The sequence below is a fragment of the Natator depressus genome, chromosome 10 (genome assembly GCF_965152275.1).
Source record: "Natator depressus isolate rNatDep1 chromosome 10, rNatDep2.hap1, whole genome shotgun sequence".
Classification (NCBI taxonomy): Eukaryota; Metazoa; Chordata; order Testudines; family Cheloniidae; genus Natator; species Natator depressus.
The window spans coordinates 25010085-25139015 of record NC_134243.1 but is presented as its reverse complement, the minus strand read 5'-3'; the positions used below and the strand labels follow the sequence as shown (position 1 = coordinate 25139015).

General features: G+C 44.0%; 1 protein-coding gene across 1 annotated transcript; it reads left to right on the top strand.

Moving 5' to 3' along the window:
* The first annotated feature begins 11268 nt into the window (after positions 1-11268).
* On the top strand, positions 11269-90012 carry LOC141994649 (transmembrane protein 104-like). Its single transcript, XM_074964880.1, has 9 exons — positions 11269-11301; positions 14622-14743; positions 17679-17766; positions 19903-19980; positions 22197-22317; positions 27115-27214; positions 43959-44064; positions 44185-44278; positions 89258-90012. The coding sequence occupies exons 1-9, from the start codon at positions 11269-11271 to the stop codon at positions 90010-90012; spliced, it is 1497 nt and encodes a 498-aa protein (XP_074820981.1).
* The last annotated feature ends 38919 nt before the right edge of the window (positions 90013-128931 follow it).

Sequence of the window (128931 nt, the reverse complement as noted above, 5' to 3'; positions counted from 1 at the left end):
TGCTTTCAGCTTTGTGAAATTGGCTCTTTCAAAGCACCAGGTATGTATATCACTGGTCTGGACTTCATTCTGTTTGTTTGCACATTTATAAATATGATCAAGTCATGATCACTTGTACCTAAGTTACCATTAATTTTTAGTTCTGTGATCAGTTTCTTTTTATCTGTCAAGATGAGGCCTAATATAGAATTCCCCCATGTTGTATGCAACACATTTTTGAGTTACGATATTGTCATCTTATATTTAGAAATTGCAAGGAAGTTTTACTACTGGGAGCATGAGACCTCCAGCATATATATCACTCAGAATGAAGTTCTCCAGGATAACACAGGTTTTTTTCCCCCTACACATTATAGATAGGTGCATAGGGAGCTCTTCATCCTGTTCCCTAGTGTGATTTGGTGGTCTGTAGCACCTTGTGCTTTATCTATTAGGACACTGATCCATAGTCATTCAAGATCATGTTCTTTTGAGTTGTCAGTGATTAAGGGTATGTCTACACTACGAAATTAGGTCGAATTTATAGAAGTCGTTATTTTAGAAATAGTTTTTAAATAGTCGATTGTGTGTGTCCCCACACAAAATGCATTAAGTGCATTAACTCGGTGGAGTGCTTCCACAGTACCGAGGCTAGCGTCGACTTCCGGAGTGTTGCACTGTGGGTAGCTATCCCACAGTTCCCGCAGTCTCCACTGCCCATTGGAATTCTGGGTTGAGATCCCAATGCCTGATCGGGCAAAAAACATTGTCATGGGTGGTTCTGGGTACATGTCATCAGGCCCTCCTTCCCTCCCTCCCTCCCTCCCTCTGTGAAAGCAATGGCAGACAATCGTTTCATGCCTTTTTTCCTGAGTTACTTGTGCAGGTGCCATGCCACAGCAAGCATGGAGCCCGCTCAGCTCACTGTCACCGTATGTCTCCTGGGTGCTGGCAGACGCGGTACTGCATTGCTACACAGCAGCAGCAACCCATTGCCTTGTGGCAGCAGACGGTACAATAGGACTGGTAGCCGTCATCGTCATGTCCAAGGTGCTCCTGGCCAGACATGGGTGCAGGGACTACATTAGGAGTGACTCGACCAGGTCACTCTCTTTAGTCCTGCAGGCAGTCCTATTGTACCATCTTATGGTGAGCAGGCAGGAAATATGGATGGCTAGCAGTCCTATTGTACCATCTTTTGCCAGGCAGGCAGGAGATGAGGATGACTAGCAGTCCTATTGTACCATCTTCTGCTGAGCAGCCAAGAGGTGGGGCTTGCAGTCCTTCTGCACCATCTGCTGCCAGCCAAAGATGTAAAAGATAGATGGAGTGGATCAAAACAAGAAATAGATCAAATTTGTTTTGTATTCTTTTGCTCCCCAATCCCTGCCTCCGTGAAGTCCTGCCTGAAATACGAGAGGGAGGGATAGCTTAGTGGGTTGAGCATTGGCCTGCTAACCCAGGGTTTTGAGTTCAATCCTTGAGGGGGCCATTCTGTGTGACAGTTATTTTTGTTTCTCCTTGATGTAAAGCCACCCCCTTTGTTTTTAATTCCCTGTAAGCCAACCCTGTAAGCCATGTCGTCAGTCGCCCATCGCCCCTCCCTCTGTCAGAGCAACGGTAGACAATCGTTCCGCGCCTTTTTTCTGTGCAGACGCCATACCACGGCAAGCATGGAGCCCGCTCAGATCACTTTGGCAATTAGGAGCACATTAAACACCACACACATTATCCAGCAGTATATGCAGCACCAGAACCTGGCAAAACGAAACCGGGCGAGTAGGCGCCATCAGCGCGGTGACGAGAGTGATGAGGACATGGACACAGACTTCTCTCAAAGCATGGGCCCTGGCAATGCGGGCATCGTGGTGCTAATGGGGCAGGTTCATGCGGTGGAACACCGATTCTGGGTCCGGGAAACAAGCACAGACTGGTGGGACCGCATAGTGTTGCAGGTCTGGGACGATTCCCAGTGGCTGCGAAACTTTCGCATGCGTAAGGGCACTTTCATGGAACTTTGTGACTTGCTTTCCCCTGCCCTGAGGCGCATGAATACCAAGATGAGAGCAGCCCTCACAGTTGAGAAGCGAGTGGCAATAGCTCTGTGGAAGCTTGCAACGCCAGACAGCTACCGGTCAGTCGGGAATCAATTTGGAGTGGGCAAATCTACTGTGGGGGTTACTGTGATGCAAGTAGCCAATGCAATCAAAGATCTGCTGATATCAAGGGTAGTGACCCTGGGAAATGTGCAGGTCATAGTGGATGGCTTTGCTGCAATGGGATTCCCTAACTGTGGTGGGGCCATAGACAGAACCCATATCCCTATCTTGGCACCGGAGCACCAAGTCGGCGAGTACATAAACCGCAAGGGGTACTTTTCAATAGTGCTGCAAGCACTGGTGGATCACCAGGGACGTTTCACCAACATCAACGTGGGATGGCCGGGAAAGCTACATGACGCTCGCATCTTCAGGAATTCTGGTCTATTTCAAAAGCCGCAGGAAGGGACTTTATTCCCAGACCAGAAAATAACCATTGGGGATGTTGAAATGTCTATAGTTATCCTTGGGGACGCAGCCTACCCCTTTACGGCTCATGAAGCCGTACACAGGCAGCCTGGACAGTAGTCAGCAGCTGTTCAACTACAGGCTGAGCAAGTGCAGAATGGTGGTAGAATGTGAATTTGGATGTTTAAAAGTGTGCTGGCGCAGTTTACTGACTTGGTTAGACCTCAGCGAAACCAATATTCCCAATTACTGCTTGCTGTGCGCTCCACAATAGCTGTGAGAGTAAGGGGGAGACGTTTATGGCGGGGTGGGAGGTTGAGGCAAATTGCCTGGCCGCTGGTTATGCGCAGCCTGACACTAGTGCGGTTAGAAGAGCACAGGAAGGCGCGGTATGCATCAGAGAAGTTTCATGACTGGCCAGGCTACGGTGTGAAAGTTCTGTTTGTTTCTCCTTGATGAAACCCCCCGCCCCTTTTGGTTCACTCTACTTCCCTGTAAGCTAAGCACCCTGCCCTCCTCCCTTCGATCACCACTTGCAGAGGCAATAAAGTCATTGTTGCTTCACATTCATGCATTCTTTATACATTCATCACTCAAATAGGGGGATAACTGCCAAGGTAGCCTGGGAGGGGTGGTGGAGGAGAGAAGCACCAGGAGAGGTGGTGGAGGAGGGAAGGACAAGGCCACACAGCACTTTAAAAGTTTAAAACTTATTGAATGCCAGCCTTTTGTTGCTTGGGCAATCCTCTGGGGTGGAGTTGCTGGGTGGCGGGAGGCCCCTCCCCCACCGTGTTCTTGGGCATCTGTGTGAGGAGGCTATGGAATTTGGGGAGGAGGGCGGTTGGTTACACAGGGGCTGTAGCAGCGGTCTGTGCTCCTGCTGCCTTTCCTGCAGCTCAACCATACGCTGGAGCGCATTAGTTTGATCCTCCAGCAGCCTCAGCATTGAATCCTGCCTTCTCTCATCATGCTGCCGCCACCTTTCAGCTTCAGCCCTCTCTTCAGCCCGCCACCTCTCCTCCTGGTCATTTTGTGCTTTCCTACACTCTGACATTGTCTGCCTCCACGCATTCGTCTGTGCTCTGTCAGTGTGGGAGGACAGCATGAGCTCAGAGAACATTTCATCACAAGTGCGTTTTTTTTCGCCTTCTAATCTTCACTAGCCTCTGGGAAGGAGAAGCTCCTGTGATCCTTGAAACACATGCAGCTAGTGGAGGGGAAAAAAAGGGACAGTGGTATTTAAAAAGACACATTTTATAGAACAATGGGTACACTCTTTCATGGTAAACCTTGCTGTTAACATTACATACATAGCACATGTGCTTTCGTTCCAAGGTCGCATTTTGCCTCCCCCCACTACGTGGCTAGCCCCTCACCCCTCCCCGTGGCTAACAGCGGAGAACATTTCTGTTCAGCCACAGGCAAACAGCCCAGCAGGAACAGGCACCTCTGAATGTCCCCTTAATAAAAGCACCCTATTTCAACCAGGTGACCATGAATGAGATCACTCTCCTGAGGATAACACAGAGATAAAGAACGGATGTCGTTTGAATGGCAGCAAACATACACTGCAATGCTTTGTTCTACAATGATTCCCCAGTACGTGCTACTGGCCTAGAGTGGTAAAGTGACCTACCGTTGTGGATGTAATAAGGCTGCCCTCCCCAGAAACCTTTTGCAAAGGCTTTGGGAGTACATCTAGGAGAGCCGCAAATGCTAGGGCAAATTAATCATTAAACAAGCTTGCTTTTAAACCATGTATAGTATTTTAAAAGGTACACTCACCAGAGGTCCCTTCTCCGCCTGCTGGCGGGTCCGGGAGGCAGCCTTGGGTGGGTTCGGGGGGTACTGGCTCCAGGTCCAGGGTGAGAAACAGTTCCTGGGTGTCGGGAAAACAGGTTTCTCGGCTTGCTTGCTGTGAGCTATCTACAACCTCATCATCTTCCTCGTCCCCAAAACCTGCTTTGGTGTTGCCTCCATCTCCATTGAAGGAGTCAAACAACACGGCTGGGGTAGTGGTGGCTGAACCCCCTAAAATGGCATGCAGCTCATCATAGAAGTGGCATGTTTGGGGCTTTGACCCGGAGCGGCCGTTCGCCTCTCTGGTTTTCTGGTAGGCTTGCCTCAGCTCCTTAAGTTTCACATGGCACTGCTTTGGGTCCCTGTTATGGCCTCTGTCCTTCATGCCCTGGGAGATTTTGACAAATGTTTTGGCATTTTGAAAACTGGAACGGAGTTCTGATAGCACGGATTCCTCTCCCCATACAGCGATCAGATCCCGTACCTCCTGTTCGGTCCATGCTGGAGCTCTTTTGCGATTCTGGGACTCCATCATGGTCACCTCTGCTGATGAGCTCTGGCCAGCGTGGCAAGCTGCAGGTGACCATGCAAACAGGAAATTGAAATTCAAAAGTTTGCGGGCCTTTTCCTGTCTATCTGGCCAGTGCATCTGAGTTGAGAGTGCTGTTCAGAGCGGTCACAATAGAGCACTCTGGGATAGCTCCCGGAGGCCAATACTGTCTAATTGCATCCACAGTATCCCAAATTCGACCTGGCAAGGCTGATTTAAGCGCTAATCCCCTTGTCGGGGGTGGAGTAAGGAAATCGATTTTAAGAGCCCTTTAAGTAAAAAAAAAAAGGGGGGGGGGGTTAATCGTGTGGATGGGTGCAGGGTTAAATCGATTTATTGCTGCTAAATTCGACCTCAACTCCTAGTGTAGAGCAGGGCTCAGAAACAGGTAATGCTATTTGTGACATAAAATGCCACTCCTCCCGCCTTTTATCCACTCGATCCTTCCTAAAATAGTTCTAACTATGGACTTTAACATTCCAATCATGGGAGTCATCCCATGAGGTTTCAGTAATACCAACTAGATCAAATTTCTGCTCATGAATGAGCAATTTCAATTCCTCTTGATTGTTACCCAGGCTCCTAGGTGTAATAGGCAATGAAAGAATTTCTTCTCTTCATGTCTTTTGGTTTATTGATTAATTTTGTGCTCTTGTATTCAGAAATATAAAGATTTAGGGAGCTTGAAAGCGCAATCCTGCTGTGGGTTGAAAGTGGCATTTGAAAACAGAATATCTTTATGCGCCTCACTCCAGTGACACTGTCATAAATACACACAGGGCCGCTGTACTGAATTGCCTTACCTGAAAGGGGTTAATCAGTTCAATTAACTTAGTTGGCACCTGACTAGAAGGACCAATAGGGAAAGAAGATACTTTCAAATCTGTGGGGGGGGGACGAAGGAAGGTTTTGTTTGTGCTCTCTTTGTTTGTTCCCTCTCTGGATGGAGAAAGGGACCAGGCAGGAAAAACATCTCCTGAAAACATACCTGAAATAAGCAGCTAAGATTACAAAAATTGTAAGTAAGGCAAGGAAATGTGTTAGATTATCTTTTGTTTTAGCTTGTGAATTTTCCCTATGCTAAGAGGTAATGTCATTCCTGTTTTGTAACTGGAAAGCAGAGTCAGAGGGGAATCCTCTGTGTTTTAAATCTTTTTATTTACCCTGTAAAGTTACCTTCCATCCTGATTTTGCAGGTGTGATTCTTTCACCTTTTTTTTTAAAATAAACTTCTTCTTTTAAGAACCTGATTGATTTTCAGTGTCCTAAAAACCAAGGGGTGTGGTCTGTGCTCACATTGCAACCACTTGGTTAGTATATTATTCTCAAGCCTCCCCAGGAAAGGGGGTGAAGGGGCTTGGGGGAATATGTTGGGGAAACAGAGACTTCAAGTGGCCCTTTTTCCTGAATTTTTGTCTAAATCACTTGGTGGTGGCAGCAATACCGTCCAAGGACAAGGAAAGGATTTGTGCCTTGGGGAAGTTTTAACCTAAGCTGGTAGAAATAAGCTTAGGGGGTCTTTCATGCGGGTCCCCACATCTGTACCCCAGAGTTCAGAGTGGGGAGGGAACCCTGACAGACCCAGTAAGTGGAAACTGGTTTATGTTGCATTTAAAGACCTGTGTTTTAGTTAGCGGTGCTACCAGCCTGAACATATTTGTCATTCCTCTGATATCTCTGTACCCTGCAGTTGTGCCAAATCCCATGAAATCAGTCAGAATTGTCACAGCTTCTCTTGTGGACATGTTCCTCTAGCTGCTTCTTTCCTCTTTCCTTACGGTCAACCAACTCCTATATAACTGGCTTGAGTCTCCATATTTGTGTAAATCTGGGCGTTTGCCCTAATTCATATCTGGATCACATTGACCGTGTGGCAAATTTTTGCAAACACCCCAAATAAACTCTCTAAGCCTTCAACAGTTCCCCCTATCAACACATGTTCTCTTATAATTTTGGGTGACCTGCAGTTGGAAGGTCAGAGTTCAGATTTTTTTTTCCCCTGTGCCTTCCTGTACCCTTTCTACCTTAAGAGCCCCCCATCACTACAGATGACTGCTACTGAACCTTTTGGATTCCTTCCTTCCTTCTCTGCTAGGTGAACAGCACGTAAAAGGAAAGATGATGTTGCTCATAGTGCACTAAATGTAATTATACTGGGCTAGCCAGATCCTCAGCTGGTGTAAATCAATGCAGTGCCATCTGAAGTCAACAGAACCATGCTGATATGACCCTGTATCTCTAAAGGGCACTTGAACAGCTGAAATTCCATAAAAGTGTTTGATAAACTCTGAAGGAAAGGTCAAAAATCAGCTTGAATGTGTACCAAAGATTCTAGCTCAGCAGGAAATCTGGATGTTGTCAGTCAGCCACTTGTCTTGTTCCAGATACCTGCTAAATTAGTTCATGTCTCCATTTTTGTCTTATTGACTAACCAAAGAGCATAGAATTTAGAACTTAGGAAGTCGTGGATTATGACACTCAATTCTGTACAGAACACTTTTAGTCAGCAACAGCTGCCAACGAGTCTTTTAAAGTGAAATTCACAGCACTGTTATCACATTTTCTTGCATCTCCAGGAGGCTGGATATACAGATGAGCATGCCAGGATGGTGGCCAAAACGTAGTGAAGTAAGTCTTGTTTTTGTATTTCTGTGAATTAGGGTTTGATCCCACGCCTCTTAAAGTCAATGTGAATCTTTGGCTCATTACCTAAGAAAGGTATTGGACTTCGCTACACGAAGTTCTGCAGTCTTTGTATTTTCCTACAGAACATGTACAGGAAATGGCAGTGTATTGACCTGTTTCCAGGACTAATCAGTCCTTGGGCTTTCTGCTGAAGTAACAAGGGGTACTTCAATCAGGGTGGTGATTTTTGTGTTGTGGACATCTAGCCCAGTTCTTAATGGCTGACATCACCAACAAATCTCATTCAGTTGAGCAGTCATCAGATGGCCGCAACTTTTGATCAATGTGTACGTGTGTATATTTGGGAGTCCATCACCAACTTTTTAATGTTTTGTCCAATCTTACTGCGCTACAAGCATTCCTGAATAGAGAGAGACTTACCCTATCACTCAAAAACTCTTTAGGTTTACAAATAGCACTCACCAGAGTCACTTGCAGCATTATTTGTATTACTGTAGCACCTGGAAGCCCCAGCTGCGACTGAGGGCCCCTCATATTAGGTGCTGTACAAACATGTGGTAAGAGACTGGCCCTGTCATGAAGACCGTACAAACCGAACAGACAAGACCAATGGCAGAAGGGGAAACAGGCAAAGAGAGGGAAAGTGACTTGCCCGAGGTCACCGTGCTCTTCTGAAATTTCAGCTGTACAAGTGCGCTTCAGATCATGAGACTGGCGTGTGAAACAGGGGCAGGTTCAGTGTTGAGGAAACTTCTCACTATTGAGAAGTGATGCAAGGCAGGTGGTGACTGCCACTGGTAAAACAGAGAGAAGGGTAAACCAGCTTGGATAAAATAAATGGCCCAAACTGAATGCAAAGCTCAAGCTGAGGTTCAGAAAGTGTAGTCAACACAATGAGTCCTTTCCCCACAGTATTTCCAGCCTGGCAGCTGAAAGTGGTTCCAAAAAGTATCCAAACTAACTATTGCTTACGCTTGAGAGAGGAAACATGGTCTACAGACTCAAGCACTGAAGCATATGCCTGCCTTTAAGCACAAGTAGTGTCACTGAAATGAATAGCTCTACTCACATGCTTGAAGTGACTCTCATGTGAGAGTAGAAGTGGACAAAAGAGCATCAAGTTTCCAGAGGGGCCTAGTTCAGTGTCCCATCGGCAGGCTCAGGAGTGCCAGCTAGGCCAGGCTGCTAAGCAGCCAAAGACAGAGCTATCAGCCTGCAACAACAGCCTCTGTGCATGCACAGTACAGATCTTTTCTACACCCCGCCAACTGCATCACTTATCGCTAATGAAACAACATGCTTAAGCGCCATGCCAAGTGGAGGCCTACAGCGCACGGGAATAGGGGGTCCTGAGTTCTGTTGTTTCTCTCAGTGAGCCATGGCATGGCTTTGGGGCAAGATAAAAATAAACTGTGCACTCATGCCTGGTGCAATGAGAAGTCTCTAGAATTCCAGTCTGGTTCGCTGAATGCAGTGTCCTCTCCTAATTAACACAATAATTGACCAAACCTAGGAAAACAGGAGTTAATGTGACCTTGGTTGCTTTAATTCTATAATCTGCCTTTTTCCCAAATTACTTAAAGAGTAGTACGGTGGGAGTGAACAAGTATCTCTCAAAGAAATGTGCAGAGGCCATCCTCTTGAACATCTCCTTTGTTATCTCTAAAGGGAATACACTGCCCCTCAGAGCAGGTCAGTTGGCTACCTCTAACTAGGCTCACCCACACCACTAATAAAAACGTTGTCAGTCTGAGCCAGATGTTCAACTGGTGTAAGCCATTGATGTCAATAGAGCTATGCCAACTGAGGATCTGGATCAAGCTAAGGGTTCTTTCACACTGCAAAGTTTCACAGTATTTTGGTGCTGGGGAAAATGAGGATTTACCCTTCTATTGATAGATGTGCAGATTGCAGCTCCCATTGATGTGAAGGGGATTTATGGGGAAAAACTTATGAAAGGGAAGAGTAAACCCTTAAGTGTATCAAGCATACATGTGACTGTGAAATTTGCAGTGTTCAAAGGTCCTCGTAGCGCTGTCTCTATGTGCTAGGGCAGTGATGTCACTGCTAGCGCGCTATGCTCAGTATTGGCGTAATACGCTCGTACTGAGAACACTTTGGCTGTTAGCGATTTCTTTCTTACATTGTTTCTGCTTCTTTTAACTTTGTGTCTTTTAGAATACTGTAAAGGACACACAGCATATTGTGGTGTTAGAAATGCTATGCTGATCTCCATTTTAACCGGCTGGGACAGCAGAGATGGTGCCCAAAACAAGGAGGTGTTATGGTCAAAGCACGATACTGCGGCTAAATCCTGACCTTACTGAAGTCCCTGGGAGTTTTGTCATTGACTTCAATGGGGCCAGGTTTCACGCCAGGTTTTTATTCTGATGTGTGGCTTTGCGTAAATTGCGTAGTAACTTTTAGGTCTTGATTTACCCATCAGTGCAGTGAGATAACACTGATCTCATGGGAATTGTGAGGTTTAATTGATGAACTTTAAGACTGTTGGCTGAACAGTGCTGTAGAATGGAAGTATTGGATCCGAGTTCCTCATCTGTAAAACATTGAAATTGCTAAGCTGGAATAAATTTGCCATATTTGCATGTTTACTGTACACCACAGAAGAAAAGCTCTGCACTGCCATCTTTCTTGTGTAGCAGACGTGAGTTTAACTTGGCTGGTTAGCCTGCCTCTTTCACCTTACGTGCTTTACCACTGGGCAAAGGCAGTTGTTCACTGTCTTTGATTCACAAGTTTTGCTTTATTGTCAAACCTGTGTTAATCTGCACATGAAACACATGAACATTGGCCTGTGCGCTTTCAGTTTGAATCCCTTAGTTTTGTCATGCAAAATATCTGCCCTGTGACCTAAAGACTCAGTATAATCCCATGCAGAAATCTGCTCCACTGCTGACCATCTTCATGGACATGTGTGCAGTGAATGACCAGCTTGTTGACTTTCAGGTAGGTTGGACTTCAAAGGAAGAGTCTTCTCCTGATTATAGTAGTAATCAAGTGAGTCCCCCTTTCTTCCCTCTCTTCCCATCCAAATTTATTGACCTGTACTTCAGATGTGCTTCAAAAAGCTGGATTTACCTTCATCTCAAACAGGGCTTTGTCTACAGCCACCGCCATATCTGAATGTTTCAGAAGCCTCAGGGACTTTATCTTCACAACACACTTGTGAAACAGGGAAGTATTATTACCTCCGTTATACAGATGGGAACTGAGACCCAGAGGCCCAGATTTTAAAGGCGTTTAGGTGGTGTTGTGCTTAATGTTGCAATGCCTTAGGAACTGAAGTCTCATTTCAAAAGGTATTTAGGCACTCTGAGCCAAAATTCTATTGACAGTCAATGAGATTTAGGCACCTAAATACTTAAATCCATTTTGAAAATGAAACTTTAAAAATCTGGGTCAGAGATTAAGTGACTGATTAAGGTCTGTGGTAGTGCAAGAAACCTCCCCCACACACAACTTCTGAGTTCCGATCCTAATGTCTTAGCCACATGAAGATAGTATCTCTTGTGTTATTTATGCGGATAGGATTATTCTTTTCCTAGTTTTAATTCTCTGGTACCTCCTGTTTGAATTTTCCATTAGCTGCCATATAACTTGCAGTCTGCCCCAACAGAGTGCCACTTAACCAAGAGGCCTTGCTGTAGAATTTAGATCCAGCTTCCCACAGAGTAAATGGGACTTGGATAGTACATGGGGTATTTAATAAGATGAATGTCCCCATCATTTGACTTTGTTTCTTTACAGGACATGACCAAGAATTGAATGATGGGAGCGGAAAGTCAATATTCACTGATGGTAAAATGTTCTTTCAGAATGACTGTTTTACAGAACAGGTGGATGTAGCATCCTGGTCACAGCCCTGCCTGATTCCTGACCGGGATTTTGGAACAACCATAGAAGAGACTGATCTTTGCAATATCTGGAATGGATTCTTAGTTACCCCCAACAGATTCCAGGGCAAGATTTTGGGAATCTTGTTAAATAGCCAGTGGTGTGTGGCTGTTTGTGCACCGCAGGCATGACTGATTGATATAGTTTATAGTCATGTACCCCACCACTGACTCTCAGTGTTTTGATTCAAGTGATTCACAGTTAGTTGGGATCCCAGGACCTGCAAGGGGGCTATTGCAAGATGTCCTGGTAGGTCACTGACCTCCATGTTTTCTGAGCGTATAAGGCCTGATTCTCAATTACATGAAGTTCTCTTTATGCTGCAGGAGTGGTGTAAAGGGCCCATAGTGTGTAAGGCAAATCTACTGGCTGTTTTTTTAACCTCTGATGCTCAATCCAGCTCTTGGGAGAGGTTCTGTGCTGTACCTCTAAGATGTGCAGCATAGAATGTGCAGCCTGCCCAGGCGTTGTGGGGGCTAAGGTGGCTTTGAGCCCCCAGGGTCTAAGTTACGGCAGCCTCCATGGGCTGCCCCCTACAGGCTCCTGCACTGCCTGGAATCTCGGTTGGGCTGCACACAATGGCCCTGGCCCAAACATGCCCTTTCCATTCTCGGCCCTGGGCCAGGGCTTGTGGAGGGGTTCTTGGAAGCAGCCTCACAAGCTGTCTACCACACTGTCTGCAATGGAAGAATTCTTCTCTGGTGGGAGCTGTGGCTTTTAGGGCCCCTTTACACTGCCCCAGCCCTTTTACATGGTGTAAAGGATCCAGAGTGGGAGATGGGAATCTCGCCTCTTACATAAATGGTTGCATTGAGGCTGAGAAAACTGTGCAATAGGGCCGTTCTTTTAACAGACTCTCCCTCCCCTCTAATTTGGCCACCTAATAATCTTGGCAGTAATATTATTAAGGTAAGTGAGAAGGGGAACTAGGTGAACTTTTAGGAGCAGAACCATAAAATCTCAGTGCAGCAGAGTCAAGGAAAGGGGGAAACATGAATGGGAGCCAGGGAGAAGGAAAGAGTCCGAGAGCTAGGCCTGTATGATGGAAGTAGCCCCTGCACCATTTCGTAGATTTTAAGGCCAGGGTCAATCTCTGTAGTAGGGTTTATTATTTTAGGTTTTAACTGATGAATATGGATAAAGCACCCCAGATACAGCAACAAACACACACAAAGAAAAGAAATCAGTGTTTTATCCAATAAACACCAGAAATCGTTACTTTGTTCCTAAGATGCTTGTTGACACAGCAGTAATTGGACTAGGGGGTGGAGTAATGTCTAAAGTGCACTAATATGTTGCATGTTAATTGGTCCATGTGGACCCTCCTGGAATCCACTACACCTTGCAATGTTTTCTAGTGCACTTTATTCATTATGGTATATACTTCTGTAATAAGTAATATATATAATATATATGACTCATCACTGTATATACAAAGAGAGCCAGCCCAAATCCTGATTTTTTGGACTCCTACAGAAAACAAAAAATTGCTAACCCCCTCCCCCCAAAAAAACCTCCCTGGAAAAATTAAATTAGTAAACACTGAAAAACAGAAGCCTTATCTCTAATATAGTCAGAACTGCTTTGTGTCTAATTCAGCCTTTTAAAATCTTTGTGCCCGAGTCTTGTTTCACATGAGTTCTACACTGGTGTGTCTCCATTGACTACAATAAAAGTTACTCCTGATTTTTGCTCTCATGAGTGGGAGGAGAAACAGCCTCTCCCCCCTTTTTAAACAAACTGCATATTTTTGTTTCTTTCTGGTGAGGAGATAAGAAGCAGAAAATCATAGCTGGGGTTTTCATCTCAGGTGGAGTTTTCAAGGCTGGACAATTTAAAACAAACAAACAAAAGCCAACAATAATAAAACCCAACAAAAATAATTTGTCCTTTGAGTTGTGAACTGAGCCAATCTGATATAGAATCACTGAGAGAATAAAAGCCCACAATATCATTTTCAGAGAAAGATATTTCAGGAGCTAGTGGCTCTATAAATAATGAGTTATATTGGTGATGCTGAGATTTTGTCTGGGAGTGTGGCAAGGGAGGGGAGAGCAGGCAGAGAAGAGCTATCTGGGAGTGAATGAGTTCAATGAACCATACAGTACATGATCTCCTTCTGGTAGTGTGTCCCCAGCTGAGAGAAAAAGCATAAGATGATCTGAGCCATTTCCGGTTTGCTACAGGAGTTTACTTCAGCTAGAAACTAGTCATGAAGGCATAAATTAAATCAGCTCCCTGTGGGACTAGACTTGTCAAGGTCTTTCTATAGTGGTGACTCAAGACTTTTGTGAAGCCACTTCTGAGAGAGGCTTTGCAGAAATCAGTGAGCACCAATCAATTGCTGAGGATGAAATTCACCTCTGTGCAGAGGGGCTGCAAGAGGGCTCTGAACCACGCAAATCCCAATTTGAGGGCTTACACAGGGAGCAAGTAGTGAGTAGGCCTTGACTTGGTTCTCTGCATAAGGGAACATTTCTCCCATGGGAATAGATCGTGCCCTGAACAGGAAGTGTGTGGAAGAGGAAGAGCTCCAGATGTGTAGCATCCACCCTCCTACCAACCCCCAACCCATTCCCGATGAGGTGTGGAGCTGGTGGTTACCGCTACTGTCCATCTTGTCATGCACGGAAATGCCCGTGTGGAATGAGCATGTAAAACAATGATCGTGTCAGCATTACGTTAGTTCTTCCACCAGCTGAGTGAGAGCTCTCTGGGGTTGAAGGCAAGCGGAGAGCTCACGGGATGTTGCTATGTAGGCTGAGGTGGGTGAGGAGACCAGTGGAAAGGTCCAAGACCTCTGTGAGGACCCCAAGATCCATGAACTTAGATAGTCAAACTGCTTTACATAGTATACATGATCCCTGTGCCATACCATGCATGGCAATTTGCAGATTCCTGGTCATGCTGTGGAAACTTTCTGTGTAGAGGCTGATCTGGTCTCACCTATTCTTTGCCTATGGCACATAATAATTTAGTACCCTGTAATATTTTGGTCTAATTTCAGTTGCTAGGGTTAGCATGCGGGTGCTGGGTGGTGTTGGTGGGCTGCAATACACAGGAAGTCAGACTGCATGTTCTGGTAGGCCCTTGTGGCCTTAAATTCTACGACTCTGTGGCCCAGTGTTCCGGTGGTTTTTCACCAGGATCTCCCCTTCCCCCAGCCCCCCTCCTCCCCCTCAGGCATTCTCTGCTCGCTCTTACTCCCGTCTCTTTTACTCTAGGTGGGCATGATGTATGTATTTAACTCAATGTTCGGAATTGGAATCTTAGCCCTGCCCAAAGCCTTTGCTGATGCAGGCTGGCTGGCCAGCAGTGTTATCTTGGCACTTGCCATGGTGATGAGGTAAACTATAGAGAAACACCTTTTTACATGGTCTCTCCTTCCTATCCTGGGGTTTAGCTGGGATCCAGGCCTACTTTCCAACTCTTCTAACATTGCTGTGTGGCATGAAGCGGTGCTGATAAAAATGTATATGAACAATTCTGTAATTGTGAGATTCCTTTTTCAGGTTGCAAGCTCTTTGGAGCGGGGATCATTACCTCTTCTGTGTTTGTACAGCACCTAGTGCAGCCAGGCCTGATCCTGATTGGAACTTTTGGTCACTAATGTAATAGAAATACTAAACCAGAATGATTTTTTTTCTACTTAAAGTTTCTTAGGTAAAACATGGCCTCAGACACTGCATACACACTGTGTGTGTGTGTGTGTGTGTGTATAGATATATAGACATTGCATAGACGCATACTCACATGCAGTGCTATGTTTGCACATGCAGACTGGCTTCTGCTGTGTCTGTCTCCCTGAGCTGCGTGCTCAAGTGCTTATTTGGGTGCCTGGGCAAAGTGTGTTTGTGAGGCTGTTTTGAGATTGTTCTGGTCATGTGGTGTTAAGAGTTCACTTGTCCAGTTTAAAATTACTCTAGGGAAGGAAAATGGAAAGACTTCTAAGATTAAAATACCCGCACAGGCACATGGATTTGACAAGTAGCATCTGGTCTTTGCACTGTCATGTGAGAAATGGGACAAAATCCTGAGTCCCGAGACTATAGACTGACCAAAGCTATTGACAAAGGTCCTGCTCTGACTGCCCGCCTGGTGAAGAAGCAGTATTGCTGTCCCTTCAGAATGCTGAAGTACAGGATTATTATTACTAGTGCTGTTTATTATCTGCCAGCACCCCCCGGTAGTAAGCAGTGTGCAAACAGAACAGAGTTAATGTGTTTATAAACTTATTACAAAGAGCTTCCAATCTCTCTAAGGTAGGTATACTGTCCTGTCTGAGTGCCTCACAGTCTTTAATGTATTTATCCTCACAACACCCTTGGAAGGCAGGGCTGTGATCCCCATTTTACAGAGGGAAACTGAGGCACAGAGTCTAAGTGACTTGCCCAATGTCACACAGGATGTCTGTGGCATGGCAGGAAAATGAACCAAGGTTTCCTGCATCCCAGGCTAGGACCCTAACTACGGGGCAATTCTTCCTCTCCTAGGTAAGAACAGCATCTTTTTAACAGGCCTATTGTCAGCATTACAATGGGTGGAAGGGCATTTATTACAGAAAGATGGTGTCTGTTCCATGAATTGTTTTCCAGCTGTTATCTCAGAGAACGCTTGGGTTTTTTAATTGGAGAGGAGGACTAGGACTGTCAAGCCACTGGCTTTGTAAATAAGCCAAGCTGTAAAAATAAAATTGAAAAGAATACTATGCTTTGGCCATGGCTAGAATTTTTTGTTCAGGCTTCTAGGCTTTATTTGTAAAGCTCATGTTAGGATCCTTCTGATCTCCAAGTAAATTTTGCATAAACATAATTAGTGACATAATCACCTTGTCATGTGTTCTAAGCAGCATGTATCGTGGAGAAACAAGAACTGCTCTTTTCAAGCTTTCGACAAAAATAGATGGAGATTGACATTAGATCTCAGATCTGAGGCTTAGGTATCTAGATCAAAAAGGAATTTCTGGTCCTCCTATGCACTTGAACCTCAGTGTTTAAAAAAAAAAAAACCCTTAAACCCTACTGCCATCTAGAGGTGTAAATGGGAGAAAACAGACCCACATACAGCAAAAGCCCAACAGCTTCAGAATTTGCCAGGCTAATTTCCAGAGGTGTTTAAAAGTGCGTGACTGAATGCAGTTCAGGAAGTGTGTATTCACTCATCCCATTCCAGGTCATACTATAGTAGTCAGGCTATGAGAACGGAACAACATTTTCTGTTCTTACAATATTTTATTCCGTGGAGGATTCAGTTCCCTGCTTTGCCACTCACTAGCTGTGTGATCATGAGGAAGTCACTTTCCTTCTTCTGTGCCTTCCTTACTCCACTCTGTCTTGTCTGTTTATAGCACAGACTCTTTGGGTTATGAGTGGTCTCTTGCTTTGTGTGTGTGCACAGCACCTAGCACAATGAGGCCCTGAATCTCATTTGGGGCCTGTAGACGCTATTGTAATGCAAACGAAAGAACTATGAGGCTTGATGTATCTTGTGCGATATACTAGTTGAGACCATTGGAAATGACTTGTGCAGCCACAGGCTATGGTCTGTGCATGCAGCAAGTATGAGTCTCAGCACCCTGTGCGTCTGCACAAATAGACGCAAAATGGCTGCTCAGCAGCAACATGGATGTGCCCACGTGCCTCACTGTATAAAACATGCTTTGCTCCACACACATGCTGCATAGTCCTTTCACCAGTGATCTTTATTACAAACTTGGGCTCAACGGAAACATTTAGACTAGACATGAGCTAAAGCCAGAACCTCCAGTCTGATCCCATTTGAGTTTCAGGGTGTGTAGTTGGGGAAAAAGAAAGGTAGGTTGAGGTTAAACTCCCTGGGTTCTAACCTGCCCTAATGGGTTTGGTTCCAAATCAGGGCTATAACAGGAAGAGGGCCTCTTTTCTACTCCCAGTTCAGATTCAGCTGACATTTCACAAAAAATAGCTCAAGGGATTTCAGTGGGTCAAATCCAAATGTTGGGCCTGTTTCTTCTCTCATTTACACTCGACTAAAATAAAGACTAACTCCACTGACAACAATGGAGTTGCACTCACTTAATGAGAAGAATGAGGTCCTTAAAATCCAGCCACAATTTTACCTGGAGCCCAAATTCCAGGCTAAATTAATTCAGATCCAGATCTAAACTTCTCCTCATTGTCCCATCTCACTTAAAAGTCTGAGTGAGATGAATGACTTGTCAGGGCTATTTTTGCAGTAACTTGTTATGAATGAAGCAAGCACGCAATCTTCCAGAATCAATGTCTCTTGTATTTCTCCCCTAGTTACATAACTGTGACCTTCCTGATTGAAGTAATGTCCTCTGCAAATGCAAGAGTTGTTTGGGACAGGAATAATGACTGCCACAAAGAGGTGAATCTCTTTGCTTTTTTACAGTTTTTAAGTATTTTTCCTGAGATTAAATTAGTGTCCCTCTCCATTTGTGATATAAGCAGTGGTGCTCAAGTGAGTAACCTCCCGGTTTAAGCAGGAATGGGGACAGGGCCTTTTAAGGAAGGTTCTTTGACTCTGGACCTTTGCTTCCCTGCCTCTGTCTGTCGGTGTCCAGATTTGTTGACCTTCGGGCTCTACTGCAAATGTGATTTTAAAAATTTTAGTTAAAAATTGTCATAGAAACACTCTCCATTTCTTTGATCAGCTGTACCCAGGACAGATTCCCAAAGGTAGTGGTTACTTCCCTGGAACTCAATTCAAGAGATCTGGGCTCTTCTCCAGACTGTGTGACCTCAGGCATGTCACATCCTCCCTCTGACCTCAATTCCCCACCTGTACAGTGGGGCTGATAACACTTCTTTTCTCCCATCCTTTGTCTTGTCTATCTAGATCATAAACTCTTGGGGGCAAGAACTGTTACTTGCTATGTTTGTACAGTGCCTGCCTTAGGTGCTGGTGTAATGCAAAGAATAAATAACCACATTCACAGTGTAACCTGAAGGTCAACAAATCTGCTGCGTGGGTATGTATATATCGATATGATCTACATGCACACTTATAAAATGTGTTTGTAATATGTAGACTGAATTACCTTGTAATCTTGCCTTTTGCAGCTGGATAGTTGCTGTAGGTGGGATTTGACTAAGGAGAGCACGGTAACCTTGTGGACAAGTTCAGGCAGAATACTTCATGCATAGAGGCAGCATGGGAGGTGTTTGCTGGAGTAGAGGACAAAACAGCATGTCAAAGCTGGCAGAGTTATTTTAGTTAAAATGCCAAAATTCCTCTGTCCCCAAAGCTTTTAGTTTAGCTCTTTTCTCTAACCATAGGTATAGGGCCTGTGAATTCTGCTCATATTAATGGAACATGAAAGTCTCCAGTCACTGCCTGTGAACTTTGTGAATAACAGAGCAGAGCAAAGTGGCTTTTTTATTCCTACGCAATGCTTGGAGCGAGTTCGACTGGATGATTTGTGCTTATCTAAAATAGTTACTGCTTCAGTAGCCCCATCTTGGCTCGTCTGGAGTGTTTCATGTAGTTCAAAAGATATTGTATCCAGTAACATTCCCATTCATCATTTCATTAAACTACAAAAAAGCCCATTAACCTAATGTTAACAGTCTGACTTAGAGCCAAAAAGGCAAGAGCTTTCAGAGTTAATGGCAAAACCTGGGGCTGATGAGCTCTTCCTTAACTTTACCATGTGTGTGGCTATTGTAGCAAGCCACTGCATCCTACCTAGCCTTCTCCCTCTGCTCTCCCAGCAAGAAAACAAACAGAAGGTGTAAAGGTTTCATGAAAGTGTAGGAGATGCATCATTCAGCACTCGTGCCTTGTGTGTTGACTATATAATGCCTTAGTGTACAGATCTGTTCTATGCTGTATTGATAATTTTGTTCTGTAATATATGTACTGTTCATATGGAGCCTGATCCAAAGCCCACTGAAGTCAATGGGAGTCTCGTGGTTGACTTTAACGAGCGTAGGTCTGGTTTTAGGGCCTGAGCCATAGCCCATTGAAACCGTTGGCAAGACATGCATTGACTGCAGTGAGCTTTGGATTTAGGCCCTTGATTTCTTAGATATATGTACACAAACATCAATATTTTGAAATTAAATTCTTGACTAAAATAGCAAACTATGGACCAAACTCTCTTAAAAAAATCATGCAAAGTTCCAGCATGTTCATAGGCTGATTTGACCCATACACTTGTCTTACATGCTTTTTTCCATATGTTTTTTTTACAAATGAAATCTACACATAATGACTGGATGTTGTGCTATTTCACTTTTCAGGCAGTGAGACGGTTTAATCACACACAGATGACACTATGCTACAGTGGATGTATAATTCTGAATACTGACGATTATAGCTGTATTGAATATTGCAATCACCTGTAGTGCCATACTCTGTGAATTAGATAAATTAGATCTTCTGTGGAATGTGGACATCAGCGTAGCTCCATTGATTTACACCGGCTGAGGACTTGGCCTTATTTTTTACTATATTTACGGCTCTGCAAAGCTCCACTGACTTTCCTCTTTGCATTTTTAGGATGAAATATTGAAAGAAAATATTCCCATGTCTGCAAAGAGAGGAGAAGAGTCCACCAAGTCAAAGGCCCTTCATTCAGTAAGTTTCCCTTCAGTAAGAATTTTTCCTTGGATAGGATTCTTTTGCTTGAAAGGGTAAGGGCAGGGCATCCCTTATCCTTCATTATAGCTCCGAAGATCTTCTCCATTATCAAACTTCTCGCCAGAGCTACCATCCTTTTAGCTGAGAGCACTGAGAGGTTGAGAGTATATCGATCCTGCTCCCCAGCTGGTAAGTAGATGGTTCTATTGCACCATAGCATACAGGAGGAAGAACTGGTGCCATGTTTCCAACTTCTGATGGATGTGGTGAGCCCACACAATTTTCCTTGTATCTGTTTTGTTTTTGAATTTGGATTCCGGTGTAGAAGTCTGAACGTAAACCGTGTGACCTCTTACATAATCTTTGAACCAGGGATGGCTGTTTTGTTCCTATGCAAAGGAGACCTTTCAAAAATGTCAAGAAACCTCAAGAATAGTTAATGTCTCTGACATCCTAGATGAGTGCTCTAACCACTGGGCTATTTGCTGTTCTAGGGTGAGACAGAGTGTCTCTGGGGCCAGAAATTCCATCCTGGACGTGAAGAAAGTTTCGATGAAAGAATACTTTTTTGCAGAAATATTTTGGGGGGTTTTTGACCAAAAAAGCTTTGTTGAAAATTTTGGACCAGCTCTACTTTGAACCAAATATAACCCAAAGTATAGAGAAGAATCTAGTTAGTACTGCTGTATTATCGTCTTGAAGTCATATGGAGTCTCAACCTGATCTGAAGTCAGCGGAAAGACTCCCAGTGACTTCAATAGACTTTGAACCATGCCTTTTAGTCTTACCCATTAATCACATGAATTTAACTTTTGAGAGCCAGCTGGTAAATCTGAATATTAGGAATTGACTCAAATCCTTCAGTTATGCAGGACTTAATAAAATGCTTCTCATTTCAGATACATTTTCCTATTGGGTTGGTGAGCCTGTGGAATTATCAATTCTACAGGGAGAATGAATAATTTTATTTTTTTATTCCAAGGGTGTGTATTATATGACTATATTATGTGTATACAACACACATATTGTACAAATATATATTATGTATATACAATAAATACATGTCACTGTTATAAAAACTGTAAATAATAACCTGAAGGTCAAAAAATCTTGTGTGTGTGTGTACACATATATAGGGTGTATATTATTATGTGATTATATCATGACTTAAGAGGAAGCTATTTGGCTAGTAACAAGAGAAATTAAAAAGTGAGTGAGTCACTACAGAGGTCTTCTGAATATGGAATATAAAGTACATAGTGGTCCCTTAAGTGATGTAGGAGCCCCGTTAAGCAACCTCCTCTGTGCTAACAATATGAATCCGATTTAATTGAACTAGTTTGCTGTCTCCAGACGCAATGAAAACTGACACCAGGACCCAACTAGTGTCTGGAAAGCATGCTTGTCTGTAGAGTCAATGAACAGCTGCTGCATCTGGGAAGAGAAAGTACTGAATCAGCAATTTTTTGACATTGAAAGCACCCTGTTAGTCGTACTGAGATTAGCCATGAAAAGGGATTTTGTAAGAGCCCTTTTGTGCTATAAATGTCTTTCAATTCTGTTGGAGGCAGTGTTTGGGCCCTGCCAAGCCTGTGGTGCCTTAGGATCCTTGGAGGGGAGACCGCCAAAGAGTTCTTCTCACACACACTCCCCTCAGTTAAGTTTGGGACATATCCCCAAAGAATCATCTTTCTAAGGAACACTTCCCAGAATCCCTAGGCCTGCTCTGTGCAGAGTAATGCGATAAAACACTGTTATGTCTGGGGAGGGTTTTTTCACGCCCAGTCTGTTGTTTCACAGTCCCAGTCAACAATGCTAAGGCCAGCTCTGAACTCTGCACCCACAGCAGTGTCCAATTCCAATGGTGATGCCCAGTTGCAGGTTATGTGCTCATGTTTAGTGTACATGTAACAACCCCTCTCCCATCCCACATGGGTTGCCAGCAGGATTTGAATTGAGAATCTTCAACATCACAACAACAAACTTCGACCACTTGAGCTAAAAGACAGGTTTCAGAGTAGCAGCCCTGTTAGTCTGGATTCGCAAAAAGAAAAGGAGGACTTGTGGCACCTTAGAGACTAGCGTATCTCCCTTGTCTTTTATAAATAGTAAGTTGTTGTCCTCTAGTGGAATGCAATACTTGCTTTGCTAGTTTGTTACACAGAGTCCACGTGACCAGAAGATGGTTCTGTCCCTTTTACGTTCTCTTGAAGGAATCCTCATCAAAGCACTTTTGGTGCTGCTATTGCCTGCCAGATGATCCAAAGCCAAGTGCGTTTGATATAAGTGAGCTGCTCTCTCTGACTGACCTGACTAAGATGTACTTCAGTACAGGTAGGTTTCCTGGATGGATTTTGCCTTCCTATTTTGTGTTGGAACTGATTCTCTGGGAAACTTTTGGAGTTATTCTCTCTATGTCCACCTTCACAGGATGGAGCTGGATGAGGTTGTGGCAGCTTAATCTGTTACTGACTCTTTCAGCAGAGCACTTTCCCAATTCTGGTTACATTTGTAATTGCGGGTACAAGTAATTGCATTTCTTGAAAGTGTTTGTCAGTAAAACACTATACAAAGCACTTTCTGGACCCAAACCAAGACAGTTTCTGAAACTGAATTGCTTCCAAAATCCTCTAAACTTACTTTGCTGCAATGTCCTAGAAGTTCCAAACTTTGTTGTTGGATACGTTTCCATTGGTTCCCTCGCTCCACGGGGCTTTCAGCAAGGTCTTGTTATGTTCCTAGGTGGTGTCTCATGAGCATATGTTCTGAGGCGAGCTGATTGAAAAATGGAATTTCCATCCTGCGGGAAAGTCTGTTGTTTTGACATTTTGAAGTGGTACATCCAGATTGGGAGAAAATAGCAAAACTTTTTGAGAATGAAGAATTCTGAAAATATTTGATTTGGAAATGTCAGTGTTTTATTTTGGATCAACATCAATCTCTGTGTCTGAGCTGCCATGGTGCCTTGTGGGGTTTGTAGTTTTAGGTCCCTTATACCTTCCTTCACCCATATGGGCCTTGCTCTGTGACTGCAGTATATTTCCCATGATGCACTGTGGTCTCTCCGTGTGACTAAATTGCCATGGGACTCCCATGATGCTCTTCCTTTTGTAGCACTCTTAGCCTCTTCTGTGTGATACTTTCATACTCAGAGAGATAGGAAATCTACCATTCCACTGCTGCCCTCCCGACATAATCCACCCATCATAAGTCTTGATAGTTCTAGCATCGGTAACTTTTCTGCAGTAGACATGGAAACTCCATGAACTCCAGGTGACTTGGATCAGGCTCCCTGAGAGCTGGCTCCCATAGCGAGCTGCTTGTGAAGGAGGTATGTAGAAAGAAACGGACAGAAAACCTGGCAGCTGATAACGGAGCAGCTGTATTTGCTATTTTCAAATGACAAAATAGAAAGCAGGATAATTTACATGATGCACAAGGTGAAACAACGTTAAAAGCAGGGAGGCAGCATATAGGAACACTGCTGTTCACACAATGCTGAAACATGAGGTACTATTTTTGTACACACTTAAACTGATTTTATTAGTCTTGACTTGAAAATCAGAGGAAATCTGAGCCATATACTACACAAAGGAGATACATTTTGCATTGACTTCAATGGGCTCTTGCTTGGTTACTTTTCAGCTGAAGGTCCTGTTTGGTAAGAGTGAGAATAACACCCAAGCCGTGAGAATGGCTGGCTAGTGTGATGTCACAGGCCTGGTGTGCTTGGGGAAGAATTTTGACTGAACAATTTTCTTTTCTCCATGAATATAGTGAGCTGTGTTCACAAAAGTATCCTGGGCCAGATCTTCAGCTATTTAAACTGGTAGCTTCATAGACTTCAATGGCATTAAACCGGTTTACGTCAGCTAAGGAACTGGCCCCCATGCGGAAAATACAGGCGCTTATGCAAGGTATAGAGATAAGTGTAACTTTGGCAAGCAGGTGAATGTTTTCGTATAGTCAAAGTGAAATCAAACTACTGAATTTTCACACGAAATTAAAAACAAACACAACTAAAAAGAAATCTGCACAGGGCCCAAACTGCACTAACAGGAACCACACAAGTATCTGAGCCTGTCCAATTCTTTGATGTGTTTATCCTCACAACACCCTTGTAATGTGGGAAGTGAGGTGGGAAACTGAGCCGTAGAGTGACTTGCCCAATGTCTCACACACAGTCTGTGGCAGAGCTGAGACTTGAACCCAGGTCTTCCAAGTCCTAGATTAGCATCCTAATGGACCATCCTTCCTCTCGTGGACTTCCTCTTTCAGTACACCTTATGGGGATGCCCTTGAAATTCATATTTGTTTGCTGCTGTCCTTGGAAGTCATTGGCAGTGCTCCTGAATGGCTCTGTGACTGTGATTGTTGGACTACAGACCCAGGGGGCACAGGATTCATATGGTCTGCAAATTTCTGTGCCCCGCATGCAGAAAAATGCAAAAGAAATCTGCGGGGGGACACGCATCTCTTCCCCGGCAGTCCAGGTAGCACGTCTGTTCCAGCGTGCCTGGAGCAGCCTCAGAGATACAAATCACTGCCGTGGGAGGGGGGCTGGGCATGTGTGCCTGCAAGGGAGACGTTGATCACCATCAGGGGGCAGCTTGCCTGGGGAGGGGCGAGAGAGGGATATGTCTTTTTATTATACATGAGGAAGGCTCTGTTCCTGAAGCAGAAATGTAGCAGCCTGCCTGTTTGTTAATTGATCTCATTTTCTGAGCCTGCCTGCGTAGTAACATTGTTAATGTTCCTACTGTTAGTTAACTTTTCCCCAGTCTCAGTCAATTCCCCCAGCAGCATGAAACCTGTAAACGTTTTAAGGCCCCTACATTGCCAAATTTCAGTTTAGCAGCCGTGTTAATCTGTATCCACAAAAAGAAAAGGAGTACTTGTGGCACCATAGAGACTAACAAATTTATTTGAGCATAAGCTTTCGTGAGCTACAGCTCACTTCATTGGATACACTGAGCTGTAGCTCACGAAAGCTTATGCTCAAATAAATTTGTTAGTCTCTAAGGTGCCACAAGTACTCCTTTTCTTTTTGCATTGCCAAAGTGATGTAGAGCCTTATAAATGACAGTAAGGGAATCAGCTAGGAAGATCTCTGTGCTTTCTCACTTTTTTCCTGTGCCAAAGTGGCACAATGGGGTTTTAGATTAAGCTCAGGATTTATTTTACTTACCCATTAAAAAAAAGACTTTGAGGGCAAATAAAACATTTACCAAGCAGTCAATAAAATGTCAGGACAGTCAGAAGCAAACACTTCCCAAAGTACCCAGCCAGGTCCAGGACAACGATTAGCAAAACTGTATGACTTTCACGTGTGAAAGAATGAGTAATTTAAAACGACTTTTTTTTGGCTGTTTGGTGTTCTCTAAAGTAATTTAAATGAAAATCCAGGATTATAACTGCAATGCAGAGTATTAGTTACCATGTGTTTGTAACTTAACTTTCATGTATTTAGGAAATGCTGAATAGTTATTGTGACTTTTTTTTGTATTGTAGTTTAAATAAATTACCAAAACAATTGATCATATTGTGTGTGATCATACTGCATTAGCTTGACAAATAAAATATGCAGAATTTTTAATTTTTGGCCCAGAATCTCCCCAGGAGTACCTGGTGGGAACATATGACAAGAAAGGTATTTGTACGAGTTGCATGACTTTGCTTAGAGGCAGGGGTGTAGCCATGGGTGGGTTGTGGCCCACTTAGCATCCGGGCCCTCCCAAATCTGAGCAGGGGTGTAGTGCTGCCAGAGTGGCCCGGAGCGTCACTTGGCCACCTGAAATCCAGGACAGAGCTATGCACCCATGCTTCAGAAAGCTATGCTCTGGCAGCTCTGCCTTGCCATTTTCTGAGCTGCAGGCCAGAGCGTTCCTGCTGCCCTTACCTCTCTGGGCTGCCCAGCAGGAGCAGGAGCACTCGCTGGCATGCAGCAGCCACACACGACAAAGCAGAGAGGAGGGCACTGCAGACACACATTAGCGCCTCAGCTGCTCTGCAGCCCGGCCCTCCTCCGCCTGGATGTACCATCGGGCCGCTAATGCATGGGAGGTCGGGGCGGGGGAGGAGGGCGTGGGGGGAAAGAGTATTTTAAAAGAGGTGATGGTAACCACCACCCCACGTGCAGGGCCTGGGCCCTCCCCCACGCAGAACTCAGTGTGGGCCTTTTGTGCTGGGAAATGAACCCCGTGTGTGGTGAGGGGTGGCCACCACGTCTCCCCCTGCTGCTGCTGGATGGGGAATGGTTGGGCCACCACCGGCAGCTAGCTCTGAGAGAAGAGGGGTTGTGGGCACACAAGGGTGCTGTGCCGGGTTCAATAACGCCCAGCGTTGCATCTGGCCCTTCTGCGCGCGGAGTGAGAAGGTGGTGCCATGGCTCCCCCCAGGAGAGGTGAGCTGAGAAGAAGCTGCTGGCGGTGATTGCCCAAGGTGAGGCTTGCACATGCCCAGCTCGGCAGGTGAAGCCCTGTGTTTTGGGGGGCACCAGGGCTAAGAATAGGGTGTGGCATCGGGGGAGAAGCTGAGCTAGCACAGTCTGTCATTGCCTGTCTGCCTGAAAGTTGGGGCTCACCCAAATTTCCACTCCTAGTTATGCCACTGCTTAGAGGTAATGAGGATGCACATCTGACTCAAGTCTCCCCCTCCATTCTCCTGCCTTAGAGTGAAGTGATCCTCTAAATCATGGAAACAAAGGGCCAGATCCTTTGTGGGTAGAACATGGCCAGTCTCCACTGAAGTCAAGCTCTGCCTCGAGATTCTTATCCCCCCTTCCTGCATACTAACAATCTCCCTTTCTCCATCTCTCCTTCCACATGTGCCCATGACCAGATCCTCAGCTGCTGTGAATCCAACCCTTCAAGTTGAGCAGAGGATCAGTCCCATACTGTTTTATTTGTACTGATGTCTGTCTACAACCGCAGACAGAGGAAACCTCTATAGTTCTAATCTATAGATCTAGCTGTCTATTTTGCTTCTGCCTGTCTCATCTAGGTCTGTGTGTATTATAGCATAATATGCCATGCCATCAGTTTCCACCCAGTCATTTTGAGTAGCAATGTGAAGTAAGAAATAACAACAAAGTCTGAATCAGTTTCATGTTTCTTTTGTTTTCCTTGGCAGTTGGAGACCTCCTGAGTCGAATTACATTGATGCTAGGCATATATGGATCATTGGCCATGTTCCTGACCATGGTACCTTTCAGCCTCACAGAACTATTCTGGTCAGTAAGAATTCATAAACATCAGCAGAGACGGTGGGTTCCCTCCCCCCACCCCCCCGCCTTCAACAGCAGCTCCAACTGCATCCATGTTCAACGTAGTTTCCTTTCAGAGGCCAGTAAAAACCAAGTGCCGACTTGGGACCACCTGTCACCCTACCGGTGTCAAGTCTCCATGGGGCAAAGACTGTGTGGGGTAAAGGGGCAGGCAAGGAAGTGGATGTTTAAAGAGATACCAGTGTAAATAGGTAACTGTAAAAAGGTTCCTTTAAAGAGCCATATTTGATAGAAATTTATTTCCCCTATTTAATTTGAGGGTGTTCACCCTATGAAGATGTTCACATGTCTGAGCTGGTCGCATGCTTTCGGGTATAGCTGCTGGGGTTAAGAATTGCCATGACAGCTGGCCGCGGGAACAATGATTAGCGTACTCCCTGCTGCAGAAGTTGAGGATGACCCCAATCATGACCCCACTTTGATCAAAATGTAAAGCCCATCCTTTACACTAGCCTTGTCATGATAATAAAGAACAAATGGACCCAACTATTCACTCTGGGGACTAGGGAGAGATGCACAGATTGCTTGTTGGTTTTAGGGAATTTTGGTAAAACACCCTGAGATTGAGTTGATGAGCATAATCTAGACACCTAGGGCTGTATTGAACCATATATTTTTTAAGTACTCCCAGTTGATTTTAATGAGGAGCTCTGCTTAAAAACTGAGGTGATGACACATCCCCTAGATAAGGTAGATAGAAATAGAATCTAACCCTTAATGCCTTACAACTTTGAGCACTCCATGTGCCTGGTAGACTTGGCAAAGACAGTCTTTAATTCTCCTCACTCCTTCATGATGTTGCAGCGGGTGGTGGGGAGCTCAAGTTAGATTCACAAAAAAAAAAAAAAAATCTTAGATAGCCACTGAGCATGCACAGAACTGATTTTTAATTCCTTACCACATTTTGATTTTTCTACCCACTCCACCTTCCCAAGATTAGTACTAGGACTGTTTACAAGCAAAGTCTCAGTTCATACACACAGCTTACATTTGAGCTGTCTAAGGTATCTAGCCCTGCCTACAGCATCATCAAGTCTAGCTGTTCAAAAAGCATGAGACAACCCCCTCAAAATCACAAGATCTGCTTAAAAAATCACAAGATTTTAAATGCATAAATCTTAGAACTTTTTATTTGTCTTATGGGTGTGGAGCCTTTAGGGACCACATTTTCAAGTATTTCTCTGCAATTATGAGAGCTAAAAACTTTAAAAAAAAAAGAAAAGAAAAAAAAGAAAGCTGAGGTTCTCACACAATAACATGATTCCTGGAGGTCGGGATTTGTGAAAACCCCTAAATATCGTGATACATGCAATAAAATTGAGAGTTGTTGCTCCTCTCCATAGCATCTGAATGTCTCAAAGTGGGGTTCTACTAAAATCGCGGCTGCGAAAAATGCAGCATGGACCACGAAATCTGGTCTTTTGTGTACTTTTACCTTATTCTATAGGGTGAAAGTATACAAAAGTACACAGCATTTCTCAAACTGGGTGTCCTGACTCAAAAGAGGGTCACAAGCCTATTGTAGGGGGCTTGTGGTATTGCCATCCTTACTTCTGCACTGCCTTTAGAGCTGGGTGGTTGGAGAGTGGCGGCGGCCTGCCAGGCGCCCAGATCTGAAGGCAGCACTGCTGCTTTCATGAAAAGTGTGTGATTCCTCTGCGATTGAAGTAGACCCATACTCATAAGAAAAGAATGATGGTAATGATTTCTCTCCCTTCCTTCCTTGCCCCCAAGAGACAGACTGACACCAACAGGAGTATTCTTCAGAAATGTGGGAATTTTTGAAAATGACCTTCTGATAGAAAATGTTTTATAGCTTCGCTTAAGCTTTTGCTGCCAGTGAAGAGTAAAATGTGGCTAAGTGTCTGTATATGTGCAATCGTAACTGACTAATCATGGAAGATTAGGGTCGGAAGAGACCTCAGGACATCATCTCGTCCAGCCACCTGCTCAAAGCAGGACCAACCCCAACTAAATCATCCCAGTCAGGGCTTTGTCAAGCCGGCCCTTAAAAACCTCTAATGTTAGACTATGGGTCAGAAATAATACAAGCATACTGAACTTCTGCATCAATTTCAGCCTCATTGCTAACCTTGTAATAGCTTTAGGTTCCCACTCAGTGATTATATGTCAAAAGATTTGGGTGATGGCTACAGTCCTAGTAACAGCCACAGGAAGGAACAGTTGTTTGTGGTGGTGAAAGTATGCTTCGGGAGATAAATCCAGGGCATGCCGTACTTAGAGATGGCATCAATGTGGTGTTTAAACCCTTTTATCTTTTGAGTCCCCCCTCACTGTCCCAGCCAAAATAATACTTTGTCTGGAATGCAATGCAGAAAATACAGTACACATTTGATCCCTATGCACCATTTTCAGATACTCTCTATTAATGATGTATTCTTTCCCTCACTATAGTCTGCAGCTGGGTCGGGGAGCATTTTCAAACCCTGCTCATCTTCCAGTGCAGGAAGGCCTTTAAACAAACTGGCTTTTTCTTTGGGGTGTGAAGTGAGTAGGAAGAAACCCCCAGTTTGAAGACATATTAGTCCAGGAGTGAATTCTAGGCCTTTCAGTGTGGTGGTGGGTTCTTTTTTATGGTGTTACCTTATTCTCCTCTTGAGCAGCAGAGGGCAGTGGTGCTTCAACAATACCTTTGTGTATTTCTGCTGTTGGCTGAGAGTTACCAATGGCAGAGAATTTGGTTCCCATTCTGCAAAGTGCTGAAGGCAGCATGAGGTGAGGATGCTCAAAGCCTTTCTTTAGGTGCTCAGCACCTTTTAGGGGAGATGCTTTCTTTGAACCGGCACAGGGAGTGCAAAACTATGAAGAAAAAGGAATTCCAAATTCCTTCACAAACGGGGGTATGATCTTTGTGCTGTCTCAGCTGTCACTCTGCTGGTGTTCTGCAAACCCTTTGGGATATCAACAGGGCACTCCACTAGTTCAAACTTTTCTTTGCATGCCTCAGGAATACTGGATCCCAGCTTCACCAGGCGGTTGCTCTAGGGGTACTGGAATCGGGCCAGGGTTGGGGGGGGGAGAGAGGAAGGGGTCATACCCCCCACTTTTAAACGTGGAAGGGCTATACCCACCCACTTTTTAACAGGGCACAGTTGACCCCCCAAAGTGCAAGTCTCGGTTAGACATGGAGCAGCGCAGGCAGGGGCTGCACGTTGTGGTGGGGGAGCTGATAGCTCCTCTGCCGTGAAGTGCAGCCCCTGCCAGCAGCCCCAGCCTCTTCCCAGTGGGTGGGCTGAGGTGGACCTTAGTGCCCCCTTGCCATGAGACCCGTCCCCTCTCTGTGGCCCCGTCCCTGCTCCTCCTCGCCCCACCTCCTGGCTGAAAGCCAGAGTCGGGCTCTGGTAAAAGCTGCCCAGGGATCCCAGGCTGCTGTGGGGAGCTCTAGAACTGCTACCTGCCCTGGGCAGGGTGCTGGGGTGCCCGAGAGCAGCTTCCAGCCCATGTCCCCACCCCCCTGGGGCATGCCACCCGGAAAGGTGGAGGGTCTAAGGGTCCCCACAGTGGCCCAGGCTCTCCAGGTGGCTCTTATGATAGCCTGGCTCCAGCTTCCAGCCTGGCTAGGGGGTGGAGCCTCAGGGGAAGAGGAGGAGCAGTGGGTGGGGCCATAGAGAAAGGTGGGATCTTGTGGGAAGATGAGGAGCTGGGGCGGGGGGAGAGGGCAGGGCCTCATGGACCGCCCCCCCCCCCCAACACTTCTACCAAGGTTCCAGCACTCCTGGGCTGCTCCTTTCTGCTTGAAGTTTGTGGAAGTGCTGCACAGTGTGATCCATCACATACCAGGGTTTCTGGAACAATTTGTATAGTGGGGGTGCTGAGAGCCATTGAAGCAACCCGTAAACCCTGTCTATAATGGAAACCACTTCAAGCCAGGGGGTGCGGCAACACTGCCAGAACCTGTAGTTCCAGCACCTGTGTCACACACCGGTACCCAGCTTTTAGTTATAAGACGACAGCCTTCAAGAGAAGGGAAAGAAGAGGCTTTGAAGTTATTATGACTTTCTCACTGAAAACTGGAGAATTAAAGATTTGGATCCTCAGCTGGTGTAAATTAGTGTAGTCAATGGGGTTACATGAATGGAGTTATTTATGTTGTTACACTAGCTGAGGGTCTGGCCCTTGTAGCCCACAGAGCTAGCTTTAGCATTTTATTTTACTTAGCAGTAAAACGAGGAACCTACAGGCCTGTATCCTGTAAGGCATTGGCTTAAGCAGTTAGCATAAGGCTTTGAGGCCTATGAACTTTGGCATAGATAGACGGCTCAATGGTCACCCTGAGTTTTGGGGACCCTGGGAATAGTTTGTACAAAATGATACCAGGTAGCCACAGGAACACTGAACTGTTACTAGACTTGGATATTTTAGGATAGAAAGGTTGGCAGATGCTTAACCACAAACTTGCCTTGCCAACAAATTGACGAGTATGGTAATGAGCTAAAAGCATTAATATGCTAACCTATAGGATAAAGGCACCCCAGAATTATTAGAGTGAGGAAGTTAGAATATGGACAAGGGAGTCTGGGCATTTGAATGAATATTCATGACAGCCCCTGGATCCTATAATAGGCCAGACCGCCATGTAAGAAGGGACTGATCTGATCTGGATCTGGACCATCAGACTCGTTTGGCATGCCAGGGACAAGGCAAGACCCTTGTCTCTTACCAACAGATCCACAAGGAGGGTGTGCATGTATGAGTGTATGCAAGGAATGGTACAAGAAATAACATTAACTGTGTATTACTGTTGTATCTTTATATGGTTTGGAACTTTTCTGTCTTTACTAATTGTGCTAACAGGAGTGGTTAAAGCTTTGCTTTGCCCTCAGTGTGAGTGTCATAGCTGTGCACACCAGGGTTCCCAACCTAATATTGAGCTTCATAATTTTGATACTGTTGTGCCTAATTCTGGGACTAGAACTCTACAATCCCCCAGCTCTTTAAATTAGCATTAATTGGAAATCTATAACAGTCATTAACCACTAAAGAATTGGGCAACACCCTTTATATGTAAGTGAAAGGTAATGTTAAAACCAGCAGGCCAGATATTCAGCTAGCATATGTTGGTGTAGCATCAGTGACTTCTAGGGTTGCTAACTGTCTAATCGCACAAACCCAAACACCCTTGCCCCACCCGCTGCTCTGACCCTTCTCACTCCATCCCCCTTCCCTCATCACTCGCTCTCCCCCACCCTCACTCACTTTCACTGGGCAGAAGGTTGGAGTGTGGGAGGGAGTGTGGGCTCTGGGCTGGAGGCGAGGGGTTTGGAGTATGGGAAGGGGCTCCGGGCTGAGCCTGGGGCAGGAGGTTGGGGTGCAAGTGAGGGTGTGGGGTGTGGGCTCTGGGAGGGAGTTTGGGTGCGGGAGGGGGCTCAGGGTTTGGGTGCAGGAGGGGGTCCAAGGTGCAGCCTCTGGCCGGGCGGTGCTTACCTCAGGCGGCTCCTGGAAGCGACTGGCATGTCCCTGTGGCTCCTAGGCTCGGGGCAGCCAGGCGGCTCTGCACGCTGCTTCTGCCTGCAGGCGCTGCCCCTGCAGCTCCCATTGGCCATGGTTCCTGGCCAATGGGAGCTGTGGTGCCAGCGCTCGGGGCGGGGCCAGTGAGCGAAGACTCCCTGATTGCCCCTGCCCATAGGGGCCGCAGGGACATGCTGGCTGCTTCCAGGAGCCACGCGGATCCAGGGCAGGTAGGGAGCCTGCCTTATCCCCACTGCACCACTGACTGGACTTTTGGCCTATTAAAATCTCCCGAATTGCTTTGTATAGCAACTGGGAGATTGAAGCTGATTCGAGGAGACTCCTGCCCAATCCAGGAGGGTTGGCATCCCTACTCTGACTTCAATAGAGCTACGCTGATTTTCATGAGCTAAGAATCTGGCCATCCATCTGAAATATTTATGTCCATTTCTGTGGTATCTACAGTAGACACTCAATACACTGTTTTAAGTGGCACTACCATTGTCCAAGGGAACTGAAACACTCCACCTCTTTGGGATTCAGTATCTTCCACCCACTCTTGTTTCCTTCTTTCTCTCTATTTTATCTATCTAGATTTTTATGTGGTTCCCATTGCCATGGTTTCTGAGCACCCCGCTGCTTACTGCTTGTCTTCTCTTTCCCCCTCCTCACTGTTTGGCCATGAGCAACTATGAAAGAATGGATTTTGCAATGTGCTTTGAAAACATCTAGGCTAGAAATACTGTGTTCAGAAGAGCTAAGCTAATTGCTTCTAATTGTTCAGAGACTAGGGAACAGTTAGTTCGGTTCTTGTCATTTTCGTGGAGACGGTTTATTCTGGGATTAATCAATATGTTTTTCTGGAGGAGTCAGACTAAGATCCATGTAAAATCTATATGCTCTTTCAGACATACCTGGCTAGTGTGATTATTCAGGGCTAGTAATGCTTTTGTCTTTATGCTGCTCCCTCAATTGTCAGAACAAGAGATCCAGAAAAAATATAAAGCCAAGACAAGCTATTGTCAAAGATTCCTTAGTGGCTTGGTTAATATTCTGTAGATTCTCTTTTGTGACCCATAACTGATGATCCCATCAGCACTCATCATTTGGTGCAGAACAGTCTATTCCTGGGAGTTTTTCAAAAAACTATAGACTGAATAAAACTCCAGGAAGGCAGTCACTACAGTCAGCCAGAACTTTCCCGGGTCCTTAGCCCTGTTTACTTGTGAAGCACAGGTTGGATACTGTGGTGGACACAGAATACAAAAAGTAAAGATGAAATGAGTTAAGGCTGGATTTTTTTCAAAGGGGCTGAAGGGAGTAAGGCTCTCAAACTCCATTGTAAGTCACTGGGGATTTGTGGCTAATTCCCTTAGTTCTTTTCGACCCCTCCCTCCCCCAAATGTTGAGGCCTGATAGGAATTTAGAGTATAGCCTGGATGAGAGAGAGAGGCATGAATGAGTGTGGCAAATTACAAGTCAAAGGAAAAACCACTGGGACCCTCTGGAGGTGGTAATAACCACTCGTGAGGACTGTTGAAATGTGAGCCTCTGGTGAGGGAGAAGTTGAGGGTGACCCCCGTCTTCCACACCTGTCTTACCAGGCACCACTGTACTGTCTGAAAGATGGTTGTGCCTAACCTGCTGTCAAATTGCCCAAGGTATTTGCCCCCTTCCCAACATACACACCAGGAACAGCCCCTTGGTTTTGCCTTGGTTTAATTTTAACTTGCTGTTTCTCCTCCAGCTGGACAGTGCAGTAGCCAAGGGACCATCCTGAATGGGATGACTGAGGAGGAAGGTGTAGAGTTCTGTATCACCAAAAAGTCCAGATGTGCTTGGAAGTACGCAGCCACTATCAGTGATGAGGCAAGTCCCTGCACTCTGATTGGCTAATAATGTTCCTCAGCCAGTCAGAATACAGAGAGTTGTAAAGTGAATGGTTAAGTAACCTGAAAAAGACAAAATTGGGTTTGCAGATTTTCTTCCTCCTTTGTGATGTAGAAAGAAGGCCCAAGTAGCATTTTTTCCAGCTTCTTTTATTCATAAGAAGAAATCCAGATATTGTCTGCCCTGTTTTTCTTGGTAGATTCTGTGGAGAACTGGGAGGATTATGGCAATTAGAGAAATCATACAAGTTAAATTGCCAAAGGAAGAGATTTGTAGTCAGACTCTTTGAGCTTGATTCTCATTTATATCTCATTTCCTTAATGCTCTGGTAGTGTAAAAGGGCATTAATGTGAATGCGAATGAGTCCCTTAGTTTTTTCTTGTTTGCTAACACTTGTTTAACTCTAGTACCTATTAAGCACTCGGGAGTAAAGATGCAACACATCCACCATTGGATTTATGGGTCAAGACTGCTTGCATTTATACCTGAGGCTTCCAGCAAAACTAAAGACCTTACTTCTTTACAGTCCTTTCATAGGTGAAAAGAACAAGTGTTTTGAAACCAGACTAAAACTTTCCAGCTTTCTTGATCCATATAAAGAAATTTAAAAAGCCCAGAAGCCCAGTCTGTTCCAGTGCAAGTCACCTTTAAAATCCACTTTCCCCAAAGCATGAATGTCTGTAGAAGGTGAGCACAAAAGATTCATGAATATGGCTGAAGGGAATTTGTTTAAAAATGTGAAGAAATATTAATGGAACATGCTTTTTGCATTATTCACCTGATTCTATTATTTACTGCATTTTCTTGCTTGAGCATCAATTTAAAACCCAAAGAAAGGATTGCATTTGTGGAAGGTAGCGGTGTGCTGAAAGTCTGCCTTTCAAATAAGGTCTCTTTGTATAGTATATTGTTTGGCTATTTCACTGTTGCTTAGTTAAAAGACTAATGTGTCAGGCTGGATTTTGACATTGGCTTAGGAGAGAGGAAATTCATATTCATGCTGCCTGCTCTCTCCATAGCCCTGGCTTCAGTAGATTATCTTCTTAAACCTGAAGTTATCCTGCATTGAGGGGAATGGGTGGGAGTGGGAGGGTGAGGTGAATGAGTAATGTGTACTGAGTATGTGCAGTGGGTTCTCAGAGCTGGCTTCAGTGAAAATAGATGAAGGTGACAGGAGTCCAGTTAAAAGCAGAACTTGAGCTCATTCCCCATCTGAAGCCAGTGAGTACTCTTGGGAGGGATATTTTCCCCTTGAGCCCATTGACGTAACTCCTGCTAATACTGCTACAGGGGAGTTGTGCATACAGGCCCTGATCCTGCAAATGTGCCCATGTGAAAATTCCACCTTTGGTTCTGGTTTGCTGCCCTTCCTCTTGAAGGGGCTGGGTTGTCAAGGCATATTTGGTAGATGGGATGCTGCTGCTGGGGTTGGAAAAAAAAGAACCTTGATTGGTTATGGCTGCATAAAACTGTTTACCCTCAGGCTGCACCACTGCTCTGGGAGGAAGGTGCTAGTGGATTTGCAGCATCTATCCTCCCTGTGCCATTGCTCCCTTAACCCCTCAAACTAAGTGCACACGGGGTGCACGTCCCATGTGTGGGCTGCTCCCTGCACTGTTCAGTGGAACAAGCCCTGTTCCACTGCATCCGGGGCCCTGCATGACCATGGAAAAGAGGGTTAGGATTTACTGCCAAGAGAGTAACATCCAGACCCCCTGAAATAACACTGTCACTTTCAGCCGGTTATACAGCATGAATCATTTAATTGTTCCATAAACCCAGTCCACTGAGGTGTGACACAGCCCAGCCCAGCCCAGCCATGTATGATTACAGTCCAACTCCGGCACTGAGCAACATTGCAGCCAGTCGCTTGCTGTTCTACCCGTCCATCATGTAGTCGGGTGCGGGGCCACCTTTGCTTTCCCTTGAGCTGAGGCTCATTCAGATGGAAAGCAATTGTGCTAGCCTGATGAGGGGCTTGCCTTATTTATTACACTGGGTTTTGAAAGACTTCCATTTATTTTCAGTGTAGTTCTTTAATAGATGCTGTGCCCTTGACATCTCTGCCAGTGGAAACTCTATAATCTTATCACCCCTGGCTTGCTGTTGTAATGCCTTTGTCTAGGCCGTTGTAATCAACTGGTGGGAATTTTTGCACAGTTCCACTTTACAAGGAACACAAAGGTGATGTTGTGTTCTACAAAGAGTAGAAATTAAATAATATCCAATCCTCTCCCTCTTCCCCCCACAAGGAAATTACCTCTTATGTGGTCCATATTACTGAACAACTGTGGCACGGTGAGTTACTGAAGAATTGTGACATGCAGGCTAGCACTATACACAGGTGTTAAATAATCATGACAATCACTTAGGTCCCAGTTCTGCAATGTAATGCATAAAGGCTGAAGTTGTTGGGGTGCCATTTAGGCATGGGGGTCTCCCCACATGTATCCCATTACAGGATTGGGGCCTTAATGGTCCATATTCTAAGCTTATTTTTCTCTCATTTTGCTGTTCCTCTTCGGGTGTGTCTATGCCACAAAGAAAAACCTGGGCACCAATTCTCAGAGCCCAGGTCAGATGACTCGTGCTTGCGGGTCCAGGGCTGGAGCCTGGGCTCTGAGATCCTCCCCACTTGCCAGGCTCCAGTGCAAGCCCGAATGTCTACACTGCTATTTTTAGCCCCACAGCTTGAGCCTCGTGAGCTTGAATCAATTGACCCAAGCTTTGGGACTTGGCTTTTCTTTGCAGTGGAGACGTACCCTTGGTGTTCAGCTTGTGTGTTTGTGTGTGTGTGTGTGAGAGAGCAGCTCTTTGCAATTTTGTTGCTGTGCACCACATCTCTACGTGTCGAAGGAGGCTGCCCAGCTGCAGTGGTAGCTGCCACTTTGTTAGGCATGTTCAGTGCAGCTGGTTGGAGGAGCTGCACACTGAGACTTTTCCATTGTTTTTTCTGGAAAACCAGAATGGGAAATATGTCTGGTTCTTTTGTTATAGATTCCTAGTTCTCTTAGTGGTCGATCAGAGGGAGGATATGGATGTTACGGAGGCACTCCTGCGTGGATAATATTTCCATTGTCCTATTTCAGTGAATTGGTGGAATGTGTGTACTGAGGGATGCATTTTGGCTGCCTTTGCTGTACTGCTAGGTGGTTATCTTAGGTAGAGATTTTAAAATCATCATGTAGGGATAGATTATAAGGCTGCCTCAAACAGCTCTGGAAACTCCAATCCTGAAGTAATTCCCTGTAGGCAGACCCCTGGCATTTCTCATTGACTCACTACAGGATCCAGGCCTAAATCTGTGCCTACAGAGCTCTTCTTTAATAAGAGTCTGTGAAACAGGCACGCAAGAGACTGGATCCAGTAATGATACCAAGGGACTATTCAACAATTAGTGCCACGTTTTTTTCAAAAAGGGCAGCTGTTTTTTTTCATGCCTCAGTGTACAGGTGCCAAACTCGTGCCCAAAGACTGAAGCGTGCAGGGTCAGTGACACTTTGGCTGAAGGTGAACTTTAGACAATAGCCTAAAAAACATAAGGTAGGCAAGCATTTCTCTTTAAGGGTGCATAAATATTCAGGAGCTAAAACTAAAAAGGCTCTCATCTCGTCGTACAAGCTGTTTGAGAGCGTTGCTCCTTCAGTCACAGGAGTATTTTAGTGCTTTAAAAAAAAATTGCCACAAAACATCTGCAGTCTGCAAAGAGCTGTTCCAAAAAGCACCTTGTTGGCATTAGTCTGTGATGCATCCCCGAAGGATTTATTGCCTTCAGTTGGCTAACTCTCAGCAAATCCCCCTTCTTTCGTGTAGATGGCACTCTAGAGTCTGGAAAAGCCTTTTACAGATTGCTGTGGAGTGCAGACGTTTTAGCAACTACTGCAAAGAATCTGGCCTTTAAATTAACCTTAGTCAAGCTTATTTTGCATGAATGGGGAAGAGAGAAGAAGCATAAAGGGGGAACAATAGGATATCAATGCTACTTCTAAAACTGTAGGAGCTAAATGAACATGAGAGAAATACTGTCTATGGCTGGAGCAAATGCAAGTGCCTTCAAGTAAGTGTGTGTGTACATATAAGAAATGAAGACCAATGATTTGTTCAGAGGCATTTTAATATGGGCATCTTCTCCTTAAAGAACAACTCCCATGTATAAAGTCCCATTACTTGAGCACACACATTTCTTGTTTCTGTTCCTATTTTTGATCCTTTCCTCAGCTTGTCTGCTGAATGTTCAGTCTCCTCGCTCTGACTCTGCCACTGTATATATTCCCCAGGTCATTCCCCAGATGCTGACTCAGTGCCCTGTCACTCAAATCCCCACCAGGACTCATTAGTTGGGACCTGACTGAAAGACAGGCAGTTGGCGCAGGGTGTTAATTAACTGCCGGAAGGCGGGCAGGAGTAGGCAGGAGTGGAAGCAAGTGAGAGAAGCTGACTACTGACTGTAAATCGTATCTAAATAACACCCAGGCTGAAGGGATACAATAAAGCAGGGGGGCGTTAAGCACACCTGGAGTTGTGATGGTCAGTTACGGAGGATGGAAAAGACTTCCAGGGGACCACCCTGCGACAAGCGCCGAACACAATGGGCCCCAGATCTGAGTGAGACCTCCTAGGCACTACCAGGCTATAGGTGGTTAATAATAGAGCTGGTTGGAAAATGTGTTGTGCAGAGAATTGAGCTTTCAGTGAAAATTAAAAATTAAATTAAAAGCTGCTGGGATGCCTCATGGGAGTTGCAGGTCGAGTGCCTCATGCTCCTATTCTCCTTTATAGGCAGGGCTCCTTGGTCGGACTACATCACCCATCATGCATGACAGCCTCCCCACTTGTTGAGGGGAGTAGGTGCATCATGGCAGTCGTGTGGCCACAGTGCATCATGGGAGATGAAGTCTGGCTGGGAAGATGTGTTGATGGAAAATTTTTGACCCACCTTAGTTAATAATAATAAAAACCTGCTTGACCAGGGTGAGTGGAAATTTGGAATGGACAAGTGAGGTTGGGAAAGAGATGGCGGGAGAGCCCAGTCGCTTATCTCACTGGCAGCGTGAGGAGCATGTCTGGGGGAAGTGTGCAGGGGAGAGAGATTGAGGAGATAAACTAGAAAAGGGGACAGGGACAGAAGTGAGGGGAACAGTAGGAGGAAATCAGGGACAGGAAATATAAAGGAGGAAAGTAGTATGAACAATGGAGGGAAGGAAAAGGCAGAAGTGATATAAGAGGATAGAGGGGGAGAGAGGTAAAATAGGGAGAGATGCTGAAAGCCATTGTGGAGAAAAATACACAGTGTAGAGTGGGGAAGATGTAGGTGGAGCCAGGAAAGGAAGGGAAAGAATAAATTATGTAGTTTTAAAATGCATTAGAGAGAGTGTTAATTGTCAATATCATCATTAAATTATTAGTACACAGCCAATGCAACTGTTACAGGGGATGTGACTCTGGGGGTTGAGGGAGTCTGTGTGACTACTAGGCTTAGTTTTGGGGCTAGCAGGGGTTGAGTTTAACCTCTGTATGTGTGTATACTCTATATGTATGCACAGTTTATACAGCACTGTGTGATCTCTGTCCATTTTTTAACCCCCTGGTGCCTGGCAATGAAGGCATATTGTTTTAATGGCATGTCAGTAGAGGAAGATTTTTGTCTGTTACAGTGTGGCCTCCACTGCTGAGACTACTACCTGGCTGGAACGTGGTTAGGAAATGCAATTAGCATGACTAAATCCTGTGCAAAACTTGTAGTGGCCTGGCTTGTTTAGAGTAAGACTCCCTTTAATTGATGACCTCAGTGCTGGAAATGGTGTCCGGGGATCTTTAGTTAAGGTATTTCAATGTGTGTGTGTGTTCAGAGTAGCACAGATACATGCCCCTGCACTAAATGAGGCCCCCCACAACATGTAGATACTCATTTAGATTCACATGACATTTTGGAGAACAAAATGTGCTACTATCATGCCTTTGGAGACCACTTTTCTCACTCGTTTGAAGTTAGCTATGGACGGCTAGCTTTGTCTCTAAAACACTCTGGCATATTTTGGAAATCTCTTCTTGCATGGGATCAGGGAGGATTTTTGGTGTGCAGATAACTCCAAGTTATGAACATAATTCCCTCTCTCATTACTCGGAGAATAGCCTCCAAAGATATTTTGAGAAACATAGAGTAAGAAGCAGGAACACATAGATACTTCCTTTCCTGAATGGAGTGATATTTCTCCATAGCTGTTGAAATTATGGGTGCATGATTTGCTGGAGATTTCAAATGGGGAAGAAAGTGTTCTGAGACTAGTTTCTTTATGCAGTTCTTTAGAAAGCAGTTGTCCTTCATGCAGTGTCTCACAGTAAACACCGATACTTCAGCAGATCAAAGAGGTCACTAGCTTGTTACTAGGTGCACATACTGATCAACTCACATACTCTAAATCTTAAGCTTTTCCCTTCCTTTGTATTGTAATTGGCTGGAGTATGGTAGACAGGCAGCTGTTCACAAACACGTACACTCAGGTTTTCAGGTTACTTAGAGGTAAGGCCTCTACATTTCTGTGAAAGAGCAGGGAGCTTGAAATATATTCTGATTATTAACATACACATATGACAAGACCACACTGGGAGAGGACTTTGTCCCCTTCTATCAGCTGATCCACAGAATAGTTTAATGAGTCAGCTATAGCTGCAAGTTAGGGGAGTGACTCCTTTAGCTCCAGCAGCAAAGGCTCATTACATGCTGTAGGTCCTGGGTTCAAACCTGGGATGCCTCAAGTGTGATAGATTACACCAGCATCTCTCATTGTTTCAGAATTCCACAACAAAACGCAATGCATAAAGTGCAAGGGAAGGCATTGTGGTTTTGTAGCTGGATACACACAGCCATGGATTCCTTTGCTGGGTTCAGTGGGGGGAATGAGCAATCTGTTTGCCATAGAGATGCCACTACCAAGATAGACACTGCACTAATCAGGTGCTTTTCCTCCTACCTCTTGCTGTTGGTAAATAAAGCTGCTCCTTGCAGTACTGGCTGATGTCTTCCAGGGCTGGCCAGAGGTGCAAGGGATATAGCTGTGTAATAGTTGCAGAGAGCAACAGGAGAGCAGCAGTGAGCAACTCTAGTGACATTTGTCAAGTGTCGCAATCCACAGCTCAGTGGAAGGCTTTCCTGGGTAAAAACTGATGAGCAAAGGCTTTTGAATCTGGCCCGAGTCCAAAGCTGGCAGTCATTCAGACTAGCCTAGTGTTGAATTTAAGAAGGGCCTTTTCCCAGTATTCAGTAAATACCACCGAGATTTTCATTGGCGTTCCATATTAAACACTGCATGGTGGATCCTCAGCTGGTGTACGTTGTCATGGCTCCAGTAGCTGTTATGGAGCTCTGACAATGTACACCAGCTGAGGTGCTCCCCCTGCGTTCCAGTGTACATTGTGTATTGATGAAAGGGGGTGCGGCAGGCCCCCTGAGCATTACACAGACCTTGCTCTTTTCTCCTGCCTTGAGCACTGTTTCTTCCTTTGCTCTGGTGCCTTTCTGACTTGTTTGTTTGTGTCTGGGTGTATTTCCTTCGGGCACTGCCGCCTTTAGTTTTCTTACCAAACCCAATGAATATAGAATGGCAGTTTCCAAGCAGAGCTGATGGTTTCATACAAGTCTAAAATGGCTGTAGCTTGCAAAACCCAAGGCTCGGCCTGCTGTCTGGCTGCCTTCTTCCGATCACCAAAGGCACTGAGTGTTTCCTCCCTGTGTTAATCTGCACTTTGGGAAGCATTCCAAAAGGCCATTTCTCCTCTACTCCATCAAGTCCCTCTTCAAGGCTCTCTTCTACTGAGACAAGCAATCAGCCATTCAATAAGGGTCAAGTTGAGAGGCTGTAGTGTAAATTGATGGGAGTTTATTATATACCTCTTTGTTTTTAAGTAATATATATAAAACTACCTATTTTAATTGTACTCCTCTGTTGCACTTTGAGTGTTGGCTTCTTAGACATATTTTATTACACTGTAATACATACATATGCCTATCCTCTCCCTGACTATTTTGCTTCTTTGGTGTATCCCACTTCCACTTCCTTTCTGTCCCTTGTCTCTTTTAGAGAGTAAACTCTTTCACCCAGGGACTCTGTGTGTGTGTGTGTGTGTGTGTGTGTTTATACAGCCCCGAGCTCATCAGGGCTTGATCCCTAGTGGGGCTGTTCAGCACTCCTGCTATACAAATAATAACACTTAGATTCATGACCTGTAGGGGATGTGTAGATGTTTGGACTCAGGATTCAGCCTGGGCTCTAGGACCCTGCAAGATGGGAGGGTCCCAGAGCTCCGACTTCAACCTGAGCCTGAATGTCTACACTGCAATTAAACAGCCCCGCAGCCTGAGCCCTGTGAGCCTGAGTCAGCTGGCACAAGCCAGCCACCGGTGTCTAATTTCAGTGTAGACATACCTTTTGTTTTCCACAGTATGTTTCATTTCGGGGACCTCTGTGGAGTCTTTGTCCTCTCCAAGGCAGAATTGCTTCTTGAGAGCTACAGAAATGTGCCATTTGTGAGTCTGCCCATTAGATGAGTTGAGGGACGTTGACCTTTTGAATTTATTTTGATGACAAGTCCTAGAAAGATCTGTCAATGTAACTGAGAGATACGGCATGTCCCTTTCCCACCACCTGTGTGCCGGGGGCACTAGTGTCTGTCTTGTTGCATCCTTTTGGTTTCTGGCCAAAGAGGAAGAAATGAGATGTTTGAGAGGAAGTGGCTGTGATTAGGAAGAGGTTGAGGATCTGATTTCCAGAGCTGCTGAGCATTTGCATCTCCCATTGAATTCACTTGGAGTTGTAGGTGCTCAGTACCTCTGGGAATTAGATCTTACCTAAGCTATTTTCTGTGCTCTTGTCAAGTGGCCTTGGTAGCTCTCGCTCCCTGTGGCAGGTTTCTCTTGCAACATGCTGCGTGGGATAACAAACGGTCATGTACATGTTTCACTAAACCCTTACCTTTGTAAATGGAGAGGCTGAGAAGCTATCTGCTGAGACACAGGGCGCACAGGACCCATGCACATGTCCTGCGCAGGAATTGTCTTGGAAGCCTGCAGACCATATGCTGAACTACTAGACAGGAGCAGGGAAGAGGGGGGCACGGCATACCATTAGTGCTCTCCAAAGGAGCCACTGGTGGCCATGAGAAGTGTTGTCAGGCTCATGTAGGTATGCCAGGGAAGTCCATGAGTAACACTGACCAGTCCTGGCTGCTGGAGAACTCCAGGTTTGGCTTCACATGTTGTAAGCTAAAGTAGCCTTTAAAACTGCCCTGCTTCTACAGACAGAGATAGGACACTGTATCTTTCTGCCTTTTTCAGCAATATCCCAAGTTGCACAGGACAGAGCAATTTCACGAGTAATTCCTACAATGAAAACCACTGCTGGGGGCCCATCAGCAGGATTAATGCTTACAGGATTTTTCTGGTGAGAATTTTTGGTGTCATTTACTGTAATTCCCTAGAAAGCAGAAGCTATTATATTAAAGGAGTCAGCCATCAGTAATTATATTCATCCCCCTTTTGTGGTTTTTTTTCCCCCTAACAGGCTGGCTTTGTTTTACTGATAGGACCTTTTGTATTCTTCTCCATTCAGAAGAATAAGTTTATTCAAATCTTTGCTACCATTGTATCCTTTTCAGGTAAGATGAAATACAAATAAGCGTTGGGATAATTTCAGGCTGCTGAGTGAGTAGAATTACTTATCTCTTGAAACAATAGCTGCATTTCCACCCTTACTCCACAAACCACACACGGGTCATTTTAAGGGATTTGTTTAATTTATATTTTGCCACTGATGTGCATGTCTTTCAAATGGTTTAAGCTCCATTCTGCATAGACTTCCATATGAAATAAGGCTGGTATTTTCAATGGGGCCTAAGACGTTAGGGGTCTCGTTCCCTTGGAAACTCAGTAGGAATTGGGCACCTCCCTCCCTAGGTGCTTTGAAAGCTAAATACTTGCCAAAGGCTTTGCAGGATGGGGGCCCTGGTTTCTGTTGCGCCAAATCATGCAAGGACACATTTTAAAAAAGTACCCAGAAGCTTCCCATTTTGTGAGTAAGATTCACAGCAGCGTTTCAAATTTATATGGAGCACAGGAATACCCAGAATTACTATTAAAATAGCAATTACTAAAAAAGAGTTTGGAAGGTATATTAAACCTCATGCTTCATGGCTTATGCCAACCTCTATCTAACTATTAGGAGATAATGCCCCAAGGGAGCAGATTAGCTCAGAACTGACTGCCCTTCTGTGATTTCTTCCATCTTCCTCTGAAGAGCGATGGTCACTGTTAGAGACAAAATACTGGACTAGGGGTCTGATCCAGTCTGGCAGCTCCTATGTATAATCTGTTGCTCTCAGTGGGAGTTGCTGGATGCTGAGCACTTCAGAAGAATCTGGTTATAGATAAGGTGCCTGAATTGCAACTGAGCTCTTTTGAAAATCTGGCCCCAGTTCTGTTAGATGAGACCTTTTGGAAAGTCTGGCCTAAGGGCCTGATCCAAAGTCCCTTGAAATGAACGGAAGGGTTCCTGGATTCTGCTCTAAGCATGTGTGATTCAGTGCTAAGGAATATCTCAGAATTTAGCTGCAGACTGAGAAGAGGGAATCAAGATGGCTTATAAAAAAAAAAAAAGTCCTACATCACTGATTATTTTTCCCTGCCAGCAGTTGTTGAAGCCATTTGTGATAGAAGATTGTGGGTCTGATAGAAAGATCTGAGATCATGGGTAAATCCCAAATGAACCTGAACTTGCAGACACAATGTTATATTTAACTTACTTCCTCAAACTGTACTTGAATAACTGTGACTTGGTGTCTCTGGTTCTCTTTCTGCAGTGATCCTTCTTCTTTTGTTTCCTAATACCTCTGGAAAAAAACCTTAATTTATCCCCCATTTATTGGCACAAGAAATGCAGGGTGTCCAGTGTATAGGGTCCCACTGAAGTCCATGTGGAAAAAAATATGATTGGCTTCACTGGGACCAGAATGTGGTCTGGTGTCAGGATACCTACAGGTACAGAAGAGAAGATCGTATGCTTATTGATAAACATATACCACACTGGCCAGTTCCATGTGTTATGGGAATAGGCTGTTCATTGAGACTCCAGAGCTTTGCATGATCCTGGATTGTTGTATTTTGTTTGCTTGGGTTTTTGTGGCCAAACTAAAGGCTTTTTTCAAAACTATATTAAAAGTGTCTGTTATGGATATTCATCATTCTTGTGAATGTGTGCATTGATACCAGTGTCAGCTGGTTGAGTTGAAGTACAGAGGGAGGATTATAATATGTTTGAAACAGTATTGTCTAGCCACTCAATAAACGCGCTTACCAGACAAGTACATGCATTTGGGAATGTTGGGGAGGGCTGGAAGACAGAGACCTGCCTCTTCTCTACAGCAGTTGACCCCTCTGGTCTGCTATGGGCTTGGCAGCATCTCTGAGGATTTGAGGTCTGTTTGCATTCGGAAGTTTGCTCAGTTCTTTCATGCTGCTCCTCTCAAATCTGTTCAGGAGCTGCTCCAGTTCCACATTTGCTTATTTAATTCTACGTACTCGGCCTTTCCTGTTTGCACTGGCAGCACGAGGAGAAACACAGTTCTACTCATCATTATTACTCTTGTGTTTACAGATGACTGGATAGGGTCTTTTATAATTTATGGGCTAATTAACTTCACTTCACACAATGCCATTTTCAGGGGCTGGGTCTCCTACTCAGAACGTTGTATTAAACATTAGGGGCCAGATCTTCAGCGGCTGTAAATCCTTGTCTCCAAAGCAAAGCTATTCGTGCCTTTACATTTGACTTTATATGAATGGGTAAGGAGTGTGATCTAGTGGTCAGAGCACTGACTGGGAAGTCAGGTCAGCAGTTTTTTGGAGATTCCCAGGCTCAGACTGAGCAGGACATGACTTGTCATACCCGGGTGTACTGTGGAGGAGCTAGGCATTTCAGAAATATGTGCTTTAAGGACTCTGTCTCTTTCATGGACATTTTACTTTAGAAAGTTTTAACTTTATTTTAAAAGATTATTTCCATTTCATTTTTAAAGTTGAGAGGCTATAAAACTTCTAGCTGAGTTTTCATTTTCCTGGATCGAAAAGAGAGGTGAGTTGGATGTTTAATTCCTGTGGGGATGCTTGAAGTATTACGTAACTGTTCCGAACATTGTTCCTGAAAGCGACTCAGCAGCCTGACCTACCTACAGTGGTGACTCATCCACCTCATTTCTGGGGCGGATGGGGATAGAAGCGTATTCTTTTCATAGCCTCTCGAATTATCACTTGCAGTTTCCTTTGTGTTTCAGGGAAGTGCAATGCTGCATGTGAAAGCCCCTGTCACGGTGGTTATGATAACATGATGTCACTGCCAAGCCCTGTCTAGGCCAATTTCCCATCCAGTGGTCAAGTTGCCATCTGTAGGTTCATTGACATTCTTCAGGGGCAGCTTTTATCAGAGTAAGTTAAGGTTAAACAATTGGCTACAGTGCAAGTGTGACCCAGCATTCCATGTGTGTTAACCACCCTGCTGCATTCCTGATCCGCACAGACTACAGCTCCCAGCCATGGGAGTTGATCCTTTAACTCAAGCTGGTGTGAGCCACACGTTGGCTCTGGAGTTCCAGGGTTCAGTCCCTGGTGACAGCCCTGATGATCATTGGCACACAAAGGAAACAAAGACAGCAACAAGGTCAAATATTGTTTGATGGTTCCCAGTGGTGCAAATAGAATTCATTTCTTACCAGTACGCTGCACCAGGTAAAGGTGGGCATGTAACCCGCCACGCAAGTCCTCACATGACCCCGCTCCGCCCCCAGCCCAGGCCCCGCACTCTCTCCCTCCCCTCCCTGTGACCACCCCACGTTACCTGGCGGGGAGGGCTCTGTCTTCCTCCCGGTGTGCCGGAGACTTCTCAACCGCAGGGCTCTCTGGAACCACAGTGGCAAAAGGAGCAGAACGTGGGGCTGCCAGGGGGCCCCGTGCTGGCAGCTCCTCCAGTGCAGCTGTGCTGCCCCCTGCCCCGCCCCTAGCCCTTCCATGCAGCTGAGTCTCCTGAGTCCTGTCCAAGGTCTGTACAGCAGCCCCGCTGGAGGACAGGGCCTTGGGGTTTGAGGCTGGGGACGGTACAGCCATGCTGGAGGAGCTGCTGGCATAGGGTTCTGCTCCTTTCGCCGCTGCGCTTCCTGGGAGAGCCCTGAACCACAGAGCTCTCCTAGGAACCGCAGTGGCGAAAGGGGAAGAATGTCGGGTGGCCCCATGCTAGCAGCTCCTCCGGCAGGGCTGCCTACAGACCCTAGACAGGAGACGCTAGACGCAGCTGTGTGGAAGAGCTGGGGGAGGTACAGCTGCACCGGATGAGCTGCTGGCATGGGGCCGCTGGGGGGCCCTGCGTTCTGCTCCTCCTGTGTCTTTCCGGTACGGCATACCGGCTCCAAATAGCTTACTGGTTCAGTGTACCGGACCGTACTTGCACCGCTGATGGTTCCCAAATGGGCGATGCTCACTGGGCAACATACCCAGCTATTTCTTTTTCTTTTGCTCCTTTGCCCTGGTGGTGAATGCACGCAAAGAGCATTTGTATTCAGTCAAGCCCTGTCAAAGGAATCATTAATAAATACAAGAGAAATCTATTTGTCTCTTGTTTGTGTTGTGTTGTAATCCTGGCCTGTGTTTTGAGTTGTTCATTGCAGAGGGCCCAAGCAACTTAATTAGTTTACTGAATGAGGTTTGTGTTTCTGTGTCAGATGCAGAGATAATTGACCTTGGCAGACAGCACTTTTTATGAATTCTGAGTAGGCCCAGCTGAAGTGCAGTGTCCGAGCAGCAACCGTAAACCCTGCTTGGCAGAAGCCTGGGGTTGAGCATTACAGATTTTCTTTAACAGTCAGCATGACTGGGCAGATGCTGATGTTCTGTATTAGCCTTGATTTCTTTCCCTGGCCAGTCTTCATATACTCTAGTGTCCTAGGGCTATGAGGTCGGGTGGGGTTGGGTTGTTCATGGTGCCTGTGGCTCTGCCTTTAAATAAGGGGTATTGATACCTGAGCCAGTCTTGTATAGGATGACAGTGGGTTTTATGTTCATGTGGCACAACTTGCTTAGATCTTCCCTGTGACCTCATTCCATCATTTTAGTAGATACTGCTGTCTGATTTCCATGCCCTCTCCCTCTCTGGGAAGTCAGACAAGTTCACTTGATGATTATCTGTTCTGTTCATTCCCTTTAGGGCAACTGACACTGGCCACTGTCGGAAGACCGGATACTGGGCTAGATGGACCTTTGGTCTGACCCAGTATGGCCATTCTTATATTAACTTAAAGTTCTCTAGGGATTGTTTTAACAATGTAATCTTCTGAGAGTCCATTGGTTTTCCAAGGAAAGGAAACTCTGTTCAGTTAAGATGTTACCTAAAATCTCACATCCAGATCATAACAATTGTGTGTATGTGTGTGTGTTTGTGTTTGTGTGAGAGATTAAAGGAACATAGTGAGCCCAGATACAAGATCTTAGCATCTTGCACACAGATAAGCAATCGCTTAGGCAAAACACTTGTAGCTTAAGCTCTTTACACTTCACAGTCAGAGGTATTTCAAAGACTTTCCTATCCAAAAACAAATCTAGCAGAGGGAAAATGGACAGAGTCACTTAATGTCAGAGGATTATTATTATTTGCCATTACTATTACAATGTTAGCCAAAAATAAAAATGTAAAACCAGATATTATAAAGTTCTCCACTTTAAATTAGGGCTATAATTTTATTGATATTTTGGGGGAGGAAAAATGTGTATTTTCCCTGTAGTGTTCACCTTTGATGGACATTATGGGAACCCACAGAGGGACATACCCTATGTAAATGCATAGAAAACTGAAGTCTCTTTTAAGGAACCTGACCTGAGGGGATCACTGTTACGTTGAGAGGAAGGATAGTCTAGTGGATGGGGCACAAGCCTGGCATTTGGGGGGCATGGGTTTGAATCTCTACTCTGCCACAGGCTTCCTGTGCGATGTTTGGAAAGTCGCTTAGGGTAACATTTTCAGAGGTGGCTCAGTGATGTAGGAGTTAATGCCCATTGGCTTTGGTGCCTAAGCCACGTTTGAAAATGGGAGTTAGGCTCCTAAGTCTCTTAGGCTCTTGGAAATTTAACCTGTCGTCTTTCTCGGCCTCAGTTCCTCATTTGCAATATGGAGATAATAGCACTGCCCTGGCTCTCAGGGGTTTTGTGAGGATAAATACATCAGAACTTGAGGTGCTCAGATATTTGGTAATGGGGCTGAGATGAAGTACCTTCGAGAGTAGAAAGGTAACTTGATTACCGTAAATCTCCTTCCCAAGCCTCTCCTGATCAGAGAATTCTAGCATTGCTGAACATTTTGTGTACATTTTTGTGTACAGTCTAGATTGTTTCCTCACAAGCAGAGTCACCATTTACTATGCTATTGCTATTTTGTAATGTCCATCTCTCTTTCATTGTAACTGGAACAGAAGATCTCTTGGAACCTGTCAGTATCCAGGGTTGATGGATTCTCTTGCTAGGTGGCAACTAGCAGCTGAGTGTATGGTGAAGTCAAAGAGTCCAGAGGGATATGCTGGCTGCTTACAGAGGAGCCATGTGGAGCTGGCCGCTGTGGTCCACTGAACTTTTAACAGCCTGGTGACCTGTGCTGACTGGAGCCACCAGGGTCCCTTTTTGACTGGGCGTACCGGTTGAAAACCAGACGCCTGGCGACCTTACCTGGCTGTCAGATCCCAGGTTGAGTTTGTTGGGTTGGCAGGTGGAGGTAAAAACATCATTTTGCTTAATAATAGATAAAATCTGATCAGCGTGTCAGCCTGTGGCAGTGACAACTTTATAGCATTTCTTGAAACTGGGGAGGGATAGCTCAGTGGTTTGAGCATTGGTCTGCTAAACCCAGGGTTGCGAGTTCAATCCTTGAGGGGGCCATTTAGGGATCTGGGCCAAAAAAAAATTGGGGATTGGTCCTGCTTTGAGAAGGGGGTTGGACTAGATGACCTCCTGAGGTCCCTTCCAACCCTGATATTCTATGATTCCTTTCCTTTCAGGGGCCATTAAGTCTCAAGTTAGCACTGTCTGGTCACTAAATTAGAAATATATATTTTGCTGCTAACTCTACTCGGGGTTTTGTTTTTATAGTAAGCAATGCTGAAAGTACTGTATCTTTTCAAAGGAGCAATGCCATTTGGACAGCAATCAGCCTTTGCAACATATTGAAGATGGGTGCATATGTACGTACATGTGCAGTGGAACATATCTGCAATGAACTTTGGTGTAAGGAAACTTTGCTCCTGACTACACTGGGTTTGGAAGCAGGCCCTTTGTGAAGAGGAATAAAAATCTAGGCTATAATCCTGGCCCCACTAAAGTCAATGGGAATTTTGTCCTTGATTCATTGGGGCCAGGTTTTCACCCTTTGAGTTGTTTTAGTACGGAGTGGTGTTCAAAACACTATTGCACTTCTAGTGATCCTCTTCTTCTTGTGAAGTTTTATGTAGAAAAGATTAATCCAAACTATAATGAGCGTGAATTACGTAAGTGTGTGTAATATTTGCTCTGAAGTCTAAAGGTTAATTAAAACAACCTTGAATAAGATGGGGGTGGGGAGAAGCTAAATTCCTATGTTAAATCCAAGTTTGTTGTTAATTGGTAAAAATCTGGAGAAAAATCAAAAGGGTCATTATATATTTAAATATATAATCAGCCTAGCTAAATCAAAGTGAACGTAGCAAGCTGTTTATAAGTGGCCACTGCACTTAATCAAATCACTGCAGGGAAAGCCTACTTTCTGAATTAATTATTCTAAAGCTAGGAAGCTGGCAGCAAGTTCAGAAGGATTTTTGCTTAATTCCATATGCTGCACGTATGGTTTTATTCATTATATGAATAGGCTGGGAAACGCTGGGAGAACAGAAACACCACAAAATGGAAAATTAATGTTACTGGCAGCATGAATAAGCCATGGGCCCAACTTCTTAGGATTCCAGATCTCTTATAAGTGAAGTGTTTAGTTTTGCAGCTTGATCTAGACCAGTGTCAGGAGACTTGGGCTCTATTTCTGCCTTGACTTGTTGTAATGGTGCTTGTGAATGATTTCTGCCTCAGTTTCCCCATCTGTAAAATGAGGGAAATAATAATGTTTAGTGCTTTGAGATCCCAATATTACTGTAATTGTTCTAAGTGAATGTAACTTAAAGCTAGTGAATTATCCTGCATGCTTTTTCAGGTTAACTGAGTGACTGCTACTCTGTGCTACAGACACTGTGTTTTTGAGGAACCTTTCCCCAACATCTTGCTCACAATAGGTGCTAGCAATTGCCTTAAGGCCACAGTGGATTAAAGCATGACATCTGCAATCAAAATATATTTCCTTACACACCTAAAAATGTACTGTTTAGGGCCCTAAGAAATGTAGTACTGTGACCTACTATGAGTCTGAAAACCTATAATTTATGCTAAAAATCCTTCAGGTGAATTTGACTTGCACCAACAGAGAGTCTTCTGAGTTTCCCCATTTCATAATCCATCCTTGCAGAAGCCCATGGAAAACTTCTATGTTTTAATTTAATATACGGCAGTTTTGGATGGTGCTGATGTGAGGAAATTGTGTTCTCTCTTTATGGGTTCTTATTTATTAACATTGCCTTGTGCACATTGCAGTGTTTTGTTTGCTTATGTGAGTGTAACCTGTAGGTAACAGCTTCATCTAGGAAGTGATTTCAGTCAAGATTCAGTCAGAACTGTGCTTATTGATGTTAGACTCAGCTTCAAAAAAGAAATGCACCACATCTGACAATAAGCATTTATTGAAGATATATCGAGATTATAGTACTAACTTTAATTGTGTCACCTCGTGGCTTCCCATAATGTTATATACATGAACAGGTGTGGGCCATAAAAGTTAGCAAGAATTTTAATTTATATATGTATATCTTGTAATCCGCAATGAAGAAATAATATGCTTAAAGAAAATACATTCCCATCTAAGAAAGACTTGATGAATTTATGAAAATAACAAGTAGGAAATGGGATTTATGGGATTGTAAATATTTGATTTGCTGTTCAGAAAGAAGAATTTGGAATCTTTATTTATTGAAAATTAGTTTTATTTTTCCCTGAAGCTGTTTTAAACTTAATCTAGTTGATGCTTTTTATATGGACACAGAAGAATTTTTATATGAATACTAAATTTTTTAGATCATTTGTCTTTGCAAGTAATTTTCTCCTAAAAAAGATCCCATGGCACAAACCTCCATTGATACTGATAATATAGTATATTCTTTTGAAGTGCCAGTCTTTATTTCATATTATTCACATCTGTTTTATCAAATTCCAAACTTGAATTAAAACTAGTGTTTTGACATTCCCTTCCCCACCTTGTCTCATCACCCTGGAGGCTTGTCTAATCTTACTTCCCTTTTTGGAATCAGACCACATGTAGAATCTCTATGCTGAGGAGTGCATAGATTTTTGTTTAAGTAATAGCGGTAGTTTGGGAAGCATAGTAGACATGCTACAGGAGACTGTAGTTCATTTATGTATAATTAGGTGTGAAGGTCCTACACACCATCCTGTACCTTACCAGTAAACAATAATCTGACCCACCCACTGATGAAGTGAAAGGAATATTTTTTGCTTTCAGTCCTGTGCTTCATTTGAATATGTAGACTCTGCCAGCTATATAATGAAGCAGTGTAGATTTGTGTCTAACAGACTAGCAGTGTCGCACCCTGTCCCTTCCCCACTCACCTCTATGGCATGTATCTAGTGGATAAATCATGTGGGAAAACTTTGTTTTCCTTTGACCTCTGGACTGTTGGAGGGCTGGGTGGTGGGGAATAGGCAGACAGCTCTTTCAGTCAGGGCCTGTTGCTGTAAGGTTCTGAGCATCCCCATCTCCCATGAGCTGCCCCTTCAATATGCCTGGTAACATATGTTGTGCTCGCTATAGACCCAGTCCAATTTGCTCCCTCCTGTGAGTATCAGAAGAATGGGAGTCACAGTGTTTGAGTTATAATCTCTCACCTGGACTATTCTAGGGGCAGCTTAACAGTGTGTTACCCTTTGCTCACAGCAAAGCATATAGTCACGATCTAGTCTTTAATAAGTAGTTGGAGGTCACTGAGCGAAGTAGAGCAGCATTTTCAGCAGGCACAGCGACGATCCCTATGGGAAATGACTGGCAGTTATGAAATCTCTGCTGTTTCTTAGTAGCCTGAGATAAAGTTAAGTTTACACACTCTAATGTGCATTACTATTAGATAAATGCAATCTGTGATCACATAATTGTGAATACTGATGGCTTGATCATAGGCAGGTATTTCCATTTTCTGTGCAAATACAATGTCCCTTATCAAATGGGCTTCATTTACATTTTGACCTTTTGATTTCTATTCTTTGTGTTGGACAATGGCTTCTTTACTACTAGATGAGGGTTTTGTGATTCTCACACTAAGCTGATCATGTGCCTACTTGAGATTAGGTGTAGCTTCGAAAGTGGTGCTTTTAGACCAAGGCCACTATATACCTCATACAAATGACTTGCATTGTGCTGTATTGCATCCCACTGCAGTCTCTCCATGACAGGCTAATGCAACACAGCCCACAGAGTGGGTACTACGATACAACTTTTTCTTGACGTACATGAATCCTCAAAGATGCTGATCAGCATGTAGACTTTCTGAAAAAAAAAATGTCCTCTCCAGTAGTTGAATGAGGGCCAGATCCTCTGCTGGTGTAAATCTGTGGAGGTCCACTTTGAAGCAGAGCTGCACACAGGGTCCACCAGCTGAGTTTGGGTCCACACATTTTGGCAGTATGTGCGGTTGATTACTAATGTTTGGTGTTATGATACTCCGATCACAAGGGCTTTCTACACAAATCATCATCCAATTCCCTTATTTGATAAACATGCCACTTCCAGGAGCTTCCGCTATTACATTTGTGGGAAGAACAAGCCAATTGTTTGTTTGTTTGTTTGAAATAATGCGATGTCAGTGCTGACGGGGATCAACAGGGACATGATATGCAGTGCAATTTGTTCCCAAGGCTGGTGCTCAAAAACTTGTAATTTACAGCTTTGTGGTGACAGGATGCATGAAAACAAGGTGGAGTTCTACAGAATATAAATTACTGTGTTCACTATGAAACTCCATTTAAGGAGACCTGTAATGTGCAGCTTGGGACAATCTTTATCAGATACCATCCGAGCCAGAATGCTGTTCGGAATCCTCTGCTGTGGGGGATATTAATGTAGATTTATTCTGTGATACCATCCTTTATTTCCCCCTTATTAAATTAATTTGCATTAGAAAATGTCAAAGTAACTTCTACCTTCACAACTGTACAAGGGCACCACAACATACAGAGATCAACCACTGAATAGGGGGTGATTGGGAAAAGTGGATAACAGTTGTATTTACACATAGCTGTAGGTCTCTCCGTTTTGATCCTGTTATGGATAAATGGAGCCCTATTTATTCATAGATTTTTAAGGCCAGAATGGACCATTATGACCATCTAGTCTAGCCTCCTCCATGTCACAAGCGATAGAATTTCACCAGAAGTTACTGCATCAAGCCTATAACTTCTGTTTGAGTGACAGCACACATCTTTTACAAAGACATCCAGTCTTGATTTAAAGACTCCAAGTGAAGAAGAATCCACTGTGGCCCTATGTAAGCTGTTCCAATGGGTAAGTAGTCTGTGTTGAAAATGTGTGCCTTATTTCTAGTCTGAATTTGTCTAGATTCAACTTCCAGCCATTGGATCTGATTATGCCTTTTTCTGCTAGATTAAAGAGAATTGTTTGCTATCAGAAATCTCCCTGTGAAAGTATTTTTAGACCATAATTGAATTGCCAGATTTGCCACTGAACTTTCCCTTGGATAAATTAAATAGATTTAGCTTGTTAAACTCATCGCTATAAGGCATGTTGTCCAGACATTCAATCATTTTTGTAGCTCTTTTCTGAATGCTTTAGAATTTTGCAACATCAGAAAATGGATCACAGAACTGGATGCAGTATCCATTACCGATCTCACTAATGCTGTATACAAAGGTAATACCATCTTCTTACTTCTACTTTATATACCCCTGCTTATGCATCCAAGGATTGTGTTTGCCATGTTAGCGACAGCATCACCCTGTCAGCACATGCCCAGATGTTTCTCTATCATTACTCCAACGTCCTTTTCAGTATTGCTGTACTCCAGGATAAGTGCTCCCATCTTGTAAGTGTGTCTTACATTCTTTGTTGTAGATACCACATTGCATTTTGCTGTATTAAAACATGGGTTGCTCACATTACCAAGCCTTCCAGATCAGTCTGTATAACTAACATGTCCCCATCATTATTTACTACTCCACCAAATATTTTGTCATCTGCAAATTTTACCAGTTTTAATTTTATATTTTCTTCCTGATCACTGATAAAGATCCTAAATAGCATTGGACCACTAGAAACATGCCCTCAGGAGACTGTTTCTCTATTTACAATTACTTAGAGATCTATCAGTTAACCGGTTTTTAATCCATTTAAGATGGGCCACATTGATTTTGTAAAATACTTATTTTTTATCAAAATATCTTCCAGGACTACATCAAATGTCTTACAGAAGTTAAAGTACATCATTATATCAACACAATTACCTTTATCAACCAAACTTGTGATATCATCAAAAAGCAATATCCAATTTTCTTGAAAGACTTATTTTCCATAAAACTCTGCTGTCTGGCATTAATTATGCTACCATCCTTGAATTATTTACTGATTATGCTCCTTATCTCCATTTCCATATTTTTCCCAGGATTGATTTTGTGCTAGGCAGTCTACAGTTCCTAAGCCAGCCCAATTACCCTTTTAAAATATTGGTTCCAGTCTTCTGGAACTTCCTAGTGTCTTCCAAGACTTGTTAAAAATCAATATTAATGGTTCAGATAGCTCCTTGACCAGTTAATTGAATCCTCTTGGATAAAAGTTATCCAGTCTGCTGGTTTAAAAAGGCTGGATGAATGTTAGTTTCTCACAGTCAGAATATCCAGCCAGAGCTCTGAGAGCCCAAACAATAATGTAAAATTCACATGAATTAAAATATAATTGATAATACTGATTGATTGCCAGATAGCACCAGCCCAAACACACACACGTAAAGACCGCTCCAATTGCAATCTCTGGCCCTGATCCTGCAAAGGCTTATGCATATGCTTAACTTTAAGCACTGTAAGTAGTTCCATTGACTTATAATTGCCTTGCAGTCTGGCCATTCTCACTCCAGCTAGGCTCACTTGAGAGGAATAACTTGAGTGCAGATAACTGGAGCTAGCTCTGCAGTGAAGACCTACCCTGGGGAGGGGTTATTATGGAGGTGGGCAACAACAGGACTAGATCTGGTGAGTCAAAGTACAGACAGAGTTCTGTATGTGTGTACGCTGCTATAGCAATAGGTGCCAAAGGCTTGCATGTTAGAGGTCATGGATTTATAAGCACCCAGGATGAAGGTCCCCATAGAAAGAGTTAGGGGTTATGAGTCTCAGAGATGTGTAGGTTAAACCACTTTGTCTGAGCCATTAGACTGTTCTGAGTTTCCTTAGGTTGCAGGGCAGCTGCACAGAAGGAGCGTTAATAAAGGCTACCTTTCCAGACCATGAAGTCTGAGGGGAGCCTGAGATTAGGGGTTTCCCCTGGTGCATAGAGTGGGGGTTAAGGGCACAAAAGGTGAGTTGAAGTAATTGGGTCTGTTTGAGCTTTGTGTGAGTCCTGGAGAGAGAGACAGGGGCCCAAAACAGCTGCTCCAGGGGACAGAGCACTCGTTCTTTAGCTTGTGGGTTCTGCGAGAGGGAGCTGCCTGCGTGCCTTTTGGTACAACCACTGTGCAGAGTTAGGACTTGTGTACATTTGTAGATAAACCAATCACAGTTAAGAAGTCCCTGGCTCCATGTCACTAATTTGTGCTCCAAATGGGAAACTGACGTGTAAGGTCCCAAAATCTGCTTCCGTTCAGCAAAGAAACAAGAGGATAATACTCTCCCTAGAGCTGGTTTCACAGTGCTGGATGTAAAATGTAAATCTGACGCCTAGCAGTTAATTTTTACTGCCACTTGCTTCTGTTGTGCTTGTTTACTTAAAGCTTACAGCTCTGTTGTTGAAAATCACCAAATGTTGTTAATTGTATGTTGTTATGGATTTCAGGGGATGGTGTCTCCACTTGCCCTGCAACCCTGGGTGCCTTACAATGCTTTTCTGTTGTAGCTCCCAGCCTGGGATGCTCACAACCAGCTAACAAGTACACAGATCACACCCCGAAGCGTCTGTGTGCGAGACAGCACTTGCTCAGCAGTTCGGATACCACCATCCTGTCTACAGCCCCAGCCTTGGTTACAACCAGCAAGGTGACCCCAACACACTCTCATTCCCAAACTTTCCCAAAGCCATGTGATCTGGAATGTCCAGCCCTCTCCTAGACAGTTCAGAGAAATAATTAGGTTTGTTCTTTCTTGTAAAGACACAAAGCACATCACAGCTTATCAGCTTAACATCCTTCCATTTAAACACAGCACTGAGTTGGTTTATAGTAAAAATAAATGTATTAAACAGAACAGAGGTTAAGTGATGCCAAGTAAAAGGAATAAAGTTAAAAGGGGTTTCAAACAAATGAAAGTGAAAACGCGCATATAAAAGTCTAAAACTTAACCTAGCAAGGTACAGGCTTTCTTCAAGATGGTTTCTCACCTATATTCAGTTTCTAGAGATTTCACCCCCACTCCCATGACCCACCATGGTTGAAGTTCCCATCTTTCTCAGCTCGCAAAAGCTCTTTTTGCTTGTCTGTCTAGTGATGATTGCCAAAGATGGCTTCTGTCTTAGCTCATATCTTCCAAAGTTCAATGACTTTGTTTCAAGAGGAAGGATGACCTCATGCTGTTCTTCCCTTCTTCTGGGCTTCCCATTCCCCTGTATATAAATGGGGCTTCCATTATTTTGATTCCACAACACTTAATTTACATAGGAGACAGGTAAATAGCTGCCTTCTCTTCTGTCAGGGAGGGAACCTGTTTCTCCCTGTTTTGCTACAGACTTTAAAACATAATATCATTAAATATCCATATTTCCATATAGATTTCATAGGTACATTCCACAATGATATTAATCACCAGTATGTCATTAGCTTCCAGAAAAGACCTCAGTCTTATACCCTTTTATAATACAGTAGTATCGTATACCATCAGTTGAGTCAATTGCTTATCACTTGAGGTTTGCATCCCTCCCTCCCATCTTTATAGACCAGGAACCTTTGAAATGGATTATTTTGAGGGTTACCCCTTTAAAGTAAAGTTTATTCAAACTGTGAGGCAGGCGGAAGGAATCTGGTGGTGAAGGAACCTCCATGTTGTTTTTCCATCTCCCTACTTGTTAGCTTATTAGCTTTGTTTACCTAATACGTAAATATTAAACCTTCATTGTCTTTGCCTGAAGATCAGGCTGGACAGAGAATCAAATACACATTCCTTTGTCTAAGGCAGACCTGTTAACCAACTCCTCTGACATGCCTGGTTTAAACACACTTTTGTCACAATTCTAACATATATCCATAACTCTTAGTACCCACTGTGTACATACATCATGCAAGAATATTAATGATCAGTAAGTTATTCATTTTCAAATGATAACTGACAGGGCATATTTTATACAAAAATTATTACAGTGGTGTGTAGGGTGTGAATAAAGGGGTTCTTAGTGTTAATACATGGTGTTTAAAGTTCTTCCATTGCTCCTTCAAAGATATGTAATCCAAATAGCAGTCCAGGCCAATCAGACTTTCTGCTCTAAAAAGGCCACAGCATGTAACGAGCATGATGCACCTGGCATCTGAAGGCAGCAAATTGTTTCTTTCTGAAATAGATCCAAGTCTTAAATGAAGTGGTTTTGCAAGTGATCCATTTTGTATTCATTGCATTCCTACCTAGAGGGAATGGTTTCTTTCCATCTTCCACAAGTGGAAAAGACAGCGGTGGCCTGATTTTAGTTTCTATTACAATACCAACTAACTTTTCTCTGCTGCTTCTTCAGTTCTAGCACAAATAACACTGGCTTTTTATTCTCCCCTGGGAGTGCATTTCTTGGTTGAAGCAGTGGGGTTAACCGGAGTGGGAGCATGGAGAGCAGTTTATCAACTATTCAGGAAACTGATTCATACTGCCCATGCCTAAAAAGAAAAGCCACCTTGAAACGCTTCTGTGGATGACTAACTGCTGCCCAAATACTCAGCTGACTGTTGCTCAGAATCCAAGTCTGTATAACTGTGCCCAGGGTGAGGAGAGATGTGCAAGTTAACAGGCACTGCTGTGTAGTTAGAGCAAAATAGTACACTGTAATTCACAATTGCAGCACGGTGTCTACTCAGTTAAATGGCACAACTGCCTTTATATTCCAGAGGAGCAATTGCTCTGCTAGGTGCTTATATAATTGTTATGCTTCAGGCCATGAGCCAATTTACAACAAATGAGGGTTAGAAGAAAACTTCCCTTTGAACAGGTTATTCTGTAAGTCCCTACTACAGGGTTTCTGCTTTCTTCCTCTGAAGCATCAAGTGATGGCTACTGTCAGAGAGACAGGATGCTGGACCAGACGGACTACAGGTCTGATCCAGTCTGCCACTTCCTATGTAGAGCTAGGAGAGAATTTCAGAGGGCTTTCTGCTTTTTAGGATTTGTTTTTGTTCCAAAACAACAAAACCAAAAGAATTTGATATTTCTCATGAAACAATGCTGGGTGCATATACTAGTATATCTATTCCCATAGGGAAGGGGAATAAGCTATACCGGTGTAAGGCATCTTTATACTGCTATAACAGGGTCCACACAGGGGCTTTTACTGGTATAAGTATATTGGCAGAAAATCAGCCTACTCACAGTTACACCGTACAGCTTTCAAGTGCAGACCAGACCATTCTCTAGAGGAGGCATCCAGGCACATCCAAATCTTTTTGGTCTGTACCAAGAGCTTCAGTGGCGGGAAACTGTAGTCAGGAAAAGCTTTCCCGATTCTTGACACATGAGTTGACAAAGGAGCATTCTGCTTTGCATCTAGAGCACATCTCTCATGCTGCCATGCCATGGTGGAAGCAACACACAGCTTTGAAAAGAGGGTAGGCGGGAGGCTTGGTGAAGCTTCTCACTCACCATGGTGCAGCATCCCTGGCCTGTGATAATAACACTAGGTCAGTCCATCTGTTTCTTTTCCTAATCCACCATTTTGGTGGTTTTGTGCTTTTAATCTCTTTTTTTTTGGTGTGTTTTCTGTTGCAAAGAGACATGAGTGCACTGTCAAATCCCGTAGTGGAAGGGAACATTTCTTATCCAGTTTAAACACTTCAGATCAGTAGAAAAAGCAAATCAGGAAGAAATAACATAAGAAAGAAAATGAGTGAAATTATAAAATTACTGACTCTGAAGAACTCTGCAACCATACATGGAAGTTTCTGGTTACACGTCAAGGTCTTGCATTGCTCACCAGATATCGCACCATCTTAGTTTAAAGGAATAGGATAAAAATGATTTCAAAGGCAATGTCACAAGCCCACAATCTCCTTTTGAGTTTCTTATTCCACTGCTGTATGTGACAGGATTGTGACGGGGGAAACAACTTATTATGGGGGTGGGGTGTGTGTGTATTTTGTTATAAAAGGATTGAGGTAAATAATAATGATTCTTTGCATTTCTATAGTGTTTTCCATCTGAGAATCTCAAAGCCCTTTACAAACATGACTTTATTATCCGTATTCTAGAGGCCCCCTACTGAGAAAAGGGCTCTCTTGTGGTAGGTGCTGTACGAACACATTAGAAGCAGAATTACCAACCCTCAAGTGTTCAAAAATCATGAGTCAAATCATAAAATTGGCTTGAAAATTACATGATTAAAAATAGTTGGGTTCTTTTTCTTTTTTTAGCACTTAAGGCTTTTGAGCACTTAAGGTTACACTTAGATCACATTTTCCAGCTTTTCTCTGCATCCATGAGGGGTAGAAACTTCCATATTTTTCGTGGAAAGTGAGAGTCTCATGACTCCAGGAGCCTGAGGCTTTGAGACTCATCAAATATTGCTAGACTCATGAAAAAATTGTTGAGAGTTGACAATGCGGTGAAAGAGTGTTTCTGCCCCAAGTAGGCAAAACAGGCAAAGGGCAGGAGAAAAGAACGATTATCATCCCCATGTGTAAAATGGGGACTTGAGATACAAAGGGATTAAGTGGCTGGCCAAAGGTCATATGGTGAGTCTATAGCAGAGCAGGGGCTAGAACCCAGCTTGCTGGCTCCATGCCACACACAAAGATAAAGAAGGCACAGTGCTGTAATTATTGAGGCTTGCTGCAATGCTGCCTTGTAAGGTTTTCGTGTGTGAATGGTTTGCAAAAATGAAGAGTAACAGTTTAATGGCTGACCTCACATGCTTTTTCAGAACAGAGTAACATTAGAATTAATATTGGGTAGCGTAGTATATTGCAGGGGGTCTCAACCTTTTTCTTTCTGAGCCCCCCTCCAAAACACGCTATTAAAAACTCCATGGCCCACCTGTGCCACAACAGCTGCTTTTCTGCATATAAAAGCCAGGCCCGGTATTAGGGGGTAGCAAGCAGGCCAGTTGCCCGGGGCCCCATGCCACAGGGGCCCCTGCTAAGCTAAGTTGCTCAGGCTTCAGTGGTGGCAGTGGGGCTCAGGACCCCAAGCTTCAGCCCCAAGTCTAATGCCAGCCCTGCTTGGCAGACCCCTGAAACCTGCTCACGGCCCCCCAGGGGCTCCGGGCCCCTGGTTGAAAACCATGCGTATATTGTATACTTGATTGGAGACAGTGTATGCATCCCACTGTCCTACATAATTTTGGTTCCACCTGGTATAAAATACATATTTAAAGTCAATCCATGAACTAACTGACCAAGTAGGGGTGTGCTCAACTTTTCATACTATAGTGACTTTAGCTGTATTTCTGCAGTTTTACAGGAACCTTCAACTGATCTGGTAACATGACCTAGCTGAAAGAGGTATAGTCCAGAATCCTTGGGGGCCACTGAATTGATGTATCATGGACCTGGTCTAAAGCTCATTGATTGCAGTGACATGACTCCCATTGACTTAAATAGGCTTTGGATCAAACCCTATTCCTGCGTGCTGCCTTGGCTAATGAATGCTATCAGTGTTGGCCTATGTTCTGAGTTGTGCTGTGTCCATTTATGGCTCTATATACATGTTTTATAGTAATTTATGTTCTAGGGCTAATCACACATGGAATCAGACCATTGCAAATACAGGGGACCTGGCTCCAGCCAAGGGCCATATTATTTTCCTGGCTACACTCCTCCATAAAGGAGTAAGGGGTTGTAAGAAGTCCCGTTTCTCCCCTGCATGAGTCAGCCCTATTGTGGGAAGGAGCAGAGGACAAAAAGCAGCCTCCATGAGTCTGCAAGCCCTGCTCCTGTGGGGAATGGGCAGGCAGGGCAAGGCTTCACCCTTCTCAACACAGCTGAGCTGGCATGACAGGGGATGCAGTCTGTGCCAGGTATTGGGCAGGTGTAGATTACTTCCCCCTTGCCCAGGATCACAGGCTGCATTGTTTGCGACTCTGAGTCACAATGTGGTTTCTGTTCTGCTTCTGGGGCAGAGCAACTGTGGACAAAGCCACAGCTCAGCCCCAGTTAATCAGGGGAAAATTCTACTGTGCATTAGCCAGATGAACTGAGGGGGAGGGTGCTGGGAGCCTTCCATCCCCTCCTGTCCTAAGTAGTCCACTTGCACAGAAATAGTGAAGGCTATAACCCAAGTGCTCTCCTCAGGAGGCCAAGAGTGAATGGGCAGTGTGAGGTCATGCCCAGGCCCCAGAATGCCCCTATCCCATGCATGCTGCTGCTATGGGAGAAATACATGCAGTTCCTTCATGGTGCAGCTTTGCTGAGCAAGCTCACTCTCCTCTCCTCACTCCAGTAAGGCAGGTTCCCTCCTCCCCTCCCCTTTTGTTTCACAAGGAAAGGATGTAGAGTTCCCTGCCTCCAACGCACCAACTGACCATTTGCCTAATCGAACGTGTAACTATTTACAGATTCAGAGCTGCTTCTGCATCTTGTATTGAATACAGCTATACATTATACTGCTGTTTATAAGTGATCTCAGGTGAGTGTGCAAGTGCCCAGTTTCTGATCCTTAAGGTCTAATAAATTGAAACATTTACATCATTAAAAACATTGTCACCCTGTGCATCCAAGGGTCTGCAAATGCTTAATAAATATTAACAAACTACCTGCCCTGTGGGTAGGTAAGTATTAGTGCTCTCTGGCAGGAGGGGAAGCTGGGATGCGGGGAAGTTGAGTGTTTTCCCCATGTGGTAGAATAGAACCCAGTATAGCCAACTTCGAGTTCCCTGGCAGCTTGGTCCAATGGTAACCGCACCCTCCTGGGCCTTGCTAGAATTAATGCATCAGCTTAGAAGTGAGCCCTGCAGCCTGGGGAGCATGAGTGAGAGTGGCAACACATCCAGCGGGGTGGCGCTTTGTCCAGTCCTCTCCCTTGCTACTTTCCCAAGGCTCCCGCAATAGTGACTCGTGCTGCTTCCTGACCCCTCAAACGTGCTGTTCTGTTCTCTTCATTGTTGATTTGCCATTTGCCATCCTTTTAATACTTCAGTGTGTTGCCTAGAGGGTTTCTAAGTCCCTGAATTCAGCAAAAAGTTATTAAATATGCACTCTACTTTATTACTCTTGTGACAAATTGTTATCATAAGCATTCAACCATGTATCAGCTTAATGGAGAGTCAGGTTATCTCTGAGGCATAAAATCCAAACAAAACCGCGTTCAGTGCTTTAGTGCAGGCTTCCTCCTTAAGGAGTTTGGAGGTCCCCCCCACCCTCAGAAGGCCAGTCCATATGTCATTGCCTAAAAGCTGTAACAAGCGGGGCCTACGTTCCCTTTCTAAAGCGTTTTATGATTAAAGGAAAAACACCTCACAGCTTCAAAACTACTACTTCCTGCATGGCTTTCCCCTGCATTTTCTCAGTGGTTGGAAGCAGTGATGGGCAAGAGCAGTTTGGTTTGGATAGCACTCAAAAGGTCGCTCTATCCTATTCCACTGAGGTTCCCTAATTCTCACTCAGGATTTTGATTTGTATTACAATAGCACCTGGAGACCCCAAAGAAGATTGAACCCCACTGGGATAGGCACTGTCCATCACTTTGTGCTAGGCACTTATAACTGTAAGAGACAGTCCTTACCTGAAGCAAACTAGTCTAAATAGACTGGGCAGACAAACAGTGGGAGGGGAAACTGAGGCACAGGGTGGTGAAGTGACTTTTCTGAGGTGACAGTAACATGGTGGCTTGCCAGTGGACTGGAGAGCCTGGAGCTGAGCCAGTCCTGATTCTGAGATGAGCCTCACCTGCGAGGAATCAGGTACTCTAATATAAAAGGCTGCAGGAGAGAGAGGGAGAGAGAAATCAGGGTCAGAGGGCTGAGCTCCAGCCAGAAAGGGCTGGCAACTGGTGGCTTCAGGTGTAGCGGACTGAGAAAGTGTTCTGGGTGTGGCTATTGGTGTATTATGAGTTTAGATTTTGTCAGGAACTCAGCGAGGATTGTTCGGATTATTTTGTGATTAAGGACTCTGGAGTCTGTGTGAACTTTATTTGATGTTAAACCAGCCCTGGGAAAGGGCTGCTGTGAGCCACAACAGAGACTGTCTGGCATGCTTAAGGGAGCTAATAGGGGCGAGGTGCCTGTAAGCTGCCATGAAGGGGTCAGTCAGCGGCAAAGACAAGAACAGAACCCAGGTCTCCTGAGTCCCAGTCCAGGGCCTTATTCATTGGACTTCAGGGCCTCTCAGAGGCTCCCTCCAACATTGCCTGTGCCTCCCAAACACAGCCCTCCAGTAAAAACCGGCTGCAGCTACACACATTGTACATGGGATTGTTACTGTACAAATTGGCTGAATATTAAACTTGCAAACAAATTAAAATGCTAACACACAATCTCTCTCCTGGGATCTTCACTCTTCTCCTGCCCCTTTCACAGATGGTGGCAATTTGGATGATATTCCTGCACTTTGGTGGCATTTGGCTGCCATTTTGCGTTCCCTGCCTGCCTTTTTCTTTGTCTCTTGCCGCCTCCTCCCGCCCCCACTTGTGTATGTCCTAGAGGTAGTGGAGCAATAACCCACAAGAAGGAGCTTCCCAGCCTGCTGTACCTCTGATTACAGACATGGAAGGCCTGAATTTTCAAAGGTGGCCACTTATTTTAGGTGCCCACTTGTGGAGACACCTTGGGCCTGATTTTCAGAAGGGCTGAACATCCATTCATGCTGGGTGAAGTCACTGGGAGCTGTGGGTGCTCAGCACCTCTGAAAACCGGGCCCAAGGAGTCTCAGGTTGGCCCAAGCCACTTTTTATTAATTTGGATCTTGGCCCTGACGCTTGCAGCTGGTGTGTCTGCTTCTTCCAGGTAAAACCTCATCTCCCTTGAGAGGGAACTTTCCAGGACAGGCCAATGTGGCCTCCACACACAGCCTTTATGAAGCACCCTTTTGAATGTCCCATTCTCTTGACTACTGCCCCCACCCTCTGCTACCCACTTGGTTGGTGTCATGTCCCCGTCCCACCCACTGTCACCTGTTGCTGCCATCCTCACACCAGCCTTTAGGAGGAAGGGGTTCAAGCCCTCTCAGGAGCTAGGGGAATGATCCTAAATTAAACAGCAAAGACCCTTAGCTCAGCTGTTAAAGTAGCTTAAAACAGCAGGCTGCTGTCTCACCGCATGAACCAAAGAGCGGGGAAGCTGTGTGGGAACACTACCCCCCAAGGCAAGCAAGAGGAGAGGAAGCTTTTTCTTTGATCTTAGCTACGTTCCCCTCTGCACTGCCTTGACTGTAACCCCTGCTTTAACTCTGGTTAGCCAGCAGCCTGTAATGCTTGGCAAGCATTCACAAGAAGAAGGTTTTAAAATGAGCGGTTAACACTATCAATCCTGGTGTGTACGTCTGCACTGCAATCAGAGATGTGACTGCAGCATGTGTAGACATGTCCAAGCTGGCTTTGATCTAGGCAGCTGGAATAACAATAGCTGTGAAGCTGTGGCAGCATAGGTGAGCTAGCTGCTGGAGTACATCATACCTAGCATCTTGGGCGGGGCTGTACTGGACAAGCTGCCACCCAATCACAGCTATTGTTATCTGAGCTAGCTAGATGAAAGCTAGCTCTCTGCATGTCTACACATGCTGCAAGGTGGGTGAGGTAAGAACTTAGTGAGAGAGACAAGCATTCAAGCCACACAGAGCTCCTTTTCTTATTACCTCACCCACCTTGTCTTTCTCACATCCTTGGACTGACACAGTTACCACTACACTGCATACACACGCTGCAGTGTCTACATACAGAATTGTTCTGCGAGTCTCCCTATGCATTTCATGCTGCCATAGGCTTTCAGTTTGCTGGCGAACTGAGCACCACTTGACAGCAGTATTATTCTCCGGTGTGCTGCAGAGTACACTGCATCCCTGGTGCAATGCAGAGCAGATCTAAATACCCCATGATGTAGCTGTTTGGGTTCAAAGTCCATCTATTCTTACACAGCTGCCTCTGGGGCTGTGAATGATTCCTCTCTCAAACAGAAAGAAGTATGCCTTTCCCCCTCTGCACCCAACAATTACTGCTCTGGCTGTGCCCTTCGTAAATTAATCTTCTTTACTATTCAGATAATCAATCCTGTCAAACCAGCGAGCAGTGACGTCCTTTGCCCCATTGACCGATTTACACTGCTATATTAGTTGATACTGAATTACAAACGCTTCTGTGCTTAGTTGCTGGCTCTGTGTGTTTCTGCTTCAGGGAACTTTACTAGAGTTGGTTCCTGTGGATTACACACAAAAAATAGAAGCAGTAATAAAGAGGGAGGGGGAAAGGGCCATTTTTCAGGAGTTCAGCTTCAAATGGAGAGAGAGAATCTTTTTGTGCCAGACATTTTGGTGTAAGTGATGTGTTGCAGTTAGTCAGACATCCGGAGTGACAACTGAACTCTTAAGTAAAAGAAAAAAGGAACAATTATTAACTCTCATTGAATGCCATTGATATGGGTAAAGGGCTCTGGACCACAGTGCTGTTCCTTCTCTGACTGGGGAAGCTTGAGGAGCAGAGGACAGCTTCTTCTCACTCATTCTAGGGTCAATTGAAATAAGAGATATCTCATTTTCTTCCTTCCTTTATCTCTTTCCAGGGTTCACAAGGTTCCTTCTTGCTGTGATGCTAACATGCTGCTCATAGACTTGTAGGTTTTGAAGCCAGAAGGGATCATTATGATCATCTAGTTTGACCACCTGCTCAATAAATACGAGCTGTAGAATCCATCCAGGGCCTGTCCCACATGAACTCCCATTGAATTTGATGGAAGCTAGGCTGAGCCCTGAGCCTGCAGACGGACCTGTCGGGAGAGGGGTGGGTAGGCGGGTGTCCTGCAACTGTGCAGAACCCTACTGACTTCAGTGGGATTCTGCTTGGTGTCCTGTTGAAGCCGATGCAGTTCTTCAGGAACCAAGGGGGCTCAGCACAGGCTGCTCTAGCTATAGGCAACTGCCTGGTGTGGCTGACTTCTAAAAGCAGCAGATTTCTGTAAACTGACCCTGATTCTCTTCACTGGAGGTGATGGCAGGGTCTGAGGCAGATGGAACAGGTTGCTGGCTGGGACTCTGAGGAGCAGGAAGCAGCCCCCAGCCAGGCTGCTGGGAAAGCACTCCTGCACCTTCCCTAGCCACCCCCTGCCCTAGGGGCCAAGTGTGTGGGGGGTGCAGGCTAGGCTAGGATGGGCTGGGGTGGGGTGGGGGTGGGGCTGGGGCTGGGTGGGTGGTGTGGGAGGCCAGGTGGGGGGATATGGAGGCTGCAGGGGGCCAGATGAAGGGAGTGAATGCAGCTGGTGCCAATCCACTTGGAAAGGGCCATGGGGGAAGGCAGTCCTGGCTGGGGGGTGTCGCCTGCTGAGGGAGCAGGTCTTGGGCTCTTGCAGGCCCTTGGGGCAGAGGCTGGAGGGACTTTCATCCTGGCCTGGCCCGGCCCAGCTCAGCCTGCCCAGGTGTCAGACTGTTCCCATTCCACAGAGTCTGTCACTGGGGCCATGGGGCCTCTGCAGCCCCAAGGCAGGGTCTGCCCGATGAGCCTCCAACCAGGCTGCACGAGGTTCAGGGGTGGGGGTGGCTACAGCGTGGGAGGCACGGGGGTGGGGTCTACTGTGAGCTCTTCAGTGAGCCATGCCCCTCCTACCCACTTAAGTTTTGCCGCGGGTGGCAGATTGTCTTGAGTGGCTCTGGGGCTCTGACTGTGGGATTAGGGTTTTAGCACAGATGTTCTTCTGCAATGATGCTATTTTTCTGTGCTCGAATGCTTGCAAATTCATTTTCAAAAACAAGAGAAAATCACAGAAGTGAAGGAGAACTCAATGCGGGAAGTCTCCATTGAGAGGCAGCATGGATAATGAAGGATATTGGTTTGGGAGCCAGGAGCTCTCAGTTCTGTAACCGGCTTTGACAATGTCTTCTACTTTGGGCAAGTCACTTTTCTGTGTCTCTCTTTCCCTCCTACCTTTGTCTATCTTGTCTGTTTAGACAGCTCCTGCCCTGATGAGTTTACAATCTGTTTGTACAGCACCTAGCACAGTGGGGTGCCAATTAGGTTTTCGACTGGAACACCTGGTTAAAAAGGGACCCTGGCAGCTCTGGTCAGCACTCCAGAGCCCTCACCCCCCCCACCCCAAACTCCTGCCCTAGCCCTGAGCCCCCCCAAACCTGGAGCCCCCTTCTGCACCCCAAACCCCTCATCCCCAGCCCCATCCCAGAGCCCACACCCCCAGCCCAGAGCCCTCATCTCCTCTGCACTCTAACCCCCGACTCAACTCACAGCCCCCTCCCGTGCTCCAAATCCCTCGTCTCCAGCCTATAGCCCCCTCCTGTACCCCAAGCCCCTCATCCCCAGCCCCATCCCAGAGCCCTCACCCCCCCTGCACCCCAACCTCCTTCCCCTGTCCCACACCCTGAACCCTTCCTCCCTGGCCCCACCCCAGAGCCCGTACCCCCTCCCACACCCTAACCCCCGCCTCAGGCCCTAGCCCCCTCCCACATTCTGAATCCCTCGGTCCCACTCTTCAGCCTGGAGCCCCCTCCTGAACCCCAAACCCCTCATCCCTGGCCCCAGTCCAGAGCCCTCACCTCCTCTTGCACCCCAAACCCCTGCCCCAGCCCAGTGAAAGTGAGTGAGGGAGAGCAAGCCGCAGAGGGAGGGGGAATGTAGTGAGCAGGGGGTGGGGCCTCGGGGAAGGGGCGGGGCTAGGGCGATTAGAAGGTTGGCAACCCTAGCTCCAGTCTCAGTTAGGAGATCCAGCCGCTACTGTGATATACATTAATAATAATAACCTTTTAATAGAACGCACTAGCCAGGGCTATTGCTGGCACCCCTATTACCAACCAATCTACTATGGAATGTACAGCTGTTTATGAAGCTGTGTCCCTCTCCCAGTTCCTCTAAAGTGAAAATCTTTGTACTGTGTTTGGGATATCAGATGATTCTCAACCCCTTCCACATAATTTGCTGACTTACAAGCTTTAAGTGTAAACTGTGTCTGATTTTTGGCCATAGTTAATTTATGGTTTAATTATACATTGTTGCTAAGATGATGAATGCTGCAGTGGAGTAACTTTGCCCTCTCTGCCTTGCATAACAGAGCTGGGAGCAAGGATGGGGTAGACAGGCTGGCGGAGCCAATAAATATATCTGGGAGGGGGAATACCGGGGAGGGCCAAGAGCTAAAGGACAATGCTGGTACAATAACAAATGGGTATAAACTGGCCATGAACACATCCAGGCTGGAAATTAGAAGAAGGTTTCTAACCATCAGAGGGGTGATGTTCTGGAACAGCCTCCCAACAGGAGTTGTGGGGGGCAAACAACTTAATTAGCTGTGATACAGGAGGGCCAGGGAGCAGTCAGAGTGTGCTAGAGGGAAAATACATAAGCTCAAGGCTAATTAAGGCGTGGCTCCCTGTAGACTAGGGAAGGTGGCTGCAGGTTAATTGGAGCACCTGCAGTCAATTAAGGCCCTGTTAGGAACCTAATAAAAGCCCCTGCATCAGGCAGACAGGGAAGAAGGAGGAAGGACTGGAGTTTAGAGGTGTGTTGAGAGATTTAGAAGACCTGAGAATTGGAGTAAGGGAAACCCTGCCCCCCAGCATCTAAGGACCAAGGGTAACCCCATCTAAGGGGGATGAGGGTAAGAAACCCACAAGGGTTGAGAAGGGCTGGGACTCAGAGCAAACCTAACCCCCCCCCCCCCCCGCCGCTGCTTCTCTCCTCTACCACCTTCCTGGGCTAGTAGCAGTGCCCTTGGCACCCAAGAGCAGGGGCAAAGGGTGGCATGTTAGCTCCCTGCCAAGAAAAGCGCAGGACCCACCAGACTAAAATTGGCCATCTTGCCACATCACTTTAAGAGTGAGATGGACAAATTTATAAGTGGGACTGTATGAGGAACTTGCTTGTGATGGTGGGGGGGCATTGGTAGCCCTGAGTTTTTCTGGTTCATGTCAGATGTTCCTAAAATCTCATGCTTTAGAGCTTCAGCTGGTCATCTGCTGGGGTCAGGAAGGGATCCCTCCCCCTTTGCCCCCATATAGTCTGTTTAGATTTTTGTTTCTTAATCAGTTCCCTGCCATCGCAGGGGTCTCGGGCGGTGGTGCACCTCAGTCCCTCCTGTTTTCTGCCTATGGCCTGTAATAGTCTAATCTCCTGTAGGGTGTAACACTTTGGTCTCGTTTCCATTGTTGGGTTTAGGATGGTGGGTCCTGGGTGGTGCCTGTGATATTCCCAAGGTCAGACTAGAGGATCTGGTGGTCCCTGCTGGCCTTAAATTCTTTAAGTGCATGACTCTAAGCCATAGACTAGACTAGCCTTTGCATAGCCAAAAGTGATGATGGAAAAAGGCTATTCTCTTTTTATAAGTAAATAGGAAGTAATGTGGATAGGGAGTGAGAGAGAAGCCAAGATCTGCCTCTTCTCCCAGGCATCCAACACTACCAGAAGGGAGTGTGTGTTGGAGCCTCAAAGTGGTTCCTACCTCCAAGATAAACATCATCTGATTCTCCCCCAAGTATCTGGAACTGGAAGCATCCTTGTCCCTTTCCAACCTCTTCTGTTGCTGTGGAGTGGAACTGGGAATGAGTTTTAGGGGAGGGAACTGTAATACTTAAGTGTATGCAGTGCCCTTCATCAAAGGATTGCAAACAACTCTGTAAAGGTGGAGGGCCAGATTTGGGCAAGCTTTGCTCAAGTTGGTGAGTGTTCAGTCACAGGAGTAGTTCCACTGAGGCTCTGGACAAATCATTTCACCGCTCTGTGCCCCGTCTGTAAAGTGGTGAAGTCACTGGATTACTGATCACTGGTCCTCACTGGGAAAGCCCTGAGAGGAAGGTGAGTAAAATTTCATAGATAGGGTATCTGGGGCACTGAGAAGTTGAAGTGACTTGCCCAATATCACCCAGTGAGTCAGTGTCAGAGCTAGGCAGGGCTGGTTCTGGGGGGTGGGTGAGCAGGAGGGGTCTCCCAAGGTGCTTCTGTACTGCTGCTGGGCTTTATTTTGGCTCCACTCTGACCCCCTCCACTCCACTCCCAAACCCCTCCCCCCCGCTCCACTGATTGGCTAGCCCTTCTATTTTGTTGGCTGCTGGGGAATGTATGCAAAAAGGTTTTCTACTCTGGCAAGGGCCACTTCTGGAGCTAGACATTCAGCTCAGGAATCCTGACTTGCAGTCTACTCTGTCCACTAGAAAACAGTCTCTCCAACCTCAGACAGGCATGTATTAGATCCAGCCTCAGATGTATTGTACAGGGATGTCAGAAATAGCTAGGGCCTGATTCCACACTCGCTTACTGCCTCAGTTTTCTACACGTGTGACTCTGTTGGTGTCAGTGGCATAACTCCTGATTCTCTCCAGTTTGAGAGGAGAATCAGGCGCATAATGTTTACCATTCAGCAACCACCTTCATCTAGCGAAGCAGAATTAGATTGCTTTTTCTTATTTGTAGTTTAATGTTGAAAGCCTTTTCTTTCCTACTTCTACGAGTCTCATTTCTTTGGATGACAGATGTGCTACAGTACATTAATCTAAGCTCCTGAACAGTCACATTGCTCCTGGGAAGTTCAGCCTTCAAAACAGACCGCAAGTCCATACCATCCATCACTAGAAGCACATAGCTTTGGAGGACTGCTGGAACTTTGTTGCTGGATGTTCAAAAAAAAGCCCAGTCGGCCATATTGAGCTTGGAGCTTTTTAAAAAGCTCCAGTCCTTAGCTGCACTGAGCACAGGCACAGCTTAGGTGGGGGTGGGGGAAGCAAAGATCGATCATATGTCACCTCAGCACTCTCGTCAGCTACCAGGGGCCAGTTTGGCCCGAGTGTAGGTCTGAGCAGCGTCAGGGCTGCTCTAAATTGCAACTGGAGCACAATATTCTCTAGCCACATTTTCCCATTTTCCCCCAACATGAATCCTACTGTGTGTGTAAAGGATAAAAAGTAAGGCTGTTGCATCATTTTTAGTACTTCAGTATCCACCAAAAGCAGTTTCGATACGTATGCTACTAAGGGCTAATCTCTCAATGTGGGGTAGGAGAAATAGGACGCACAATCCTGCTCGCCCCTCTGCACTGCATTGACATTTCACTCTCATGAATCTCTTTTCTTTCCGTTTGTGTGACGTCCCATGTGCTATGCTGTGTCACATCCTACTGCCTTGTAGTAGGATGTGACACAGCATAGCACACGGGACGTCACACAAACGGAAAGAAAAGAGATTCATGAGAGTGAAATGTCAATGCAGTGCAGAGGGGAGAGCAGGATTGTGCGTCCTATTTCTCCTACCCCACATTGAGACGGCAGATCTCACATAATTTCAGGTCAGATGTATGAAACCCAGAGTCCTCATATGTGGAATGAAATTGACAGATGGAAATGCTCTGTTTGTATCAAGGGCTTCTATACAACAGCTAAATGCACACTTTATTCTTTTGTCAGCTTGCGTGTTCACCTTGATCGGTTCATCCTGGAGTGTGATGTCTTGGCCCCTCTATCCTCTTCTGTAAGATATTGTTTACTTAAACTGTAGTTTACTCTCTAGTAACTCGGCAACAGACATAATGGGGGGGGTATATAAAAACATATATTTCATCTTCAGAGAAATGCACAGGATTTAGCGCACACATTCCCTTGATTCTTATGAGTTAGGCAGGTACATCCAGTAACACCATTTGAAAACATAGAGGATGGAGTACATGAGATAAAGAAAATGAAAATTGTCTATGAGAAAGAACCCTGGATGAGCTTATACCTTTCAAAGTAATAAGCAACCAGGTAAGGAAGTTCTTTGTGAGAATTCAGGAACTGTAAATCTTGTAAAACTTGGCAGGAATTGTAAATCTTTGCTAATGTCAGCCTATGACTGAAACTGCTTTAGCTTAAAACCTTACTTGTTTTGCCAAATAGGAGTTAGGAAAACATTTTTATCTCCCTTGGTCAATTATTCTCCCCATTGATAGTGAGACTGATCCCAAGCAGCATTATTGAGGCTTGGATATAGTGGTTGCAGCTACCGTGAACTGAGATCCCCAGGAGCAACTATTCCAAGAAATAAAGACCGTTGATTCACAGTGTCAGCTGTCTCTATCATTACATTTAAAACTGGAACTTGTTTTTCACTCCAAATATGTATCTGCATAACAATGAGAGCTTAGAAAAGGGGCTGTTCTAAACACTGCATATGTCTCACTGGGATTTGAAATTCCATTGAATGAAAATATTAATATTCTTCAAAATCATGCAGGAAATATTTAACCCAATACATTTCTCAGTTAACAATAAGTCTACAGGAGAAACTAGATCGGGTTTGTTTTAGCCCGTTCATACATTAGGGTTAGTCTAACAGAGGGAAATTTACCATGGGAATACAACCTGATAACAATAACTAAAGAGAGGCTGTGCTTGTAGTTAAGACAGTGGACTAGTACTTGGAAGACCTTAGTTCAATTCCTGAGTGTGGCACAGATATCCTGTTTGTGATCTTAAATACATGCTTAAGTTCCATTGAAGTAAAAGGTAAGACCGTTCTTAAGTGCTTTGCTGAATCATGGTCTTAATCTCTCTGTGCCTCAATTCCCCATCTGTAAAATGGGGATAATACTGTTCCATTTCTCCCACCCTTTGTGTGTCCTTGTCTATTTAGATTGTAAGCTCTTTAAGGCAGGAACTGTCTGTTACTCTGTTTGTACCACACCTAGCACAATGGGGCCCCTCTCTTGGCTGGAGCCTCCAGAAGCTACTATAGTACAAATCAATTTATAACTAAATTCTCTGGCTCATCTGTATTTAAAATCTCTCCCAAAGCACTGCACTAATATTTGTCTGGCCTTAAGTATGGCCATGTAGAGAGAGACTGTGCCTAGGTACAGTAAAAGAATGGTCCTCAGTGATTTCTTTGGATTGAATCTAATATATTACAGCTAGAAATGCTAGGAACAGCAGGGGGAAAAAATAGGTTTAACAATTAAAAAGCTTTTGAGGATAAAGAGATCTTGTCTCTCACCAACTTCTGTTGGTGAAATGAAAGATATTACCTCACCCACCTTGTCTCTCTAATATCCTAGGACCAACATGGCTACAACAACACTGCATAATTAGAAAGGACACCCTTTTTAAAATGACAGTAATGTATAGTGTGAATTGGAGAACATTTATTAGTTGTAATACTGTTCTGAAAATAAAACAGAAGTGATGCTGATTAGTAAAGGGAATTTCTTATTAATAATCAAAAAACATGTTTGTTCTTCCTGGACTAGTATCTGTTCCATCTGCCCCAACAAATACACCACTTGCCTGAAGAAGAGACCCTTTCCAGACTATAAACAGTGCTCTACAAATGGTAAACCTCTTTCCTTAAAGAAAATCAAGTCTGACAGATGGATTTTGATTTGTTTCTAGCCCTACACACACTTCATGAAATTGCTGTGAACTGAAGATATGGGAGTGTTGAATTATTCATGGCATTCAAAGCATCTGGCGATCCTTCTAGTTACCATCAGTTAGTGCACACCTGATCCATTAAATATTGGACATCTGTTTGGAGGCATTTAAATATATGGTTTCCCTGCATTCTGCTCACAATAGGGGAGCCTGGGTCAAAAGATATTTATTCCATTTGCTAACTGACAAAAATCTGCAAGTTCATTAGTAGATTTGGAGGAAACAACTGTATGAGCTTTTGCTTTGTGAATATTTGCTTGTGAAAACTAACATCCTCCTAAGTTTCAGTAAACTGTTTTGCAGCCTTGTGCTATGGGTGGCATTTTCCCATCAAAGGTAGTTTTGCAAACTTAGCACAATTTGTGAATTTTCAGCACAGCAAAAGTTTCACTTACTTTGTGTTGAAAATAATGAATTCCCTGCTCCTCCCTCCCAAGAGGAATGGAAGTTTTCACTTTGCAAATATTGGCCATTCATTTCCCAGCCTACAAAAGAGCCAACAAAATAAAGACAAACTGAGAAAATGCTTCCTTCTTTGGCAAGAATGTGATTCTTTATTATGGGTGGTCTTCCTGAGGGTCTGAATTGGCAGAGGATCTGCTGTGTAGTGGGAGGGCTCTTAGTGAAAATTAGTGATATGTTAGTAAAGTGCCCCTCTGCCAACAGGGACTGACTTAAAAGACTCAAAACATACATGATTAAAATAATTCAAACCATAACTAATAGCAACGTGACCTGCAAACGGCTACTGTATATAAAGGAAAAGGGTCGATAACTCTGCGCTACAGAGGCAAGATAACTTTTCTATCTCTGCAAGATGCAGCACAATCCCCTTGTATCTAAGAGGTCTGTTTGGGAGCCAGAAGCTCAGAATAAGGAAAAGCTAGTTAGAGGCCATAAGATTGTATCTATAGTATTGTAAGCTAACAGATGTTGATATTTTTCTCAGCTCCTGGAACAATGGTGAGGTACTTTGATCTAAGCACAGCTCTTCTGTGAGTGAGCTGGGGAATAGTTCTAATGCAGGCATGCTTGAGCTCCATCCCTGGTATGGACTATGTGAGGTTCTTGCCTGCCCCCTCCTTACCTGCTTTCAGTTGCATGAGATCCCTGTGCCCACTACAGCAACTGCTTACATGGAAAGATAATATTTAGACAATATTTATGCATTTTTATCTCATTTCAATGTGCTTTAGCAGTTGGAAACAAGGAGGAAGAGCCAGGACCATGTGAACAGCCACCATACTGGGGATCACCCACAAGTGTTTTTCAGACCAAGACTGGTTCATGGACCTCTGGTATGCTACCTCTGTTCTGAGGGAAGCATGTGAGCCAGGCTGATGTTTCTCAGATGTGAATTTCCTGACATGACCTGCTGCTCACTGTGAATCCTGAGGTTCAAGTGCAAACACCTCTTGTTGCTTAAGTTACTTTAAGATGACACCTGACATTAGTGGAATAACATTGGAAAAAAGATCAAGCAATAAGTCTGCTTGTAGGTTTCCAGATTCTGTACTAGTCTCTGGGTTCAGCCAGTCATACTGAAAATAGACTTTTTATGGGGAGAATTTTTGAGCAGTGTGCATCAGTGTAAGACAGAGACTGAGCCAGCAAACCAAGGTCATGTAGATGACCATTGCTTGTTAATTAATCCTTTTCCAGTGCTATTTTCAGAGTTGTGCAGCTTCCCCCTTGGATTTACTGGGGCAAGCTTTCTATTATTCTTGAATTCATGATTTTTTATCTATTTTTAGCATGAAAACAACATATTATTTCATCTAGAGTGAAATCTCTGAACATCCATTATTCAGAAGAATCTTTGTCTTCAAATTTATACAAGATCAAAAAAGAGAAGAAAAAGTGACTAGTTTGTCAGAAATGCAGTGCTGAAAGAAGCTGGAACAAGCATGGCTTTTTGGGGCATAGATGTGGTGTCTAATTAGGAAAGCTCAGAGGAGTTAAACTACATTTGGGAGACCTATTGCTCCCTCTTGAATAGGAGATGAGCTGAGTTTCTCCAAACAGGACTGGGGGCTGGGATTCAGAATTGCCTAAGATGCATTTGCTAAAATTTTATTTCCAAAACTATAGCTCTGGTCTGTTGCTGTCAAATGGCGGAGTGTCAGCAGAACTGGGAAATAGACATGCAGGGCCATAAGTTCTCCTTTGTAGTAGAAAATGTGCAGAAAGATCTAATAGCTCCAGAAAGCAGCTACAACAACGAGCTATGTACGTTATCATGCTGTCCAGTTCTGAGAAAGAAATGACACTCGTAACTGGCCTTAGGCATGGCTGAAAACACCCACTGAAAAGTGCTCAAGACTATGGAGACCTTGACTGGGAAGAGGCTGGCTACTGCTCTACTCATATATGGCAGCATTAGAAGTCCAAGATGCCTGTAAATTAGGGGGCAAGCTTATTCAAGCCTCTTTCAGACTGAGGACCCCCCCCCCCCACACACACCTAAACAGATAGTCTCAGTATGGTTAGAAATCCACTGCTGATAAGAACTTCAGAAGTCTGCCAATCATAAATTAGTGCATCTTAAGCAGCAAAAGCCAATCACGCCTCTTCTGTAGTAAGTTGTTTTTCCCCACCATGTTATCAAATAGGGCTGTTTGTTCTCTGGTTCCTCAGTCTCCTAAGCCTCAATCCTGTCTGTGCTCTGAGGATCGTCTGTATGAAATGATGCATATGTTGCAATTTCATGCAGCACTATACAAGGTAGGACTTTTGGCTTGTGCTCCAGTTTTCAGGGGAGTTTCTGTAATATGTTGCTATGCTTTTTAGTATGCTGGACAGAGGATCAAATGACCCAGTATTTCCCAGAAAGCTCAAACAATCCATTATTTGTCTCTCCCCAAATTGTATTTTGTTCATCTATGTTTCAAAGTAGAAGCATTGTCGTCATTCTAGAATAGTAGGGTAATGAGCCAACTTGTTTGGGAATTAATAAATGTCAATTAGTGGCCATATGCTGGGTGTAGAGTCTTTGTGCTTGAAATATTCTATGTACTGGGTACTACATTTAGTCTAGTGGAGAAAGACATAACTAGAACCAATGACTGGAAGTTAAACCCAGACACATTCAAATTAGAAATAAGGCAGAATTTTTAACAGGGCAGAGCTTCAGCTAGTGAGTGTTTGTCCTGTGTAGTAGGTGCTGACTGTCTCTATCTCTGAAAGGTTTACTGTGCATAATTTTGGAATAAGGTTCTAGGAAGGCACTTGATGAGTCATGTACAAATTAACCACATGCTGATGTCTATCTGCATCTGGGCATGCTTGCCAGGTTTGCTAAGTTAATACTAGTAATGAGCATGCATGTCCCCTAGCACTACTCTGGTAGTATCATGGCCTTCACAACACTTCTGTGGTCCTGCGTGCACATCCCTTTGAAAATGTTTTTCTGCAGCAGCTTGGAATGTTAGTACTGCTGTAGTTCTCTCCTCAATCTTTACTGGCACCTTTTTGCTGTTTAGCAAACGGAAGTCCTTTTTATATCTGGTGGTACCTTGTTCAAAATTTTCAATGTGGATATTGAGCTGAGGTCATAAGCTTCCTGGAGTGAATCAAAGGCAGTTCCCCCCCCACATCACCTAAGGCCTGAGTCTAATTTCAGATATGAGGTGCCTATATCAAGCCACTCTCTGTGGGGTAGCGGATTTTCTGTGATACAGTAGCTGATGATGAATGCCGTTTGGCTAAGAGTAGAAGCACTTCATAAATCATTAGTAAGTAAAGAGGTATACTTTATATTCACATGGTAGTGCTCTTAGAGCATTTAAACAGCCCATAGTTAACTCTTTGTAGTTCAGGGTCTTTTACCCTTTACAAACCTAGACACAGCCCATGTTAATTCTTATCATTTTAGTAGTTGCAATTATCCTAGGTATGTATATGTCCTCCTCAATTTCCCAGGTTCACATGGACTTCACAACACTTGCCCCCACTTCTCCCCCAAGCACTGCAAACAATAAAGTCATGTTGCAGAGTTTGGTGGCTTTTAAAATCCCTACCATCAATCTAGCTATTCCTTTGAGAGCTGCAGGGCAATGCCATGAATCTATGATTGGTTATTCAAGACTCATGGTACTCCAGTGGAGAGTCATGTTCCATAAGCCGACTTTGACTCCTAGACAGCCTGCCTTGTGGTTCTACCCCATAATGCTGCTGCTGCATTAAGTTATGGAGTTAATCTATCTTGGGAAAACTTGCTTCTCCTTATCCAGAGACCTGACGACTTTGTTAGATTGGGAGGGACTCCAACAGCGTGAGATAAGAGACACCCACAAAGTTCAATACGCGAAGGTTTAAGGACACTTTCTGGTGTTAGAGCATAGGAATTAAAATATATTGACCCATCTATTTATGGTAACATCTCTCTGGTTAACTCTTTTTTTTTTTTTTTTTTAATTGCATTTTTCTCTATCAAGTGGCCAATTACCAAGAACATTTTTTCCTTCTAACAATAGAAGAAATGTTTGATGTAGAAGCAGAAGTAGTGAACAAGCCAGCTGTGCACTCCTTAAATGTGAAATGCAGGCATGTAGCACAGTAACTCCACAGTAAAGAAAAGGAGGACTTGTGGCACCTTAGTCTAACATTTATTTGAGCATAGCTTTAGTGAGCTACAGCTCACTTCATCAGACGCATGCAGTGGAAAATACAGTAGGGAGATTTTATATACACAAAGAACATGGGAAAATGGGTGTTACCATACACACTGTAATGAGTGATTAGGTAAGGTGAGATATTACCAGCAGGAGAGGGGCGGGGGGGAGAAAAACCTTTTTTGTAGTTATAATCAAGGTGGGCCATTTCTGTTTTGGTTGGTTGGTTTTTGTGTTTGGTTTTTTTTTCTTCTCCCCACTGCCTCCTTACTTAACTCTGCAGGTTTGTTTTCTTTAAAATGAAAACAAAGGATTCCAGCAGGCAGAATGCATCAGAGGACAGACTGACAATGGGCATTCCCCACCTCTAAAAATAAGGAAATAACTCTTTTCAAAGAGCCCTTTGGTTGATGGGAAGTGGATTTGACCAGCTGGTTCATATATAATGGGCCAGATTCTGATCTTAATTATGTTGGCATACATTTGTAATAATCCTGATTTCAATGAAGTTACTCCGGAGCTTTGCTGACATAAATGAGATGGGAATCTGATCCACTAGGTAGAAAATTCAGTACACAAACCAGCTTCCTACATTTCAATTGTCTGAAGTTACATTGTGCCTTACAATGTACATCAGCTTTGCTCTACTCTAGCAAGTACAGACTAAAAATGTAGGAAATAATCAGGCATTTCCAACAGACGGTGCAGTTGTTTGGAGCAATAATTCTTGCAGGCATGGTAATAAGCAGGCAGTACTATTTTGTTTGTGTGGCATCTGAGAAAGTATAATGAGATGTGGAAATGAAAATTACACAGGCAATCACTGTGCCAAATACCATAGCTGAATTTAAAAAGGGCTGGAAAATGTTATGACCTAATAAATTATGCTGATCCAGTGGCCCCAGACCCAGAGCACAGAGGGTATGCAGGAGTTCTTGTCCCTATTTTTGGTAAAGCTTAATGGCTGGAATTTTTAATTGCTGGGAATGTGGGATTCAACTGCTCCAATTCCTATATAGTCACTCTCTCAAAACCCTTTACTCTGGCTTTGGACAAAGGGTTAGGGTAGACTTCACCTTTTGATGCACGAGGAGCTTGAGTCCTATGGACAGACTCCCATTGACATCAGGCCTAAAGTGAACAGTGTTTTGCATGTGCAGATGCATATTTTGCTTGAGCAACTTAGATTTTGGTGCATGAAAATATTGGCACAAAGGTTAATGACCATTGATTGATTGGAATAAAAGGCTGTAGGCCAGAGGTGGGCAAACTACAGCCCGTGGGCCACATCCGGCCCGCTGGACCCTCCTGCCCAGCCCCTGAGCTCTTGGCCTGGGAGGCAAGTCCCCAGCCCCTTCCCTGCTGTTCTCTTCCCCCCCCTCCCCCCCCCGCCTCAGTGCGCTGTGCCACAATGCTCTGGGTGGATGGGCAGCGCAGTTGCAGAGCCGCGGACTGACCCAGCGCTCTATGCGGCACAGTAGCACGGCTGTAGTGCCACCAGCCACCGGTACTCCAGGCAGCGTGGTAAGGGTGTGGGGGTTGGATAGAGGGCAGGGGAGTTTGGGGGGGTGGTCAGGGGTTGGGGCAATCAGAGGGCGGGGAACGGGGGTGGGATGGGGCAGGGGTCCCAGGGGGTTGGATGCGGCAGGAGTCCCGGGGGGGCAGTCAGGAATGGGGCGGGGAGGGGTGGATGGGGCAGTCAGGGGTGGGGAGGTCAGGGAACAGGGGGGTTGGATGGGGCAGGAGTCCCAGGGGAGCCGTCAGGGGTCAAGAAGCAGGGGGGTCAGATAGGAGGCAGGGGCCTCAGGCCAAAAAGTTTGCCCGCCCCTGCTGTAGTCCATACATGAGCTGAGATATTATAAATGAGTGATGTAGGGGGAAAAACTATATAGCAATAGTTTCAGAGGATGGTTTTTAGACTCCTCACAGTTTAGGTGAGAACTTTGATTTGAAATTGGCTAATAAAACTATTGTTCACCAAATGTTAGATTAGACTGATGTAAGCAGTAGGGCAATCATAAAAGGTTGTTTTTTTTTTTTAAATGAAGTCACCAACTTGGGCATCAAAAAAGCACTTTAGAGCTTGCTTAGATATAACCCATCTAATTCAAGGCAAGTAATAGTTACATCTTTGTAACTTGTCATAATGTCTGAGCACATGGGATGGCAAAGGGGCTGCAGAAAATATCTAATACTGAATCAATCAGAATGCATGTAATAAATTCATGTCTTAAGGGAGACTCTTTGGGGTTATGGGTCATGGAATAAGTAAAATATTGGCAGCCTGAACTGCTAAAGAACAGGAAACAAAGGACAGCCTTAAATCCCTTTAAAGGTGGATAGGAGTTAGTTGAGGTACTACAAGGATCTGTAAGGGGACACCAGCTTTCTGTTAATATACTTATATAAATGACTGTAAGATGTAGAGAAACAAAGCAGATGCTGTTCTAGCAAGAATGCCAGTACCTAGAATAAGGAGTCTCAAAAAAAAAAAACCTAGGATAGATCATTTTGCTGATTGGCTGTCAAGTACTTCTCAGTGTGGATAAGGGTAGAAGTAGTAGCCTGGGAGACAAAAGCATTAGTATAAATATTTGCTGGGAGTAAAGCTCTCACATATAAACCCAGAAAGAAAAGGAGTACTTGTGGCACCTTAGAGACTAACCAATTTATTTGACCATAAGCTTTCATGAGCTACAGCTCACTTCATCAGATGCATTCAGTGGAAAATACAGTGAGGAGATTTATATACACACAACATGGAAAAAATGGGTGTTTATCATGCACACTGTAAGGAGAGTGATCACCTAAGATGAGCTGTTACCAGCAGGAGAGTGGGGGGGGGGGAGAAAACCTTTTGTAGTGATAATCAAGGTCGGCCATTTCCAGCAGTTAACAAGAAGTCTGAGGAACAGTTGGGGCGGGGGGGGAATAAACAAGGGGAAATAGTTTTACTTTGTGAAATGACTAAACCACTCCCAGTCTCTATTCAAGCTTAAGTTAATTGTATCCAGTTTGCAAATTAATTCCAAGTCAGCAGTCTCTCGTTGGAGTCTGTTTTGGAAGTCTTTTTGTTGAAGAATAGCCACTTCTAGGTCAGAAATCGAGTGACCAGAGAGATTGAAGTGTTCTCTGACTGGTTTATGAATGTTATAATTCTTGACGTCTGATTTGTGTCCATTTAGTCTTTTTTACATAGAGACTGTCCAGTTTGGCCAATGTACATGGCAGAGGGGCATTGCTGGCACATGATGGCATAGATCACATTGGTAGATGTGCAGGTGAACGAGCCTCTGATAGGGTGGCTGATGTGATTAGGCACTATGATGGTGTCCCCTGAATAGATATGTGGACACGGTTGGCAACGGGCTTTGTTGCAAGGATAGGTTCCTGGGTTAGTGGTTCTGTTGTGTGGTGTGTGTGGTTACTGGTGAGTATTTGCTTTAGGTTGGGGGGCTGTCTGTAAGCAAGGACTGGCCTGTCTCCCAAGATTTGTGAGCGATGGGTCATCCTTCAGGATAGGTTGTGGATCCTTGATGATGCGTTGGAGAGGTTTTAGTTGGGGGCTGAAGGTGATGGCTAGTGGCGTTCTGTTATTTTCTTTGTTGGGCCCGTCCTGTAGTAGGTGACTTCTGGGTACTCTTCTGGCTCTGTCAATCTGTTTCTTCACTTCAGCAGGTGGGTATTGTAGCTGTAAGAACTCTTGATAGAGATCTTGTAGGTGTTTGTCTCTGAAGCCCAGGGCCCTGAGCCCCACCACCCAGGGATGAAGCCAAAGCCTCAGCAATGTAGCTTTGTGGGGGCCCCTGTGGTATGGGGCCCCAGGCAATTGCCCTGCTTGCTACTCCCTAATGTGGGCCCTGGCTTTTATACAAAAAAAAACCCCCCGTGAGTGCAGCACAGCTGGGCTGTGGTGTTTTTATAGCCTGTTTGGGCGGGGGTGGGGCCTCCGAAAGAGAGGTTGAGAACCCCTGGGCTAGAATAGTAGCCCCTGTGTTATAAACCTAAATCAACAGGTGATATTACTTGCTGTTGCTGTCATTTTTCTAGTACATTACCCAAAAATCCTGTCTGAGAGCTATTGCCAGGACTGTTACCATACAACACATGTTAAAAGGTGTAGCTGCTCTTAAGAGAGCCTACTTTAGACTGAGCAAGCTGGTTCAGTAAGGAGCAGGAAGGCCCCTATAGCCGTGGGTAATGAAGTGCTGGAAAAATTGCTGGTTCTTTTGAAATTGTGAAGGAGACTGACAAATTTCAAATGAGCTTTCCAAACCCACAAGGAAAACCTTTACAATTGGGAGCAACTGTTAGCTGCTCATGAGCATGAAGTGGTTAGAATACGAACATTAAGGCGAAGAAATCTGCACACCCATTTCCCATTAATTTACATAGGAATTGGGCATCCGAATCCCTAGGCTGCAATTTTTCAAGGCTGCTTAAAGGCCCGACTTAAATTAGAGAATCCAGGAAATGTGAGGCTCAACCCTTCACGTGCCCAGTGGTGCTGTACTACCAATTGCAATGCTGCATCTGTGGGGCTGGATCCTGTGAGTGCTCATCGTGTGGGACTGCCACGAATTTCAATGGGAATGGTCTATGTGACGTGTTTATGGAATTGGGCCCCATGTGTTGTATGCCCCCCCCCACCCCCAATTCAGAGTACCGTGACATTGAGGAGCCATTTTAAGAATGAATTTTTAGCTGGGGAGTTTCTCAGACAATTGATTGGTGCACCAAAGACACAGAGAAACATGGGTAGAACAATTACTGTAGTTTGTTACAGCTAGTTAAACATTTTTCCATCACAATGGGGTTTCTTTTTTTGACTTTTTTTTTAAGTAACCAAAATGTTTGCACAAGAAAATGGTTTTTCCTCAAACATTTGTTTTTTCTTCAAACGCTGGATGTTCTTCATTGCTTGGCAAATGAAAATTGTGTTTTTGTTTGGTTTCTGAACTGAACATTTTGATAACTGAACATTCGGAAAACAAAACTTTAGCTTTTTGACAATCCCCCAGATTTCAAAGTTGTCTAAATTTTGACAAAAACCAGGACAAAAATCACTTCTATCAAATGTTCACAAAAAAGAAAATCCTAACAAGATCTACTGCTTTTATATGTAAGTATAAATCACCAAGGCTTCATTTGAGCCAGCTCCTAGTTATCCTCTCCCATGAGGTCTGCCTACCCAGAAGGAAAGTCTGGTCCAAGTAGCTAGAAGGTCCTTCTCGTTTATCAGCCTTCCATCTCTGCTTCCATCTATCCCTCACTATCTATAATTATTTCTGTTCTGGGCCTGAATGGATCTGGAAAGAAAAAGAAAGTGAGATTCTTAGTTAAAAAATCCCTAAACATGGCTGCCAATGATACCATAAGTGAAGATCTTGAGGTTTTTTTAAAACATGTCAGTATCCACAAGACATTTTGCTATTTCCCAGAGTGCTCCAGTGGATGTACTGGAGCAAACAGACTCTGGTGCATGCTGTGGTGGATTGCATTAGATTATATGGTAGTACCTAATTTGGGTTTGACTAGGGAGTTACCAGAAACCCTGAGTAAGGGACAGCACAGAGCTGTGCTGCCTCTGGGGACTGAATTGTGACGGAGTCCCAGTTCAGTCCCTGGTTCCTCCCCCCTTGCTCTAGGCAAGAAGTAGTCTGTGTTAGCATTTTCATGTGTGCAGGCTACTTTCCTCTGTGCTGGTTCAGCTGCATTGGCTGGTGCATTGTGGGAGGTGTGGAGTCAAGGTTCTGCCCCACCGGCTTGGGATAGGAGTAGCATGTCCAGGGAAGCTGCACAGTACCTGCAGCCCATGCACTGGAGCCAGGGTTCTTCTACCCCCTTAATGCTGGCGTGAGCACAGATGTTGTCTTTACACCTGAGGCTTTCATGTCTGTTCAGTTAAATGTATCTCGCACATTAACTCAAAGACACATGGATAGAGGTGGGCATGAAACACAGCCTCAGAACCACCCCTCTGCATTGCTTCTCCAGCTCCCTCCCAAAATAGCCCCAGGCAAAGTTCAGGTCCAGATCAGAACGTCTTGGCCCACCATTGCTTGCACCACTGGAAAGAAGAGATTTGGAAGCTGAGTTCACAGTGTGTGATATTGAGGGCTAGGACAGAGAGAGAGGCTGAAACAACCCTGGCTGTGCATGGAGTTTGGGACATTATGTTGGCAGCTGAAATCTGTAGATATTTTCAACTAGGAATATTTTCTATTGTCACCTGGCAAAAATTAACTCAACGTGACCTGGCACCGTACACATAGTGTGTTTGCCAGGTGGCCCATTAATCATACATGGCTGAAAGCAAGGACTCAACCACTGACATTGTCAATGCCAAGGAGTTAGGTCAGGCAGCAATAACACATACGGTATTTGTGTGATAGCACAGAATTCTTTACAAGCAGAAAATCCACCTTGACATTTTGGGTTAAAGCTGTTTGGAGAAAAGGGAGTTTCTTAAACTCTCTGGCACATTTATATTGTACCTTGGGAGGCAGTCCTTTATTTTGTTACAAACTTGCTGTTTATGAATCATTCTCCAGAAAAGCAATTGGCTGAGATTTTCAAAGCAGTATCGGGAGTTCAGTCATCCATCTTCCACTTAGATTAATAGCAGTCTGGCTAAATCCCCTGCACTGCTTGTTCTTTTACTTGTGAGCTCTTTGGGATAGGTGCTGTCTCTTAGTAGGCGTTTGTACGGCATCAAACGCAATGGGGCTCCAATTCTGATTAGGGTTTTTGGGCATTGATACATTACAATTTCTCCCCCCCCCCCCAACACTAGTTACTGTGTTCCATTCAGCTGAGAGATGCCAGTGCCTGTCTGTGTGTCCCAGGACCTCAGGCCTTCTGTGGGACAGAGCTATTCTGGAGGGAACATTGAGCAGCGCACAAACTGGAAGCCACAGCCCTGCACTTGAAGGGAGCATGGAGCCTGCCAATGCAGCCCAGAGAGTGGGCTAGGCTGACTCAGGAGAGTATGTGTGGCCAGAATAATCAACAAGGCCAGCACCTCTCTCAGCCAGCTTCTGCCAGTGGGAGATCTCAGGACATACATAACACCATCCACGCAGCAGAACCGCTGTAGGAAGATGGTAGAGCAAGGGTGTGTCTGAGAATCTGTCCCATTCATTTAATAGATCCTGCTTGGGCAGGAAGACTGATTCACAGGTCTGTTCAGTCTCCACCTTCTGTGGGCCTGCAACGCAAAGGCAGGTGGCACTCACTTGTTGGCAAAGTCTGGCAGGGTTTTTTTAACTTGGACAGATTTTTCTGTTCTGGACAGACAGCACAAAGTAGGAGAGATGCTGAAAAGCGTGCATGAAACCAGCAAGTTTCCTGGTCAGAGTTTCATTACAAAACTGAGGAGTCTCCCTGGGCTCCTAAAAACTGTCAAAACCCAGTAGTTTCACTAAGAAGATACAGTGAAATTCACCAGTTCTGGCAAAACCTGCTGGTTTTGGCTGAATGTTGCTTTGAGTTTGTATGAACATTAAACTGGAGGGCTGGGGGTGGCGGGGGTCACAAACCCTGTGTATTGAACTGATCAGAAATTTTCTCTGGTTTGGGTTTGCACAAACCTTTAATTTGTTCATCCACCAAGGCATTTATATTCTCCATTTCCAGCCTGGTACATGACTTTGGTCCCAGGCACTTTATATGAGAAAAATGTCTAAAGTGTAGATTTTCTTGGGTCTTCCTTTGCTTAATAGAGTATCTAGTTACTCATGCTCTAACCCAGGGGTGGGCAAACTATGGCCCAGGGGCCACATCCAGCCCTTCCGATGTTTTAATCCAGCCCTCAAGCTGCTGCCGGGGAGCAGGGTCCAGGGCTTGCCTTGCTCCACATGTGCCATGGCTCCACATGCTTCCCAGAAGCAGCGACATGTCCCCCCTCCAGCTCCTACATGTAGAGGCAGCCAGGGGGCTCCACATGCTGACCCTGCCCCGAGTGCCGCCCCCACAGCTTCTGTTGGCCAGGAACCCCGGCCAATGGGAGCTGCAGGGGTGGCGCTTGTGGGTGGGGCAGAGTGCAGGGCTGCTTGGCTACGCCTCCATGTAGGAGCCGGAGGAGGGACGTGCCATTGCTTTTGGGAGCTGCTTGAGGTAAGCGCCACCCAGAGCCTGCCCTCTGAGCCCCTCAGTCCCAGCCCAGAGCACCCTCCTGCACCCACAACCACTCATGCCCATCCCCAGAGCCTGCACCCCCAGCTGGAACCCTCACCCCCTGCACCCCAAGCCTTCCCCCAGTCCGGAGATCCCTCCCACACCCTGAACTCCTCATTTCTGGCCCTACCCCAGAGCCCTCACCCTCTCTGAACCCCAACCCCCAGTTTTGTAAGCATTCATGGCCTGCCATATAATTTCCATACCCAGATGTGGCCCTCAGGCCAAAACGTTTGCCCACCCCTGCTCTAACCCATAAAGCCAGACCAGGCCTATTAACTAACTAATGTCTGAGCTCTATTCTTCACCTTCTCTTTTGTTTGCCCGAGTCCATGGATAAGTGGTGCATGTACATTGAGTGAGTTGGATCTTCAGCTGGTGGCAATCAGTATTGCTCCACTAAAATCAATGGAGCTATCCTGACTTATACCAGCTGAAGAGCTGGCCTGGAGCTGGTTAGTCATCCCCTTCTAGTACTAGAGATTAGCCCCCAGCTACAAAGTCCAAGTTCAGAGCTGTTTGCATCCATGGTTTTATCTTGGGCCTCTCTGTCTTGTTTACGGTAGTAACCAGCAGCTCTCAGAAAAGGGAGGTGGTGATGGGGGGGGGGGGGGAATAGGATGGTTAATACCTGGATTTTAAAAAGGAATAAAGAAGTTGCATGAGTCTTCATCAGTAATCTAGGAATTTGAGTTTACCACCAACAATTTTAATTCTAACTCTCTCTTCTCTTTTACAGTTTTTTGCATTATGTTCATCATGGCATTCCACCTCCTAGCTATTGGCCGAGGCAAAGGAAATCCTACTCTGGCTAACTCTGGTGCTCTTCCAAACATCTTTGGAGCTTGTTCACTAGCTGCTGTATCCCATGCCACCCTTCCTCATATCATTCCTCCCATACTAAACAAGGCCAACCTTGGTCTGGGAATTGCTATTGTCTTCATAGTTGTGGGTGCATTTTATGCACTGCTTTCATTAACTATCATGTTCACCTTTGAAAAGGACAAGATTCAGGAAATTGTTCTGTTAAATTTTTTGGATTGCTCTATTGTGCCTGGAGTGTTCTTCATTTACTTCTTGGGACTCTATACCACTTTTAAAGTGAGTGCCATCTTTCCCCTGAACGCAGTGGCTTTAAGAGACAACATATGGGCTATGTTCAGCTCCTTCCAATGTTCTCGCATTTGGGCTGTTGAAAGACTCCTCTTTCCGCTTTTGGCCATCATCCCACCAACTGTGATTGCGGTCGTTACTGAGAACATTGAGGTGATTGTAGGAATAACTGGCTCCTATGCTGCAACCACCATCCAGTTGATCATCCCACCTCTGCTGGTTCACTATAGCCGCAGAGATACCCGGGAGAAGTTTGGCCCAAGTGTTCGTATCAAGCATGCCTCTCCATTTCAGCACAACTTTTGGATAATTCTAGCCATCATCTTTGCTGTATTTACTATCACCACAGTGACGATATTGTATATAACACATCAAAGTTAATAAAAAATACCAGTATTAAGTAATGGAAATGTATTTTCAGTGAACCAAGTGATCAGCAATTCCTTAAATTCATACGAAGTGCTAAAGTTAGAAACGTAGCCCCTCATAATAGTGATTTATTATTGATTTTTACTTGGGCAGGTACTGTATGGAATCTAAATAGATTCCATGTTCATTTTACATTCTAACCTAGTTTGCAAAGATTGTGTTGCATTAGTTGTTGCTCTTACATTTTATTTTTAAATTATGTTGTACTAAACTAGGGTGGAAGATAGTCACCACCCCTCTTCTGAAATGCAGCACACTTCTATGGTGAAACATAGCAGCTGTTTCAGATATCGCTAAACTACACAATAGCTTGCTGCAGGATTTAAAGAAGAACATGTCTATGGGATGAATGCTGTTCAGAAATCTTTTTAGTATGTCTTTAGTCATGTACAATATTCACTACCAATGTCAAAATATTTACATTGCATGACAGCCTTCCCAGATGTCTAGCTGTCACCTGGATAAAGTGGGGGCACATTCAGTGCTCATCCCCCATATCTACCTGCATGTGTGTATTCTATATACTCACCCTTGCTTACCTCAGAGAAGCGTTTTGAGGATAAGTAAGTTAATGGTTATAATGTGCTTTGAGGTACTTAGATTTATTGATGATGATGCATGAACCTCTGTCATTGTGATCCTATTACCCTGCATAACTCCCACCAGTACACAGACGTTTTCATAATAATTGGATGAACAGTTTTTAACAACATGAGGAAGTGCCAGGCTACCCATAACATTGTCTGTCTAGCTCACTAGCTATGAATGATGTGCACCAGGAACCCACTGTAGTTTCCCATACATTGTGTAGTTCTGTACTAATGAGTGGATTTAAAATTAACAAATCTTGTGAGGTAAAGAGTTCTTTTGTTTTTAAAGCTCTTGAGGGAAAAATCTGACACACACAATTACCATCCCAGTGATGAGTTTGCATAGCTCTATACATTATACACAACTAGCATAAGTCTGAAATTGCATTTTCATAGGATGGTGGTGCAAATCTATCCCCCGGGGCCATCCAGAACATAAGCTAGGGCAGGACATGACTTTTGTCTAGTTAAGAGGCACTTAATGCAGAGTGCGTATTATGCTGTAGTTTACATGGGTGGTTTAATTTTGGGGTGTAGTTCTAGTTATAGGTCTTGATCTTGACTTATAAATGCCTAAATGGATAGCTGCTAGAGAGCTAGGTTCTTTCTTCATTTGCTACCACTGTAATAGCAACCAGCAAAGGTGCCTGACCTAGCAGTTCCTTAGTTTAAAAGGGATGAGGCTGGTAACAGGACAGTCTCTGCAAAGAATCCTCGCCTCTAGAATGCTGTCTCGGGCAGTCATGTTTCAGATTTGATGCCCTTCATGGTATGCTGTTTTCATGATTTTGGGGGGGAAGGGTTGGACTGAGGGGTGGGATTGGTCAGAGGAGGGATGGTTTTATTGTACTGCAGGTGAACTATATATGTGCCTGGGATTGATTCATAAGCCAAGTTATTTGCATGTTTAAAAAAATATGTGCAAATGTATACAGTGGTGCACTTCAGAATATACCAGCAACAAGATGCACTGGGACAGGCGCTTTCTAGTGAGAGAAATAAACAATCAGTGGCATACCCTGAGACTTTTGCAAAAAGATGTGAATCACATATTCCAGGAACAGCCACAAAGCCAACTGTTTCAAAAGGGATGAGTTACTTTTTGGATGCCTCCATTTTTTTGGGGTACCCAACTTGAGATACTGAAAAGGGGGCTAATTTTTAAATTAATGTAACACAGTGCTGAGTATCCATCTCAGAAGTCATATGCACTTTGCATGCAGTAAACTGACATCTGACCTCAGTGACCCAAATAGATCTCCAACTATTTTTGCAAAGCTAAATGTCAAGACTTGGTATTACCACAGACCAAAGTCATTATTCAGGACTGGCTTTAACAACCCCTTCAAGGTTAAAGGGCTGGGTTCTGTCGCCCTTTATGCATCCTCATTTGGTGAGGCACCCGCACTGAAATCAGTAGAATGGTTTGCATGGTAAGGCACTATTCACTGTGAGCTAGCCTGGTCCAAAATGGCAAGTCAGGAGTGAATCTTGCAAGGGAAGGTGGTTTTTAATCATTCCACCCCAAACATAAGTAGCTGCATTGGTTGGCTTCCCACCTGTATCACGCATTGTCTCCAGGGGCTGGATTCTCCTCTCCCCCTTGTATCTTTTTTTCATTGGAGCCTCTGGAACTACACTGGTATCCATGAGATCAGGATGGGGCATCTTCCTGTTGTAACTCATGGTAGTAGTGCTGATATGACATTCTCAGTTCACTTTCTGTGGGACAAGCTGCCTTTGGCTATATCCACCTGGCTGTCTTGGAAGTTGTGGAAGCCCTAAATGCATATCCAAAGGCAGAATTTGGTCCATATATGATTATTCAAATGGCATTGACTGGGGAGTAGAGTGTACTGCTGGGAGCACATACCCTGAGTGCTGCAGAGGGGGATTATGCTCTAAGCCAGGGGTCTCACACTCAATTTACCTTAGGGCCTGTGCCAGTCCTCAAATCCTCCCAGCGGGCCAATAATGTCATTGAAGATGGTGTTCAGAAAAGAAAACATTTAAATTCTATTTCTAAGAAATTCAAAAATACAACTGTCATACAACTTTATGTTCCGGGGGGGGGGGGGGGGGGAGTGATGTGGCCTGCATGGCTGACTCTGCCCAGCGACTAGTTATGGTACCTTCGTCCCTCTCCCCCAGCCAATGGGAGCTGCGGGGGGCGGCGCCTGCAGCAGACATTTTTGGCAGCATGGCTGCATTGGTCTCTCTTCCACGGGCCGTAGCGGAGAGGTTCTTGGGCTGCAGATGGCCTGCGGGCCAGGACTTTGAGACCCCTGCTCTAAGCTCTGATGCTTAAAAGTAGATACAAAGGAAATTTAAAAAAGGTAATGTCAAAAATGCCAGTACACGTATTAGGAAAGTTTTAAGAAATCGTCTCTCAAAATATCTAAGTGAATTTCTGAATAGAATTTGAATGTAATAAGACAGCAGCAGCCGAGGTACTGCTGACACCATTCAGAGTTCACTTGGCACATTATTAAACCGAGAAATGTGTTAGTCTCAGTAAGACAGGGAGTAATTTTTTTCCTAAGGGGTGCTGGGAAATGAATACATGTTGCTTGTCTGATGCCTGGTCACCATTTGCAATTTCTTCATGCTGATATCAAATTAGACAAGATGGCCCTCTTGTAACTGCTGAAGGCATGAAATTATAAATCCTATGTGATTGGGAGTGCTCTGATTCTACCTGTCCTCACAAGTGCATCTTCATAAGACTTGGCCTATTAGAATGCATTTTTGGGGAAAGACCTCATTTATTTGTACTGGGTCTGAAGTACCTGAAATCTCTCCCAGGATAGTTGGTACTGGTCTTGTAACAGTGAATTACATATTTTACTCTATCCATGGCTTACTTGCCATCCTGGCAATATAGTCAGCCTGATCTTCAGTCTCTGCTGTACCAATTAATACCTCTTGCTTTCCTTAGTGCAGCTACTGTCCACCCATGACAAGCTGATCTTCTGCACTTGCTGTTGGTTGCCCTCAGACTTTTTATTGCATCCCAGAATCACATTCCTTCTCTTCCCATGTTGGACAATTTAAATTGTGAAGTATGGGATGTGTTGGTTATGGGGGAATTTACTTGAATGAAACAATATAAAAATGACCTTTTGAAGATTGGCCACTCTACCCCTCTTGAAATTTGAAGGGTCTCTGACAACAAGGCTCCAGTTTTGATACATCTACAATATAGTAGTGTAGTTTGTTTTAATTTCTGATAATGAATGTCTTTTATTATGCCTTTTCCACAGACAGCATGTAATTAGCTCTTCAGTCAACATAATGAAACCACCTCCAGCGAGCGGCAGCAGCTATGCTGGCGGGAGAGCGTCTCCCGCCGGCATAGCACTGTCCACATCAGCGCTTCAGTTGTTGAAACTTATGACATTCAGGGGAATATTTTTTTTTTTTCCCACAACCCTGATTGCCAAAGTGGTAGTGTAGACATAGCTTTAGTTTTCCAGACCTGAAGAACTCCACATAAGCTTGAAAGTTTGTCTTTCTCACTGACAGAAGTTGGTCCAATAAAAGATATTACTTCACCCACCTTGTGTCTGACTTTGTGTGTGTCATTTTAAAGAAGGCTGGTTTGTAAATGCACCCACATCCTTTCTCTGCCTGCCCTTGTCATTCCAGCCTGTGCTGTCCTTGAATCCCATCACTGACTTTCTATTGTTACCCCTCTGCTAAGTGGTAGTAGCTGTAGGGTCTTGCATGTAACTTTCCTGTTGGAGGAGAAACCAGTGACATGGAGTCTGGATGTATTCTCTGTGCAGCTTGTTTTATTTACATATTCCAGTGCTGGAATGGAAGCTAGGGAGTCAGTGGGTTTTTCTAGCTTAGCTCAGATGGGTTTTTTCATTGTCTTGGAGTGTCCAAGTTCAATACAATCTATTGCTTCCTGCATAATTCATTTTCCATGGGATACCTTGATATTGTCCCCTGTAGTGACTGTCCTGAATCTCTGCTCCTTGCTTATAGCCTCTTAATGCAAAAATGTCTGAAGGGTCTTTTCCAGTTTGACTCTGTTCTCGTATGTGTCACCTACAATGTTGGTGACCTCAGCAGTTTTGATATGGGTTAAATTTACAGCAAAGGTATGTGAAATAATGAATGGGACTGATTAATAAAGAACTTAAATCTCTGTGAAGCAACCCAAACAGGCAGATGTTTACAAGGGAGCTGTGGCAGGCCTAGAGGAGGTATTGCTTGAAGATGGATGCGTGAACAATTGAAATGTTCTAGATGGTGGACCAGCCTCTTGGTTTTTCCTGAGCTTTCGTTGCAGTTTTGAAGGATACAACTTTGCAGTCCATCAGTGGCCTAGGGACCCTAACTTGAGAACCACTGTCCTCAATTTTTTTCATCTTGCAGCACCCTGTATTATGGATAAGCACAAGTCAAGACTGACTGGAGTTTATTGTTTAACAGCTGATTTTTCTAAGGACTCTCAAATCTACATGCATGCTCAGATTGCCCTGAGCATTAGGGTGTGTTGTTGAAATATGTGGTAAGTTTAATAGTTCAAAATTAGTGTCGTTTGGTCAAGGGGTTCCTGAGAATCAGTACCTTTAATAAAATAACATGTCAGTAAAATTTTCCTGTTCTTGTAACATTTTTGCATGCATCTGAGGCCCAAATGATGTCACAGATCTGTCCTAAGTTGATATTGCTTAGTTGCGTTTGATCTCGGCTAGTGTCTGGCATCCACAACCACTTTGGGGAAGCAATATTGGGAGAGTTATTAGGGGTTGAAGTTGGTCCTACAAAGTGCCTCAATCCTGTATGATGTGCTCCAGACTGCCTGGTGCATGCACCACAGGATTGCTGCTCTATGATAAAACAAGAGTGTGAAGAAACAGCTGATGTCAGCCTTAATTCTGTATTATAGTCCTGTCAATGAATGGACAAAAACGTGCCCCTCTCTCTCAAACTGAGTGAACAGGCTTCTGGAGGGTGACAAAGATTCATCCCACTGAACCTCACGGCACTGGGGTGAGCTCATTACATCCACATCATTAGTGGTCTCTGTATATTTTTGGTTCAATTTTATTTTTTAGCATTGGTGGAGAAACCATACACTGGTCTTTTCTTGGACTCTCAAAGACTTTTAGTGTATTTTAGTCTGTCACATTCGTCCTCCTTTCTGTAACTCTGGCTATTTTGCAGACTTGAGAGTGGTGACTTATGTGGAATAAATGTCAGCTCTGACAATAACAGGATGATGTGATGGGCTGCTATTAAAAACAGGCCTTTTTTATTCTTGTCACTGTTAAAAATGTCATAAGGTTACATTTGTTTTCCCTACCATTTTTCTCTTCTTGTTACTATCTTCATCACAGGAATAAATTAATTTTGTTGGCATGAGTTTTTGTCCTTGCTGTGACAGTGGGGAAAATGGAATGAAATTACTTGACTTTTTCACAGTATCCATGGCTCCCCCAGGACAACAGATTTGCATTTGTATCAGATTTTACAATGTGAGTTATGGGGCCAAAGCTTTGCTCTGTAGAGTGCAGTTGGAAGTTTCATTTATGCTCTTGTAGAAAGCAGTTGACCTTTCTAAGGATAGAAACATCAGTAGCCCATAGGGCAGAGAGGGGGGGAAAACTGCTTTTCATCATTCCAATTATAGCAACACAGGCGTCTTTTATGTTAAAGTTGGCTGAGCTCCCTATAGCTGATCTGCTGTGTTTTTGTCAATAGATATCAGGTGTAACAATGAAGAAAAACAGCATTTTCAACAGCTTAAAAATTATTTTGACTAAAAAAATGGCAGCCACATTGTGAAGTGGCTTAAATAGAAAATGGGATGAAGAGAAGAACAGATTTTGGGACAGCTAAGCAGACTGACTAGAGGGGTTTAAATAATTCAATCAACTGATTAGACTTTTGCAGAGTCCAATCTATTAAGTTTGTCATACATAATCTCTCTGCAAAGTTTGTGTCAAAGTACTCCAGTAGTCTTCTAGGAAATGACACAATGAAATAAAAAGCTTGCCCCAGATGTTTCTGTGAAAGCAGAGGATGTTGTTGGCATTATAAGTTATCTATACCACCCATAAATTGCCTGGCTAGTATATTTCTGATGGCTTTCCAATGATGGCCCAAAACAAGATTCTCAGCTGGCATAATCAGTATAATTTCATTGAAGTCAATAGAGCAACCCTGATTTACATTAGCTGAAGATCTGTCCCTTTTGAGTTCGTTCGGCAAGAATGGGTGAGGGCTGGAAGAAGGAGACACAGAACTTGAAACCTCTGAAGTGTGGTCCAGTGGAGAAGGCACTAGACTTGGAGTGGAGTCTGTGCAACTTAAACAAATCACCTCCTTTTTCTGCCTCATCATTTCCATCTGTAAACGGGAATAATAGTGTGAAGTGCTTTGAGATATTTGAATTAAAAGCTCTGCATACGTGTGAAGTATTATCTATTGCTAACATATGAAAAGAAATTGGTGTAAAGAGAATGTCATCGGTAAGTCTTCTCATACACTCAGTGTCTTCCTGTAAAGATTCAATCAAACTCTGCAGCCTCCCTGCAGAATATTTTCAAAGCATCTTGCACTCTGTGATTTTCAATATGTTGGCTCTGAATGACTGTAACAGCAGTCACTGTCCTATAGTAAGTTTTGTGGGGGCATCTGCCAGGGATGGCAGCATGAACTCCCAGCTCCAAGTGGGCAGCTGAAGAATCCATCTCCTTCTAAACTTGCCCTCTGAACTTTAAAATTATAAATAAATGATCCAGTGGCTACTCCAAACAGGAATCCAAGCCTTAAAAGCTACAGCTTAGGAGGATTCACCTAAGGAAATGATATGGTGCCTAGGCTACCTAAAGAGGTGAAGGAAAAGACCCTCACTCTGCTTCAGAAGCTTATCTGGAGATGCTTCTAACAACGATCAAGGCAACCCTATCTAATATTCACTCCAAGCTACTAGCTACAGGAAAGGATGGGGCTGATCTAGATGAGAGGGTCAGCACAGCTGAAAGTGGAATAGAAGAACATGCAGATGCAGCATTGAATCAGCAGGTCCAAACCAAGCAGCTGGAGAGAAGCAAGATTATCCTCTCCTTCAGAGATGCTATGTGGAGAATCAGGGAAGAAGGAGCCACAGAAGAATAAAGGAGTCCTTGAACTTATTTAACATTCAAGACAAGTTTAGAGAATGGGAAGCTGTACTAAACAGGTTCTTTAATTGAACCCTGAAACAAAAATGTGATCTGACAAATATTTCTAAAAAGACTCCATTTTAGTTACTGGTGGACATTCTCCGAGGTAATGGAGAACTGTACATTTGAATGATAAAGATTTTGTTTAATTCTCTTGCAGGAATAGAACTCTCTCTCAATTTTCATCACATATTCTCGCTTGCAATTAGTTGATGGCAGCACCACTGGAAACATCACATAGTCAGCTCATATGCCAGTCTCACTCCATCTAAGAAACTTAGTGGCTGAATCCCCATTGATTTATGGTGACTAATACAGGGTCTTGAGGGCCAAATCTGACCATAGGACCAATTTATATAATTACACAAAACTGATCAAGTATTTTTCAAAAATTGCCACATGAAGGATGGAAATTACATATCTTTATAACAAAGCAAACAAAACATTTTGCTGATGAAGCAGAAATATTATGAGAGAGGAAATAAAAGGAGAGACTTTTGACCTGGAAGTTGAAAGATTTGTAGGGGAAAAACACAAATGAGAAGTACCCAGTATAAATGTAAATGGTTTAGTTGAGAAATGTAAAATGATTTACGTTTCTCAAAGAAATAAGCATGGTGTTTTGGAGAGTACTATAGCAATTGGAACAAATCTTATAGCCTAGAAGTAGATAAAACCTATAACTATGTACAGGCCGTTAGTTTCTCAGGATTTATAGATTCAGTAGAGAAAGGTGGGAAGTGGCTGTAATGGAAGAAGTGTAAGAGAAGCTTTCATACGGAGGAGGCACTGGGGAGGGGAGCTTGCAGGGGCTATAGCCACCCCAAAATTTGCCTTAGTCCCACATCTGCCCATAGCAACTGCTGTGCTCTAAGGCAGAGTGGAGGGAGCGGTGGCTGCTGGCCAGGTGCCCAGCTCCAGCAGCAGTGCAGGAGTAAGCCCTGGCGGGGGGCCAGGGTGCCCCAGAGTAGCCCCTGGCCCATGTCTCTGCCTGCTAGGGCAGGTGGTGGGTACAGGGCTCCTCGCAGCAGGCTGCACTGACCTCCTCTGGTCTGGGCTCCTGGCATTCCCCCACCATGATCATTGCTCCCTGAGAACTGTGCTGGCCCCGTAGCCAGTGCCCCCTACCTGGGAAGCTCTTACCACCTGCGAGCAGCCAGCACCCTGGACTGCCCTGCTTTGACTTCCGACTTGGCCAAGAGGCAGGGCCATGGAGCGGTCTTGTGGAGTCTTGTGGAGAGGGGGGTGCAGCACCCCCCCCCCCAAATTTTCTTTCTGGCCCACCTCAGCCCCCTCTCCCACCGGGAAGAGGCTGTCACTATCCCTGCTTTCATAGAGTGCAAACTAGGGACATAGCCTATGGTCCTGCAAAGGTTTATAACCCTTTTTTCATGAAGGGATAATAGGTATGCTGACACGTGTTTACAATGCTACACTGGTGGAGCACAAGCTTCCTGCTGGAGCTGGTCAAAACATGAAAACCTATTTTCATGAAAAATTTCAAAACTGTTCTCATTTCCAAGTGTTTGAAACTGGCTAATATGTATATTTAAAAAGTAATTCCTTTTTTCCAACACTTAAAACATTAGCAAAAAATCCAGTTTTGCACATTTTAAAAAACAATTTTTTGATAATTTAACAATGGTTTTTGTTAAACTATTTTCAAAAACACTTTTTTTAATGAGCAATTTTAAGGCCAACAGATCTTGGCAGAAAAGCCCTTTTGTGTAGTGTAAAAAAAAAAAAAGGCCCTTTTGTGTGTTTAAAAAAAGGGCTTTTTTATTTTATTTATTTATTTTTTTACACAAAAGGGCCTTTTTTTTTTTTTTTTTTTCCCCCAATGAAAATTTGTTTGAAATTTTTTGGCTAGTTCTACTTCCAGCATCAGTGACAGAAGATTCCATGACAGTCTCTCCTAAGCCAGGTAAAGATCTTAGCTGACGTATTTCTGTTAGACATGTACTAACCTAGACTGGAGTTAAATAACAACAGTAAAAATTAGGCCAAGATTCTGGCTCCTAGAAAAAACAGAATACGACCTATACATGTACACAGACTTCAGACATACTTCCTCTGTGGCAAGCAGCTAACAGACAGCATTAGACAAGTCTGGGGATTTATCCACTCTGCCTGTTCAAAGAAAGACCCATGTGTATTAGTATTGGCTGCTGGAAAAGCCTTTGATCAAGAGTGGAATTAACTGAAGGCAGGCTTGGAACAATACTGAATTGGACCTAACTTTCTTAGGTGGATAAAAGCACTATGGGCCTGATCCCAAGCCCGTAGAAGTCAGTGGATATGCTCCCAATGACTCAACTGGGCTTTGGTTTGTGCTATATATTGGGAACTGGTGGAGGTGAGGATTTGGTGGATGCAAATCAGAAGTGTTTGCTCTCACAAGGCACTAAGCAGGCACAACGAGTTAGATACCATCATTGGCCATGTGTACCTAAAAATACATGATTTGCGCTCACACTGGCTCTTGGGAGCAGGAGTTGTATGTCTGTTAATATACTGGTACACGTGATTATGCATGATCATCCTTGAAAATCAGGCCTTACATGCCTGTTCATATTTCAGAGAGACTCATTTTTCGTGAGCTATGATTATCTTCTGTTACATAGGAATGTACTGTTTGTGATTTATCATTGAGTTTATGTTGATTTATCATTGCTTTGTATAGACCATTGGGACATACAAGGTTGAAGTTTGGTTTCCTAAATGTTTACATTTGGTCTACTAGCTCAGAATGAGGAGACTTGGTTGTTTTACAAAATAGGCAGTGAAGAGAGGACTGGATGACTAAAAGGATTGGTAATAGGATATAGGGTATTTCAACTCTAGCAGACCTATCTGAATTCAATTCAAGTCAGTAGTGCCTCACAATAATAATTCCAATCTGTTTATCTGCTCTATGGTTTACATGGAATGAGTGATGCAATACCCAGTAGACAAATTATATCACCCATCCACCATCAAGGTTAGTACTAATTGGTACCCTTGTTGGCCATATCTGCAGATGACAAGGACTGAGAACTTAAGCCCCTGTATAACTTTAAACACCTTGTGACAAGGTGTTGGGCAAAAGGTTGCTGGTTCAGCCCTCTGTCACACCAGCTCCCATTTAGGGGAATAAATTAGAGCAGGCTGGAGATGCGCTGGCCCTAATTGGGGAAGCAGTTAGCTGTTACCTAATTAGCCTGGGGCTGTATAGAAGTCAAGGAGGGAGCAGAAAGAAAGGGAAAAGATAGAGTGGAAGCAGGGAGGTAGGTCTCCCACCTCCAGATGGTGAAGGGCCAATTGTATGTGGTGAAATGGTGGTGGGGAAAAAGCCTGTAAGTAAACTGCACCTGTGGTTACTAACGCCAGGGTCTCAGAGTGACTTTGTGGACTTAGCAGAGGCAGGAGCCAGAGAGCTCTGCTACACACTTATGTAATGTCATTGACTGCAGTGGGACCATTCACGTGCTTCAGTCCCTTGCTAGATAGGGACCTGAAGGGGGTAGAGATCGAACTATCCCTTTTACTTGCAGAGGTGTTTAGGGTGGGGAAATAGCTGTGCCCATTATAATACTGCTCTGTGGGTGAACAGAATACTCCAGAGACCAGGACCTAGATCATCAAAAGTATTTAGGCACCTAACCTCCCATTGGTTTAAATTCTTAATCACAATCTTTCACATGTACACATATTCACAGGGAGAGGTGGAGTCGGGGGGAGGCATACCATGTTCTGGGATCTGTTCATGCTCCCACTGAAGTTGACAAGAGTTTTGCCATTGACTTCAGTGAGAGCTTGTGTGCTCTTAAAATGGGGAAAGGGTTATTTACAAAGCTTCATTTTTTCATGATGTTTCAAATGTTTTATTTGTTGTACATGATTTTTTTTTCTCCCCTTAACCACATTAGTTTAGGGATCTAATTGTCAAATCACAATAGCCTATTGTCTGCTGTGTCCTCATGCCTTAATAGTAAGTTATGCATCTTGAAAGGTTTCGAGCAGTGGAATAAGAATTTCTCTTTTATTGTTAAGCTGGGTTGTCCAATGCAGGGGAAAGGTTTATGAACTTCAGAATCACTGTAGATAATCCATTTAATTAAAATGCCAACTCTCCAGTGTCTTTGGAGCTGGAGGACATTTCACTGAACCTTGTCTAGGATTTAAATAACTCCTCCCCTGACCAAATCCCAACCTCAGAACTCATTAAACATTTGTTGGCTGAAGTGCAGCATTAGCAAAAAATCTTTCTATTTTTCTGCAGAACAAATTTATACAGCACATATTGTATTCAGCCCAAGAGTGGTGGTGATTAATTTTGCTCTGCTAACCTATGCTGATAGTAAACAAATTCTGATTCAATTAGAAGAAAGTTGGCAATTAAAAGCCTGTGGTAGGCCAGAGAAATGCACATGAGCTGACTCGAGGAATCCAGTGATAGTCAACTTTATGCTGGGAAGCTGTATAGCAATTGTGCTCCAAGGAACATGTATATTGGATGTCTCAGAATTGGATGCATTGTGGAGGGGAGGGAGGACAGAGGGAGTAATTTCCCTCCTCTTGCCCCTTAGTATACCTGCACAGGAACCAGCCACAATGTAGTCTAGTGATAGCTGGGGCTCTAGGCTGGATGTCTCACTAGCACTCCCTGGGACTCTTCATGGCCTCAGAAAGGCGTGACCATCTGCACTCTTGCTGATGGCTGGCTGGGGCAGAGAGTGGATGCTGGGTCTTTTGAAAGCAGCAGTTCTATCTACTGCTAAGCAGGTTCCCTCCCCCAAGATCTCCCCACTCCCCCAAGCTATTCTGTTTGTTTGCTATGCATACAGAGAACACCTGGAGCCATCTCTGCTTGGCTTCTACAGCTGGGTTCCCTGCACAATCCACTTCAAGGGCCAGCAGACGCAATCTTGCCCTAAGGGTTTAATTAAGGGATCTAATTTAGAACATCAAACTAAGGATGACCTGACAACTGAGCCAAGGCCAGAAATGTATGCATAAAGCTCTCCCTCACCAGGCTGGCAGGGCATTCGGCACTTACATAATTCTCAGTCTGTCACTTAATAATTTCCTTGTCACCACCTTTCAAAAGCTGGCAGCTGGTTCTGCATTTGCTGTTGATGCCCTAGGATCGATCATTTGACATCTCAGAAAGCTCATCTGTGGCATGGAGCTGCCCCATAAGGGATGACCTCCAGCCTTAAAAACACACTAGGGCAATTAAGTTCAACAATGTCTGTGTGGGAAGAGTATCTGTCACCAACACAGCACTTGCATTCAGTGAGACAGATCTGCAGCTGGTGCAAACTAAAGTCAGCAGATCTATGCTGATTTACACCAGATAGGCCACTATTTGTTTTCTAGTTCTTCTGACTTTCTCAGAGAGTGATTAGCTTCAATACTGCTAACCCCAAGTATTTTAAAAAAAAAGTTGTCATGCCCCCAAACTCATGAGCTTGGCTTGAAAACCAGAAGCTTTTAAGATAATAAATTTGGTGTTCTCTTTATTTCCCTTCTGGGGATTGAGCTTTCATGGGTCACATTTCCAAGCTTTTCTCCACAGCCAGTTCTGAGGCCCAGCGGGAAGTTCATAATCCCTTTAGCTGCTCTAGTCATAATCCCCTTAGTGCAGCTAACTTTTCCAGTCCTATGGAATGTCTCTAATCACTAATGCAGCTTAAGGGGATTATGAACTATTATGTCCTTATTCCCCTTTTTATAGATTGGCACTATATTTGCCCTTTTCCAGTCCTATGGAATGTCTCTAATCACTATCCCTTATCCCCAAATAAGTCCCATGAAAAGTCCCAGGGACTGCTAGTGAGACATCCAGGGAGGAGACATCTGAAGCACTAGTGATTATTTCTTTGAAAAGTCATGGAAGATGGCAGACATTCCATAGGACTGGAAAAGGGCAAATATAGTGCCAGTCTATAAAAAGGGGAATAAGGACAACCCAGGAATTGCAGACCAATCAGCTTAACTTCAGTACCTGGAAAGATAATGGAGCAAATAATTAAGCAATCAATTTGAAAACACCTAGAAAACAAGGTGGTGATTGACAGTCAGCACTGATTTGTCAAGAACAAATCATGTCAAACCAACCTAATAGCTTTCTTTGATAGGGTAACAAGCATTGTGGATAAGGAGAAAGTGGTAGGTGTGGTATATCTTGATTTTAGTGAGGCTTTTGATACTGTCTCGCATGACCTTCTCATAAACAAGCTATGGAAATGCAACCAGTTATGCACCCACCTTTATAGTAGTAGCTCCATCTAGGTTGTAAGATTGAAAAAATTGGGTTTGTTTAGGCTGGAGAAGAGAAGACTGAGGGGCAACATAACAGGTTTCAAGTACATAAAAGGTTATTACAAGGAGGGAGGGAGGTAAACTGTTCTCATTAACCTCTGAGAAACAATGAGCTTAAAATGAAGCAAAGGCAGTTTAGGTTGGCCATTAGGAAAAACTTCCTAACTGTCAGGGTAGTTAAGCACTAGAATAAATTGCCTCGGGAGGTTGCAGAATTTCCATCATTGGAGATTTTTAAAAGCAGGTTAGACAAACATCTGTCAGGGATGATCTACAGAATACTTAGTCCTGCCATGAATGCAGGAGACTGGACTAGAAGACTTCTTGAGGTCCCTTCCAGTCCTATGATTTTATGATTCTACCATGTGCTTAAGTTTTGGTATGTGTTTAAAAATAAATGTGCTGAATAGCTTTCCTGAATTGGGGCACTGGGGGCTGATTCTCCACTTTGCGACACCAATTCTTGACGTGTTAACTCCTCAATGGTATTAAATTCACAGTTCCAAGGGACCAAATAGTCTACTGGCGTAAGTAGGCACAATGCAACTGTTAAGGGGGAGGTGCTATGTTCCCTCAGTAGTGACTCTGGCCCCAGAAAAGCATACATATGAGTAACTATTTAAAGCCTAGTCCTAGCAAGATCTCAAAAACAACATACAAATGTCACTCTGCACTTCGTCTCTCAGTTCTGAGGCCCAGGGGGAAGTTCATAATCCCTTTAGCTGCTTATCAGAAATGATTTCTGTTCACTTCAAGTCTTCCCTCATCAGCCAGCATACTGCACCTTGCCTGACTTACCTTATCTTAATTTAATAACCTCCAAGAAGAATGGAATTATCCCATTTGGCTGAGCCCAGGAGCCTGGAAGTTTAAAAAAGACAACGACTTTGAATAAATCATAAAATGCATTGAAAATTTAAAAGAAAATGCATTGTTATTTCTGAGCCTTCTCCTGGTGCCAACCAGCCAGCTGCTTTCAGGAGTGTTATTGGCAATGGTCATGTGAGAGCTCAGTATCAAAGTCTTAAGTAACATGTTAAACTGTTTTATAGTCTGTCATAGGAGAAATTGTTTAATTTATTATTTACTGTAAGTCACTGCAGAGAATACAGATGTTGGCCTCATGCCTGCAGATGTGATGAACGTTAAACATATGAGTAGCCCTGTGGGATTCAATGGGGCTACTCATGTGCATAACGTTATATGCAGGCATAAGCATTTACAGGATCAAAGACAGAAATTAAGGGCCTCCTGAGTCTGCAAAGATTTAGGCCCATGTTAATGCCACTGGTTTGCATAGTTAAATATATACATAAGTATTTGTAGTAGCGGAGCCTTAACGTTGAACACCATTACCCTTATGGTATTTTCCTTCTTTGCATAGGCCCCGATCCAGGACAGAACTGAAGCTCATGCTTCAACCACATTCACCGTAACAAAACTTAAATACATGCTTAAAGTTAAGCCATGTACTCAAGCACTTTCCTGTATCATGGCTGTCCTGGGAGACCTGGGCGTCCCTCTCACCGAGTTGAACAAACCATAGCATGGTTTTGTCACTCTGGAATGTAGGCTTAATTTGCTGCTATTGTCTCATGTTCTTAATTTGAAAATTGTGATTGTGGGTCATGGGGCTGCTATTTAATTCCAACCCTGATGAAATCTCACTGATTACACAGAGGCACACAATTTATTAATTAAGAGTAGATGGTGAGCTCCCCTCATATTTTGATTAACCCTAATAGCCTTCACAGCACAATTTGCAAAGAACTGAAGACACCATTACAACTTTTTATAAAATAATTTGAAAAGCTATTAAGCGCATCCCTTGAAACCCTCTCACGTATTAGATGGCTAATCTGCATGAATAACTGCTTGACAGACGAACATGAGCGACCATGGAAAACATTCTGCTGATTTTGTGAAATTACTTTTAATCATGCTTGAGAAGGCAGATGGTCTTTCAGGCTTTAACCAGATCTGTTTTCGGCAAGAGAAGACGAAGGACAAGGGGCCTCTCCCTCTTTATAAGCCCTTGAGCACAGTGAGACACAGGGTCAGAAGCAAACCTGGCATCAGCTGCGGGAAGTCCTAGGAGGCAGAGGTGCTGGATAATCAGAAGAGAGAAAGACGGCATAACCCTGAAGGTGGGAGTAGAAATGAAGGATTTGTGTTTCAGTGGTGCTGAGCCCTTGCAGTTTCGATCAAAATCCCTGGGAGTGTGCAACACCTCCAAAAAGCTATCCCTTTAATGGCTAGATTATGGGGGGGGGGTTTGTCACACCCCCATGCTGGAGAAGGACACTCCCTGACCCCCAACACATAGGCTACTTGTTCACTTATTCCCTCCCTGGAGCACGTGGGTGGAGTCTTGAGTACATGCTCCTCTCACTGGGCAGAGTAGCTGGACCTGTGTGATGGAGAGTGAAATGTGCTGCAGGTCTTGGTTAATAGTAACTTAGTATTTATTGGGAGCAAGGAGGAATTGTCACTCAGAGGAGCGTCTTGGAAGCAGAGAGGCTCCTGGCTTTTCTCCTGCGTTGGTGCAGCATGTGCATCCCTGCTTGCTCAGACTGTGCCTAAAGTCGGAATCTAGCCTTAAACTCTAACCCTCTGTAGGCTAGATTCTGACTTTTTGCCTTTTTCTCTGGGACAGAAAAGTACGGTTGTGTGGTGTATGTATCTGTTTATAAGGAAATGTGAATCTGAGGCCTGAGTGATTTGGAAACATGGGCTATTGCAAGTAAAATCCCACCCTCCAGGAAACTTGTAGTTCAACCCTTGTTCTTTTCCACTCTTTCTCAGGGTACAGACTACAGAGTCTTCATCTGCTATTATATTTGGAGGCTCACCAGCTTTTCTGCAGAATAAAGGGGGATATGTATTGCTCTCTCCTAACGGCAGATTGGCCAGTTTGTATCTTTTGGGATTGATTGTCCTCTTCCTAGCATGGTGCCTCTTTGCCTTTGCATCTTCTGTGACAGGCACCTTTGCAGAAGAAGAAGAGTTATTTCCTGGGTCATAAAAGACAACGTTATGAAAGGGGATACCAGGTTGACTTTGAACTGGCACTTCTACTTAGTGTTGGTGGAACCTCAAAAGGATTCATAATTCAGGTTTGGTTTGCATAAGGATCAAAAAATGTGGCTATTTAAGTTCATCCAGGCTTCTTGCATCTGTAAAAGTTAGGGTGAAAATCTAAGCAGCATGAGCTTTTGGCATGTCGGCTGCTGGTTGCAGCCAGACATGGCCCTTAACCTGCAGTGACAAAAAGCCTGGAGTCCTTCCAAACCCCAAACTTCTTTTCTCAGAGAAGTTCCCACATCCCTGCCTTTGGCTTCCTTTTTGTTAGGAACTCAAATGCTTCCTGAGTGTGTCCCAGTGGGACAAACTATCTCCTTGAGTCCAAATATTTACAGTGCGGTTTGATCATTAAAACTTATTGTGATGTTCCCCAACATATGGACTGGGGGCGGGGCGGCAAATCTTTATAGCTATATCTGAAAATGACTGACCATTGCACAAACCCTCGCCTGCTTATCAGGGCATAATGGATCTTGTTTGTTGAAGAGATTCCACTGAAATATTATAGAAATGAAGGGCCTGATTCATTTTGCATACACCTGTTTACATTGACTCCATAGACTTCAATACAATTATTCACGATTTCCACCAGTGAGAGGGAACTCTGGCTATTCATCCTTAATCAGGGACTCAGCAACTGGAAAAACTTATTGTAAATTTCCCAAGCTGTCCCAGGCCAGATGGGAAATTTTGCTCTGTTTTCAATATTAATAGAAATACAGAAGATGTACTTGGAGGCAATGCTACAGGAGAGGTAGTAGTTATCTAGGCTAGGAGGTCACAGATAGCTTTGAAAGTCATCTGTTTCTACAAATGACTACAAGTAACCTGGTAACAGGTGGTGAATGAGGAACACTAAGGGTGTTTGCTTGCCTTCTCGCTGAGCCTGAGTGAGTCTTAACTGTCCTAAGTTTACCCAGGTCAGAGTTTTTGTGACCTGGGAATAGGCCAGCTGGATTGTGCTTGATTTCTTCTATTCTCCCCCAGACAGTTAAAGAGCTTTGCCAGTCTCACTGGATAAATGCTAGCCAGTAGGTGGGGGTCATTTATAATCCTTTCAAGAGCGTTGATACCCACCTTTAGAATATATGAGTTTTGTCAAGAGAAATTGTTTTCCCCAAAATGGAGACACTTGTGTACAGTACTTAAGTGGATTACACTGACCATATGCAGCTGTTTTTTTTTTTTTAAAATAGCAGGCTCCCTGGAAATGTAACTCTGGGCTTCCCTAACTCATTCCAGGTGTTGCACTCTGTTTCATCAAGGCTACCATTTCCCCCTTTTTATATTGCTGTCCCATTTAAAGCATGTCCTATGCTCCACACACCTCACTGATGAGAAGAGGTCAGTAATTCCTTTTCTTTTGTTTCAGAATGGCTTCACCTGCTTTGCCTAGTAACTGGGGAATGTGAATGACTTGATAGGACCCTCTTTCTCTCCATGATGGACTCAGCCAGCAAATGCCATAGGCAGCAATTGTAGGTAACTTGTGTGGATGTATCACTAAATCCTGTGGTTATTAAGTGCCAACAGCATATTTGGCAACGTACAAGATAAAGAGGCCAAAGGGCTTAGTCTAAAAGAACAATGTGTAATTCCCACAGCTTTTTTCCTATTGTACAGAGTATATGTAGACTCCTCTATAGGCAGAGGAATTGGCCAATCTAAACTGTACATTGCCTTGACTGTGAGTGTAATTTTTCTGAGCTTGTTTCAGTGGCAGCACACACTGGTTTTCCCTACCTTTTCTCTAGGATAGCCTTTAGCTTATTCTGCTTGCAGAAATGATTGACTTCCATGGATGGTAAAGAAAGATTATATTTGTGAATGCTGCTGCAAAGAAGAGTATGTCTAATGATCTACAGTTCCAGAAAGAGAAAAATTGAAGAGGATGTGATCTTAATGATGGATCTTGCAGGAAAAAACTGCATTGTGAGCTTTAAGAATAAGGACCAGCCATGTCCAAAGGCCAGTGTCTGGGGCTGAGTGTCTTGGAAGGCTGCTAGGTCTGCTTTATTTCATTGTAGAGCATGACTGAATATCCAGTATTTTTGCAGTTTGCTGTACCTATGACATTCTTTAGCTTGTGTAAGGTGTAGCCTGGTTCCAACACCTTGACTTGTCTCTTCCTAGATAGAAACAAGCAAAACAATGAATTAACTGTTTCTTTTCGGTATGTAATTTATCTCTTCATAGATATCAGTAAACCAGAGCTCACTGTTTCTGTATCCATAGGGGAATCTGCAGCTGGAAAAGGCTTGTTGGGTCATCTAGGTCATCACCCTGAAATCTCCTTTAAAATCCAGTCTTTATCCCTCAGAGGTTTTTAGTACTCTGCTGGAATGAACCAACCCACATAGAATGAATATGAGTAAGAGATATACATTTTGCAATAGAGAATTCCAAGTAGGAGAACATTATTGTACATGTAGGAAAGGAGAACACTTATACTATGATTATGCTTAATGTTTGTCCCTTTGTTTGGCTAGAGATCCTTGACTTTGAATTAGATAAAGCTGGCTTGATGCACCACACATTTCTTAATGGTGAAGCCTTTGCAATAAAGAGGGATTGGTAGAAAAATTTTAGAAACACCTACCAGTGGAATATTGCACCCATTATATATTGGCTCCATCCCAAAGTCACTGCAAACAGATATTAGGGAGTAGAATACAATTAAAGGTGTAAACTAGGATCATTGCAGTCAGACATGATGCCATTCTTCTACAAAGACACCAGAAAATAATCGGCAAAGGCATCCTAGAGAAACAGTCATAGCAATATTAGAGCATGCAGCATAGTAGTAAATCTCAGGAGGCCCCATCCCATCTGCTGTAAATGTGGGACAGTCAAGGAAACTATGGATAGCAACAAAACAAAAAAACCCCAACAAAACCTAGACCTTGCAATGTGTCCTAGTGATTGGTAATGAAAAATCAACCTATGCCTTGTGCTTCAGTAAATAAGTTTTTCTTGTCTAATTTCTGGTCAAGAGAGAATTCCTGGTTCTAGAAGTAAGAATTTTGGTGTTTTTCTTTGCTAAATGCTGATAAATATATTAGCCCTTATTCTTTAACATTTATGTGGTGGGTAGCACTTATTGGCCCTGTTGTGCCAGATAGTATTCAAACACATAGCAAGAGACAGACCCAGATCGAGAGCTTACAGTATAAACAGACAATGCAAACAAAAGGTGGGAAGCAGAAAGACTTTCCCAAGGTCTCAAAGCAATTCAACAGCAGAGCAAGGAGTAGAACCTATGTACCTTAACACCCAGTCTAATGTCCTAGCTATCAGGCAATACTACTGCTCAATAGCTGCAGTTCAGGCCCATTTTGACTGTGGGCATGTGCAGTGGTTAGGTTTTGAAGATTTTGATTCTTCAGTACAGTGCCTAACTTTTTCCTTTGGTCTGAGAAGACATGCTTTGCATGGGGTCCTTAGTACAATCCCTTAACACCTATATGTTAAATTGATTAGTCTTTTCTGTGTGGGTACCTAATAAATCAAGAAGCTGTAAACATTCATCTATAGATACCAGATCTATAACACTAGTGTTAATCATTTTACCTATAAGATTAAATGTTTTAAAAAGGAGACAAGACTTCCAGCTGTTTAGAGTAAACTGAAATCCAGGATCTCAACATGCTTCAGATCATCACTTGTGAGCCTCGGTGGTCAAACTTTTAAAGCAGAATTGGGTTAGGATTTTCAAGGGGACCTAAAGGGAGTTAGACACCCAAATCCCACTGGAAGTCAGTATAACTGACTAACTGCCCTAGGCTGTTTTGGGAATCTTGGCTTCAACTGACAAGATGTTACAAACACTAGACATCCCTGCAGCATTTTCTATACCAGGGCCATCATCAGTCCTGCTTTTTGTGCTATTTGACCAGCTGGGCACACTCATCCTACTTGTGGTGGGACAAACTGTGAAAAGGGGTTAACCAATTAGTTACACTGAGATTTATGCCAGTCTACACCACCTCTGAAACTGGTTTAACTCTGCCCATATTTTGAGTGACATCCTCCCAATGCCCTGGTTAGTTGGAAATCAGTTTACTGAAGAGCAATCAAATTGCATTCACCTTCTGGATAACTCTTCAGGCTTGGCAGGTACTTGGAAAAATGTAAATGAGTGTAACAGCATAATAACATAGTGCTGCTGGAGTTGCAGAATGTGAGTCAAAGGAGGTTATGAAACTGTACAACTTTGCTTTAAGACCTCCCTGAGAATTCTGTTATTTGGAGCACCACAGGAGATAAAATATTGCTGTATTTAAAAGCTGTACTGGGAGTAGAGATAATATCTGCCTCACAAATAAAAGTTATGATGAGGCCACTCTCCAAGTGGGGAGATAAGCTAACAGCATAGAAAGTGTTGATTAATATAGAAAGAATTAGGACAAAGATGTAAGTGAATGGTGTATTATTGTAACTGCTACACAAAGCCACAAACTCAGAGGGGGAATGTGTTAAAATGAAAGAGAAAGCAACATCCGGAAGCATTTTGGATGCTGTCAGAGTACTGAAGGTGTGGACTAGCTGGCTAGGCAAGGGTATTAAAGACACAATAATATGGGGTTCTTCAATTGGCACTGTAAGACAAACATGCTGGTGTGGGGGACAACAATGTTTCATCTTCATTCCCCACCAATAGCTCACCAATGTTAAAAATGTTGATACTGTTCCTGGTACGGCAAGTACTCCAAGTGGGCAAACTGGTTCTGATCAGTAAGGATCAGGGCCAGCTCCAGGCACTAGCAAAGGAAGCAGGTGCCTGGGGCAGCACTCGGTGTGTTATTGGGGCAGCATGTCCAGGTCTTATGGCAACAAGTCCTCCATTCCCTCTTTGGCGGTAAATCGGCAGCAGCTCAATCTATTTTTTTTGCCTTTGCTGCTTGGGGCAGCAAAAAAGCTGGAGCTGGTCCTGGTAAGGATCAATGTATTATTTGTATTAGAGCAGCACACAAAGGCCCGTTGTGCTAGGCACTATACAAACACACAGTGAGAGAGTGCCTGCCCCAACTAGCTAACAGTTTAAATAGATGAGAGAAGGAGGAGATAGCAGTAAAGTGACTGGCTTAAGATCACCAGCAGGCCAGGCCAGGATAGAACCCAGGTCTGCACAGTCCCAGACTAATGCTCTATCCACTGAACCCTTCTGCTACCACCCCAAAAATGCACAACTTTGAGGTTTCCCACCATTCCACAGCATTCACTTCCTAGTTCTCTCTAGGCTCAGAAACAGATATGCTGCCATACTACTAGAGAGGTTCCTCTTTTGTAGTTGTGTTCTGGCAAGAAGCAAGAGCCATGAGAAAATAGAGACTGGCCTGAACCAGTTGATTTTGAACTCCAGATTCAAGATCATGACCTTGACTGAATGCACATCTCAGAAGTGGGAGTTCAAACTCAAGATCCAGATCTGAATTTTCCCAAAGTTTGAGGTGTTCAGATTTGGTGTTCCCAGCTGATTACTATAGAGAGGTCTGAGTTTGAATTTGAATATGAAACCAGGTTCAGATCTGGCATTTAGCTTCTGGCCTGTCACAGCTGTTTGTGATTTCTAGTCCAGTCTCAAAAAGCTTGTATAAGTACCCAAATTTCTGAGTGCTTGTACAAAACAAACTACAAAGACACCTACAGACCATTTGAAGTTCACCCAGCATTAATTGATAACCTCAGACCAACAGGAAGATTAATTTGTATCAAAGCTAAATCCTACATGTCCTTTCGGGCTATCTTGAGTCAAGGTACAAAAAGATACTATTCCAAATGCAAATCTGATAGAAAAATCAATTGTAATTATACAGCCTTAGATATACTCTTCCAGTGGGTCCCAGTCATTACTGGAGGGTTGCTTATGCTAATACGTGCTGGTGGAAAATTACACCCATATACATCTAATGGAAGAGATGTAATGCGTTGTAGGAGGGATGAACAGGTGCCCTGACTTGGGACATGGAATGCTGTGGTAATGATTCCCTTAGGAAAAGGTATTGCATTTGTGGTTGATGATTTGGAATGCTTTTGTTGAATTTAAGAAAGAGTCAGGTCCTTGGCACAGCTCCCAGCCCCAGCAGCTGGGCTGGGTACAGTGGAGAAGGGGGTGTGGCATCCTTACTGCAAGCATATGGAGTGGCTCTGTGGTAGCCCTGACCAATCTTAAAATGGTCCCACTGCAGAGGAGAGGACTGGAAAATCTGCACAATGGAAAATCCCCTGACCTTGCTCCCTCGTCTCCCCAGGTTGCCCAGCCGCACTCCACGCAAGCTGTAATGAAGGGACTCCCAATTAAGTTAAATGCTCTGTAGCGATATGCCCACTGCATGGCCCCTTGAATCCAACCCCAGTTTATGCAGACAAACCACATGTCAATTCTGCTGCAGGAGGATTTCTGCAGCTGTGGAGACAGACATTTAGCAGTTTCAGAACTAGAGTTTCAAAAGAGCTCAGCAGCCATTTAGGCACCAGAATAAGGGCCAGATTTCAGAAGAGCTCAGCATCCCTACCTGAGCATTTTGAAAACCTGGCTCTAAGTGACAAATAGATGCAAATAATTTTCATCTGAGATTAGCTTATATCGGATGGTGGTCCAAGTCACTTTATTTTGTAATGTGGGCACAGCATCATGCTGTTGAGATTTAGGGGGGGCTAAGTCATTTGGCTGAGTGTGTGACTTGTGTATGCTCCACATTTCCCAAGGAATTACTGGGTTCTTTATTTCAATTTAAGTTACTATTGGACAAGTAGATAAGAGGGGGGAAAAAATCAGATGTTACAGCCTCTGTCTAGGTGTGAAAATACCTTACAGCCTCAGCTGGGTGGAGCAAGTAGTCAGCACCTTCTCCCAAAGATGTACAGGTGCTGTCATGTGCAGCATGGCAAGCCACTGTGGAACCCAGCCAGCTCCCACTGAAGTAAGTGGCAAGATTCCCCACTTGCTTTCAATGGGAGCAAGCAGTGCTGAGACTTGGCTATGGGAGGAAAACATAAGCAGGAAGTAAGAAGTTGAAACTGGGCATATGAATTGTGGGGACTGGGCAGTTTGGACTCAGGGCTGGGGGTCTGGGTGTAGCAGACTATCAGAATTTGGAGGAGAGAGTTCAGTGTTGGTGCCTGGTGGAAGCACTGGGTATATGGACTGTTAGGGAGAAGTTCAGGCCAAGCACTGGGGGTTGGGACTTGGAAGGGTATCACCTGTTCGGTTGGAGAGAAGACCCTGATGCTGTGGGTTAGGGGAGTGGAGACTGGAGCCCTGACATACATTTCATAACATTAACCTGTTTTTCAAATGGCTTCCCCAGAGGCACCAAACAGTTTGCAGGTGCATTCTCTTTGTGAGCGCAAAACTCCCACGTGCACCAAAGAAGCACTGCACGTGTGAACTTTGCTCTTGCAGTTAAGGTGGCCATTTGGAAACTGGAGCCACACCCAGTACTAAGAACGAACACATATCACCTTGATAGGAAGTCCTTGAAGAGGTGGAAAGGAACGTTGCTTGCCCAAGCAATGCCGTGGCACCGTGATGCCACTCACTGCGCTTCCATACTTGAACTGGGAAGCGAACAAGCTTTGACAGCTCAAGCAAGGCAACTGGTAGCAACATAACATGTCTCCTCAACAGACAAAGACTGATTTGATCTGCAAGCGGATGACATTGCTAATAATTCCTTGCAAGCACGGCAAAGAAGATGGGTTACAAATGTGCTTAAAACCTTGAAGGCATCCCAGTTTCAATGCAATGACATGCATTTACATCAGCGGATGCTTCTCCCTTGTAGTTTTGTGGTAACAATGTCAGTTAACACTTTCACTGTTGCATAGGGATGTACCAGGTATGTAGGGCAGCAACCTGGGTAATATGGTAGATGTCACCAAAGAAGTTATACTTAGAGAATCAGGATACTTGGGAAATTTCAGGTGAGGGAAGAAAGGAAACCCACTGAAATTTAAGTATTCATAAATCTATAGGGCTGAATAGTCAAACCGATGTAATGGGCTTTGGGGGAGGATGCTTGGAATGTTCCCTCCCCTTTCTCTTCCCCACAGCTGTGGAGTGGCAACAAAGCCACTCTGGGGCCAATCCTTCACCTACAGCATCTGCTCCCTCCCCACATAGGGCAGCCAGGTTTGCATGGCCACACTAGCCCTCCCTCACGCAGTCACTCTAAACCCCCAGCCTCCTGTGAGGGGAGACAGGAGCACAGCTTCATCGTGCACAGGGGTTATGGATCCCCTGCACAGGGCCTTGGTGAAATGAATACTGTGCAAATGCACCAGTTCCATTGCCAGCTGGGCAGCCTTTACCCATTGTGGAATTGGGTGGCAGGGTTTGCCCCACAGCATCTATACAGTTTAGTTTGCACAGCTCATCATCCTTGTCCAATAGAGTTTAGCAAAATGTTGTCATTTAAGCAGCCCAAATCATGTTAAATGCACCTGCTTTTGGGTTTCAGCACACACTTCGAACTTGGACTATGTTCACTAAAAGGTTTGCAAGCCTCCCCAGCTCATGTGGCCCACCGCTTGGCCAAAGCCTAGCAGATTTCTGGTTTTGCACTGAAACCACACCAGCTTTTCTATGTCACATGCTTTCACCATGAAATCCTATATAACTGCTGCTTCTGGCAGAACTTCACTCTGGGAATTTGCAAGTGAAGACTCAAAATGAGATTTTTTTTGTGGGGCGGGGGTAAGAACTCAAAGCTCAAAATGAAGGGAAACTGCATGAAGACCTCTGAAGCAAAGCCTTTATTTCCCCACAGCCACAAGGTCTGGCTTTCACGCCTCATCTTTCCAGCTGTTTACAAATGTGTAAACAATGATGCAAGCCCAATAATAAATCAGCCTACTGATGAATAAATTAAGTGCCAAACAAAAGTACTTGACAATCTTATCATATACACTTTGCAAAGTTATATATGCGTATGAGAATTGTATCCCTCTGGCCCCCTCCTGAGTCTTTTTAGATTGTAAATTCCTTTGTCTTCATAAATGCTAGTAAATAAACACAACTATGACATAGCTGGCACCACAGATACCTGGTAGGATAATACACGTGACTAGAATATTGGTATAGAAGGGTACAGCTTGCTCAGGAAGGACCAGCAGGGAAAAAAGGGAGGAGGAGATGTTGTGTATTTTTTTAAATAAGGTGTTAACTGATATCGAGCTAGAAATAGGAGAGACTTGTTGAAAGTCCCTGGATAAGGATAAAAGGGGTATAAAACAAGGGTGATGTCATGGTAGGGGTCTACTACAGACCCCCTAACTAGGAAGAGGTGGATGAGGCTTTTTTTAAACAGCTAACAAAATCATCCAAAGCACAGGACTTGGTGATGATGGGGGACTTCACCTACCTAGATATCTGTTGGGAAAACACAGCAGGGCACAGATTATCCAATAAGTTCCTGGAATGTATTGGAGACATTTTTTTATTTCAGAAGGTGGGGACAGCTACCCAGGGGAGAGGCTGTTCTAGATTTGATTTTGACAAATAGGGAGGAACTGGTTGAGAATTTGAAAGTGGAAGGCAGCTTGGGTGAAAGTGATCATGAAATGGTAGAGTTCATGATTCTAAGGAATGGTAGGAGGGAGAACAGCAACATAAAGACAATGGATCTCAAAAAGGCAGACTCTGGCATACTCAGGGAGTTCGTAGGTAAGATCCCATGGGAAGCAAGTGTAAGGGGAAAAACAATAGAAGACAGTTGGCAGTTTTTCCAAAGAGACATTATTAAGGGCACAAGAGGAAACAATCCCATTGTGTAGGAAACCTAGGGAGTATGGCAAGAGACCATCCTGGCTTAACCAGGAGATCTTTAATGATCTAAAAAGAATAAAAAAAAGAGTCCTACAAAAAGTGGAAACTATTCAAATTACAAAGGATGGGAAAAAACCAAACACCACAAGTACAAAGGGGAAAAATTAGAAAGGCCAAGGCACAAAACAAGAACTAGCTAGAGACAAAGAGTAACAAGAAAACATTCAACAAATACGTTAGAAGCAAGAGGAAGACCAAGGAGAGGGTAGGCTCATTACTCAATGAAGGGGAAAAACAGAAAATGTTGAAATGGTAGAGGGGCTTAATAGCTTCTTCGTTTCGGTTTTCACCAAAAAGGTTGGTGGTGATTGGACATCTAACATAGTGAATGGCACTGAAAATGAGATAGGATCAGAAGACGCTAAAATAGGGAAAGAACAAGTTAAAAATTACTTGGACAAATTGGATGTCTTCAAGTCACCAGGGCCTGATGAAATGCATCCAAGAATACTCAAGGAGCTGACTGAGGAGATATCTGTACCATCAGCAATTATCTTTGAGAAGTCACGGGAGATGGGAGAGATTCCAGAAGACTGGAAAAGGGCAAATATAGTGCCCATCTATAAAAAGGGAAATAAGGACAACCCAGGGAATTACAGACCAGTCAGCTAAACTTCTATACCTGGAAAGATAATGGAGCAATAATTAAGCAATCAATTTGCAAACATCTAGAAGATAAGGTAATGAGTAGCAGTCAGCATGGATTTGTCAAGAACAAGTCATGTCAAAGCAACCTGATAGCTTTCTTTGACAGGGTACCAAGCCTTGTGGATAGTGGGGAAGCGGTAGATATGGTATATATTGACTTTAGAAAAGCTTTTGATACTGTCTCGCATGACCTTCTCATAAACAAATTAGGGAAATGCAACTGAGATGGAGCTACTATAAGGTGGATGAAAAACTGGTTGGAAAGCTGTTCCCAGAGAGTAGTTATCAGTGGTTCAGTCAGTCATGCTGGAAGGGCATAATGAGTGAGGTCCCAAAGGGATCAGTTCTGGATCCGGTTCTGTTCAATATCTTCATCAAGATTTAAATAATGGCATACAGAGTACACTTACAAAGTTTGCAGATGATACCAAGCTGGGAGGGGTTGCAAGTGCTTTGGAGGGTAGAATTAAAATTCAAAATGATCTAGACAAACCGGAGAAATGGTCTGAAGTAAATAGGATGAAATTCAATAAGGACAAATGCAAAGTACTTCATTTAGGATGGAACAATCAGTTGCACACATCGAAAATGGGAAATGACTGCCTATGAAGGAGTACTGCAGAAAGGGATCTGGGGGTTATAGTGGACCATAAGCTAAATATGAGTCAACCGTGTAACACTGTTGCAAAAAAGGTGAACATCATTCTGGGATATATTAGCAGGAGTGTTGTAAGCAAGACACGAGAAGTAATTCTTCTGCTCTACTCCACACTGATTAGGCCTCAACTGGAGTATTGTGTCCAGTTCTGGGTGTCACATTTCAGGAAGGATGTGGACAAATTAGAGAGCGTCCAGAGAAAAGCAACAAAAATGATTAAAGGTCTAGAAAATGACCTATGAGGGAAGATTGAAAAAATTGGGTTTGTTTAGTCTGGAGAAGAGAAGACTGAGAGGGGACATAACAGTTTGCAAGTATGTAGAAGGTTGTTACAAGGAGGAGGAAGAAAAATTGTTTTTCTTAACCTCTGAGGATAACAAAAAACAATGGGCTTAAATTGCAGCAAGAGAGGTTTAGGTTTGACATTAGAAAAAGCTTCCTAGCTGTCAGAGTGGTTAAGCACTGGAATAAATTGCCTACAGAGGTGATGGAATCTCCATCACTGGAGATTAAGAGCAGGTTAGATAAACACCTGTCAGGAATGGTCTTGATAATTAGTCCCACCAAGAGTGCAAGGGACTGGACTAGATGATCTCTTGAGGTCCCTTCCAGATTTATGATTCTATGTTTGTAGAGGGCCAAGTAACAGGAGGCTTCAGTCACGATGGGGGCCCCAGGAGTTATTGGGATGGGAAGAGATTAGTACATTTTAAAGACAGGGGGCACATAAAGGGTTGTGCTTACCACCATGGTGCCTTCTGCTGGTTGCTCTGGGAATTAGCTCTGTCTATCAGCAGGGCGGCATCCTTTTGTGGTGTCTCACTCTCCGTCACTGCTTCATCCACTGTCTGTGGGGATCTGCAGTACTCCTGGAGCACAGTATCCTCTTCAGGGCTAGGCCCTCCGGCTGTACCCCAACTCTGTTGTCTCTCCCCTTCTGAGGGAACCAGCAGTCCTTCACCTGGCTTCTCGCCGCAGTGGCAAACTGCAGCCCCTAGTCCAGCCCCTCACTCAAGACAAACTGCATTCCTTTGTCTGGCCACTTCCCCTGGCAGGCAGTGAGGCAAACAGAGGAGAGGGGCAGACCCACCCATTACTCTGGGCCCCAACCCAGAGACCCTATAGCTGGCAGCCGCTCACTGCCTCTCATTCCCCTCTGCAATTACCTGCTTTCCCTGGGCCACGTCCCCATAGCCCCAGCACCTACTCAGCCCCTGTATCAAGGCTACAGTCTGGGAGCCAGCCAGGCTGGAGTGCCGCTTGCTCCCCTGACCAGCACCTCTCTGTCCCAGGTACTTCTCTCTACAAGCAGCCAGTCTTCTCCCTCAAGCTCCAGGGAGAAATTGAGCCCCTTTCTGCCCTGCAGCCCTTCTTATAGGGCCCAGCCTGGCCCTGATTGGCTGCTTCTAAGCCTTCCTCTGGTTGGCTGGATTCTGCGTAACCACTCCAAGGGCTGCTACTAACCCTTCGCCAGCCAGTGAGGGGCAACCACTCTGATCATCTAGTTTGACCTCCTGAATAACTAAGATCACAGACTTCAGCCAGTGTTTCCTGCCTCAAGTCCAGCAGCTTGTGGTTGAATTAGAGCATTTATTTCACAAATACATCCAGTCTTAAATCTGGTCTTCACTATGGGGAGATTGGTGCTGCTGCAATCGATGCAGCAGGGGTCGATTTAGCAGGTCTAATGAAGACCCACTAAATCAACATCAGAGCACTCTCTGGTTGACTCTGGTACTCCAGCTCTCTGAGAAGAGTAAGGGAAGTCCACTGGAGAGTGTCTCCCATCGAGACAGCGCAGTGAAGACACCGGGATAAGTCAACCTAAGCTATGTGAATAGCTAGCATAACTTAGGTTGACTTACCCTGGTAGTGAGCTCAAGCCTTTAATTTAAACACCCCAGGTGATGGAGTCACCACATCCCTATGTGTTCTGTTCCAATGCTTAATTACTTTTGTAATAGGAAGAGAGTCTGAGACATAAGCCCTTGTTTTAGAGGCCTGGTTAAAAAATGGGAATTGTATTTCCTGTTTGAACCTTGCTGACTTTAATTTCAAGCCACTGCATCTCGTTATGCCTTTGTCTGCTTGATTAAAGAGCTCTCTAACCTCAAATATGCTCTCCCCCGTGTAGGTTCTTGTAGACCACGATCAAGTCACTTCTAACCTTTTCCTCAATCAGCTCAATAGATTGAGTATCTCAGTAATAACGTATCAAATACAAACAAATAGCAGATGTGTAAGTGTATCCCAGGGTGAATAAATGATGTGAGTTAGGGTAATTCAGAAAACATGGGGTGTTGAACCCAAGAGTTCAGGGAGAAAAGGAATGAAAAGTGAGCATACTCTTTCATTTAAAATTTATTCTCCCTCCCCCCATTCTCTCTCTGTCTTAAATGATAAAACTCCCTGCTATTCAACTCATTTTAATTCACACGATTTATGTGGTGTACTGCTTCTGCTGTGGTGACACCCTTGTATTGCTGATATAAACAGTGAAATTATATGAGGAACTTTGCCTCATTAAAATCATGTATAAGAGTTAAAGTAACGAAGGCCAGCGTGAGTATAAAGCATATTGTGTTGCTTTTCCATGTTTATTTAGCACAATACTGTACTGGGATTACAATGTAGTCAACACTCATTTGTTACTCTTTGTAATTCAGTAAAAAGAAGTGAGAAACAAAACTGATTCTAATGAAATCATCGAATGCAGTTAATTTTCATTGGTTCTAGGTTGTTTTTAATTCATCCTATTGGTGAATCTCTTTTCTGTAAATTCGTATTTTTTTCTCCTGGGCTGCCTGAATTCTTCAAAAATTTGTGCTGGTACCAGGTCTGAATAAATTTATGATACCTTCACTTTTTATGCCTCAGTACATTTATAGTCACAGTTTGTCTACTCTGACTTTTAGGCAAAGCAATATTGAGAGAGCATCTTCCATGGTACATGCTCAGACATTTGCACAAATTGGACCAGTCTCCTTCTTTGGTTCCTAGGATGAGAGAAGGTTGCAGCATAACTGAGTTACCCAATAATAATTTCTTAACTGTTTATCTTGCATACTTTTTTCTGTTTTTCTGTCTCCACTTACAAACAGGCAAATATTTCCTACTCTGCACTATTTATCTCCCAATTGTTCCTTTTATTACTTTGTTCTCTTGCTCTTTTCTATTACCATACTTTGCCCCATACCACAGAACCAAGAATGGGTCTTCACCATAAGGGCCCCTCACTAATTACCGCACATATTTTTACCATTAGTTTTGCCATTCCTTATCCCCTTCTGTCCAAGTATCTCAGGGCATTCTACAAACATTTATGAATGAAGGCTCACATCATCTCTGTGAAAAATATAACATAATTGAGAGGTGGTAAATTTCATATTGATAAAAGGAAATGCTTTTGCACACAACCTACAATTTTCCTGTGGAACTCTTTGCCACAAGACAGCATTGAGGCTGAGCGGTTAGCTGCATTCAGAAAAGGATTAAACATGTATATGGATAACAAATATGTCCAAGTTATAATAATAAATACTAAGAAGATGAAGAGTTTTAGAAGAGAGAGCAACCCTCATGCTTCAGGGCTTAGTCTAACCTGTAAGTATTTGGGGTTAGGAGGAAATTTTCTTTTAGGGCAGGCTATGGCACAACTGCCTACTGCAGTGTTTCTTGCACCTTCTTCTGAAGTATTTGATGTTGGCCACTATCAGTAACAGGGTGTCAGACTCACTGGTCTGATCCGGGATAGTAATTCTTATATTCCTATTATTAGCCCCATTTTACAGATGGGAAAACTGAGCCACAGTCTGGTAAAGTGATTTGTTTGAAGTAATCCAGTCGGCCAGTGTCAGAATGGTATTAGAACCCTGATTTTCTGTCTCCCCATCCTTCTGGTATAACCACTAGACCATGTAGCCTCTTTTTTAGTCTCTACATAAAAGAATAAATGGACACAATTCAGATGTCAAGAATAGTAACATTCAAAAACCAGTCAGAGAACACTTCAATCTCTTTGGTCACTTGATTACAGACCTAAAAGTTGCAATTCTTCAACAAAAAAACTTCAAAAACAGACTCCAATGAGAGACTGCTGAACTGGAATTAATTTGCAAACTGGATACAATTAACTTAGGCTTGAATAAAGACTGGGCGTGGATGGGTCATTACACAAAGTAAAACTATTTCCCCATGTTTATTCCCCTCCCTCCCCCTCACTGTTCTTCAGATGTTCTTGTCTTGGTGCTGGAAATGGCCCACCTTGATTATCACTACAAAAGGTTTTCTCCCCCTCCCACCCCCGCCGCTCTCCTGCTGGTAATAGCTCACCTTACTTGATCACTCTCGTTACAGTGTGTATGGTGACACCCATTGTTTCATGTTCTCTGTGTATATAAATCTCCCCACTGTATTTTCCACTGAATGCATCCGATGAAGTGAGCTGTAGCTCACGAAAGCTTATGCTCAAATAAATTGGTTAGTCTCTAAGGTGCCACAAGTCCTCCTTTTCTTTTTGCAGATACAGACTAACACGGCTGCTACTCTGAAACCTGTCTTTTGGGATATGTATCTTTTAGGATATCTGCAGTCAGGAGATGTGATTGTAGCACATGTAGCCATACCAAGCTAGCCTATTAAAAAGAGCAGTGAAGCTGTGGTAGGCACCGGTTAGCCACCTGCTCAGGCCCCTGGGTACATACTCAGGTGGCTAGCCCATGCTGTTGCAGCTTCACTGCTGTGTTAGCTAGCTCGATCAAAGCTAGGTCAGATATGTCTATTGTGCTGCCATCACATCTCCGGATTGCAGTGTAGCGATATAAAGAAAGATCCTATTTAAGCAGTGAGACAACAAATGTAGGCTCACATGCTACATTCTCCCACGAAAAAATCAAAGCCTGTAAAATATGGACCCAAAATCTTTGAGATAGAGGAGGAATGGCTAGTAAAAACACTAGCTCTGTGATAGGAGTATGTTACAGCTAACTCTATGTATATCATGCATAGGGGTCTTGGCTGGCTACAGGGATTGAACTGAGGCCCTCCAGGGAGAAATGTGTGAATCTTTACAGCTGGAGATAAAGAACTGGGCTCTTTTGCTGGGGACTGTAATATTCACAATTTCTGTGGAATGAGTACAAAGGGATTTAGAGAACATACAATGAGCAGTGGATTCCAGGAGTGTCTGGGGTTGAATAGATTGTGCTGTGGATATAGGTTTCCTTCTTTTGCAGATTTTGCTCCTCTTCACACCATGTGTTAGAAGAGAATATATATGGCCTACAATTAATATTGTGCGTATGACAAGACAGAGCAGGTGGATAAACAGACAAATGAGAGTGCAATGGGGGAGGTGGGAGCGTTGCTAAAGATGGGAATCTTTCCATAAATGAGGAGTCTCAATAGTTCTAGTAGTCACCAGCCTGAAAGAGAGTGGGACTTCTCTCCCTCACCTCCACAGAGTTCCAAGCTGTGCCAAAGAATAATCATAGCCTTTGAATTTCATACTGTGTATAGATTTTGTAATAACTTCTGACATTACTTTCTAAAATGATAATTTAGTGAAGCTCTGTCCCACACTATGTTATTATTTAATGAAAGTGAACATTGCTTTCATTCCATGTTAGTTATTATGTGGTATTAGTCATCGCAGAGAGCCCGTCCTGCAATAGCAGAATGTGCTAGCAATTGCAAACATTTGGCTTTAACCTCATTGCATGTTAAAAAAAGCTTGTTTCCATCTTGCTCAGCGACACACCTTGAAAGTGGGCTTATAAGAATCTCACTTCTCAGCAAACTGTGAGTGGTAGAAAATACAGCTGGCATATCTGAGCCGACTGTGGCAGCTCAGCATTAAAAGTGACATTAGTTGAGACTCTCCAGATGAATGCAGTGTAGTTGTAGCCATGTCGGTCCCAGGATATTAGAGACAGATTGTGTCTTTTATCGGACCTACTTGTGTCTTTCTCACCAACAGAAGTTTATCCAATAAAAGATATTATCTCACCCACCTTGTCTCTCTATGGATGAATGTCTGGTCTGGATACTATAAAACAGTGGTTCTCAAACTAGGGCCGCCACTTGTTCAGGAAAAGCCTCTGGCGTGCCGGGCCGGTTTGTTTACCTGCTGCATCCACATGTTCAGCCAACTGAGGCTCCCACTGGCCGCGGTTTGCCGCTCCAGGCTAATGGGGACTGCAGGAAGGGCGGCCAGCACATCCCTCGGCCTGCGCCGCTTCCCGCAGCCCCCATTGGCCTGGAGCAGCGAACTGTGGCCAGTGGGAGCCTCAGTTGGCTGAACCTGCAGACGCGGCAGGTAAACTAATCGGCCCGGCACGCCAGAGGCTTTCTCTGAACAAGTGGCGGCCCTAGTTTGAGAACCACTGCGATAAAACCTTTCACCCTGATCACAAACCTGAACCTGTTTTTATTATCTGCTGATTCCTGAACTGGCTGTTTGGAGGGGAGTCACATCTGTAGGTCAGGCCATAGTTAAGGGAGAACTGGTGTGGAGCTGGCGGTACGGATCAGCTGTGATGCAGGGCTGGAAGCACTGTCAGTCTTCATATTCTTTCACCCATGAGATGGGTATTCTGAGGATTGTGAACCTAGTTAGTGAGACTGTTGAAGTGAGAGAGTGGTAATTTTCCTTCTTTGGGGATGAGTGCTGGATAATGTAGCCCTCAGAGCATCTCAGACTGTACTCCTGTGCTAGGAGCATTGGGAGTAAACAAATCTGATCTAACTGGTATTACTGAAACCTGGTGTGATGATTCAAACAACTGCAATTTTAAAATCAATGGTTATAACCTATTTAGGAAGGATCAAGTGGGCAGGAGGAGATGGGGAGTGACACGCTATGTCAAAAATGGCATTGCCTGTTTTTGAGTCACTGATAAATTAGAAGAATATGACAGATTGATCCAGAAAATGCTTCTGGATCAATGTCCTAACAGATAAAGCACAAGATGAGGTACCAGTTGGTGTCTGTTACAGACCATCACGTCACACTAGAAACAAGATATCCTCCTCCTTATGCATCTATCTAGAATATGTAGGGAAGAAAAGCTGCATGATCATGGGGGTTTCCATCTGAGTGACATACGCTAGAGGTCCCATGCTGCCAGTAATAAAATATTGTTGGAATTTCTAAACATAATAGGTGCCCATTTTCTAACTCAAAAAGTTTTGCATCCAACACAGTGGAATTCTATATTAGACATTGTTCTAACAGATAAAGAGGAACTGATCACAGAACTAAATTTAATGGTAGCTTAGATACAAGTGATCATGACTTGATCACATTTATAATGTGCAAGCAGAATAAAGTCCAGATCAGCAATTATACATACATACATACATACTCTCTCTCTCTCTCTCTCTCGCTGTGCCTTAATAAGGCCAGTTTCACAAAGTTGAACCAAAATGAGCCAAATCAGGTGGAAGGAAGAATTTAATCAAAAAATGTGAGTGATAAAAAGCCACAGTCCCTCAAGGAAGAAGGTTGTCCTGGTTAAAAAATGACTTGGGTTTAGAGGGGAAGTGAAGGAAGCTATAAAAATAAACAAATAATATACAGTGACTCCTTGCTTAACGTTGTAGTTATGTTCCTGAAAAATGCTACTTTAAGCAAAATGATGTTAAGCGAATCCAATGTCCCCATAAGAATTACTTTAAATGGGGGAGTTAGGTTCCAGGGAATTTTTTTCTGGTAGACAAAAGATATATATACACACAGACACAGACACACACACACAGAGTATATGTTTTAAACAAACAATTTAATAGTGTACACAACAATGATGATTGAGGTGGTGGAGTCAGAGGGTGGGATATTTCCCAGGGAATGCCTTGCTACTAAATGATGAACTAGCACTCGGCTGAGCCCTCAATAGTTAACACATTGTTGTTAATGTAGCCTCACAATCTAAAAGGCAGCATGAATGGAGGGAGCAGACACAATGGATGCATGGCAGTGGCTGCAAACATTCCGTGCAGAAACTGAACGTGGTGATGAACCCATGCTATCCCATTGGAGCGCACCACTCCCTCCACTTTCCAAAGTGCCGGGGGGGAGGGGGAGGAGGGGTGCATGTGTGTGTGTGTGTGTGTGTGTGTGTGTGTGTGAGAGAGAGAGAGAGACACGCATTGCCCCTTTAAGTACACTGACCCCACTCTAAGTACACTGCCTTTTTAAGTAGATCAGCAAGTTGAGACAGCAGCTGCTACCAGCAAGCTCCCTCCATCCTGAGCCCTGTCATGTCCCCCCCCGGCTCTAGGGAGATGGGGTATAGGAGAGGGGGCAGGAGCAGGGGGAGGGGGACACCCTGACATCAGCACCCCTCTTCCCCCACCACCCCCTGCACAGCAAGTAGGAGGCTCTCAGGAGCAGCTCCAAGGCAGAGGGCAGGAGCAGCACACAGCAGTGGGAGAAAGGACACCTGAACTTCCTGTCAATTCATAGCCTGTTGGGTGGCTGCTGCACAGGGAACTTAGGGGAGCTGATAGCAGGGCTGCCGGTCCACCCTGGTTCCAGTCCCCACCAGCTAGCTCCAACAGGCTGCTTTTCCTACAAGCAATGGAGAAAGAAGGCGGCTGCCAAATGACATTATAAGGGAGCACTGCACAACTTTAAATGAGCATGTTCTCTAATAGATCAGCCACTTAACTACGAAACGTTAACCGGGATGACATTAAGTGAGGAGTTACTGTGTAATAAATAGAAGAAAGGGGAATTTGATAGTAATGAATATAAATCAGAAGTTAGAAATTGTAGAAAATTGATAAGGGAAGCCAAGGGACAGAAGGAGAACTCTGTGGTCAGCAGAGTTAAGGACAATGAGAAGGAGTTTTTTAAATATATAGGAACAAAAAGAATCCTGAAAATGGTATTGGTCCATTACTAAGTAGAAATGCTAGAATTATCTATAATAACGAAGAACAGGTAGAAATGTTCAATAAATAGTTTGAGTCTGTATTTGGGGAAAAAACAGATGGTGTATAGTCTCATCATATGGTGATGAGACACACTCTTTCCATTCCACTAAGATCTCAGGAGGATGTTAAATAGAAGCTACTAAAGTTAGACATTTTCAAATCAGTAGGTCCAGAGTACTTGCATCCAAGAGTTTTAAAAGAGTTGGCTGAGGAGGCCACTGGACTGTTAATGTTGATTTTCAATAAATTTTGGAGCACGAGGGAAGTTCTAGAAGACTGGAAGAAAGCTAATGTTGTGCCAATTTTTAAAAAGGGTAAACAGGATAATACATCTAATAACAGGGTGTCAACCTTATGTAATCCCAGGCAAGATAATGGAACAGTTGATACAGGACATGATTAATAAAGAATTACTGGAGGGTAATGTAATTAATGCAAATCAACATGGGTTTATGGAAAGTAGATCCTGTCAAATTAACTAGATATCTTTTTTTATAAGATTAAAAGTTTGGTTGATAACGATAATAGTATTGATGTAATATACTTAGACTTCTGTAAGGCATTTGACTTGGTAACACAAGACATTTTGATCAATAATCTAGAAGAATATAAAATTAATATGGCACACATTAAATGGATTAAAAATGAGCTAACTGACAGGTCTTGAAATATAACTGTAAACGGGGAATCATCACTGAATTGATCTGTTTCCAAGTGGTCTTGCAGGGACTGATCCTTCGTCCTATGCTAATTAACATTTTTATTAATGACCTGGAAGAAAACATAAAATCATTGCTGATAAAGTCTGAAGATGACACAAAAATTGGTGGAGTGGTAAATCGTGAAGAGGGCAGGTCATTAATTTAGAGCGATCTGGATCAAGCGATAAACTGGGTGCAAGCAAACAATATGCATTTTAATTGTGGCTAAATAGGAATGTATACATCTAGAAACAAAGACTGCAGACCATACTTACAGGATGGGGGACGCCATCCTGGGAAGGAGTGACTCTGGAAAAGGTTTGGGTGTAGTGGGAGATAATCAGCTGAACATGAGCTCCCAGTGTGATGCTCTGGTCAAAATGCAATCCTAGGATATAGAAACAGGGGAATCTCAAGTAGAAATAGAGACATTATTTTACCTCTATATTTGGCACTGGTGTGCCTGCTGCTGGAATAATGTGTACTTTTCTGGTGTCCACAATTTAAGAAGGATATTGATAAATTGGAGAGGTTCAGAGAAGAGCCACGAGAATGATTAAAGGATTAGAAAACATGCATTAGAGTGATAGACTGAATGAGCCCACTCTATTTACCTTAACAAAGAGAAGGGTAAGGGGTGACTTGATCACAGTCTGTAAGTACATACATGGGGAGCAAATATTTAATAAAGGGCACTTCAATCTAGTGGAGAAAGGTATAACACAATCCAAATGGCTGGAAGTTGAAGCTAGAGAAATTCACACTGGAAATAAGTGTACATTTATAATGGTGAGGGTAAATTTACCAAGGGTCGTGGTGGATTCTCCATCACTGACCATTTTAAAATCAAGATTGGATGTTTTTCTAAAAGATCTGCACTTGGAATTATTATGGGGAAGCTCAGTGGCCTGTGTTATACAGAAGGTCAGACTAG

What these genes read in the sequence shown, in the direction of transcription:
- LOC141994649 (XM_074964880.1), top strand. Translation starts at nt 11,269, where the DNA reads ATGATGGGAGCGGAAAGTCAATATTCACTGATG. An exon ending in GCACTTGCCATGGTGATGAG is followed by an intron (nt 14,744 to 17,678) that starts GTAAACTATAGA and finishes TTTCTCCCCTAG; the next exon opens with TTACATAACTGTGACCTTCC. An exon ending in TAAGATGTACTTCAGTACAG is followed by an intron (nt 22,318 to 27,114) that starts GTAGGTTTCCTG and finishes TTTCCTTGGCAG; the next exon opens with TTGGAGACCTCCTGAGTCGA.